This window comes from Pelecanus crispus, chromosome 3 (genome assembly GCF_030463565.1).
Source record: "Pelecanus crispus isolate bPelCri1 chromosome 3, bPelCri1.pri, whole genome shotgun sequence".
In the NCBI taxonomy this organism is placed as follows: domain Eukaryota; kingdom Metazoa; phylum Chordata; class Aves; order Pelecaniformes; family Pelecanidae; genus Pelecanus; species Pelecanus crispus.
In genome coordinates this window covers 96,503,538-96,647,716 of record NC_134645.1, presented here as the reverse complement: position 1 = coordinate 96,647,716, position 144,179 = coordinate 96,503,538, and the positions used below count along the sequence as shown (strand labels likewise).

At 41.1% G+C, this 144,179-nt stretch overlaps 3 protein-coding genes across 4 annotated transcripts; all 3 read right to left on the bottom strand.

The window, feature by feature from the left end:
- Positions 1-2,823: 2,823 nt before the first annotated feature.
- On the bottom strand, positions 2,824-7,356 carry COX7A2 (cytochrome c oxidase subunit 7A2). Its single transcript, XM_075707939.1, has 4 exons — positions 7,300-7,356; positions 5,949-6,038; positions 4,389-4,473; positions 2,824-3,048 (listed from the first exon to the last, which is right to left on the bottom strand). Exons 1-4 carry the CDS (start codon positions 7,333-7,335, stop codon positions 2,990-2,992), a joined length of 270 nt encoding a protein of 89 aa, XP_075564054.1. The 5' UTR covers positions 7,336-7,356; the 3' UTR covers positions 2,824-2,989.
- Positions 7,357-12,808: 5,452 nt separating this feature from the next.
- Positions 12,809-27,329, bottom strand: TMEM30A (transmembrane protein 30A). The gene is made up of 7 exons (XM_075706815.1): positions 27,057-27,329; positions 21,293-21,409; positions 20,511-20,618; positions 19,307-19,394; positions 18,661-18,804; positions 16,746-16,952; positions 12,809-14,888 (listed from the first exon to the last, which is right to left on the bottom strand). Exons 1-7 carry the CDS (start codon positions 27,327-27,329, stop codon positions 14,695-14,697), a joined length of 1,131 nt encoding a protein of 376 aa, XP_075562930.1. The 3' UTR covers positions 12,809-14,694.
- Positions 27,330-41,225: 13,896 nt separating this feature from the next.
- On the bottom strand, positions 41,226-99,668 carry FILIP1 (filamin A interacting protein 1). Of its 2 annotated transcripts, none has more exons than XM_075707986.1 (5): positions 99,396-99,668; positions 78,970-79,143; positions 76,664-76,842; positions 48,552-51,357; positions 41,226-41,432 (listed from the first exon to the last, which is right to left on the bottom strand). In XM_075707986.1, exons 1-5 carry the CDS (start codon positions 99,666-99,668, stop codon positions 41,226-41,228), a joined length of 3,639 nt encoding a protein of 1,212 aa, XP_075564101.1. The 2 variants fall into 2 exon arrangements, with proteins under 2 accessions (XP_075564101.1, XP_075564102.1); XM_075707987.1 differs by having other exon boundaries at positions 41,226-41,430; positions 48,559-51,357.
- Positions 99,669-144,179: the final 44,511 nt, after the last annotated feature.

The following is a 144,179-nucleotide window of genomic DNA, read 5'->3' as shown; positions in this document are numbered from 1 at the left end:
GTCATTTGTTCTTCATTTAAATAACATTTCAAAGGCTCCGTCTATAAATACTGATCGCTTTGTAGCACGCAGATCTTTCTCCTAGCTTGCATTTACCCCACATGCCCTCCCACCAGGGCTGCTGCCTGCAGCGCAGCTCACAAGCCGCCGCCGTTCCTGAGACAGCGGACTCCAAGATGCGGTTGATTGCAAGAACAAGAACAGCTGCACGTTCTGCTTCAGTTGCACACAGAAACACACATTTACCGTCTAGCTCACCACAGGATTTTTATAATTAAGACTATTTAAACAGTTGTCCTTCTTTCAATATTCTTCATAATTCCTGCGGGTGGGGAAAGGATGTGGGCTTTTTAAAGATTTTGATCTTTCCTTATGCTGCCTTCCAGATGCCCACCACTTGGTCCGCATCTTGGTAGTAACCCTGGGCACATGGTAGCAGCAGAAGCCTTACCAGTGTCACAGAGAGTAGACTGATTCCTTCACACGCTGTGAAGTATAGCTCACTGTGCTGTGAGGTTTCTCTTCCTCATAGGCATCAATGTTCATCTCAAGATAAGCTGTACCCCATTTTCCAAACCTTCTGAGACATCCATCGAGGTAGTTCTTACTCTTTTAGTCATGCAATTGGCCAAACCCACCTATGCAGAGAGACGACCATCAAAGGGTATTCCCCCACTCTCCTTTTTTAAGATTTTTTGGTTCTACTAGAGTGCCAAGTTACACTGGCCCTTCTTTTCCAGTTTGCCTGATGTTTAACAAGCATACTCTAGTTCTCCAGGATAGCAATGAAAAATTCTAAACAAACTTAATCCACAAGAGGCTTAAAATAGTACTGTAGTGGGAAGCTAGATTTTTGTGCTCATTTTCACATTTTGGAAAACCCACTGTTTCCTTGAGGAGAGAAACAACAGGATTATTTTGCTGGAATTTGTTTTTAGAAGCTTTATTTGTTACAGAGTCAACACCAGACTTTCAGCATAATAACCCACAAATAGCAACTTGACAGGAAGGCTGCAAAGGCACAAATTGTGTTAGGAACATAAAACCTAACTAGGGATGCACAGCTATCACTGGGTCCCAGAAATGTTCTTCCCCAGTAATTGTAATAGTCAAGGTAGTAGGAGGCATCAGGGTAGCTTGCAAGTGATTCTCACGCTCACCAACTTAAAGATGCTTCCTAGAAGCAGTTTTCGTAGAACAGGCATTTTCACTGACAGCACTAGCTACTTTGGATATAAGGCTTGTTCCTGAATACATGTAGCAGCTAACAGTTATTACTGAGTATCCCTGCCCAATTCTAAACCACAGTCAAATTCCAACCCCACCCCCCCAACCACCACCACCCCCCAAGACAACGATGGATCTCCAATTGTATTTGTGGTTGTCAGTGTCATAGCAAGCTGATAACCACCACCTCAGTCACGGAAAGAGGAGGACTTCAGAAAGGATCATGATCAAGCCATTAGCTTTATCAGCCATTTGTTGTGTCTCTATATATGCAGAGAGCTGTCATACAGTGCTACTGGTGAAACAGAGCAGGTGAGCACTCCTCAACCATGTTACTGCTAAGGCACATAACTTAGCTCAAGGCATATCGTTCAAATTGCTGCCAGAATTTTGGAGTGACCCAGTAGAAATGACATTAGAGCAGAACTGACTGCTCTCCCAGAAACCACGTTGACTGAGCTTTAGAAGCAGCAGCTACTGACACCCTGACACAAAGGAGTAGCAGCAACCTAACACTCAGCCATGCCTACAGCTTTTGCTTCATTTTCTGTGAGAGGTCTTAACATAAGACATTGAAAGATGCCCGCTTTCCCCTTTAAGTTTGTAAAATTTGTGGTTGTCTAGGTGGAAGTAAAGTGCTATTGTGGCTTCCTTTAGAGCTACATTACAGGAACACTAACAACCATCCTCTAAACAGATGTATTCCTGTATCCCAGAAAAGGAAAGACACCCTTCAGAGAAAGGACAGTGAAACCCTGCAGCAGGTTGCAGAGAGGCTGCAGAATCTCCATCCTTGGAGACCCTCCCCATGTGACTGGTCAAGGCCCTGGGCAACCCAATGCAGCTTTGAAGTGGCACTGCTGTAAGCAGAAGATTGGACCAATTGACCTTCAGAGGTTCCTCCCAACCCAAGTCATGCTACAGTTAATCCACTTAACCTGGTATGTACGTATGAGCTAGGTCTGCTCCTACATTAAGCTGTAGCAGAGAAAAGCCACTGGGGGGGAAAAAAAAAAAAAATCTATTTGATGAAGGTGTTGAGTTCAACTGAGACTACAGCTAAGCCCCTGAAGCTGCAGAGGACAGCGTTATCACCTCTACATAGTGAAAACTGTCACTGACCAGGAATCAGATTCCTCTATTTCTAGATGTATTCCAGTCAACTTCCAGCAGCTGGCAGCAAAGATACAGCATAATCATCAAGTCCTCAACTTGACACGAAATTGCTACTCCACCCTTAATTGGTTTAGTGGTGGACTTGGCAGTGCTAGGTTAATGGTTGGACTGGATGATCTTAAAAGGTCTTTTCCAACTTAAATGATTCTATGATTCATTTCCACACAGGTTTAACCTAATCCTAATCATTTATTATAAGATTAATTTACTCCACTAAAGCAAGAAGAGGAAATTCCTGTAATAAAGACAAGATATCACTTTCTCATAGGGATTCGGGGCATTTAACTCACCTTTGAAGTACATAAACCACATACAAAGAAAACAGGCTCATGATTCAAAGATCTGCATATTGATCAACTCATGTACATTTACTGGAAGTAAAAAGCACTCCAATGTAAAACACATGATACAGTCCAGACCTCCACAACACAACGTAAAAACTGCTTTATTGATTGCAGTTAACATGTTACAATTAAATTATGATTCCAAGCATTAAGCCAGCTGCTTATAATAAGTACAAGCTGCCATCGTAGTCACATGGAACTGGACGAAGAGATGCTAGTCACTGAGGCATCCTGAACTGGAATCATTTCTGCTTCTTGGGCATTGAAGCGACAAGTAGCTCGTAAACAACATAGGCTGTTCCTGAATTAAGAGACAGAAAAGATATTTTCAGAACGGAAAACAGAATTCCTTTCAAGCCAGCTTTCCTTTCCCAGTTTGTTCCAGAAGAAATATTGACAATAAGCAGCTGCAATTCAGACACATCACATTTCCATAACCATGTCTCAATGATTTTTTGGGGGGACAATTCATATTTTAGAGAAAAAAAAAAAAAAATCCTTAAATACCTCTCTGTAGACTGTATAAAAATAAAAAAAACAGGAAAAAAAAAAAAGGGGGACAGGCATGTTTGTGGAACCTACACAGATAATCATAAAGTAATGGTTACCCATTCTTAAAGTAACTGAACTGAAAATCCATTAGATCAACATATTTAAGTTAAAGACTATTACAAAACTATGTAACAAGCAACGTAAAAGTTAAATATATACAGTACCATAAATTTGGGATATATTCTGCTAGTTTTCACAGCACGTGAAACCTCAGCACATCAAGTATCACCTAGCACTAAAAAGCATCAAGCTAGTGAGAAAACTGGTATATGTATGTGCTATAATTACATTTTACTCCTTTTCAGAATAAGCTTTACAAGTAGCTCTAGTTTTCTCTAACATGAGCAGGTCCAGAAGAGGGCCACAAAAATGATCCAAGGGCTGGAGCACCTCTCCTACAAGGACAGGCTGAGAGAGTTGGGGTTGTTCAGCCTGGAGAAGAGAAGGCTGTGAGGAGACCTTATTGTGGCCTTCCAGTACTTAAAGGGGGCCTATAGGAAAGAAGGGGACAATCTTTTTAGCAAGGCCTGTTGTGACAGGACAAGGAGTAATGGTTTTAAACTAAAGGAGGGGACATTTAGACTGGATATAAAGAAGAAATTTTTCACAGTGAGGGTGGTGAGGCACTGGAATGGGTTGCCCAGAGAGGCAGTGGAGGCCCCATCCCTGGCAACATTCAAGGTCAGGTCGGATGGGGCTCTGAGCAACCTGATCTGGTTAAAGCTGTCCCTGCTCACTGCAGGGGGGTTGGGCCAGATGACCTCTAAAGGCCCCTTCCAACCCAAGGCATTCTATGATTCTATGAATTCTGAAGGAATATTCAGCCCATAGTACTATTAGTCAGGGGAAAAAAAAGCCATGTGAAAAGCTAAACTTGAGAAAGCACAAATAAATATATAGTATATCCAAATGTTTTTTTCCCCTCTCTACATGCATTTTCTATGTTCTAAAGAACAGACTGAAGAAACTGCCTAATTAATTTACAGAGGAAACATTAGTCATGTTGCAGATTGTACTAAAGAAAAAGTATTTTAATATTAGCACGTTGGAAATTGTACCAAAGCATAAATATTTTACTATTAGCCTTACCAAAAACTGCAAGACCCATGGTGGCTTTATACAACAGAGCATCCATTAGACCACCTTTAAGATGCACCGGGATGCCATTATCCTCCTAATGGACACAAGTGAAAAAAATAAACTTTTTAAATACAATTCTTGCAATATTGTGTTAATATAACTAGAATTACCCAGAAAAATAATTACTTTCCCAAATTATCTTCCCAACTCCCAAAAGACACTGAACCTTATTTAGATTCCACTGTGTCTTTCAAGCTTTCACTCTGGTATCAGGTGATCACTCACTAGGGAAGTATAGTACATGATGTGCACATCCATTTCTAAAGCAGTGACTGGCAGGTGCCTAACCACTTCTGACACCAGTTGCCAGCCCCCTCAGGTGCACAGGATATGATTACCATCCCTAGAAACTTCCCATCCGTCTCCAGCATAGTCAATCTCTGCTATAGGGAGCGACAAGGGGAGGAGCCTCTACCATAACCTGGTGTCATGCAGGAAATTGTTTTGCTCCACCTGAAGTAAAGCTCCTAGACACCAGATCCACATGATCTTTACCCTTTACCCAAGTTCATGCTGCTCCGGAATTCAAGCTGGCCTCCAGTGCTGGTGACCCACAACCCAGCCCAGCTTAACTTGCTGCCCCACAAGTACGGAATGGGAGGAGGGAAAGAGATCTGGCCCAGAGACCAGGATTCTGTTGTGAAATAACAGAACCTCTGACCTCACCCATTGCCAACATCCTGCTTCCCCTTGGCTTGCAATGAACATTCTGCCCCTTTGGCAGCATCCCAACAAGACTGGCTTTCTCTTTCAGGGGAAAGGAAAGCAACAAGACACAAAAACTATTAAACTGGGGCTTCTAACATACTTTTTCCATTTCACATCACTGAAGCCCCATCTACTCTATCCTCAGTATGAAGCTACTGCTCCAGGTTATGGCTCACAACAAGGGAGTATCCTCTTGAATATCCACTGCTTTGGCATTTGAAGAGCCACTAGTTCTCACTAGTTGGCCCTATCAATCAGGAAGAGACTAATTCAGAAATTATTTGTAAAGATTCAATAATTTTCTAGGATTGAACCCAATCCCTTAAGACCTTTACTGTTTTCATAACAGAAGTACAATAATACCACAACCTTATTAAGAATTACGGGGCTTAGCTATGAGCTATGGATATAGCTGTAACACTGCAGGCTTAACTTTTCACTGTACTTCTGTCCTCTCACGTGCTGTTTTTCTCTATTTGTTCTTAGGACATACTCCCCCATCTCATCTCAGAGTGCTTTGTACAGTACCTACTACTCATGAGAAACTCTAGTACAAATCATTTCACAGGATAAAAAACACTAAAGAGTCAGCAGGTCAAGTATGCATGCACAAATACTCTTAATCTCTGTAGAAAATAAGTGCTGATTTCAAACGCTGTAGTCATACAACTGATTTCAAGAGCTCACCTCAGATGTAAAGAGGACTTTCACCAGTTCTTTAGAAACAAAATGTATGCAATTGATCTACTAAAACTTTGTTATTCTACTAACATTATTCTATTATCAGTGCTCACTCAATACCTGAAAAAGCTTCTGCTTCTCAGGAACTCTGTTTTCAAATGGCCTGCGTGAAGCAGTGCTTATGGTCCTCTGGGAAATTTGGCGAAGACCCTGAAATAAAAGACAAACAGTGTTTTTAAAACAGTAAAAATTTTCAGCTATATCCACACTGGGTAGAAATAGTTCATTTTAAAAGTAAGATAGAAGTGGAAGGGACAGGAATAAAGGAAAGTCTTTAAAAAAACCCACCAAACAAACAAACAAAACTTCACCAAAACCCACTGGTTTTGAATTCAGTTAATCTTTCAACTGGGTACATAAAGGACTAATTGACTGGTTGCCTAAAAAGGAAAAACTCAGGAAAATTACTTTCAGTAAGATACAACAGATTTATGGATCTGCAGCATAACCTTCGTAATTCGGGGGGAAATCTCAGCCCCTTAGATCTTGGTTTTAGGCACCATTTGCTGTGTCAGACTCTAGCCATGGGGACAGTAATATTTAAGACAAACATGTTTGTGCAGACAAGGATCTCCTGTCATAGCTGCAGTTCACTTGCTAGCCAGCAGCACAGGAGCTAACCTTCACAGAGCTGAAGGTGGCACCCCCCGCCATCCCCCTCCACACACAGAATTTAAAGACACCCTGCCGTGTCCTAAGCTAGAATCTGTTTTCATACTTAGGTCATACAGGCGCTCATTAGCACACGTCAGGCCACCACAAATAATAATCTATAATTCTTCTGACGGCTCAAAGTCTGCCTTCGCTAACATGTCAAGTCTCAAAGTCAAGAACCAGCTGTACCTCTAAGCTACCAGCAGTCTCCTTCAAGCAACACTGATCCTCCCCCGCAAAACTACCACCACTAAAAACGCAGCCACGGGGCAAACATCCTGATGCTGCTGCTTGCAAGTAACGCAACAACACACCTCGTCCTTTCACCCACCCCAAATAAACACACTGCAACTTTTATCTCCTCAGAGACGGACTACGCGTACCCTAGACCCACTGACTCCCATCCCTTCAAGTACCAGAAGCTCAGCACTAGGTGGAGCGAGTGGGCCGGCACCCGAGATGTAACACTTCCCCCCGCCCTCCAGCACCTCCTTCAGCAGCGCCCGGCATTAGCGCGGCCGGCAGGGCGGGCACCGGGCGCCCCGAGCCCCGCAGCCGGGGCGGGCATCCGGGAGGGCGCCGGCAGCCCCTGAGGGAGCCCCCCACACACACACCCCCGCCCCGCCGCGCCAGGCTCGGCCGCCCCGGCAGCGGCAGCCCCGCAGCGGGCTGACACAGCGGTAGCCGCGGCGGTAGCGGGCGGCTCTCCCCGTCTGGGCCCGTCTGGGCCCGGCCCGGCGCGGCCCGGCGGCCTCACCAGCAGGTTCCGCCACATCGCGGCTCTTGGTCCCATCACCTCCCGCCGGCAACAAGGGCAGCGGAAGCGGAAGCAGCTGCCCCGCTCACGCCGGTGGTACCACAGAGGCGGCGGCCCAGAGCGCCGCCGCAGAGCCTACAGCGCCGCCCCGCCCCGCCCGCCGCCTCAGTCCTCCCCGGGAGCAGTGAAGGGGGAGGCGGGAGAAGATGGCGGCGGCGGGTCTGGCGGCTGCGCAGGGGCTGTTCCCCTGCTCACACTGCCACGCCAGTCTTTCCCCAGTAAAACAACGACGTCGGGCGGCGCGGCAGCGCAGAAGGGTGCCCGCCCTGGGGGGGGGGCGGGCAGCGGGAGGGGGCGGCTGCAGAAGGAGCCGTCTCCGGGCAGGCCAGGCCCAGGGCCCGCACCCCCTGCCAGGCCCCAGTTTTGTCCCATGCTTGGTGCGATGGGATGTTTGCCCGCTTTGGGGGCCCGGGAAGCAGAGGTGAGCCCCGCAACAGCGGGAGTGGGACGGGGAGGGTGAGGAAGGGGCGGTGAGGACCCCAGCAACAGGACGAGCAGGGCGGTAAGGAGGCGTCCGGGGGGGGGGGGGGGGGGCCCTTCCCCGCCGTCAAAGGGCACTTTGGCAAATCCGTGACAGAAAGCTCCCTCAGAGCTGCTACATACAGAGTTTAAAATGACCTTTCATTAAAAAGCTTCAGACCTGCAGAGGGCTGGGAGCGTGTCCCGGGAGAGTACCGCCATGGGCTGGCCATAGGCCCCCCCCCCCTCCACATCCCTCCTGGCCGTCGTGGGGGGGCAGAGCCTGGGTGCGACCCAGCCCAGGGGGCCTTAACACCCTTGGGAGTGGTGGGGCATCCCTTGTTGAGCCACTACGCACAATAAAAAACAACGAAAACGTGTACCCGCCCACTGCCTCCAACTCCATTTAGCAGCAGGGATATTGAGTAGTCCGCATGTGAAAAAACTTCAGTTTCATGTTTCACAATACATAATTGCAGACAGTGAAGTGATGACAGATTTGTGTGAAATGCAAGCCTGTTTGATTCTAAAGGAAGAATCTACTTGCCCTTCGAGAAAGGGCTCTGTGTTTTTTCTGCATTGCAGATCTAGCCCCGTAATTGCATCTTCCCGTGTTTCAGCCTTAACGCTGAAACACAATGCTGTCAGGAACGCTATTTCCGGGCTTTGCTGCAGTTGCAGTGCACTCCGGTTTTGGCATTACACTGCTTTTGCACGGGTGCCAAACCTCATGATGAATAACCGGTGTCAAACACAGCAAATTAGTGCTCAGTCTAGTATGGAAATAACAAGGATGGTATCTCAAAGCACAGCACTTCTCAATCTGATGAGCTGCCCCAGAAAGAAACTAAGAACGCAAAGATGAGGAAGTATTTATACATACAGTCTTAACTGAGTAGAATATTAAAAAATACCATTTAGAAAGCATACTCATGGAGAAATATGTAACAAAGGAGGAAATTGGTTGCATTGTCTAACATAGTTCTCAAACAAGCAGTGCTATTACAGAATAACACTTCAAATACATTACTACTACCGTAAGATAGATTTCCATTCATTCCTCGTGTAATCTTTCATCTTATGAGTGCATACAATATTTGTATTGTGATTTTTTATCCCCAGAGAAATCATTATTACTTAATTTCTGCTGTGTGGACCATTTCCTGATATGTCTGTATCTGAGCTGCAGTGCTATTGTCTGTCAAAATACGCTTTACAACAGGAAGGCCATATTTAAAGCTTGTGGGTTTGGCATGTGGGTTATGTACCAATCAAAGCTACAAGATGACTGCTCAGACCAAGCACAGCTGCTGTCTTCAGCATTGACTAATTTATGAAGAAATGGAAACTTGAGGGAAAGAGAAATGGCAACTTGCTGCCTCAGGGTGAGGGTATTTCACATAGAAGCAAACTCAGACTGCTTTTTTCTTAACAGGATAGAGTAACTTTTGCATGTGTTGTATTGAAGAATAATAAAATTGTTAATAAAAACTCATTGTTAAACAGTTTTGTTTAAGCCAGAAAGAAAACAGGGCTGTTAATCTATATGTTAATAAAAAAAAAAAAATCACAAAAGTTTTTACCTCTTAAACCAGTAATAGAATGGTATATAAACCCTACTAAAAAGATCACATGACTGAGTAAACATTCAACCCAGCTGTGGAAGTGGAAACCCCTGGTGCAGCAGGACAGCTGAAAATGGCAATTTTTTTAAGTCTCTTCCTGAGTCTTGCCTGCCCACTGCTTTGATTTTTTTCTTGCAAACAAAATAATTGACTAACTCAGTTAAAAATGACATTGTGTATGAAGAGAGAAAACACACTATCGTACTATAACCATTTTCCAAGTTACTTTAAGTTGTATAATACACTAAAATTGCATTAAAAGAACTTGCCGACAGGAGAGAGATTTGTTCTGAAGTTTACAAGCATCTATTGTGAAGCATACACTAGCTTCAACCACGTAACTCAGACCTCAGTAGGCAAACCTGGAGGCAATCATATTTGCATTTCTTCCAAGAATAGCACAGTCCAATCTTTCCCATTTTCATAAAGTAATTAATGAGGTCATTAATTACATCCCTGGCCCTCTAATACTACTTAAAGCATCTCAGCATTTTATTTTGCAAGATTTGAGCACAATCCACTTGCTCAGGTGCAAATTCAATTAAACTCATACATAAATCTGGTATGCGGTTTGCTTGATTTGTTTCTTCTATGTCATCTTTGTCTGAAATCAGGGTTTGGTGAGAAACAACCCCACCTGCTTTCTTTCAGGGTTTTTTTTGTTTTTAAACTTCTTGAGCTTCATTAATTATTGACTTATGCTTTTATTCCTCTTCAGTTCATTCCCAACAGGAAATGAGAAAGGTAATTTTCCAACTTCAGACTTTCTAGCAGCAGTTGGCATAACTCAAATGATGGACAGTGTTACTTTGTTTTCAAACACAGGTTGAGCACATTTGGAATGAGAGGCTTCCAGGAAGGTAGCTTCTTATTTGAGACTCAGGTCATATAAGGACCTGCTAATTCTTATCAGGGCATTTTGTAATGGACTTTAGTCTTAATTGAAACTGTCAAGTAAGATTAGACTTCACATTTAGGCAGAGAAGGCAATACAGTGATCAGAACAGTTTCTGTGAGCTAGAACATAGGGTATTTTTACATGAAAATACTTCTGCTGATCTGAGGAAAATTTAATACTACTACTACTACAAAAAAAGGAACTTTTGCAACTGGGCTTTCTACCTCAGAGGCCATTTTCACATCACTAGAAGCAGCCTCTTCCATAAACTGGCCACATGGCTAAGAAGAGAGCAGGAATAAAATTGGCTTAGATTTTCACATTTTTTTTACTCCTACTTTGAAAGTGAAAATTTTTGGCAGGCTGTTCAATACAGACAAGTATTCGATATCTGGAACATTTTGGAGTGTTGGGTTTTTTTGTGTTTGTTTGGCTTTTTTTTTGGTGGGGGGGGTTTAACTCACTGACTAGGTCAATATAAAACCCTCATGGGACTGGCTTGATTTTAAGATTGATATTGCAGACCTTCCTGAAGGCCTTTGCATTGTTGCCCTCTTCATTTCTAACTCACCATAGCTAGCTAGTTCAGTTACAGGAACAACCCCAGGTAACACAAATATCAAACTTCTATTAGAAAAAAAAAAAATAATACAAACTTACGTAGTACCAAGGGTAGATCACAAATTTTCAGGCAAGATCAGAAACCATATTCTTGTCATGGGAACTTTGAAGATCAGAATCATTTGCAGTGCTTCCAGATTACTCTATGGTTACACCTTGTTCTTTGTCTTCAGTGGTTGCATTCCAATCAGTAACTATATTTTTTTTTTTTTTTTTTTTTTTTTATAAAGTAACAATAGGTACATTCTGCTTTAGGCTTAGTCACATTCTTCCACCAGACACTCACTTCAGCTCACTCTTGGACATCTGTCTGTCTATAGACATTGTAAGCCTTATTTTCCCACTGCAAGTAGGGCATCTGAGAGAAAGGTGCAGTCGATAACGCTTCCTGTGAATCCAATCCAAAGGCCAGCCACATTGATTGCTCTATTTGATGGATTCAAGCAGATAATATACGCTTGCAGATGTTACTTGACCCTAGATTGTCATGGCCTTTCCTCCCACAGGGATTTCTAGAAAAAGACAAGGCTTGCACTCTTCAAGGTTTAACATGCTTGATTAAAGAAAAGAGTGTTGCTGAGAACCTAGTTTCAGTACCAGTGTGACCTTGAGAGGGAAAGGCTGTGAAAGCAAAGGCAAATGCGAATCCTTCACATTTGTTGTAAGCTGGTAACTCTTCCCTCTGGCTCAGCAAAGCACAATTGACAGCTCCCCAAATAGCCTGATGCAGTTAAAAAAAAAAAAAAAGCTGTGGTGACAATCTGCTTTGTTACAGGAGTGTAGGGGTTTTTTTTGTTGGTTTTTTGTTTTGTTTTTTTTTTTTAAAACAACCCCATAAGTTAGTCTCACACAAGAGAACTTGTTTGGAGAGGTCTTGCATAAGACAGGGACATATCCTAGTTTCCCAAATTACTCTCTCCAGGAAAGGTTCATTCGTAAGTAGACCCTCATAACAGCAGCAGCCTCCAGAAAGCTTATCATTTCTCACACTTTGGGCACTGCTGCTGTTGGGTAAGACTCAGAAAGTGTCTAACTGGCACTCAGAAATCAGAGGCATTGCTCTTTGTATTTCTGAACCCTGGTAACAAATACCTCCATGATTCCTAGTTTTTACTTTCATTATAAATAATCCAGCCACCAAGCCAGGAAACATGGAATTGCTACTCTACCCTTAATTGGTTTAGTGATGGACTTGGTAATGTTAGGTTAATGGTTGGACTGGATGATCTCAAAGGTCTTTTCTAACCTAAACAATTCTATGATTCTATGCCACTAAAGAACCAGGTCACAGGTGGTCAAATCCAAATTCAGCGCATGACACAGAGCACCGGGCCAGTGACACCACCCTAAGAAATGTCAGATAGGGATGTCACGGTTTCATCTTTGAACACATGACATATGGGCAACTTGTAAGAAATACAAAATCCAAGGATCTCCATAGTTATCAACATGACATCAAGACAAACAAGCATGAGTGAAGGAAGAGTTTACAAGTTTGACCTAATATTTTAAGCTCTTACAAGCATTTTAAGCTCCTCAGACACACTGTCTGTCAGGCATACTGCCTGACAAGTACTTACTGCTACAGGCTCTCAGCAAAATAGCTTAACTGTAACAAAACAACAGATAGCAATTCTCATCCTGGTGCACTTCATTGAGAAGATCAAAGCAGCAGACAGCTATAGTCAGTAGGAAAAAGGTAAGGCATTGAAAAATATTTTAAGATAGAAAAATACTTTTTTTAAAATTTTGAACACAACCCAAAAAGCAGCTTTTCCTACTTGGAAAAAGACAGGGATTTTGAATCAAGAAGAATATATTTGCATTTCAAATGACAAACACAAAGTTTAAAAATCAAAATATTTTAATAACCAGTAACTGGGAGACATCCCCTTACTACATTTTGGATTAGCAACTACTCTGCAGATGAAAGCCAGTTTAACATTTTGTGCGAGTCTTATGCCTTGCAATATACAAAGGTACATACCTTATTCTATAATTCCAGCAACACAGATACAACACTAAATAAAAATCTTAATGTATTTTGACTATTTAAAGTCCTGTGCTGTCACACTGTACTATGCTAACAAATTATTATATGGACTTACAAAAAGCTAGCACACTGGAAACATTGCCTCATTGCACAGTTTATACAGATTTACACACTTAAACTGCTAGCTTAAAAAGATTACACAAGTAATTCAGTAAAACTGGTCATGTGTTTATGTGATAAATTAAGTGTTATTTAAAGCTGGCTATAGATTAACCTATTGGACCACAAATAAACAACTTTTTGTAACAAATATGTAATCCCAGAAATACAACTCACTTAAGCTGCATTCATACTTCATGAGAATATGTCTTTTCATCCAGATGAAAATAAATGCATGTTCAAGAACAAAATAAAATCTCTTATTAAATGGTTTGCAGAATTTATTAAGTCTTTTTTAATATACTCAATACTTTATCAAGCTAGTTGCATATAAAGTGATCTCCACCATATACATTACAATTTCTGTGCATCATCTAAAAAAAAGTCACCAAAAAGTAATATTTTACAGGTTACAGTTACCTTTGAATTAACCTAAAAGTAAACCCTTCTGTAATTTGATTTAAGACACTAACCCACACATTGCTTCTAATGGCAATTTTTAAATTAGGTTTCACAGCAAGCTCAACCTGCATTTCAATGAAAAGAGGTTACCACCATCTCAACTTCTGAATTTCTATAGTTTACTCTTAACACTGCAAAAAATTAATGTGGTGTTTATTCCAAATAAGGAAAAAATATATGACAATTCCTTTACAACAAAGCCTGCTCAGAATACACATGCCTCAAGAAAATTAGGAAACTCCTCCAGTAAAAGGAATTCACCCAATTTGTGAACAGAAAAAACATTTTAGGTTCTTCTTCATTAACGCTTGGAGCTGCTCATAAAAAGCAAAACCAGCAAGCACAATGGGTAAACTAGTATTGGATATGACTTAAAGCAAATTAGAAAAAAGTAGATTCTACCTGAAACAAACATTTCTCAATTTAGAAGAAACTTTAAAAGAGACTCACACAGATAATTAACAAATAGGTTTTCCGATATCTTCATAGGATGCTAGTTTACTGGCCAGGCACATATATTGTAAATATACAAAGAACCCAGAGTGCTGGTATTTACACAGCGCTTAAGGATTTAACATAACAGAGGTGGGTAGGACACAGGAAAAATATTTAACAACTTATATAAATATATTAAAATCTCAGCAAGAAATGTAAGAGCCCATGCACACAAGACAGGAAATTGAAAAAACGTTTAAGACTTGACTTTTCCTTTCAACAGCACTGACACCTGAATTCCAGAACGTTAACAATTTACAGTATCTTATAACAGTCTTTCTCCACACAATCTATATGTACTGAATCATACCCACATTACACAGCACATGAACAAGCAGCAGATGCATCAAGGGAACAGGAACTATATGCATCGTGTGGCCTGCCCAGTTAGAGGCAAATATCAGAAGAATTGTTTCTGACATAGGCAGAGATACAATCAATATAGCTAATTGTATACCCGTCATTTTCAAAAGTTAATCCACAGTATGGGAAAAGGAGCTTTAGATAAAAATTATGTACCCAGTCTCAGAAGTGACAGAAGCAGAGATTTATCTTTCAAAAACTGGGTCCATTCTGGACTGGCCTTGATGCACATGCAGTACATTTGTTTTCAGAATGCAAGATTAATTGGGAATGTCTGCACTGGTGTTTCGATTTCCGTATTTGTGATGGATGATCAGCAATACAACTCCCAAGAAGAAGCATATGGACCCAACAGTGATGTAAGCAATTCCCAGAAAGGGATTTTTGCCTCCCATCCACGAGATGGTGCTTAGGATCATTCTTTTTCGTCCATCAAAACTGTGTACAGGATAATCTGAAAAACATATAGGAAAACACGAAGCACATTTCCAAATCTAGCTTTATGTGGCCAGGCACATGAAATTTTTGTATTATTTCACTCAGGTTCCAAATACAAACTTCTGTCTTTGAGTGTTGGAAGTGTAAACAGCAACATTGGGAGATGTTAAGCCCTTTTTAAGGGAAGAGTAAATGCATGATTTTGTGGCTTTTTGAAAGCAGCTTCAATAAAACGAGGGAAATCTGAATTTTAATTCTTGAATATTATTTTAGTTCAAAATTTTTCTTAGTGACTTTATGTTCATTCAGTTTTATATGCACTCCCCACAGTTTTACAGCAAAGAGAATACTGCAGTAGCTATTTAAAAGTGTATTTAAAGTATTTAAAAGATCATTAAGTGCTTTCAAATTTTAAGAATTCGGTAACTATGACAACCCTCCTCCTCTACTCTCCTGCACTTCTACCTAGTCTTTAGTTTGTCCAAAATAGAATGTCAGACCTCCCTGACCTGATCCACAGCTCTGGCATTTTTCTGACCTCCAAAGTCAGTCTGCCCTTGATCACCTATTGTCATTACACCCTGATGTTAAAGTTCTCAAATTTCTAGGCTACCAACTACCTCTGTTCTTTCCTTTTTCCTGCTTCTCTCAATTCCTTTACACCACCCAAGCAATCTGATTTCCCTCTCACTATGAAGCTACTCAATTTTATACACAGACTAGAGTAATTGCACAGCAGAGCAGGCTGCTCTGGAGCAAGTCTACAAGGACAGAATAATCTGACAACAATACATGGAGCCACAGAAGGACCCAAAGCAGGCCCTGAACTCCTGAATTAATGTTAATTCCTGCACCCATGACAAATGTCTCTCCCAGATATTCAGCATCCTTCAGTGTCAAAACAGTAATTAAGAGTCCATAGGAAAGCCCAGAAAGGCATCAAAGAATTAGTAGTGAACACGCTGATGAGTAACAATGCACACTGCGGACTGGCCACATTATCAACCTAAAGGTAAATAAAGTGTGCCCATATATAGTATTTCGCAGAAACTAGAACCTAGCTACCTGTTACTTAAGCCATTTAACAGATTTCATGAAGCCTTATCTGCTCACCTGAAGGCTAAGCATCACCTGAACTATGCTTAAGTATCTTCCTGTCAGCCAATATGCAGGCAGTCTGCCCCAAAATTATCAGATGGAAATGCTCCCATCCATAGACTTTAGCCTCTATCCCACGAGGCAGCCATTCGGGACTGCAAGTACCCATAAACATGATGTGTGAGAAAAAGTGAACAAGACTGACCATACACCTGTGAGAATTCAAGCTAAGCGTACAGAGAAGACACTAGTGTCCTCCAAAATTGGCCTACTGGGTAAATTCTACTGGAATCTTCCCCAGGATTAACATCTCCATTATCTCCTCACAAAGGCCTCCACTAAAGAGTTGATTTTTTTTCTTTTTAACTGAACTGAATGTTTTCACCCTGGTTAAAAAAAAGTAGTTTTATATGAATGTAGTTTTATATGAACTACAAAATAGCTTAAGAAAGTTATGACTAAAACTGCACTTACATTAAAGAGTGTAAGTCTAATCCAGTCATTTCATTTATGAAGCTTAAAAATTGGACTGGATTTCACATTCTAACAGGCCACACACAAGTTAATTCTACAAAAACTTGCACAGAAGCACAAGATGGTAATTACTGCACCCAACTCTCAGTAGCAATTTTCAACCACAGCTCAATACCATCTTTTTTTTTTTTTTTAAGAGATGGTAAGAAAAAAGGCTAGTTCAATTTGAACTTGCACAAATATATACCCATGTAACCCAGCTAAGGTCCTTAGCTGCTTTCAAAGGTTTTTCAAAGGATACTGTATGTGATATGCAAAGAATATTTTCCAGCCTGTAAGGTAGGCTGTAAATTATTCTTCCTTTCAATGAGACGATACAGCTTGCGAAATGTTGGCAGAGCAGCCGTACGCATCCATACAATGAAGTCTTCATTGATAAAGCCATTGTTGTCAGGCTCCGAGTCCAGCATATACACTGGCTTGGGCCAGTTCACAGGTTTTGTTGTGCCTAGGATTAAGCAAAAACAGTAACAATCAAGTATTTCAAATACAGGACTAAGTAACACACTTGCTCATCGAAATTCATTCTAATATTACAAAAAATATACTAACTTCTAAACAGTACAAACAAACAGGTTCGCTCACTACTACTGCAAGACACTGGGCTGTTTAAGAACTTTTTCTTTTGCAGCTTAAATAGTAGTGCATATCCCTTTATTCTTATGACAACACTGTCCATTTGTTTAAACAAATTTGTCTCCCCTACACATTTACATAGCTAGGAAGTCTTGTCTCAAAACATTACTCTACCTTAACAAGATAGCTCTCCATTATGATAATAGCTCCTCTGCTCACTTGTTAACAGATTTTGACTACCACTTCCTGGACCACAAGCAAATGAAATTATATACAATATTTTAGATGATGCCATACTAATGCTGTTGCTAATTTTATTGGAAATACAACTCTACAGTGTATTAGGGCAAGGTATCTGTTTTTCCAAGGGTAGCATCACACTGGTAACATGTAATTTGGCTGTGATTAAGCAAGACACCCACATCAGGTTAAACCTGAAATTATTATATACCCTGCATAAACACACACACACACACCTTAGAGCCCTGAGGAAGATTATTTTCAGACATTGGTAGCCAAAGAAAACTTTGATTTACCAACTGTATTTAACCTAACAAATGAGAGAAATCGGTCACTTCTAATCACAAAAACGAATGAGGTTTTTAGAAAACTTCGCACAACCTACCAGTAGAAACATTTAAATGAAAACTCCATATGAAGAATTTGATTAAACAATTGCAGGATTTCAAGTTAAATTCAAGCATTATAGTGTGGTTTTGGCTGGGAAAGAGTTAAGTTTCTTCATAGTAGCTTGTACCCTGCTATGTTTTGGATTTGTGATGAAAACAGTGTTGGTAAAGCACTGATGTTTTATTTATTGTTGAACAGTGCTTACACAAGGCCTTTTCTGCAACTCATAGACTGCCCCGCCAGTGAGTAGGCTGGGGGTGCACAGCTGGGACAGCTGACCCCAACTGCCCAAAGGGATATTCCATACCATATGACATCATGCTCAACAACAGAACTGGGCGGGTCAAGGTTGTTGGGGGCTGCCATTGCTCGGGGACTGGCTGGGCATTGCTTGGTTGGTGGTGAGCAACTGTTTGCTTTTGCATCGCTTGGTTTTTCTTGGGTTTTATTTTCCTCTCCCTTTGCTGGTGTATTTTTTTTCCCTTAAAATTTTTTTAAAATTACTAAACTGTCTTTATCTCGACCCACACGTTTGCTCACTCTTCTCCTTCTGATTCTTCCCCTTCCATCCCACTGAAGGGGAGAGGGTGTTAGCAGCTGTGTGGTGCTTAGCTGCCAGCCAGGGTTAAACCACATCAGTGCACATATTAGGCTTTTCTCAGTATTCAAAGTAACAAAAAAAAAAAACCCCAAAAATAGAAATTAAAAGAAAAAATGACTACAAAAAAATTAAACCCCAAACACTTTCACATGAAATTTGCAGCTTTCATTATTTAAAGACAACCTTTCTAGATAGCAGAGTAGTCCTTACCTTGGATTTCTTCAGAAAACCACAATATTTTTAATTAGCATGTTCACTAAAATGTTGTCAGTGAGGTAAAACTCATTGGAAACAAAATGTGTTTGAAGTGTTTTTTTGTTCTTAACATTTCACTTTTTTTTTTTTTTACCTTGGAAAAGCACAGTTAAGTTATTTCCATCTCCTGTAGGATTCCTGAACTTCACATTTTTATCTGTCCACCATGCAATGCCTTTTTTAATCAAAGTAATACGAGTCCTTGTGTCATTATCAATGCGGTATAATTCCAATGTATCTAAGGAAAAAAATCAAATTAGAAAAACAGCTGAAGAAACTTTCATTAGACAGATGATCCTGATAGGCAGTGAAACAATTGCCTCCAGGAGAAACAAAACAAAAAAATGGACAAGGCATTTATTATCTGCCTGCCACAATCACAAGCTGTTCTGTAAGAATCAATGTATATTAGATAATAGCGTATTATCCATGGATGATATCTATATGTCTACTCCACAGCAGTAACAGCTTCTCACAACAGGTATTTCCATCCTTTGCACACTATCAGATTAAATTAATTCTGATAGCAATTTTGAAAAAAGCATCAGCAGTACAACACAAGATATTTATTTTATTCTGAACAATGAAAATGTGTTAATTCAAAACAAAAAAGCCCACAATGTCTTTACTCAGAACAATTTGCAACACAACACAAAACATACACTAGATCACAAAAACATCAAAACATACACCAGATCACAAAAACATCTAAGGGATAACTTAAAATTATGTTACCATACCATTAAACATACTGTTGGCAATAGCTCCACAAGGAGCAATGGGTTTGTCCTCATTTGTGCGGTAAGGCTCACATTCCTTACTCGGATTCTGACAGTTAGAAAGAAAAAAGGGAGATGAGTCTGTGCTAGTTTATCCAACTCACCTGTTTTTTTACTACAGTACCTCAATAATGTGCACATCTTAACTGTACCACAAAATCTTTTCACAAATCAGGTTATTTTGAAATAATTCAGCATTCAATACTAGTTAGCATGATTGATTTTTCTTTTACAAGCAGGAATAAAATCTAAATAAAACATTAATAAAGTCAGAATCCTATCATGGTCATACTAAAAATAAAGCTTTTCTTGCAAGCTATTAGAACTTTTTTATCTTTTAATAGAAACAATTTTCCAACATGAAGTACTCAAAAAAACCCCCCTTTAATAGAAGAATACTTGAGTATGCATCAGTGTTATAGAAAATAAGACTATAATAAGAAACCAAATGTAACAAAATGAAAAGAGTTTGCAAGGACTCCAACAGCATGCCAAAAATGCAAGCAGAAAAAAGCTCCCCCCAAAACCCTGTGTCAATCATCAGATGTAGCTTCCTGAAACTCTCCCCTTTTTTAAAGTTTACAGGTAAAAAGGAAGAATCATTCTTGCTGGAGCAAGAACCCAACTGTATTTCCACTGTATTTTGCACAACATTTTTGTATTTTCCAAATTAGGAAGAGGAGAGGTCTGGCCCTAAACAGGACACAGTGGCTTGAATAGAATACACAGTACTGATGTTTTCCGATATTGCTGATGTTCAATAATGAACCAGAGTCTATAAAACCGGATGCATTTAGCTGCAATATCCAAACCAAATGCTAAGTAACCGAATATTATTTTATACTGAAAATGAAAGCTTCAGACAGAATGGATACAGATAGACACTACTGACTGAAGATAACAAGGCAGTTTAAAACTATTCAAATTTGAGAAGCAATCAAAGTACTGCATTGCAATCCACTTAATGAAATGATTAACATGAAATTTTACAGTATTTTACACAGTTATTTTCTGTAAACAAAATATAAATTCCTTATGGCTGTTTTTGATTATGCAACAATTCTAGTACCTCATTATTATTATTAAACTAAATACTCTGCTATGTGGTGATTTATGCAATAGTCCAAAGTTTGTTGGTTATTAATATGCAAGCATGAATACCTACAAGTAGCGAGCTGTTATCTCCATTTAGCTGGCTGTCATCTCGAGATTTCACATAACGACGATGGTTTTGATAGAAGTTGGAAAGTCCATAGTACATGAATACATTGCTCTACAAGAAGCAAGAAGGGGCAAGAGGTACTTTCATTCACACAAAAAACCAGATCAATAACACATATGAACACACTAATTATCATAAGGCTTAAATTTTAACCTCTTAAACTCTGTCTTTACTTTACAGCAACATTCATAAAGCAGGAGCCTCAATCCTGTCTTCACACTGAGTACACAGAGTACTATCCTAACATCAGCTGGCATCCTGAAATCAAAGAGCAGCAACATGCTGTAAACTATCAGAATGATATTCACCAGCACTAATTCCAGCACCTATCTTGTCCAATGTTAAGCACATAAGCCTCATTATTTGCCTCCAATTTGACAAAAAGCACTTATCTGGTATTTCCAATTCTTGTTGAACCGAGGTTTTTTTATATCATGCAGTAACAGCTGATCTAATTGCTGGCTATGGCACATATGGTAAATCTAAATGTGTAAAACACAAGCATTCCATTTAATGTTGTACATTTCCAGACAAAGAGAGGCATTAAAAAAATATCTCATCCCTGCTACTGAAAAGGCACACAGAAATGAGATCCAAGTTCATACAAAAACTAGAAATAATCCTTTAAAATAGAAAAAAAATTAAGACTAAGTGATACAGCTTTCCTATCAATTATGAAATAAACCATTTAAACTGTTCTAATTTCACTTTGCAGGGTAGTGTACCTCAAATGAATGTTCCAGTGTGAAATTGATGATGCAGGTACAGGGTGGCGTGCTGTCCCAGGACACATTTAAACATTTGTTGCAGGGACTAGAAGGCTCTGTTCCTGTATAGTCAATCTATAACAGAAAAAAGTCATTAATTTACAATGGGAGAGTAAAGAAAATTGATTAATAAGCCAGCAAGTTGACATAGCATTTATTTTGCAATCTTATTACACCTCAACTCCAAAAGCCCATTCAGACCTATTTGATGATCTCAAGAGGTGCCTCCCAATGTAAATGATTTTGTGACTGTCTATATGCTCAGTTACAGCCTCAAACAAATTTAACACCGAGGTGGGCCATTACTGCTGGAGGGGGAGGTGGAGGGGGAAAGAGAACACACCAAAACACAAACAGCAGATACTCCAGACAACATGATGTTTCCAAACACACATACAATATAACAAGCAGAGCTCAGCTTTTACATGCTTTCCAGAGAGGTTAAATTTTTAAAAGTTTACTTAGATTTTTAATTAAAAAAAAAAAGTTTTGCATAAGAAAACTTGCTTTGCTGCTCCTTTTTTGGCCATCTAATTAGTTAGAGGATTAAAAAAAAATTTTTAAAAAATTAGTTAATGCCCAAGAACTCTCCTAAAATAGAGAAGATGAAGACACTAATACTGTTTTGCCAGGAATAGTAAAATACCAGTAGATGAACAAGAAAGATGATCAGTGTTAGTTTGGCTTATACAATATTATCTGTCTTTAACAGTGTAGCTCAAAAAAAAACCCCCAGAAGTATTTGAAATCTGTACATACAGGCTACCGGGACAGTATGCATAACATATGCTGAGCAGCCATGAGCTCACCCTCCAGCCCAAGCCAACTGAAGTTGCTTGACCGCATTACCTCTCCCTAATGTATAGCTCCAGCATGTGAACGGCAGGAAATAATTAACTTGGGCTCAGCAGGCTAGCTCCAAGTGTAGCAGAAGAAAGCTTCCGTCTGCCTATAAACTGTGTATTTCTACACTTATTGTGAACTCCCTATTTAGAATTCACACTCAGATTGGTGCAACATATACCAAGTTATGGCAACAAACTGTTAAAGAGTGGTATCATTTGAACTACAATGCCTATACAGTTTTATGAAATGGACTGCCCTGATTTATGCTTGTAGTGAAACACATTATCAAGAATTAGAACGATTTATGATCTGTCCTAATATCTGTATTAAGGTTAGCTAAACCAAACACGCACTTTCAAGGTCCAGGGAACAACTGAAGCCTGTTTTTCTCTGGATCTTCTTCAAGGTCTCTCCTTCTCTGATTTCTTTGATATCTATTAAGCTGCAGCCCTTCCCTCAGCACTTTTATTAGTATCTGCTCTGCTGCCAGATTTCTGACAGATGAGACCTACACGCTAATGAGCCTAGCTGAAAAGAGTCAACTTCAGAAGCTATTAGCTGGCAGAGAGAGGATCACGTAATCTTTGCTTCCTTTGCTGAACAAGATATTGAGTTTATGCTGATCTAGAAATAGCACTACTGCAGCAGTCCTGAACAGCTCTGTTCAGCTACAGCAGACAGACAAACCACCACTGCTCTCAACAAACTCATCTCATTTGTTCAAGGCTAACTTGGTGGGGTTTTTTTTTTCCTGCTAAAGTAATCTTAAACAAGCATTGCCTTTAGAAAGAACTTAAACCTTAAATATCCTGAGCTAGTCCTTCAGTGTGTGGAGAAGTTTTAGATCAAGAACAAAACTCGAATACTGTAAGGTTGCGGAAGATCTAAAGACTTCACTTTTAAAAATATTATTGACTAAATTCTGTGGAGCATCAAATTGATGTACACTGAAACGGAACCATGCTTTTGACCACTGCTATCAGCTTCAATGCTATCCAAGAGCTTTCCTGTACAGTAACTGCCAACACAAATGTTTTTTTTCCTACATCCACATTTCCAGGTTACACTCGACAGATAGCTTAACTAAAGGGATAGAGGTATCTGTCTTCATCTCTTGACAAAATAACGAAACCAGGACTTTGAGAAGTGAAGGAATGACGTCGGGGTCCACAGCAGGAACCCCTGACCCAGCACTCTGTCCCCAGGGATCAGCCAGCCGCTGAGGATGACGAACCCACACAGAGTGAGCCCTTCCCAACAACCCCCGACCTAAGGACGCTGGCTATATCCCAAGTTATCCGGCACCAATGGCTTTTCAGGCTGTTATGTCCTCCTCAGTTGACTTACATTTTTGCAGTGTAGAAGTAACGTAACTGTTGCATATACATATTCTCCAAACCATTTATGACTTTGTAGACTTCATACGCTGTCACATATTTAACCTACTCTGCTTGGCCACTTGTATAAAAGGCATCCCATAACTCTGGCCCTCTTTGCTATCCCTCTCTGTAGATTTTATTACATTTTGTATCATTTTGGAGATGGGGCTACTAGAACTGCACACAACACTGACGATGTACGCAACGATAATCTACCGTCTTTCAGTTCTTCATTCCTAGTCAAGCCTTAAAGTCGATTTGGCTTTTTAACTACAATTATTCATTTCATGGCAGCAGTCACGGCACGAAGATCTCTTTCCTACACAATGAATGTTTTGGACATTCCTCAATTTTTATCACATTTTAATATGCTCTGTCAATGCTTCTTATCCATTAAAAAAAAAAATCAGGAAATACAGAACTCTTTCACCCTTTAACAACAGGGCAGAAAGACACATTTACACAGCTGATTCTCTTTTTCCACCCAAATGAACTATCTCGATGATAGACCCAAGATAAATGGATGCTTATACCCTTTGAAACAGTGAGAAAATGCTAGAGAACCACCAACACACACCACCCCCTATAATTCTAGTACACTTAAGCTGTTGAAAATCTTCCACATTTGAATTCAAGAGAGCTTATAAAGGAAATCAGTGGAAAAGCTACATTTTGCTGCTCAGTCCTTGCACCTGTATGAGAACAGCACAGTTCACAGAGATACTAAGGGCTGCAATATCTAGTTTCAGGAGAGGGTTATTTGAACTGTACATAACTATTATTTCAGGGGCATAAATTATACATTCTACTCAATTCCAATACACTGTTTACAGGCAGATACATATATATATATGCACACACACACTTAACAAGTATGCTATTGTCTAGGAGGTGGGTGTAAATAACTACTTCTGCTTCCTCCCCTGATCACATTTTTAAAAGAGCTTAGTCACTGCACCTAGCTTCTGCACGTCTTGTCTCCCAGAACTAAATTTATATCTATTTGTGAGTAACATTTGGAGGTTACTAACAAAAGCCAGCATAATAAGCAGGGACATAGCTAAGCATACAGGTGAGAGCAGTGTCTTAAACTGCATCCCTCACTGGTGTGCAGAGCCCAAAAGCTGGTCTCTAAAATGCTTCATCTATGTTTTGTTGCTGCAACTGTAAAGCCTTTTTTGATTTAAACTTTTCTTTTTTTTCCCAAAATTCAGCTGCCTTTAGAATGATAATCTCACTTGCAGAATTTCTGCATTACAACACTTGCTAAAACACACATGAGGATCAGAGAACAGAACCCCAGCTTCCCCATTCTTACCTGCATACCCCAACTGTCTGATCATACTCTCTCAGAAGTCAAGAACTCTGTTCCTCCTGCCCTCATGAAAGCCTGACTTGGGAGAGCTTCATGTCAGGTGGATGATACAAGTCTGAACCCACGCAGTAAAACAAACCAACTGACCCCTTCCTAATCTCAAATATCTTGAAATTAGAAAGAGTGGAAGGCCAGCACCTGTCAACTAGTTTCCAGACATAAATGGCTACTACTGCTTTAGACATGCCGTCTGATTGCGTAGGGGAGCATCAGTCATGCTCCCAGCTCACCTGTGGATTTTTGTAATGCACATTAGGTGGGAACAGCTAGTTTTTGGCTCCTACTGGAACTTATTAGGAGTACATGACTAAGCTTCTAAGCAACAATAGTATATGAAAATTCTGTATATACATACAGCAACAATACAGGCACAAGGAGTCGCTTATGTTTTTGGACTCATGAAACTCCGATGCATTTGCTGTCCCTACAGATCAACGCAGATCCAGTCATAATAAAAAAAAAGGGAGATAGATTTATCCAATTATATTTACCTTACAATCATTATGATCTAAGACTTTGTATTGCTTTATTATAGAAATGGCTATTTTAAATGCAATTGTCAAAAAAAAAAATCAGAGTTAGCAAGGATTTTTTTTTACTTCTCTCCATTGAGTGTCCTGTTGAAAACATGTGATTGTATTTACCTTAAATATGACTGTAACACGACAATTTAAAAGTCTACAGGCCCGTGACAACTTGGCAATGTTCTCTGAAACACCTGTCAATTTTCAGATGTTCTGCATACCCTCAAACCTTGACACAAGAAGCAATTGCTTCTCAAAAATATGCTTACACACAACATTTGGACACTGTAAAATACACTTCAGCTTTGGTTTTTTTCACTTCTGCTTTTCTCCTTGACTGGAGTTTTAGTTCCTAACATAAAAGGAAAGTGAACCTTAAATTTGTTTCATTGTAATATTATTTGCATTTTAGCAGAAATATGAAAACATAATACCATTCATTGCCTGGCTCAGGATTTCTTGAGTTAATTGGGCTTCATGGTCACATTGCTACCGCTAGCCAAGCCACTGTCTTGAGCACTACCTATTTAAAAGTGACAGCTTACTCCGATAACTAGAATGATTTGATCCACAAAAATTCATATTCTCCAATACAGCAATCCAACAAACAACTACATTTTTTTTTTCCCTACAATCAATCTTGGTCACATTAGCTCGCTGAAACTAAACATAGCCATCAGTTTGGTTTTCAAGGTTGTCCCCAAGCCCTTTTGGGTTGCTTCCTTACAACACAAAGTGATTCTGTTATCAGATGGACCTAACTGTGATATACGGTTTAATTTTCAATTAATGCTCAGCTCAGCAAGTTCTCACAGCAGTGGGGTGGTTAATTATCAGATGGCAAGTGACTTACATTTTTGGCAAGTATAATCAGAAAAAGCCACACTCTTGGATCTTTGTTTCTAAGTTTACTCTGAATACCCCGGTCTCCCGTAGAGCATCTAAAACACTAGCTCAGTAGCGCACCTAAGAATTACAGCAATACATTCACCACAGAGTTTTGTCCTGGAACTACAATTACTTTGCAACATTCAAAGATATATAATCCATTGCCACAAGCTGTCCCAAGGATGATGCCGCATACTTTCTGTACTAACGAGAACAACACTCGCACTGGGTTGTGTTGACGCACAAGAGTGGTTGTGTTGTATTTAATACTGGCATGGACTCCCCCGGAGGTTCACTCAGGAGCACCGGCAAGGCTGACGGGAGGGCTACGATCCGCACGGAGGATACGCTGCAGGTTCAACGCCTCCTCAGGGTAATTAGCAGGTGGTTTGTTAAGGACTGCGAATGCCAAAGCGAATGGGCACGGCCCGTTCGTCGCTGACACCGCGCCAGCCCCCCCTCCTCCCTTCCCGCCGCACCGGGAAGCGCCGGCAGGAAGGGGCAGCGGCAGCTTGCGCAAGGAGGCGCGGGCCGCCCACGGCCGGGACATCCCTAAGGCCGCTGGCCCGGCCCGGCGCCCCCCGAGCCGCCTGCGGGGGCTTCCGAGGCACCGCCCCGCCCGGGCCGACGGCCAGGCCCGGGCACCCACCGGCCGCCGCCCTCCGCCCCGCCGGCGGGAGGAGCCTGCCCCCGCCTCCCCGCCCGCGCACCTCGTACTCGCGGATGTTGTTGGAGGTGACGAAGATGCCGATGCCGATGGGGATGAAGATGAGGCCGATGATGAAGAAGGCCGGCAGCACCGTGCCCGCCGTCAGGATGGGCTGCCAGGCCGGCAGCCGCTGCTGCTTGAACGCCGTGTTATCGGGCTTGCGGGTCTTCGCGGCCCCGCCGCCGCCGCCGCCCACCGCCCCGCCGCCCGGCACCCCGACGCCGCCCGAGGGGTGCCCGTCCGCCTCCTCCTTGGCGCTGTAGTTCACCGCCATGGCGCGGCGCCGCCCCGGCCCCGCCGCCCGCCGCTGCCGGCGACACCAGCGACCCCGCCCCGCCGGCCCCCGCGCCCGGCACGTGACCGGCGGCCCCGTCGCGCCTGCGCGCTCGGCCGCGGCGGAAGGGAGGGGGCGGGCAAGGCGCGCGGCTGATGACGCGGCCGCTGGCCACGCCCCACCGGAAGCGGGCGCGGGAGGGGGAGGGCGGGGCCGGGGGTGGGGCGCATGCGCAGTGGCGCTTGGCGCGCGCTGCCGGCCTTCGCTGCGTCCCGGGGAACCGGTGCCGCTGAGGGGCCGAGGCCTGTCCGGCCCCGCCCCGCCCCGCCGCCCGCGGCCGGTGCCGTCGGGCCCGCTACGCTGCGGAGAGCACTGCGTCATTTCCTAGCTGCCTCGCTCTCCCCCGGCGGCGCAGGGCCGGGTGAGGCGGTGAGGTCGCAGCCGGCCCACGGGCCTTTCTCTGAGGGGGCGGTGCGGTCCGGCCCGGCCCTCGGTGCCCCCGGGAGGGTCCTCGCCGCAAAGCCCAGCTGTCCCCGCCGCTGCTGCGGCGCTCTGGCCGCCTGTGCCCCGGGGCCGCGGCGAGGCCAGCCCGGCCGCCTCTGAGCGGAGAGGCTCCGGGCCCGCAGCGCTGTCGCCCCCGCTCGGTGCTTCAGGAGGACCCCCCCAGCCCTCATCCTCCCCCGCATCGCAAGGGGGTTGCTGGAAAAAGGCGGCATCCCTTGGATTGCAAACGGAGGCTTTAGCTTAAGCTTCCTGCTCTCATAAATAGGAACTGCATCAGTAAAAATGTGGTATGTGTAATAATATAGGTCATCTCTCAGCAAAGTTGCAAGAGCTTATCTGAATGAAGCCATTCATACTAACCATGGCTTCTGGGAGTTGTTTCACGCTATATTCCTGCTCTGTTGTCAGGAGATGTGTATCAAGAGTGCAGTTAATGCGGATTGGGGCGTTGCTGTGGGTGGTTACTTTTTATTTCCCTTGGGAGCTAATCCGGCTTCTCCTCAATGTATGTACTTGTATCCCAGAGCACCTGCTTTATCAGGCATTCTCAAGACAATGCAACATCAAAAGTCTATATTTTTTCACTTTATCGGCACTTTTACATTAAAGTTGGTTGTGTGAGGATGGTGTAGTCCTTACTGTGTAGAGAGAGTGTAGCCAAAATTCACTTTCGGCAAGTATATATGTATTTATTTGACTTTAGGAAAAGAATAATTAAAACTATTTAATTACATAATTTTATAAGCATGTAATCCAGTCTAAGACCTTTTAGCTGCCTGTGAAACGTGTAACAGTTTCCCTAAAATAAATGCCTTTTAGTTTAGACTGGCAAGTACCAACAAAGACCACTGGAGGGAGCAAATGACTCGCACAAATGCGATCTCCCTGTGGCGATTCAAAAGATCTCTTCATAGACAGCATCGAAATTTGGACACTTAAGCATCTAAAATTTAAGAATTAATTTGGTGCCTAAATAATTACTCAGGGTTCAAAAATTAATCGTATTCCTTGAGGCATCTGTGCTAAAGCTATACCTCAGTCCTAATTTAGCTTTTCCATTACCTTGTGGGCCCTGCCTTTTGCTGTCATTCTCCCTTGTTAAGCCCCTTGTCCCCATTATCACCCTTTTCTTTATTATCTTTTGTTTTCAATTACCAGCTTCAGCTATAGGAACTTACTCCCGCAGCCTCACGGAAAATCCAGTCAGGTGCAAACAGGGATCCCAAGGGAACAAGACTGCTTGTAAACCTGTGCTGTGAGAGGGCAAGAAATTTCTCTGGCAGCAGGATAACCGAGGGGCAATATTGGGAGGTTGGGAGTCTCATGCTGTCAGGTATGAGAGAACTGACAAGAAAGGGCACATTCAATTTGTGTGGGAATCCGTGCTGCAATGGTTAAATTGGGCACGGGCTCTGTCACCTGTTGGGCAATAGCCACAGTAGCGATGCTGCGGGCCACGGTGAAGGATCGCTGATGTCATACTGACATTTGTGTGAAACGGGCAGAAGAACAGTGGGGCGCTTCCTGGAGGATCCTGCAGAGAGGCCCTCAGTCAAGCAAACATAGGTTGATGGGAAAGTTTTCCTTCGAAAACTTTCAAAACTGCCTGCAGGGGAGGCATTTCGCCTAGGTGCCAGGCTAAATCATGTCCAGGAAAACCTCAAGTGATGACCGATGGAGATGGGAAGAGCCCCAGAACTTTTATGTGCTGATCTGCTCCATTTGTATTGAATGATGTGCCACAAAAGCCCAGGATAAGTCTGGGAAATGTGGAAAAAGGAGAGAACAGGAGAACTTCCTCCTTTCCACCCCAGTGGAATCAGCTGCTGTCTGATTTTGAGCTGGACAAATCTAACAAGGTGTGGTATGGTACACATTTTCACGGCCAAGTCCTGATGCGAGGATAAGTACTGTCATCTTGACAAAGCAACATCTGAAGTGAGGTGTCTGAACTAATCTCTGCTAACCACATGCATGATGTGAAACAGAAAAACTAACATACCGTACAGATCAGATCCACTATTATTAGCCAGTTGTAGCTCTGTCTTTTCAATTAGTTCTACCTAAGGCCATATGTTTGTCTGTAAGCTTGGCCTACACATACACTTTGCACTGTAACAACTAGGTTAATAAGAAACATGAGTTTTCTTTCTATCAAAATAATTTTATCCTCAGTAGCATAACTGGGTATGTATATCACAGGGTATATCTTACTTCCATTCTTTAAAGAAATAAAGAATATCAGCATAAATACTTCAATATATTGGCTTTACTTTTTCACTGGTAAGCTAAGGTCTTGGTTGGATATTATTCCACAGTTTTACACTAAGGTAAATTCATTTATATCCAGGCAAGTGCAACCAATAAATTTCACATTCATGAAATTTTACAATGAGGTGCTGTGCGATGTAGTGCACTTCACATTGGTTTGCGTGACAAATGGGTACAGAAAAAAAAAAGAAAAGTACTTACAATAACATACATTTATAACATTCCTTTTTAGTATGTGGAATGGCAAGCTGAATTTTTTAGGCATTGACTTAGCAATGAGTGATAACACAGACATCTTACACAGTCAAGGCCTCCGTGTGTTACATTTATTAATGTTTAAGGCAAGGAAGAAGCAAGTATGTGTCAGACTACCTAAGCATAAATGCTAAAATTACAAAATTTTAATTTGAAAACTGAAGTTTTATTTCAGGGCTATAAAATGAGCCTTAAAACTGTACAAAAATGAATGCATTGTAGTTAATCTCAAAGACCACCAATTGGCATTTACTTTTTAATTGTATTCCATTAAGGTCCCCAAACGGTCATCTTCTGGCACTTACCCTATCACATTGTCCACTTATTTCTAGGAAAGATGTAAATAATTAATACTTTTTAAAATAAAATCTGAAGAAATAAAACCTTTTGCTGTTAAAACCACTAATATTTAGAACAGGTAAAGCAAATAAAATGCATTAACTGCCAAATAGATTACTTCAGGGAGCAAATCTACATAACTTAAAGCATTAAATATGAAGTTTTCAACTTAAATGTTACTCTTCAAAAGAAGAGAGAAAATTCAGCAATTCACAGGAGGTGGAACATTGAAGGCAGTAACCTCTGTTTGATATCTTGTTATCTACATTAGAGATGGTTCTACAAAACAGGGAGTTTTGTCTCCTCTTTGGTCCAATTATGTTTCATGAGGCAAAAGGAAAACTCACTGGCTGTAGAGTTTTTCTCTAGAAATCGAAGAATTTGAGATTTTTTTAATAGATTGAAACATCATATTTTATCACCTATAATTATACTAACACAGGTCTTTCAGTCCTCTTTAGACAGTAAGAGATCTTTAAGTGAAAAGTAGATCTTTCACTGGTTTTCAATTGCTTAAAAGCTACTGATATCTGTAGCCCAAGATAGCCTCTACATTGTCTTCGTCTGAAAGTACTTCCTAATTACTTCCTTTAAAATGACAATACTTGTAGAAATTACTCGCATCTTTAGTCTATATTAATAGAGTCCCTCGTGTGTGTCCCCAAAATATAGCTTAATTATGTGGCTAATGCACTTTCTTTACTCACTTGTTTTAGATTCAAATCCAAATTAGGTGATGTAAAAAATTGAGCAGGAACATAAACGCATTGAAGATGAAATACGGCCTTTGCACACGTGAGCTTTTCCTTCCAGGCATTTCTGTGAAATAGTTTAGCTGCTTGCCAGGTGTCAGATCAGAATTTATTATCCTACCTGCATAAACTATTATCAGCAAAGAAATAGTGTATGTCACCATGGATCTTTTATAACCGGTGTTACCAGTCCCCTACTCCAAAGTGCTGCAGTTCATCAAAAATATTCTAAAATCTAAATGATTTCAAATACACCACGACTGTATTTATGCTTTAAACAAACCTTTATTTTTTAAAGCTTAAAAACTTAATGTATTTGCAAAACCATAAATGTTTATGTATTTGTTTAGAAATTATAAAACAAAAGGGGACAGCTTATACATACACTCGTCCTGAATTGGCTTTCTATTAAAATCTAGACCAGGAAAAATATTTTCTGCTTTGGTTGGGACCTTTCAAATCTAGACTCAACTTCAGAATAAGATTTTACTTATATCTTACTCATATTTAAAAGCTGAAGTTTACTTCAGGCATGTCACTGTCACTTTCAAATAGCCAGCAATTTCATTCCAGATGAGCTCAACGTAGTTCTTAACACGGGTAGGTTTTGATTCCCAAGTAATGCTTTGAAACCAGAAGATCTGGGTCGTTATAATATTCATTCTACTGCGCAGTAAATGGAAATGTGGCACACACTAAACTTTATTCAGCTCAGCTGTATTACTCTCTGAAAGCTGGAATTCTTCTTGACTCACTCTAAAAAATGATCTACAGACACACCTATGTTATTGGCATACATTGCCTGCCTTAAGGAAAAAAAACCATGCTCCTTAAAAAACTTGGTGTACCAGCTGAAGTGTAAGGTATGCCAACAAAACAACTCTTTTGCAAGGATAAGCAGCATTTATCTTCACTACTTAGTAGAGCTGTATTAGCAAACTCTTTACAGTGCTGATCAACTCCAAGAAAGTTTATCCAGGTCCCAGAATATCCTGCCTCTCCAACAATGTCAGCATTTGCTGCAGAACTTGTAACTAGAAGAAAAAAACAGCTCCTCTGGCTGGCAAGCAACCTAAACCATGAAGATCAAATTGGCTACTTAGCAGTGCGTTATTACAGCTTCAGAAATGAACTGGCCTACTCATCTCCATGGGATGCTGAGTTAATGCACTTTTTCTGGCATTCCACAGCGTATCTCCTGCAAGCAACACTGTTTTCCCTTCCAAAAAATAGTTTCTCCCAGTAGCTTCTGCAATTAAAAAATCTGCAGTACTGTAAATATGTGCCAATGACTTAGATTAAAAATAATTATGAAATGTATAAGAAAAAAAGAACCTGCTTGGGTTGTATCCAGCTTTATACATAATTCAGTCAAAAAACATTTTAAGTATAGCTGCCACAGAACTCTCTGGATGCTATTTGAAAAGCTACAGCCACCAGCGTAAAATGCACCCTTCAGCGTACGGCAGAGTGCATGGCATCTCATTTATACAGTCCTATTAGTCCCGGACTAAATATTCTGATCGTACCAATCGGACATCTCTGCCAATGCAGCGAAAGCGCAAGGTTAGAAACCATTAAGTCATTAAGGGCTTGGTGATAAATCCCTCTCGGTATCTTAACATCTGAATCAGTTTTACTATGTACATCACTCTGATACCGCAGTGAAATACCAGTCAGAAAATGTAACTTCCAAAGGCGTACATTCTGTTCCTATAAACAAATACATGTGAGTACTGCCCACCTTAAGAAATCAGAGTTAAAATTCAAACACTTGATTACTTTTGCATAGTTGTGAAAATTTATTAGTTACAGTGTAATGAAAATCAACTTTTTTGGTACAGGCAGAAGTAAAAACATACATTATATAGAAAAAAAACTCACAGCTTTAAAAACTGGCTTACATTGTTTAAAATGAGTAAATCTGGTTGTACTTCAAGGCATTGGACTTTAATACTTAAATTTATGCCAAACCATCACACAGTGCAAGAAATATTCTGCAATAGTATAAATTCCATACAGCAGTCTTCAGAGTATTTAGCCTCACAGAATCTCATGGTGGCAAAAAAATGTGCTGAATATTTTTCCATTTAAACACATAACATTGTTGAAGTTAAATTTTTCTTTCTTTACATACTCTCTATTACAAAAATATCAAATTGCGAATTTGACAGTGTATTCTACAAATAAATGCGCCATGGACAACAGCAATTGCAACTTTGGGACAGTTACTTTACAAAGTGTATTATAAAAATAAATTATATGGCAATCATCAAACAAAATCAAGCATGTGCCTTAGGCTTTGCAAATAAAAGTGAAATTCAGCTGGCAGAAAGACTGCTTCTCTCTCTCTGACTATTTACTTTCAAAATATCAGCAAGGCCCTTCATTCTTAAAGCTCTACCAAGAAAAAAAAATATATAAAATCTAATGGAAGCCTTAAATACTTCCATGAATAATCAGTAGCACAAGTGACCCTGGTGTTGATGGTAGAGAGCTTCTACAGTGATCCATCCAACTGGCAAGGAGGGTAGTGCACACAGAGAGCATGTAGTGGGGGTGGTAACTCATCTAGAGTTCATGCGTAACTGGTGAATGATGACACTCTCTAAAAGAAAAGATAGCAGAACATTTGGTTTTATGAAACTGCAAGTGAATTGCAAGTTACTTTAAAGAAGAACAATTACAATGGCAGCGCAAAGCATTTTTCTTCTAGAAATGTCTCGCAGGCTTACTCTCACATCACTGGTTGATAAAAACTGTCCTGGCTAATGCTGCAAAGGGAAACTAAACTAGTGCCAGGCTGGGGCTCAGAGGCCCTTGGCTTCCACTTCAATGTCAAGACCATCATTTGGTCGTCCACAGGGAACAAGAAGAATGCAGTTGAATGGATTAAGCCACAGGAACACCGCGGTTCCAGTCCCACACCCGAATCAGGTAGAGAAAGACTTGGCGTTAGGTCTCTTGTAGCCTGTCTAAGCAAATCCATCATAAATCTGCTGGCAATTCTGAAATGGGGATGAGGAAGAGGCATGGGGTCATTTCTCATTTTTTATTTAAATTTGGCTTAGAAACCTATGCTGGTTTTATTCAGCAAATCTTCTTGAATTTTGCTACTGACTTTACTGGGGATAAATTTCAGCCACAGCATGCAAAGCTAAGTGTTGGCATTCTCTTTGAGAGGCTGGGTTTAACTTTGCCCTGCGTGTAACGTAGGAGATCCCTGATCCTGATTAATCTCTGGGCTCTGCTGAAATACTAATGACCTGGTCTTCTGTTATTCTATCTATATACACTGATCTTACAGGCAACTTCTTTAATATAAGAATTTAGCTATCAATGACATCTTTCTCTGAAAAGGTGTATTTCATGCATTTCAAATAATGTCACTGTACCGATGCTAACTAGAAGTATACAGTAATACATTTTCAGAAATATTCATTTTCTTAATTGCAATTATTTTTCCTTAAGATTTCTTCCTCTCTTGTCTGAAGATTTTTCAAAAATTACACGACCCAAGAAATGACACTAATCATATCATTATTCCCTTTTACATTTTTATTGACTTCTACCTTTGTCTGCTTCCGAACTAATATTTGCAAGATGTTTGATTAAGTTACATTACAAGAAGAAAGAAAAATCAAAATGTTTTCCATGTACTCAATGCCAGAACTTTGCCGCTAGATGGCAGATTCCAGCGATGCTTTTCCTACACGGCGAATCAGAAAAGCAGGGCTAAGGCAACATTCAAGAAAATGTTAAGACAAATGAAATAATAGAATTTCCCAAATAGAAAGTATTTCTTTTCCATATAATTTATCAATAACAAAAGACTTTCAAGATACGTATACCAGTTCTACCAAACTTGATAATGGGATCACACGAACTCTATATGAAACATTTTTTTTCTTAATATTCACTATGTATATTAATTCACATTATATATTAATATGGAGTTTAGATAGAAATTCGAAAAACTAAAAGGGTAGCAGAAAACTATCATGCTCCTTGCTAATTCTGCTTTCAGTCCCACTGATGTCAATCAGAACTTCTCCAGGAAACACATCATTAACAGCTGGCCTATGAAAAATACCATTCATATAATGAAGCTGACATTTTAACATAGGAAGTTTAATTTCTTCTTACAATATATACAAACAAATAACACCAGATAATACAAAAATGTATGTACCACAGACAATGCACGTCCAAGCAACAGAAGAGAATCATACATCAGTATTTCTGTTTTTAAAGTCCTGAAGAGAGTTTTTGAAGTGAAGAACCATTCATACCTGAGTGATTCATACCTGTCTCAGAGCTGATAGCTCTGCATCTGAGAGTGGTAAACCCTGACTGCATCTTCCAAAAAGCCAAGTAAGTGAAGTGTGTAGGGAGAAAGATTCAAAGTGAAGTTAACATCTATAATGAGAAATGTTGCATATAGTTTTGCCTGAGAGAACTCAGGCAAAATTAAAGGAAAGAGGATAACTCACACTGACGTAGGGCAGAAAACCATTCCCCTAAATGAAAACAAGTTCGAAAGATGAGCTCACAGAAACTCCTGCCAGCAAAATACAGGTTTCAAAGCGACTCAATGAAATTGGCCACTGATGTGTGATGGGAACGTATAATTGGTCTGAAAATCGTCTTGACTGTTGCAGCTTACGCCAAGCACCTGAAACCCAGCAGGACAGTACCTTACTTTCTTTAAAGACATGCTATTCCACGTGTGATCAGAATTACTGAATATTCATGTAAATATTGAGCATGTTTTAGAACATGTGTAGCATATTTCAGGCAGTAACATATGACTTGGCATCCAATTGGCATGAAGCAACATATTAATGTGACTTTAGGGATTACTGACATGATGCTAATTACTATGAGCTGTAAGTGGTTTGAGGTTTAAATATGGTAACATGCACACACTATGGGCATATTCAGAAGAGTCACAAAGTGTTACGTGTTTTTTGAAAAATCCCACTAATGGCTGTCATGAAAGGAAAAAAAGGTGGGCAAAATAAATCAAAATCTCTGTTCTTCTTTTATTATTTACTTAGCATGTTTACTGATCTGAGAGAAATCCCCCAGGCATTAGGGTTGAAGTTCTGTGCTCCTTCATGCTTAGTCACACTTACTCAAACGTGTTGCTCTGCTAATGACTACATTAGCAATACTCATATGTAACAGTAATTCAGGTGACGAGATCTAATCCAGGGAACCCAGTGGAAAACTTACTAGGAACTAGATTTAAAATCACAGAGATCATCTGCAGAACTTAGGGTGCACCTTCTCAGTCCATGTGTGCTGCTCATGAATGAGTTGGCATTTTCCCTGCTCTTCCTCCTCTCCACCTTACTGCTATCCTAAGCCATATGTTCCCACTGCTGGGCTTGAGTTATCACAACTGCTTATATGGCCACATGGTCAGCCAGAACAGGATGTCTCTCCAGCTGACATTGAATGCTACCAAAAATACAAAGATTGGTTCTCAGCCAGCTCAGTTCCCAATGAAGCACTGTAACTATCATTAATACACTGAATTGAGTGCATTTTGCTACTGAAACTGTTCCACTTCATTAAAAAAAAAAATCAGTACAGAGAAAAAGGTAAGAGAGAGAAAGCATGAGGATGAGTCATTCTAGATGATCACCTAGGCAGAGGAAGGCTTGGTTTCTGCATTATAATCCACTAATGTAGAATACACAAGAAACCCTGTAAATAAACGCTATTTTCCTATGGATTGGTGTATCAGAGTTTGATTCTTTGGTGCCTAGTAAAATCCAAGGTCTGAATAAAGCTTGTCCTTGTGGTATTTCTGACATCACTCTCTTGTGTTCACTCTTTGATGTTGCATGAAGGTGAGCTCATGCTACATTCTTCCATGCAGTGGGGCACTGCTAAGGTCTTGCTTCTCTTCTCCGTCACCCTTTTCATTAAACTGGAAGAACTTCTTATTCTGGAGACACCTATTGCTTTGTCAGATTTGGTTGAAATTAGTTGATGTGTTCAATGTTATTCATCAGTGAAGGACAGATGGAGGGATGGATGAACACAGACACTTCATCTTATAAACCTTCTTTTCACAAAAGGCCAGGCTCAAAGGCAGCCTTTGGAACAGGGACCAGAATCCGGGGCGGGGGGAGGTAGCTCCCTCCTCCTAGTTCAATATCCTGACCACTCTTGTTTCTGCTCAGTGAATACTGGAGCCCTCCATGCAGAACAGCATAGCCTTTACAGGAGAGAATGAGAACACCACCTTCTTCCCCCTCAACTGTCTGTCAGTGCCACTGGTGAACCTGGCTGGAGCTGCTGTGGGTTTGAGTCTCCTCAGATACTGGTGAGAAGGGGGACCCATCTCGTACCTTTGAAGAAAGGTTTCAATCAAAAGCTTTTTAAAATAAGCAGCACTACCCCTACATTTGCATGGTATTTGATCTACTAGGAGGCATTCATGATTCCACAGTCACTTTAAAACAGCCACTGGTTTCCTACACCTTCCTCCTTTCATTTTCTGGCCCAAGAGCCTGGAACTAAGCTATGTTAAAGCTAGCCTTTATGCTTTTTGCCAGATTCCTTTTAGTTCAGATCAGTTCCCCAGTTAAGTTCAAACACTTGTGCCAGCTCAAGGGACAACCACATGGAAGTGAGTACTTTCTTGGCTGGAGGTGACAAAGACAGGACTACTTTTGACTCCAGTGTGGGGTTACACCCTGACTTTAAGTGACCATAAAATTGTGGCTTGACTTAAAGCCCTTAGAGGAAATAGAATACCTAGATTATGGATCTTGATTAGGTTCAGAGGCTGCAGTGCTAGTTAAGTCACAACTGAAACACTGACTAGACAAGGGCAATGGAAGAACTTTGGGAAGATCTTCAGGATGTCTCTGGGGCTTAGGCACTGTCTTTAGACTTGGTTGTCTAAACTGCCTTCTGGAGCTGACCTACTGAATGGTGACTCTTACTGTAGTCACTAAACATAACTGTCTTCAGATTCAGAGGAAATTCCAATATAATAAAGACAGTTACACTCCAACTTTCAAGACTTCTGAACTATAGGCTTTCTTTTTTCTTTATCTTACCCTTCTTCTCCCTTTAAGAAACAAGAATCTCAGGTCTACTAAAACAGATGTTAAAAATTATGAGTACAACTAAATATCTATTTTTAGCAACGGTTAAACCAGTTGCCTGACTCCAACTCCTTGGGCTTCTGCTATGGGGCAAAAGGTCCTTTTTGTTGTGCTGCCCCTGGGAAAAATAACAGGATCCTCAGTCTGACCTGTCTGGAATTTCTCGAGTCCATCTCATGAAATCCTACTGACTCTACAAGAGTAATCCCCACCTTGTGCCCGCAGTTCTGGTTCAGTTGTGCTAATCTGTGTGTCCTGGATTTCAGATATTGTAAGGCTGGCTTGTTTCTTCAGGTGAATTCGTTTCTTAGATCTCAAGCAAAACAAACAAATTTTTCAACCACAGGCGCACACACAGAATATTGCCGTGGGTACAGCAACGGTTAACCAACGAACTATGTTTCTTTGAAAAAAGGATCTGAAAAGGAAGGCATAAGGCAGCTGTAGTTCATCACCGTATCAAGCCACATTAGCCTGGGGCACATGTTTGCAATATTATTTAAGTGACTGTTTTGACCTGAAGACTTGCTTCAGCGCCAGTACTTAGAGTGAGTATCCAGCAAAAAGCTCTTAATAATGTGTTTTCTTCAAACATCTTCTAAAAAGTCTATGTTAAAACAAGAACAGTAAGATCTCGGCAACAATTTATTGACAAATTGAGGCTTTTAAGCAGTAACAATTAGTTGAGAGGATCTGATATATTTCTGGCATAGTAACTCACATTGCTTGCTAATTCCAGTTTCCTAGTTTTATCTGAAATACTGGGAATTGAGTGTTATGAAAAATGCTACTAATACGGATCTGATTTTCAGATGTCATAGGAACCAGAACCTTAAGATTAACAGGTATTGCAGGTGCTACACATGTAAAAATTGAAACCTGCTTCTTTTCTGACGTGGCAGCAGCTTTTACACCACAGACAAAATGCCCTTCATGTGAATAATAAAATGCCAGCTTTATGCTGGGATAATGGCCATATCTGGATCTTAAATTGGAGAGCAATGCGAAGTGCAGACTGAAGACTAAACATTGCTTGGACTGGATATAATTTTGCTGACCTTCTGTGGCAGATTCTTCCATTGAATCTCTTCTCCCAGACAGAAAGCCATTTAATATTTCACCCACTGGTGCATTTTCTTTTCTGTGAATCGTATTTATTATTTATTGGTTGTCTTCCTGCCTTGCCTTCTGAAAGCTGTTCCTAACCACTGGGTACTTTACAACTTGCTGTGGTGGTTGAGGTATTATACAAGCTTTAAAACCATCATTTATCAGTCTGCTCGGCTTCATTGCTTTTGGTTGTGACTTTCTTCTGTGGAAATTGATCACTTAATGGAAATGCCCTTTAATAACTTTACTGATATTAAATAAACAATCGTAACAGTCATTGGCACCCACACCATTTCCATGCTGGAACAATTCCTTAAAACATGCTTAAAAATGCAAACATATAAATGAGGAAATCACAAAGAGGGAAGGAAAAACAATGACTTGCCATGGTATTATGAGGCGGTCTGTATATGACAAGATATTTCAAACAACTGAGAATTGAGAGTAACTTCCATACCAAACCCTATCTCTTTCACTGTCTGTACCTGAGCTGTGCCTTTAGATAGCAATTTCTGCCACCAGCAGTCTGTGCTGACTTCCCTTCTAAGACATAAGGATGCCTGGCAACTAAGGTTTAAATATAGCACAAGTTCATCCAACCAGGATAACTGAAAACTAAGTCAATGGAGTGACTTGCTTCACAGCCTTTAGTGGTCTTTGGAGCAGGCAAAAATGGACTGTATTGATTTTAGACAGATCAATGTTTCTCAAGCTTCTTCTAAAGACTAAACACCTTTTGGCTTTACTTGCCTTCATCTGACCCCTGAGCTGGCAGTAACCCAGTGTAAGTCAGGGACCTGGTTGCAAGTACTGTCTACAGGTGTTAACCCCTCTGGAAGAAATACGCTGCTACTTAGCACTGCTGATGATGAATATTGTGCAACCTCCCTACCCCCTTGAATTTTGTAACCGCCTTGAGAAAGCAGCTCACCACTGAGAAACACTGATTTGGATGGGAGAGTCCTAGAGAGAAGGCTGGTCACGCAGTGCCCATTCTTTCTCTCTTCCTCTCCCTCCAGCACCCGAGGTACTAGCTTTCATTAAAACAGGACCTCAAGTGCCCTGTCTCCTGGCATTGCTTCCCTAGGCAACGTGGCATCTCAATAATGCGATCACAGGCAGGAAGGAAAGTGCCCCATGCAGTAGCGAAGGTGGAAAGTGATCCATTAAGGTGGAAGACAATCTAGTAAAAGTGACCAAACTTCCTTCAATCTATTAAAAAGTGACCAAATCTATCCTTAAGAAATCCTGGGCTAGATTAATAACCTGGTGCAGTTGCCCTATTTTCACTTCCTAGGCTGAAAATCTTCCTGGCATACAACTGCCTTTTTGATGGCTTTTTGGGTTTTTAACTTCAGTAAGAAAACAAAAGGATGTTGTTACTTAAGTAGTCAGTGCACACACTTATTAGTTTGTTGTAAGTAACAGCTGTAGGACTCCATTAGTGCAGGCAAATGTGAGCAACTACACAGACAGGGGGCTGACTTCCATGGTAGCAGTAAAACCTGCAGAACATACCCCCTGAGCCACCGCCATCAGCCCTGACCCCCGCCCAGGGAGGCAGAGCTGCTGGCTGAAGATTTCTTCAGTTCTATTTTCATAGACTGAGTCTCGGCACGAGGCTCGAATTTTGTCACATTTCCTGCTCCTGGGGCTGCCACTACTGGCTTTCCTGCTTTCATACCTTTTGACACAGGAATGCGGGTGGGTGTAGGTCTCGGGGATGACCCATCCTGTCCTGTCTGCGAAAGAGAGAGACAGAGAGAAATTACGTGAACGGAGGACTTTTTTTTATATATGCTCGTCTCATACTTTTCACTGGTTCTTCATTTACCTCTCAAGCAACAGTGTCCCAAATCATGCTTATTAGCAAATTAATGTTCACATTTGGAACCTGGCCATAGAACATACTGCTAGAGAATGACCAAAGGTACAAAGTGAGGATCAAACGAGTTTCCCAGAGCTGAGGTCTGGTCTTTTGGATCAAGATGTCATGAGGATGGGAATCCCTGCAAAACTCTGATTCCACAGCACGACACAGTGCAGGATGGCTTTAGAGGCTACTGAAAAGCTGGCTTAGCTGTCAGACAGGTACAATATTAGCCTCGTGCACAGAGACTAGCAAGGACCCTCAAAACAGTGAGCCAAGTGAGGCTAATGCTGAACCCAGAGTAAGTGCCGTATTTTCAGAGCTGGGGCAACATTTCTCAGCAGTATAGATACAACTGCACTTTGCTTTTCAAAGTATGCTGGTGCCGCTTATTTCTGCACTGGGAAGTACAGGGGCAGAAGAAAATAAGAAGGGCTGGGAGAGGGAGACAGGGCAAAGATTTGTATTTCTTTTTCCTGTGGCTGTGGGAGGAGCGATGTGGGAGAGGGCTCCCCCGGCTCCAAGCCCTAGCCACAACTTGATGAACTCTGGCAAGGGTGAAACAGGCAACACAGATTTCCAGGGACACCTCAAGGCAGTGTGGACATGGTCATTTTACTACCTCTACCAGCCTGCTGCCCTGGACAACAGCCTACCAAGCACACTTATCAAGTTTGAGGACTTCAGCATTAAAAAAAAAAAAAAACAAAAAACCCCACAACCTTGAGAAATTTTTAATGTTTTTTTCTTCTGGATGGAATCTGGTTGAGGACCCAAGCATGGGGCTGGCAGACCCAACACGATGCCTACCAGGGACCTGTGCCCCGCTGGAGCACCAGCTGGAGACCAGGCCAGCTATCCTGTATCTTTGAAAATGGCAAGTAGTACATACATTTAGGCAACTGAATCCCACTGTGTAAGTGCACAAGGAACACTTGGATAGGACAAAAAGATTCAAAATGGCCAACTGGTATTTTCTATCTCCATTGGCCAGATAACGTTGCACATATTCCGCAAGGCCAAAACTGGAAGCTACCCCTTATGGACCATGACCTAATAAAAATACTTATAACCATGACAATTCTTAAATGAAAATGTGTTTTATCTTCTGCAGCATGCAATACAGACACAAATGTTAATGGTGACCACTTCAGTGTCTCAGCTGAATTTCATATGTGACTTCTTTTCTGTTTAGATAATGGATGAAGACTTTTATCTCACTAAAGAGAACACTTTTCATAAGATCCTGGAATCCTAGCTAGACCCGTCTGCTAAATGACTGAATTCTGTAACTTATGACATGTAAGCAAAATAGAACTGCTGAAATAGCAGTTAGGGGACTGGATTAGGGGACTGCATCGACTGCAACATGTATTTGCACATTTACTTAAAAATGCTCTTAAAAAATGCTCCACGAAGGAGCATTTTTCTCTCTCAAAGGATTTCCAGACAGTAGCATCAGAGCCTTCTGTCTGCATCCTGAGTATTCAAAGGAAAACCATTCCTTAATCTTCTAAGAACAGTTCAAAACCCCATGTGTACACAAAAAAAAATCACAATTGGAAAACTTGAATGCTGTCTGCCTGGCAGGAAGGAAGCCATTTTCAATAACTAAAAGCAACATTTACAATAGCAGTCTAAAGGCTAATATGGAACTCACATGTAGATGTCAAAACAAGTTAGGCCCATACAATTCTGTAGGGCAAAACATGCAAATGCATTCCATCAGCCTTGGAAAATATGTCAACATCCCAGGGAACCCAAATGACAAACATCTTGTACTCCCTGAAAGAGCTCCACAGTGTGTAAACATGAGGCAATCAAATGAAGTAGCTGGAATCTCAAGCATTTCTTCAGCTTTATTCACATGTAAATTATTAACTAAGGATTTAGGCACTTTCAAGTTACTCATTTCAAGCCTAAATCAGTCAAAAGCACTTTGAAAAGAACTCTAACTTCCTTTAAATTTCTTAGTTGGATTCCTTACGGCATACTAACATGTTGATCATATGGAAGCTAATGCCCGCTTCACACACAGCTGCAAAAGCATTTTGTGTTTGCTAAGTGAAATGGCACAAAGGTGTCTCTTCAGCAAGCAGTCCGAGTGACGGCGTAAGCAAGCAAAAGACACTCTCGGGTATGCATCTGTAGTGTCTGTGGCAGAGAATCCACACGACTGTCTGTCTCTTGGTCATTTCTTCCAAGAACCAAGCTCTAAGCAATTCCCTTCCAGCCCTGTTTGTCTGTAGGCTGCTGTTTTCTGGTTGATACAGGAATGCTGCTCCATCCAGAAACCAACTCTTATGCAGCCAGCATGGAGCGCCCAAGACGCGGCCCCGTGGGATGCAGAGCGACACTGGCTGGCTCTGAACTGGCAGTACGTGGTGCTGGAACTGCACAGGGAGCCAGAGCGAGGTTAGTAAATATATTACCGAGAGTGAGATAAATACATGCAGCTGCTAAGCTAGTTAGGTCAATAATCAGCGCTCACTGCAGACACTGAGGTTGCAGTAAGGTTGGACAGTCCCATTAAAGGAAGAAAAGCGATTTGAACATACAGAAATGTTTTAGTGGCTTATAACAGATCCTGCTTAGTGCATTTTATTGACACACAAAAAGAGTGCTTTCATGCACACATTTACTTTTGGAGTATTTTCATAACAAAGGTGCTTTTTCAGCACTTGTTCTCAGTCAGATCAGGGACCAGCTTGCCCTGGACAGAAATGGTTCAGTTCAGTGGATGACACAGGTATCTAGTGCAATTTGAGATGCCCTGGGCTACTCAAGCCATCTGCACAGGGCTGCTAGATAAGACAGAGGACCCAAGGACACCTGCAGCCTCTGATAAAGCAGCTGGAAGTTAGGTAGGCTACTTGACAGCGCTTAAAATGACACTGAAGAAGTATGTTTAGGTAACTGAATCCTGAAAGGGTGGGACTTGAGATCTAGTTAACTGTCAGTGGAGCCCAGTGAGCAATCCAGCTCACGCTGAAGCTAGCAGGGTCTCAGCTGAATCACCCTCCAGTCCCCACGGAGCCAGCATACAGGGCTCAGTGCTGACAAGGGGATGACTAGGGACTGACGCAGTTGCCCGCACTGAGGCATCTTGTGCCATCTGAGGTATCCCATCAGCTTCTACTGCAGAAAGGTACAGGTCTCTGTTATACCTACCAGCCTCATGCACATGTCTCAACTGCCACAGGGCATGCAAACAGCACCGTGCATCTCTGTACGGGCAAGCGAGCTGACCCGTGGATCTCTAGTGACTCTAACAGAAGCTTAGAGCATATATGGAGCACCTACAAAGACCTAAATTGAGATGCCGATCTCAAACTAAATGCTGCCCAAATGAAAGTAGCCTTATAACTGCTTTAACGTGTGCCCAGTTAGCTCTGGCACCCAACAGCATTTCAGCTGTGCCTCACTGCCTCGGTCACAGGACGCTCTGTGTGGTTGGTATCATGCCACTACGCTGGCTCTGCTGCAGCCGGGATTCCCTCTGCTCCCTGCAGATTTGCATGTCACCGGATTCACTGTGTACCCTGGCAGCGTAAACAGCCAGAACTACATGCCAGTCTTGTAGGAGGTGGGTAGCACACAGATGAAGTGATTATAGCACTGACACCCATCCTCGTAGCCAAAGAAAATCCAAATTCACCAGCAATCCCACAGCCAAATGTAATGTTTAAATCAAAAACAGGATATAGGCACCACAGTTGTTTTTTTTTCCCAAAGAATATTTGTTTTCATTCTGTGGGGTCTTTAATGTAAACTATATGAACTGTCCTGGGAACAGGGACTTAGGCTAATGTGCTAAGGTAAGACTAACAACAGGCTACAGTTTCAGGCTCATTTTGGTCTGCATATCCTCTGGTCTCCTAGTCTTGAATTTTTGGTTGTGCTGTGGTCCATCTGTAATAAAAAAAAAAATCTGCTAGGTCTGCTAGGGTAGTCCATGTATTTTCCTGGGCATGGGTTTGACTCTAATCAAGCTAAGGAGGATCAAAACCCAGTTTTTCCACTTCTATGGTAATTACCCAAATCCATAGGCTATCACATTAAAGGCAGTTACCAGCTTAGGATTTGGTTCTTTTTTTTTATTCAAAGTGGCAATGGTTCTGGGTTAAATGCTGAATTCAGTCCAACTGGTCTAACAGTCTGCATCACATCAGCACTGGGATCCAGGATGCACCAAAGGTCCTGCGGTGGAGACCCCAGTGGGACTGGACCACGCTGGGTGGCAGCGCTGGCGTGAGGAGGCCAGCTGCTCCGTGGGCCGGCCCTGGGCTTGGGCAGCAGGCAGAACACAAACTGCCTCCAAAACATTTGGGTCCAGCAAGTTCAGGTGCCAGTGGAGACACAGTCACTGGTGCCTTTTTTCCTTGATGGTTTGGCTTAAGTGCTCAAAAACTTCCCAACTTCTCCTTCGGATGCCTGTGTGTGTCTTTGGATCAGGGTCTCATTTTATCTAAATCAGAACCGTTGCAAACTCAGAATAGGACTTGGATCAGGGGAACATAAATCTCTAGCTACTCTAGGGTGTATGTCAGTGCAAATCAACACAACCGTAACACCCCTTAATCCATGGGATTCATGGGATTCAAAAATCATGATGATCCATCATGAAACCACGTCTCTGGTTTTGGACTGATATATGCAGGAAGACACCACAGCTCAGGCTGAACCTTTAAAAGTACCATGTGTGCACCTTAAAATTAACTCCATCTGCAGTGCTGAAGATAACTCTATAAATTCAAATTGGAAGAAGAGTAAAATATTTTCAAATATGAAAACAGTAACTGCAAATTTGTTATAGCAACAGATGAAGGCTAGGAACTTTAGGATTATTTTCCCCTTTGCCACTTGGCACTGCATTAGTACATTGTACAGAGCATCTTGTATGAGGGGAGCTAAGAAAAATATTAAAACCAGTGGGCTAAGAAAGCAGTTTTGTATCAGTTTGTCATCTTTGATTTTATGAATGTAAACACTCAAAAATGTATCAATGCTGGTTTCTTCTAGGGTTACTGACCAAATAACTACAACTTGTTTTTTCTGAGTAGGGGTATTGAAATGTGTTTGTAAAGTAGTCATTTGCAAAACAGATGGTGAATATACAATTTCTATTTTTTTCAGGGGTTTAGGGCAGAAAAGGCATATTTGGTCTTGTTAGAAGTTCCCCGTTCATGTGACTAGGAACCTTAAAAAACCAGGGAAAGCATAAGATAAAGTAAACCATACGGTTGAACTATATTCCAAATCAGGGAGGATGAAGTGAAGAAAGAAGTCACTTTTTAGCCAGATGAAAACAAAATAAAAAAATTTTGTCTGCCACGGTTCAGTGCATCATCACAGTAGAGACAGACGTCTAGTAAAAAAGAATGAGAAACTCTTAAAAAAAAGTCTTCCAAGATTCTGAGAGACAAAGGAGTTTGTAAATGAATTAAATCAAGACTTTTTAAAAAATGAACAGTTGCCTCTAGTATGTAGGAAAACACTGTGTCTACAGTACATTATATATGTGGGGAGAGAGAAAGCATACGTGTGCGATCCCAAATAGATCCATATGATGAATACAAGTTTTAAGTCAGAGGGCTTAAATGGGAATGGCAGCCTCTCTCTACAAGTGTGGAAGTCTATCTTAAATACACTTTGACATTTCAGCTCGGAAGGAGATGGTGGAAGAGGCGTGTTGTAGGGGTCTGCAGACTCCTGAGCAGCATGGAAAAATGAACAGGGGATGACTATTCAGTATTTGTCAAGATACAAGAAAGAGGCTGTAACCAATGAAGGTATTGCATAAAAGGTATCAAACAAAAGAGCATTTTTCCCAGAGCCCACAACTGAATTCACTGCCCCCTGATGTTGTGGAAACAAGAGTATAAATGAGTTCAAAAAGCAATTAGAAGAATAAATAGAAGAAAACTCCGCCATGGTCTATTAAACACAAAGATGTGGCTACAGGCCCTGGTTCAGAAAGAAATACCCACCTATTGCCAAAAACTGGGAACAGACGCTGAGGGAAACATTACTGTGTGTTTACCCACTTAAAATAATCTTCCCCTAAGCATCTGCTGCAGGCTCTGTCTAGCTAAATAAGCTTTTGGACTAATACAGTACTGCTGGTTTTCTATTTTGGTTAAATTCTTCTTTCCCAGGATATTTCCAACTAAAGCAATGCAAAACCGTGTCCAATAATAAACCTGGGGGGAGGACTATCAATAAATATTGTCCAATATGGTTAAAGACAGAGGTGAGAGACTGCTTTAAGTATGAAAAAGAAGCCGGGGTACCACCGCAGAGGCACAGAAAGCAGCAAAAAATATGTTAGCGGAAGCACTACTGTAATACAGCACGTACAGACGCTGCAAATTTCAGAGGAACAGAAAGAGCTTTACTATTCACTGGCTGAAAGAGGCTTGGAGCTATAAGCAAGGAGCTATAAGCTATAAGTGTCTGGCTATTTATTCCTTTGGAGTTCAGCATTATAACAGATATTAATTGAATTGTAACTATAATGGGATTATACCAAAGCAATGCCAGCCTGCATGATCAGACTCTAAAGACCCGCCAGCTGGGCCAAAAATCATTATGAGTATTTTCAAAAGTCAGAAATGGCGCTCACCAAAAATAAAAATACAGTTTCCTCCTCTGTCATCTCCATCATTCTTTGTCCCTCTCTGTCTCCGACTTGCAATTTTACAGGATTGCCATTATGAAAATAACTTTAAAGGAACTTTGAAGGGACTTCCTTTGAAAGTTACTCCTTTGGGAAATAATGCCAAAAGTAATACCAGCGTCCAACACTGGTACAAAAATATATAAATCAGGCAAATTCTGGTTTTATAGTTAAGCTCGTATCTGAAACAAATGTAGGGAAGTCAAGAGTTTCTCCTCAGCCTACCCATTTTCTCTGCTGGTGTCTCAAAGCCGAACTATGGTCGCCCTTCTCCTTACCATGAGGACTATGTCATAAGACTACACTGCTTACCACTGATTGTGTTCCTCGGGTGGAAGACGTTGTAACAGGCGTTATAGTGATAGTACTTGTCACCTTGCTTGCTGCAGGTCGCGACGACAGGTTGTTCCGAGGCGATCGAAGGACGGTACCGGTCACAACTTCTTTCTCTGCTGCTATGTTCACAGGTCTGACTGTTATCACAGGACTCGCACCATCAGGTGCAGCACTGGGAGAGCGTTTAAACTGGGACCCTAAGTGGATGTGGATTTTGTTGTCTTCTGTCGTAATAATGTTGGCGTTGGCATTGTACTTGCGGATTGGAGTCGGGACGGTTTGTTTTTCTGGTGTTACCTTAAAGACAGCCCTTCCCATGGTCATATCTTGTGATTGTGGAGAGACAGAGATTTCTGCCGGTGCTGCGGATGTTGACACTGTCATAATCTGAATTGGCGATGCAGGTCTGTCAGCGAAGGGTGCTCTCCCTCCCTCTGGGGACTTTTCCCTGGAGAATGTTGTTATAGTGACTGGAGACATGGAACGATCTGGGCCCATGGGACTTTCACTGCCTTTTGCTTTTTGTGGCATAACATTTGGAGAGGGAATGATGGTTATTCGTGGCTTCTGATTTCCCAAAGTAGGAATGACAGTGGTACTTGAAAAAAATTCCTCTGAGGTTGGACTGGTTATCTCCAAAGTAGCTGTGCTGTTCTCATGGTCTGGTGTCACCCGAATATGAAGAGGTTGCCCCTGCTTTGGTGAAAGGACAACCTCCCCGGGATGCACTGGACTACCATGGGTTCGGGCTCCTTTATCAGGAGCTGCCTGAGCCCCAGTTTCCCTCTTTCTCATCCATGGTATCCAAGATTTCCTCATTGCAAGTTCATTCGCTGCTGGAGGATATCTCTCGAGCACTGAAGAACGCTCCATGGGTTTTTTCAGTCCTACCTGGCGCAGATTGCTCATGATGTGATTCTCCTCCTGGAAGGATTTCCTTATAAAAACTGCTGGAGTTTCTTCTTCTGCTGCTTCACTGCTTACAGCGTCTGTTTGCACGCCAGTGGATGTCACGGGAACATCGACCATTCTTCGTCCATTTATGCTGGGCCTCAGAGCACGACTGTAACGCTTAGAAAGCTCCAACTCTCTTGTTAGGTTCAGAACTTCCTGCCCCATGCTCTTGTTTTTATTTTCTTCTTCCATAAACCTTTGCTGCAGAACCGAATAATCAACTTGGAGCTGAGAAAGCTGGTCTTCTTTGTTCATCAGCTCATGGATTTTTTCCTTAAGAGCTTGAACTTCTGCTTTCAAATCTCTGCTTTTGGCCTCTTCCAGACGAAACCTGTGCCTCAGCTCTGCCTCCTGGCTCACTGCTTCACCTTTTTCTATTGCTTTGGTTTTGGCAATCTGGAGTTTCATCTCCTCCAGCTGTTGAGAAAGAAAGTTAGCTTTATCTTGCTCAGTCCTAAATTTCTGCTCTAGCTGATCATATTCATCTTCTGTCTTCATCAAATCACCTTCAACCACTTCCAATTGTTTGAGACGTTTTTTCAGTCTTTCAATTTCAACGGTAAGTTCTTTAATCTTGTTGTCCTCATGACAACCATGCTCTGGTCCTTTCCTGGTTCGACCTCTTGTAATTTCTCTTTCTACTTCCTCCATACCATCAATTCTTTTCTTTAACAGGTCAACTCTACAGGTCAGTTCAGAGGATTTTTCTTCTTCACTTCTCAGTCTGCCAATTAACTCATCCCTTTCCTTTGTCAAACTAGACACTTTTTCCTCCATTTCAGATTTCAGTTTCAAAAATTTCTTACTTTCTTCTATCAGTTTCTCTGTTACATCCATAACTTTCCCTTGTTCAACTTTAAAATTCTTGTTTAGACCCTCAACCTTTTTTTCCTCCTGTTTTATTTTTTCCATCATATTTTTTCGTTCATCAACCAACATTACAGTAAATGACTTCAGCTTCGTAAGGTCATCTTTTAAGCTTATTTCAGCCTTTTCCAACTTGGTTTCTGATGCCTCAAGGTCCTTCACTCGAGTCTTTACCACTTCCAACTCATTTATCAAATCCTTAGTCAAATTCTTTTCTTTCTCCAAGTTTAAGTGCAGCTGGGTGCATTCAGACTTACTTTTACTGAAAGCCTCTTCCAGCTTCTCTAGTTCTGACATTCTTTTCTGCAATTTTTCCACTTCAAGTTTCAACTCTTTGCTATGATGCTCTTCCTCTTGCAGTTTGTTTTTCAGCTCTTTACACTGGGATTCAGTTTTTGTGATCTCTTCATCTTTCCCCTCCATTTCAAGCACACGCTTGCGGAGGTTTTCTACTTCTGCCATTAAGCTAGAGTTTCCACATTCCCCTTTCGCTATTTTATCTCTTAGTTCTTGAAGTTCCTCCTCAGCTTTTTGAAGATTTTTGTTAGTTTCTTCTAGCTCCTCTATTCTGCGAGTCAACCCCACTAACTTAAGCCTTAGCTGTCTATTGTGTGACTCTTGATTAGCCAGTTTAGCAGTCATCTCCTCATGTTCTTGAGAAAATGATGATGTTTTGTGTTCAAGTTCTGCCTCTAACTTCATCAGTTTTTGTCCATCTTCTTTTGTTTTTGCACTAATAATTTTAAGCTTTTCTTCTTCTTCCTTTAGTTTTTGGTTTAAGTCCTGTATTTTCTGGCTTTGTTGTCCAAGTTGTTCAATATGCATTTGTCTTTCATCCACCAGCATGAGTGCAAATGATTTGAGCTTGACTAGTTCTTCTCTTAGTTTATTGAGTCTTTTTGTATGTTCCTTCTCCTTCCGGGCTTGATAGATCTTCTCCTGCTCAAGAAGTTTCTTCAACCTGAAACAAGTTAGAAGAGATGCATTAAACCAAAATACAAATATATAAATACACACACACACATATATAGGTGTATTTCTCCATTTTTTAAATCACCTTCATTTTATCAATTTTTTTTCCTTAATAACCTAGGTAGTCTTTCAAGAAATAACTACCTACTACAGTTACATTCCCAAACCAAATATTTTAAATTACAAAAGTTAACTGAAAACTATATAAAATCATCTAGAAATCCAAAAAGCAGTGAAATTTTATACAAGTATAAATAACAAATACATCAGGTTTTAATTCCTTTACATTTATTTCTCTGTTAGGATGATGTTGGTAAAAGTATGGAATATCCCAACAGGACACGTATATCTACTCAGCAATCCATTTATACCAAACTTGTTCTACAAGGTAGATTCCTCCTTATGTCTTGCATACACAAAAATGTGTAAAATAAGATAAAAAAAGAAAACTAATTGCTATATGCTATCATACATAAATGGATCAATCCTGGTTAAAAATAAACCAGCAGGACAGAAGATTACATTAGCACACAACTGTGTGCAAAAGAAATTGGCAGGAAGATAAATTTACCAGCACAGTGACTATTATGTTAAAAATTTTCTTCTTCCAGGCACATTTCCATTTACAATAGTAGATTTTGTGGACTGCAAGGGTCAGACTAATCAAACCTTTGGCTACAGCTAACCTCAGCTGCAAAATGCTCTTCTTTACGTAGTCTGTAAAGCTGTATTTTCACACAATATAAAAGTTCACAATACGCAAATTACGTGTATCCTCAGAAGGATAATAAAGACCTACATTTTCCAGCCTTACCCATGCAACATTTCAATGGATAAATTATTAGTAATGTAAGTATTTTATATCTGTGATTTATGTTCCGGGTACGTTGACATCAGCACAGGAAGCGCCTGCACATATTCTAAGCACAGATTTAGGAGGATGGTGATCCTCAACTGACAAAGAGGTAGAGACAGGACAGGGATATATCCCCTACTAATGTAAAAGCCTTATTGTAAAAGCTGCTATACAACTTAGAAAAGAAGACACACGTATGCATGCTGAATTTACTGTGAGATTACATGTTTTCCAAACCATTGTCGAAGTACCTGCAACTCCCATAGCCCCTATCAAGGCACATGTGATGATTCAAATCCACCTGCTTCGCTTTACCCTATGTCTGAAGCTTTTCAACTTCTCTGTAACTGAGACATGCAGTGAAGTGATAATAGCAGAGCAATTTACCACCTGTTAAGTATAACTGGAACATCCATATCTTAGCAAAGATCAACTTTTATCAGTATATTTATCTTAAATGCTGGATTGTAGATGGTGGTGGGTGAAGCTCAGATATACATTCCTCTCTGCTGCCCCAGCAATGAAATGGTGCAGAGAGCTCCAGGGCACAGTGTTGTACACAAAGGATGTCTCCCGGAGCCCTCACCTGAACTCTAAACTCATAACAACAGCCATATTAACTTGGTCCTCCAGCAACTGTTAATGTTTCACTCCTCATTCCTCGGGGACCAGAATGTACAGGAACTGGAAAGAAAAGCTATAAGAAAAGAGAAGGAAATCAGAAAGCAGAACACAGGATGCAGTAGGTAGGGAAGGAGAAGGCTGAAGAATACATTTGAAAACAAGAGTCGGATAGGATGTGGGAGTAAGAGAATAGTAGGAACCAGTGGGTGAGAGAAAAACAAACAAACCCTACAGCCAACCTTACTGGGTCACAGATTATTCTTAAAAAAAATCTCTTTAGTTTTGGCAGCTCTTTGGAAAGGACTGAAAAGGCATGCTGGTGGATGCCTCATTATGGGTCAAGTTAGAATGTCAAAAGGTAAAAAAAGACCCGCTGCCACTCACAACGCACGCACTTTTCACACTGAAGAAGGAACTTTATTAGCATGCAATATATTCCCTGTCTGCTCTATCACAACGCTTTATGCAAAAGTTTCTGCCAAGAACTCTCCCTCGTCTCCACCAGGCTACATTTTTAAAGAAACAGTATGCGTCCTTCCACAAAATATTATTTGCTGTGACAGAACAGTGTGCCCTAACCTGGTGGTGCTCTAAATGACCCAGCCCCCGAAGTCATGAACATATATATGAGAATATGAGATCTTAAAAACAGAGAACGCTTCCAGCCACCGTTGTCCCACAAGAAAATTTTAAGGTGACCCCTATACATTCAAAAAACAGCATTTTGGTTTCTTTTTAACAATCTTGCCACTTGAAAGCCTATCTAGAGATGCTCAGAAAACTGCCTATGACTTTGAATTCCTAGACTGTTCATAAAGGGCACCTGTGATTTTCACCTAGCAGTTGCTACAGGCAGTACACACCAGCCAGGCTGCTAAGCAGAGCGCAAAACAATTCACTGGCCCCAAGATCACCTGAGCATCCACTTGGGAATACTGCTGAGAAAGCCCCTTGCTGACAAAAACCCAAATACCTGTTAAACTAAGACAAAGAAATGACTGAGCAACAGGAGAAGAAAGCACATTAGCACTGTCACTGCCTTGCTGTACCTAGCAGGAGTGTTAGCAGTGGGGAATAACTGGCCTGACCCTTCTGGGAACAGCAAAAATAAAGCACTGTAACTGCCAATACAGCCAGGTGAATTTGCTAACAAGTCCATGCCGAACAAGGTAGGAAGCACCGTGCAGCATTTTATCCTCCCTCAGTTTTTCCATGGTGAAACTAGACTGCCTAAGATTTGACAAGTGAACTTTCACACAAGATACTTGACAATACTTCTGCTTTCCATGTCCAGGAAAACTGCTTCTAAAATCTGGTTCTCTGAGGGATGGAGGGGAAAGCAACATCCAAATCTCTGCAGTTGCCAAGGTAATAAATGAAATCCACAACTTTTCAGCGTTACTTCTAAAATAAAGCTGAGTTTAAGCTTGTTCCTGCTTTTCTATCTTCTGTACAACACTCATACCTCAGTGGTTAAACTGGAATTTCAGCAGGATTGCAAGGTGATGTTGTCCCCTCTTGACCCGTACAACTGATTTAGTCATGCTTCTCACCTGACTGCTGCTGCTAACATTTGCCGAGTAACGCAGACCTGCATGGGCTCCGATGCAACACTAAAAGCACCTCAGAGACTCACAGCACGTGTGTCTGCAGTGTGTTATCCAGAGCAACTGCACTCTGGATTGTTGAGAGGTTGAAAGCACCTGCATTCAGGGTCAAAATAAGCAAAAGGGAAAAGAAAAAAACCAAAACCTTCAATAATGAAATGTGGGGCTAGATACAGCCAACACAAGCCAACAGTTTGGTATCCCCAGTGCAGTCATGGCATTTGCTGTCTTGGTTTGGTTTTTTTAGAGATGGGGAGAAGTATTTGGATACAACTGGATAATCTGCATCCATCAGTAAGAGTCTCGGGGGCTCGGCATCCGGACCGCAGCAGAGAAGCAGGCAGATCTGCTCAAGTTCCCTGGGGAGAGGGGGACTGCACCACCTGCTCCTCTGTGGACAGCACTGCTGAGGTCTGTGCAGAACCTCTTTCTCCACAGGTTACCACACGTATCATGTCAAAATATGCAGCCCGAGTCATCCTCTGAATATGTGGTCTTCTGCTACCATGAAGGTCCAGGTGGCCTCTCCCACTCCTTGCTATCTGTCCTCCCCAAAGTATTTGAAAAACAGGTGCCCTACAGCTGTCCAGCACTCAAGACAATCACACTCCCTCTTGCTATACTGCATTGGATAAATATTGGATAAATAAAGTAGCAAACCCTTAGGTACGAATATGTGCAAACTGTTAACCACCTCAGTTAAAAACAAACACGCCCGGACAATGCTGTTCCCCGATTCTGTACCACAAAGGAAGATGCCTGACTGGCACATAGCAGGACACTGGACTACAAAAGCTACCTCGCGTGGTCCCTGCTGCATCAGGGAGCTGTGTCTCCTGCATCCCTCCACAGGCTGCTGTGTCAGCTGTTCACAGCTGCACCGGGCAGCAGGAGGGAGGTCTGTGGGCAGCTACACTGGGGAGTTAGGAGCGTGAAGTCTTTCAACAACCAATCCCAGCTTGCAGAGCAGGCAGACACTGGAGTGGAGAAAGAGCAACTACGGACTTAGTTTTAACCTCCTTCATGAATAGTATGCTAGAAGCAGGCAGCGAGGAGGAAGATGGAAGTGGATGGGCAATAACCAGGCTCTCCCTGTCCTCCTTCCTTTGGGTTTGGTGCTGAAGCGTTTCATTGCACAAGGTCTTTCTGCTTCCCCTTCCCTCCTCCAAGCTGCTGAACCCTATCCCTCCAGCGATGTGGCTTCATTTCTTTTATTATGGTTATATTCCTGTGCTTTGTTCTACTAGTTCTGACTGCCTTGCTCAGGCTGGGGCTAATCACTCCTTCAGGCTTGGATACCAATTTTTCCTTAAAGCAAACCTGGCCAATACCACACTTCCCGCCCCCCAGCTACATGCCAGCTGCCAGAAAGTCCAGTTATTGTGTCAATGTATTTGTCAGACAGTTCTGGATTACAACATAGACAGGACTTTGATCTGCTGCAGTCCCTGAGCCTCCCCTGAGGACAGGTGACAGAGGATATGGATGGCTGTTATCTCCTCCTTCCACTGAGAAATGCAGAGTGGTTGAAGGGCTTCTTGCTGGAGTCTGCTGGTTGCCATCAGGGTGGTTTAACATTCTCTTTAAGGCTGATCAATTCATTGAATCAATAAAGCTACAGACTTTGCTTAACCACATACATCGTTTCTCCTGTTTTATTTCCGCATATGTCAAGTTCAGTCACTGAGACGCAAAGGAGGAATCCCACAGTACCATTTTCACAGCGTCTCTTCTCAGACCAGACCAAGACTTCAACATGAATTACAACTTACAGCTGGAGCATAATGTTTTGGTGTTTTTGAAAGACACTGCAATGGTTTCATACCAGAAGAGCTCTGATGGGCATTACTGGATTTTAGATGGGATTTATTTTATTTGTAAATGGTAAAAGCAGTAGCAGCAGCAAGACCTTAGCTAAAATCAAGCATTAGTTCTTGTCTACATTTGCAAAAGAAATTACAAGTGGTCAGTAGACATGTTCTTGCCTTCTGAAGGATCACAAACTTCATGACTACATTTGAAATACAATAAACGTAGCAAACCAGGAACTACAAAAACCGCACTTAGCACCAACAGTTCATAAGAGAAGCCATTCTCCAAAGTGGCTTACAAGATTTTAAGAAAATACCAAGAAGTTTCAGTTATCAGGGGAGAGATGCTCAGTGATTTCCAAAAACCCACTTCTCCCCTCAAAAAAGCATTCACTTCAGAATGTTTTAAACAGCATGCAAAAGTGAAAAGCCACCAAAACATTTATTGAAAATTATACCAGTGTTTGCATTGCCCTTTCCATTTGTACTTCCATCAAGATGAGAAAACACCACAAATGCTCATGCGACCTTTTCTCTAGCATAGAAATGGGCACACACCTACACGAGGAAACCCTGGTAAGGCAGGGCAAGCCAGAGGATGACCTGAAAGGCACTGAGGTGCTCCTGCTGTCTGCGTATGTGCGAGCATTTTGGCACCACATTTCAGCTGCATTAGCCTGGTTTAGCTCCCTGCTTTGCAAACAGACTAAGCCAAGCTTCCCAAGGTGTCTCCCAGTGTTTAATGAAGCACTCACAGGAGGGGCTAATGTAGAGGGCAATCTGGAGAGAGGTGGAGAGCCATCTTCCCTGCTATTGTGTCGGGGCAGCAGGAGGATCAGCAGGTAGAAGGAAGAGGATGGGAAGGAGGGAAGCAGGTAAGGGCTCTGGAGGACCTCTTAACTGAGTTTGTACACAGCCTGGAGGTCCACAGAGCTCCTCATTGCTCCTCTAGCACAAAGCCATCTCAGACGTACTGCTCATGTAGTACCCTGTTTTGCCATTTAAATTCCAAAAAGTTTGTTGCAATGGGATGTAATGACTTCTATCTTATTTTGTGGATAGCCAGCAAGCAGGGGTTAAGAGAAGCACGTTAACGAGGACTTGGTCACTCTAAGGATGAGCTGACTGATGGCTGATGAAGGCTGCTTCCTCCCCAAGGGGCCAACAGCATTTCTGCCACTCACACAGCAATCCTGAGGAAGCACTGGGAAAGCAAATGCCTTTGCACGCTTGTCTTTCCACTTCAACCCTAAAGAGTTTGCTACTGCATATCAGAGTCAGAGAGACAGGACAACTTCCTAGTGGTAGCTAGAAAGCTGCTGCCCATTAAGTGATTTGAGAGGCTGCTCACTAGAATCCCAGGACAATGAAAACCAGCAAGAAGTGGTTTAACTTAATAAAGGAGTTCCCTTTTCAGGTTTGGGGTTTTTTTTTTCCCCCCTGTTTAATGTACAACAGCTGATTTTGAAGATTATTTCTACAGCCACTGGTAAATCCTCCCCATGTCAGGACTATTTCTGAGTGCCTCCGTGTTTGGGGCCAGGCTGAGATACCCAGAGGCTGAATTTCAGTGATTCCGAGTACTTACAATTTCAGCTAAAATCAAAGAGAGCCAAAAGGTGGTCAGGCTCTATAGGAAGCAAAACAATCACGCCTGACACTCAAGTTGGGCCATTCAATATTATGTAACACTTCCAAATCATCAGCTTCAGTCCTTCCCTCATATCTGTCTCAAGTGAGATAACAAAGATGTAAATGAGATCAGATCCCATGGCAAGAAAAAGAATAAGGCACGTCTGTGTTACTTTCTCCTTTCTATCCATTAAACTTTAAAGCCAAGGAACAGAGACAAATGTTTGAATGACCTTGCTACAGAACTTCTCGAGTTGCTGTTCAGTTTATCACAGGGCCAACTCTGAAAACAAGTAAAAACTTGTAAAAAAAAAAAAAGTTATCAGTTCTAGTGACTCTAAAGACAAATTTTAGTGGCTACCTACTATACAAAGTTAAGGTGTAAAAAAACCACATATTCTTCATTGCTGAATTAACTTTTAAGAAGTGACTGTATCAAACTATATCAAAAGCAAATTAATAATCTTGCTACTTCAAAACTACATGACAGTTCCCAAATTATACTGTAGAAAACATTTTCTTTACTTAGGATACATTGCTTGTCTTCTACAACAATTTTTTCCTCCTCTTTTTTCATTTTCTAACACTGATTTTGTAAAAATTCAAGTCCAGTTTGCTGAAATAGTTCATTTGTGTTGAAACTGTCTCACTTCAACTGAACAGTGAGTAAGGGCAGTAGTTTGGAATAAGAACACTTAACAGATTCAGTGTCCCACCACCTTTCCAGCACCTCGTTCACATAAGAAAAGCACCAAGGATCTTGAAGAACAAAACAGGACCAAACCCAGTTCAGGCTATGAAACAGGATCGGCACTTTTTTCCAGCCCCGCAATTAAGATACCCGCATCAATTTCGCAGGTCAGAGGATGGGAAGGGGGACGAGCAGAGAGCATGCAAACAGCATCTGTGAGAAAAGGAAGCAGCCAGCGCTCAGCTGAGAGATGAAATTTGCCAAACCTGTCTCCGAGCTGCGGTTATCCTTCCCTGACCCCTCGATGCGCTGTCCGGGCGGGGAAGCCCCGCAGCACAACCCCACCAGGTGCACCTCCCAGGGCTCCAGCCAAACCTGAAAAATCAGCCCAGTTCTGCCCCGTTCAGCCCAAGCTTTGGAGCCGGAGCGGCGGGGCTGCCCCGGGCTCACGGTGAGCACCCCGGGGCCCCCCCGGACGCAGACCCCGCTCCAGCCTCCCGCCGGCGCCTACGCTTGTGCCCGGTGCCTTCGGTTAACCAGGGAAGTGCGCATGTACAAGAACAATTAGCTCTGCTCAAATAATTAAAAAAAAAAAAAATTAAAAAATCTGAATTATCTTACCTTATAATCAGACTTTTTTTTTTTTAAAAGCAAGCCAAAAACAATTAAAAAAAAAAAAAAGGAAAATTTTGCAGCAGGACTCGCCCCGCGCCGGCTCAGCCCTCCCGCCGCTGCCGTGTGCCCCGCGCACTGCAAGGTGACGGCTGCGCCCCGCCGGGGGGGCCGGGCTGGGGCCGGGGGAGCCGGGCCGGGGGGCCGTGGCCGGGCCGGGGGGGGCCGTGTCGGCGGCGCAGCATTGTGGGCTCCCTCCCGGGGCAGGGGGAAGGGGTGGAGCCGCCGCCGCCGCCGCGCCTCGGCGGGGCAGGAGGGGTGCAAGGGGTTGAAGCGACTTGGTGGTGGCTGCTGCCGGCGCTGCCTTTTAGCAGCGCTTTCCCGGAGTTGATTATTGACAGCCCCCTCCGGGCTTACAGTTTATAGGTTAACGATTAAGAACTAATCGTTTGATCGCAGAGAACCCTTGCGAACTGCTTTCGCTTAGCTGAACTAGGATGCACAAAAGCGATGCTTCCCAGTTCGGGCTGCTAGTTCATTCCTCTCTGACTCACGAACAGTTCCTCTTGCTTTTCTCTTGTCGTCCCCGTGTTTGAAATGGCAGTACTACTGTTGGTAAGCACTGGCCGGTCTTAACAACATTGGTTGATAAAGGCATGAATACGTGAAGAAAATCTCCTGTGGATTTAATATACATGCATAGTTGGTTTTGAAAATTCATGCACAGTAGCAAGGCTAACCGAGAGTCTGCGTGAGGTCTGAAAAACACCATTCTGCTAGCTCCCTGCATTAAAGAAGTCCTAAATCAGCCCTTTTGTTCCCAAGCCAACATCAAAGAATTTGGGGATTCCTTCTATTTGCCTAATGATTCCTTAGATTGCCCATGGTCACTTTTTCAGTCTTTACAAGGGGAACTAGAAACCACTCTTCCCTTTCCCTTCCCCTTCCCTTTCTCCTTCACCTTTTCTTTCCTCCTTCCCTTCCCCTTCCTCTTTTCTTAAGAAGCTTCTAATATCCAAAACCACGGAAAGCACATTGTATCAGATATTACTATCCACAAAAATGGACCAGTGTGTGTTTACATTTTTGAGAAACTAATTTCATGTTCTTTCATTATTTTTCCTTAGGACCCTCGCCTCATTCAGCACACAGGCTGGACAGTGCTCATTTGAAATGCAGGTGCTTAATGATTGATTTTATGCTCTTTATTCAAGGCCCTATTTACTGCATACTCTTCAGACTCTGATGAGAACAGAATCACTCGTTTCTGGGTGGGAGATATAAGCACAAAGGGAGTAGGGTTTTGGTTGGGACACTTGCTTCAGGGTACAGAGGATGTGGTTTTCAGAGCGCTGCAGGGTGGGTGCTGCGTGTGCTCACATCACAGCCCCATTTGCCTTCAGCCCAGGAGTGGGTGCTCCCGACTCCTGCCCAGATCTCCAACAAGCTCCCCAAAACGAGAGTCAGTCTTAGAGTGAAAAACATTCACAACCCATGTAAATTAGCTTCACATGACTTAACTAGCACCATGTAGGAAACCCGTCACACCAATTCAACAGGGGTAGAGTCACATTTTCCAGGGAAACATATACCAGCCTTAATCATTCTCTCCCTTTTTATATTCCCCTACCTCATTTACTAAACACTTTCCAAAAGATGAAGTTGGGGTCCTCCAGAGAAATCGTTGCCTCCTGTGTGCAAAGCTGATGCATCTCAATACCTTTCTCTTTTTCCAGTGTCAGAGGAAAGGTTTCTGTACAAAACTTGTGTTTGATTATGCAATTACAAGTGATCACATGCATCAAGCAGACAAACGTTCTGCTTAATTTACTTACTGTGTCCTTTGCAATCCTAAAAAACTGTTCTGGTAGAGCTACATATTCTTTAAAAAGAGGAAATTGCATGCACAATGGCAAACACTAAAACAGATATCCACCATCGAAATTTAATGGCATTATATTGGCACTTAGGGAGATCATCAGAAGAGTTTAGATCCTTTAGATTGCCTCCATGAAAGTCTGAACTCTGAGTTAACAAAATAATTGATAGCAATAGCAGGTTGTCAGCCTCGAGGCAGTTTGGTACTAGAAAGGCGTAGAGTACTTTGCAAACAATTTCAAAACTATCTGCTGACAGATGGGTTTGACTGTGATCGGCAGCTGAGAGCAAGGCTCTGCCCGGCCGGCGCTGCTGGCTCTGCAGGAGGATATCTGGTCACACACCCTGTCCCGGCTGGCTCTGGGCTCTGAGCTCGTTGCACAACTCATCCCAGTCCCGCTGCACCCACCGTTCAGTCCCAGGCTCCTCTTCGCCTCTGCGCTCTATTTCTAACCCGCACCTCTCCCAAATCCACAGCGCTCCTAGATGTCCCCTCATATCTGCTCCGGCTCTTCTTTCATCTGTGATGCCACGCTTGGGCCAGGCTGGAACGGCAAATGACACATCTTCCCTCATCTGTCTTTTCACGGTCGTGGCTCAGAGGAGAAATTTAAGGGATGTCAAGAGGATCCTAACATTTATATTCGGAAAGCGGCTGTGAGTTTAGACCAGTCAGCTTTGTACAGATGTGACACAAAGAAGGGAGGGGACACCGGGGGTCCAGTCCAGAAGGGATCACCCATCTCATGAAGTCTGACCACTCACAATCACAGCAGCTGTGCAGTGGACTCCTGCCCACACCAGAGACCTCAAAGGATTATCTCTACCCATCACAAATTTGGCAGCAAAAAAACAGCAGCCAGAACTATAATGTGCCACGAGAAGACTAGAGGGTGACTGTGGGCATTGCCAGTGTCCCTTCCCGGCAAGGGATGTGTTAAAGGGAATGCCCAGAGGATGCCACAGAGCCTGCCCCAGTCTAAGCCGCCACCTCTTGCCCTGGTGCAAGCAGAGCCATCAGAAAATCTGTGGTGTCTTCCAAAGGGTGCCGCATCATAAAACCACAGAGAGGTTGAGGTTGGAAAGGACCTTGGAGATGTCTAGTCCAGCCCCCTGCAGTTAGAGCAGGTTGCACAGGGCCTGCTCCTCTTGAGTCTTGGCCACCTCCAAATACAGAGACATCACAACCTCTCTGGGCAACCTGTTCCAGGGCCTGACAAACCTCATCCTGAAAAAAAATCTAAATTAGGCTGGATCACTAAAACAAGGCGACACGTGCCACACACTGCCTCATGATAGTCACCAGTGGCACCTGTGACCACCAGTGATCCCCAGAGGGAACTTACCCAGACTGCCAGCTCCCTCAGGTTACACTGCAACTTAGTCATAAAAGCACAGGGAATGCGATGTAGGGTCACTGAAGTTGTCTGGATGTGAGCCAGCAGACAAATGGCTGCAAGACTTGTTAGAGAAAGTGCAGCATGGTAGTGGTGAGCCTACACACCCTGCACTATGAGATATGTCTGTACCACCACCAGACTTCATAATTAAAGTATTCTCCATCACCAGTCCAACTACTCCAGGTACTCACCACTATGGCAGTACCAGAGCTATAGAGAACATCATGTAGGATGTCACAGCTAAGGTCAAACAGGTCTTTAACCTTTACAACTTTTATTTTACCGCATAGGAATCAAATTATGCGTATATATAAAAATATAAAGGTATTCCATATGTTGCTATTTCTCAAGAGTACCTTGACTTTTAAGTCACATCAAAGGCTGGGAAAGTCTAACTTGGTCCCCGGAATTTCATGAACCTTTTTGTTTATGCTTTCATTGGGATGAAGTAATCCAAGAAATGCATTCCTGAGTAAAGCAGCAGTTGCAACATTGTGGACCAGATAAGAAAAACACCAAGAATAAAAGCAGAGGAGGGAATAGATAGGAATCCCAAATTCCAACTCGCCTCTGAAAGTCAGAAATTGTAGTGTGCATCTGGCACAGTTGTCTGCTATAGAGGAGAGTAACTGGGAAGCAAAAGATGGAATTGGTTTAACTATTTAATGATGTGCTAATAGACTACACATTTCTTTGATAAATTGCTCTCTCTAAGAATTCACTAAACTCTGCACAGCAATGGATTCCTCTTGTGGATCTTAGAGACTTGTGACAAATGATTGCCTGACTATAAAATTCTCTGTAAACAGGGCTTTGTAACCTTTCCAGCAGACCGCCCTGCTCTCTGTTGGCTCTTTATCTTCAGTGCAGAAACATCTGTAACATTTATAGTGAAGGCAGCACTTGCAACTCTCTCCAAGTCCTCTAACATGTTATGAAAAGCCCAAATATTTCTGTTTGTGCAAAACAAAACTTCTCCTAAATTTGTGTTTACTTACATACATGAAAAAGTACACTGTGTTGCTTGCCAGACTTAATTTTTTTGTTCATAAAACCTTCAAAGCAGTGAAAGTCTTCCATCATTATTTTGGGGTTTTTTTCCTCCTTTTGGTAAGTCAAATGCATTTGGTAAGTCAGACCTGTCCTATACTTTCTACTTAACCAGTTGCCTACTTTGAGCATAACAGATATTAATGAGTTCAGTGGCATCTTACTAGAACATGAAAACTTTGAATATTGAGGGAGAGGAGAGGCTGATTTTAATTTGCTGCTGAAGATACAGTGAACAAGGTGATCCATTGGGCCTTTTGGAGGCAAATAAATAATGAAAATAAATACAATAAATTCTTGAAACGTGACTTTGTAGGAAAAGCCTGATAAAAAGACTTCAAGTTGGACTCTGTGCTGTTATATCTCAGGCAATACATTTTATATGGCATACGTCATGCACACTAAAAAAATTCATTTGGTAAGCTGCACTGACAACTGGCTTTGTTCACCTTTGTTCTTATTTAAAACAGGTTGTTCCATGCAGCTGTTAAAGAAACTTGTGTGCACGCGCACACACACACACATTTGCACACAGGCTTTTTTTATTACTCCTCAGATCTTTCTAAATAAGTCCTGCTGCCTAGATTTTAAATTCTTTTTGCAGCATGAACATTGCCCTATGTTAGGATCTGCTGCCTTTTAGGGAAGCATGATTCAAAATTTTAACAAAAGCATTTCTGGCTTTGTTTTCTTTTTCCACTTTTTTTTTCTCCCTTCTGCTTTTCTGCTTTCTTAACACTTGTGTGTATCCTTTTGATATCTGGGAAAGCTCAGTATCTCCAATACTGGTGGGATTCCCTGAAGTGAAGGTGATTACAGCTGAAGTAGGACCCGTCTACGTCAAGAATACTGTTTTATAGTATGACCTGATCATTATTTTGTGAATAAGCACCAATAGTGTCATAGAAGCAGGCTGTGGCCCTTTAACCAAAGCATCTCTGGAGTCAGGGGAAGAGGTGTCCAGGACCTCAGAGAAGTGCACATGGCAGGATGGTTCCTTGCTGCCCTCTGCAGACCTGCCATTTTTGGTGTTGGCCGCTTCACATATCCATGCTTTATCGGAGCACTCCATGCCATCTTTACCTGGTCTGGTCTCCACCCTTGTTTTTCTAAATTACTCACTTTTGATGTGCTAGGTGTTCATATGGAAAAATGACGCGAAGGAGTAAGCTTGAGGCTTTGAGAGCAGGGAGAAGCGTGGTGTTCTCAGCTGACCAGGAGAGACTTAGGCTTTTGGCAGTGCCTTGACTTCTTTTGCTCAAGCTGGGTCTGGGACATGAATTAAGCCTGACTGATTTTCACCTGTGTGTTGCTTTTGTTCTTTTGGCAGCTGGCTCTCTGTTGTTGCCCCTTCTGCTGCCTCCCCCTCATCTGACTTCTCTGAGTGTGGATTTATAGAACAGAAATACTCCATCTAGAGATAAGGGCCACATTTTTAAGCATGACAGTAAGTAACTTATAATGAACAGTGGTGAATATTCCCTTACTAGAAACTGAAAATCAAGACAGAATTACTTTTTTCCCTAAAGTGAAAATCTATTGGTGTAAACAAGTTCTGGGAAGATCCAGTGCTTGTGCTATACTGCATCAAGCAACACCATCAATATGATGCTTTCTGCTTCATTTTTGCAGTATTTTTCTTTACATGTCTTCTGCTTGCAGCTCGGTCTGTCTTCCATCTTCATCTTTTCACTGTCTTTCTTCCCCTGTCATCCACCTGGAAGGCTCTGCAGCACTCTCACCAACACTAGTTCCTCTCGCCACTCCCTCTGTTCTCATTAATCTCTTAATTCAGATTCATTTCCCATATTCTTTGTTTTGTGGTTGCCATCCCCTGCCCTAAACCCGCCTCTTCACTATTTCTCATCCCTTACCTTCTAGTTCCATCAGTTCAGTTCTTGCCCCATTGCTTTAACTCCTGCTGACCTTTTCTGGACTTCCTTTTCTTTTGTGCTTCTTCTCACTGACCCCCTCCTCAAAGCAAGGCGATCCAGTGACTGACTGGGACTAAGAGACACCTGAGTCCTACACCTAAAACTAAAGGTTGTCTACCTTGCTGCTTCCCATTTGATATGCCACTGAAATAATGTATTTGATACAGTGAATAAAACAAGTGGGCGGGAAAACCAAGAGAAAACAGGCTCCAAAGAATTGCTGCTTTGTTTTAGCATCAAGCAACCCAATGGTTGATAGTGTCTGGAGTCACCGTGACAGGGTCTCAAACATAGGAAAGTGTTAAAAAAAAAAGTGAAGAGGTTTAAAATCTGAATTTAGGAAGTAGCATCATTTCTAAAATTGAACGCGCTGGGCTAGTCAAGCATGGAAAAGCTCACACAGCTGTACAACAGCAATGCAGCTTGAAAGTAAGAGTCTGCTCAAGTGGAGTCAATGTAAAAACTCCATCTCTCTCAATGCAGGGTCTCAGATTTTCTTAGAAATAGAGGCTACTTATGCACTGGTTCATATCATATTTGGCCGCCTCAGTCACAGCTTGACATAGGGAGAAAACAATACACACCTATAAAAGTGGAAAAAAGTAAGTAATCTCATGAAGATTCCCTCTTGATTTTTAAACATGACTTCCTGTGAGCACCATATTCAGTGATTTAGCAAATAATGAATCCTCAGTAAAATTTTCAAATGCTGTACAAGAGCAGTCAGCAGCTGCTTTTATGACTAAAAGGGAGACTGATACATTTTAACAACATCAGCACTGAGTAATCCTGGCTGTCACACCACATCCTAATATGACATGTCCCAACTGTCAGTCTGAAAGGCTGTGAATGTATTTCTGTTAATTTTAATGCCAGGATCCTCAGCTCTTGCCCCGAACACAAAGGAACACACACCTGCCCACCGCATCTACCTCACAACCCCACCTTTGCTAGTGCTTTTTGCCCTTGTGTTCTGGAGATGCAGCATAAATGGACACCTCTCCCTTGCCCGCAAAAAAACAAAACAAAACAAAACAAAACCCACCACAACCTTGAAAAAAAGAACCCAAATGAAAAAGCCCTACACTTACACAAAGCTTTTCTACTACCACATAGCTAATTACTACAGCTCATGCAATTCTTAGGTTTGCTGCTTGCATTAGATTGGTGTCTATTGAGAGGCAATTATAGAAGAGACTGTCCCCACTGTACACCCCACAGCACTCACCCAAGGGCTAGACTCTCACAAGATTTGAGCCTGCTATTTTAACCTCCTACTTGCAGTTGCTTAGAGTAGGATCCAAAAAAGACTCACACAGATTTCTAGAATGCAATTAATGAAGAATTTAAAGAGGGAAAGATAAAAAAAAAACCCAAAACCAAAACCAAAAAATAACACACATCTAAATCTGAATGTTCACAGGCACCTGATTTTGTGGCAGATCTGTATCTTGGTTGCCCAAACTTGCTGTTGTACATCCTTGAACGTCTTCCCATCATCTTACCTGAGCTGAACATCATTCTCCACCTGAGGTTATTTGGGCCTCATGAAATACATGTCTTTACACACAGAATGGCGAGGGACTTATTCTGAGGACCAGGGAGGCACAGTCCGACCACAGCCATTGCCCAAGGACAGAAGCCATAGGTGCTTCCATTCAGAGGAAGACTTGCAAGGGGGCTGCCTTTTGCACCAGCACCTGTGAGCTGCATTACTTGACCAGGGAGTAGCATACCTGGTTTTATTTCTCTCCTCAGTCTGAAATAATTCCAGCTTGCACTGCCTCTTTCCAAGATGATGTCCTGACCACCAGTCTGTTGAGTGTTTGGGTGGCAAAAGGAAAGGACAGGGAAAACTCATGTACCCAGATGGAGAGCGAGCAAGGAGAAACCAGGTCAGTTTCATACAGTGAGCATGAATTAGAAGGTGCTCTTCTTGCCTCTGCTTGCCTTAAAATTTCTTTCTACCATGTCTGTGTTGCCCTCTGAATAACTGCAGGGCTTATGCATCCTGGCCCTTTTGTTTTCTAATCAAGTATTTGGTTGTCAGCTGTTGACTTCCACTGAGCATCCTTGCTTACAAATCACTCTTATTTTTAAAAACGTTATAGTGACATAAGTGCAGATGATGTCTCACGCACAGAGAGAGGCAAAATCAGTTTGGAAAAGCTTACAGCCTCCTTGGTAGGATCAATAGGCAATACTGACCAAAAATAATTCAAAATACAAAGGCATTATTCGGCTGTAGAAATTATGTAAAAATAATTGAGTAATAAATTATTATTACCATAAATAGAAATGCATATAGAAATTATATAAAATATAATCATACAGGAAATAAATATTGTTGATAAGTTATTTTGCTGGAGAGCAAACTCCTATGCAGGAGCTATAACTCCACTCAAGAAACTGCTGTACGTAAAACATTTATATATGCATATATATATGTCTACAGGTACATACACACGCGCGCACACACACACAATTTTAACATTTTCAGAATTCCTACCCTGATTCTCATTAAACCCATTAATCAAGAAGAGCTCTACTGACTTCAAAGGAATTGCACCAGTGCCAGCTTTGTGCTCATGAAATCTGGTGTCAGGTTGGCGTTTTTATGGATTAGTTATTTCCTAAGACCCAAAGAAGCTGGCTGCAGAGAGCTGAGTGTGCTAATGATGGACACAAAGCAATAGTACCTGCCACCAAAAGCAAGTTGGACCAACAGCACATGGTCTGTCAGGTAAGGACATGAGCCAGTCAAACCAGGACACATTCTTCTCCATCTCAGGATTAGTAGTGCCCACAAAGCGTGAGCTGTGCAAGCAGCAGTGCTCTATCCTCTACACCACCCACCTGCCTTTCACCAGTATGGACACTGTTTTGCCCCTACCGTTTTTGGAAACTGGGGTTATATCTCAGCCAGTAATTTGCAAAATGAAAAAATGTTGAAAGCTATGCATCATTTTAAAACAAGTTAAGTCATCTAGGAAAAGCCTGATATTTAAATGATGAAAGAGAATATATCTATCCCTTTCCATTTCCTCTGAAAATAAACACTGTAAATGGAACTGTACAGGAACTTTCATCCTGTGATATATATACTTGTCACCAAGAGATACTTTTTCACCTATGACATAATTGCTATCATCAGAAAAGCATTGCTGTCAATCTGCTGTAATTTAGCCTAATTTCTGCTCATTTCTTTATCTTTTCTCATTGGGGCATTACGTAGTCAGCTACATTACTATTAATCATTCCCTAATATAAGCAACTGCATAACAGAGCTGTGTGAGTAATTGATTTTTCAGTTACAGAGCTGAACCAAAATTTCAATAAGTAATTATCAAAGAAAAAAACCCCCACTTTATTTTTCTCTCTCATTCAAGTGGAAAAAAGATTCATAAGGATTTCAGTGAAACATTTGTTCATCTTGAGTAAGTAAGTAATTTCATTTCCATCTTTGTCATGTTAAGAAAAGCAGCAGATAGAGAGGACCGTATCTTGGCACCATTCACCAAGCCAACAAGTGAAAAATCCTCACTTTTCAGGAGATGGAGAGACCAGGCTCAGTGAATTCCTGTGTCTGGGGGCATTTGAATACCCAGGCACAGACCTACAAGAAGATTTTCACCCCTTTGGTGAAAAGAACTCAAAAAGTATAAAAGTGACTTGCAAAAATGGAACAATTTTACCTGGACAGAGTGGGAACAGACACCCTAAGAGACCCAATGACGTGACCAGGAAGACCTCAGAGAAGTGAGTTCAGATCCCAACGGGTTGACGGGAAGATTGAAAGTCTCCCACAGTCCAGGTGAACAGCATAATCACAGGGTTATTTGATATGTTTTTTTGACTAGCTGGGCTTGTGAACTAAGCCACCAGATTTTCTTTGATGACATTTATAATAATCTTACACCCAAAATGGCATTTTTAATGAGTTTTTAAAAACTTAGTCCAAACACTAACTATGGCAACACAATATTATAATCACAGACGCTTTACAAATACGTGCTTAATTATACATTTTGCATTCTTCATTTCTTCCCCCTCACATTTGCACAAGCTTTGGCAAATTTCATAGGAATGTTTGGTTTGGATTTTTGCACCCCCTGGTTTTTTTCTTCTGCCTTAAGATTTTCCCATATATAAGCCTTAAAAAGAAATGAAAACTCAAAAGATGCAAATATAAAACTCATTCTTGGTATTCTCCACTGCTGGTGGAGATACTGCAGGAATAAGAAGAGATGCACAACTTATCAGCCTTTTTGGGAAAGAAGGTGGAAAAAGCATTACATCTGTTTAGGGTTAGGAAAGATTCTATATAGGCTTACTGAGTCAGAATAATCCCCCAAGTCAGATGACACCTTGAGGTTCTTCACACAACTTAGTGGAAGTTATCTGACCATGTAGAACAGGTCTTGAATATTTGTAGGGCATTAATCAAAATAGTAAGTCATATACTTCGCTCATCAGTCTGTCCATCTCTGCACAGGTAAACTTCCCTGTAAACGTAAAGCAAATATCCAACATGTTCAAGCTTGAGTGCCTATTAGCATATATTTATACTTGTAAATAAGTGGCATCTATCTAAATTTTTTAGAAATTCACTGAAACCTGGCACTTCAACTAAAGCCTGTTTCTAATCTTTCTGAATGAGGAAGCAATTTCCCCTACATGACCCTGATTCAGTTCTTGTTTTCTTTGCCTAAAAAAATGACAACTTAAAAAGATGGCCTCAGTAGAGCTGTGAACTGATATTTATTTCAGTAGTATAATAACTCCGGAACATGCCAAAGGCCCCTTAAAAGTTAAAATTGTTACCTATTGCACCCTGGACAGATTTGGGTTCGTGAGTAGATTTTGAATGAAGTCATTTTTTCCCCCCGTCTGACCCTGGGAGCATTTGAATTGATGATTTTAGCAAGCAAACTTGCTAGGAATAATGAACTACATACCATTTTGTATAATAATTCTCTCTCAAGGGCTGTGAAGCTGATGCCTACTTAGAAATAATTTTGGAAGAATAGCTGAAACAACACATGATGCCATTTTATATAATCCCAGAAGTGACTGAAAGACTGGACAGTTTTGAGGACTATCCAAGTGTGAAGAGATGGATTTGGATTAGTCCCAGCTCATGGCAAGCCTCACATTGTGTAAGACTCGCAGTACTTTCATATTGTTTCTCCACAGTCTGATGTGGCTGTTTGTTCTCTCATTTTTAAATTACCTTTGGAGCCGTTTTGTTGGAACTTGGGACCAGATTCATTAGTTAAAACATAAACTTTGAGCAGTCGCTGTTTTGCAGTCAGCTAGAGCTGTAAAACAGGACCTGCAAAATGGATGACCTTCAGATTTACTTAACTGTGCAGAAATGGTATTTGTCATTGCCAGGTTTTTTTATTTCTTTTAATAGACTACCACAGAATTTGTGATCTGTGATCCTGTGAATATATGACATTGACAGAAAATGGCCAGTGTTTCCAACCCGTAGAGATAGCATGTCAGCCTGAAAGAAAATAAAAACTGTACTGTTGCCCTTGTCTTCTACATTATAAGATTAAAAGTTTAGAGATGCACTTACTGAAAAGTAGACAGAGAATGACTCAGTGCTCTACTTCAGCCAGTAATGTGCGGTAAGATGAGTAACTACTGTAGGCAGTGGTGAATTCCCACAGTCCCATCGGGCTGGCTTTTCCTTTTTCTGGGTCACAATTTGGAAACCAGGACACAGAAACAATCACCATATGAGAAAAAAGTCAGGGTACAAATATGGCTAAGAACTCTTGGAGAAAAAAATAGCAAATATCTTTCTGTAAAGTAACTTAATTTCCAGACTTTAAAGGAATTGCCAACAGATTACACAATTACAGGCCAAAATCTGTGCTATAAGTTTGCACCATACACCTCACCCCAATATCTCTGTATGGGGCTATTCTTACCACAGAATTTGGCCTTAAACTGGTAAATCACAGAGATTTATTAGCCCTGAACACTTCATACTTTTGGCTTGATTGTTCTCTAAACAAGTAATTGACTGATGGATACTCTGCCCTGCTGTCTTCCTGCCAGCTTCTTTATTTCACAAGCTCCATAAAAATCAAGAGAAAATGCAAACTGGAAAGGTAACACACACAAATTCTCCAAGCTATGTCACACTCCAGCCTTTACACTTGCTTGGGTCCATGAAAAGGGGAAACAAAAAGGCAAGCACTTCCCAATGAAAGGCTTGGTGCTGCCGTCTCGTGGGAAAAGGGAGAAAGGGAGCTTTGGTAATAAAAGCAGAAAAGCAAAAAGGGAAGAAAAAAGATTTAAAAAACTTGCTAACATCAACACTCCCATTTTTGTTTCAAGACGGCTGTGTGCTTTATTGCTCGCAGATCAGTTTCCTTTGCAGGTGATGCGGGCCCAGAATTACATCACCAGCAGAGCAGCCAAGAGCATCTCGGTGCCAGGATGACCGAAGCCGAGAGGAATGTATTATCACAGACCTCCGAGCGACTTGCCAGTGCATTCCTTGCTGGGGGTGCTGCAATGGGGGAGGCAGAGAGGAGACAATTTTACTCGAAGACTGAAAGGAAACTTTGTGGAGGAAAGATCTGGGGTCACAGTCCTGCTGTCTCCTCTAAGCAGATCTAATTATGGCCATGTACTTCAAAAAGAGGGTTTAACTAAAACCAGATTTAGCAGGGCACTGCTTAGGAAGTACAGGCTGAATCCTCAGCCTTGCATTTGAGGAAAATGCGAAATGCTCCAGTGCACTGGGAACACTGTCGCTGTGGTTGTGAAGAATAATTTGAAGCTGCAGCAAGGAAAGCAAGAGGCAATTTAAAATCCTCATCACTTAAGTGAAGTCTTACAATAAAATGTGACTAAACATAATATCGATGCTTTCAGACTTACATTAGATATTGGGTGTGTATTTACTGACATGTTGTGTGGTGGGGTAAAAGTCTGAGCAGTCTCAGGGATCGTGCTGGAAATGATCAAATTACTCACAAAGCAGTTGCACACATCTCCCTTAACAGCTCCAACAAAGCCTTTCTGCTACATCGCACCCTCTATTCGGCAAACCACGTCCCATGCATATGAAAGAAACTCCCTCCTCCCCCCATTTTTGAAGGCTTTCAGGCTCTTTCTGCCATCTGTCCTGCAGGACTGGCTCAGCGGTCCTCACCACAAGCCTGTTTCTGAACCATTAAAATCTATGGGAGCTTTCCAGTGCTTTTAATAGTAGCAAAATGTGCTGTCAACAAATGGGATTAAAAGAAGAGTACAAGAAAAATTGTTCAGAGATTAGCACCTCTAAAAATGTCAGGATTTTAAACCTCATCTCCTAGGTCAATCGAGAGGTCAAAGCAGTGTTGAGGTTACACAAAGCTCTCCCCTTTTCGACCACAAGAAAAAGCCCTGCTGATCAAATAGAAAAGTTTATAGTTGATCCTAAAGATTTCTCTCCCACTCCCTCCCCATTCCCTAAAGAGGAAGGCAGGAGGGCTGGGACTAGGCAGGACAGAGAACAACCAAGTACCACTTCATGTTAAGCCTGCTTTACACAAGAGCTTTTTGGGGTAGGGAAGTGCCAATAGCTGGTCTAGCTGCAGCCAGCTCAGCTGGTGCCCGAGCTCATGCCACCAGCTCACTCCCCAAAGCATGGCTGAAGATCAGGAGGGTGCCTGTGGCTGGGAGGACTAATTTTATCATTGTGGGTGCTGCTGCATGGTCTCCTGCTCTTCAGGTGTCCACTGCAAGCAATGTTGTCAGTGCAGCTCCAGTCAGAGCCCTCGTTTTCCACCTGCCAGACCAAAGACTCCTTACCCCACCGTCAGCCACCAAAGGTCTCTGAGGGGGCCCAGGGGCCTCCAGCTCTTCTCCTTATTCCTCAGACTCATCAGGAGGCTCCAGGAAGATGGCTGCTTTTGCACTCCCAGGGATAGGGGATGCCCAAGGGCAACTTGATGCTACAGGAACAGCAGCTGAGGTGGGCAAGTGTGGAAAAGGGGAATTTTGGTCAAATGGTAAAAACAGAAAATACTGTCCCTAACTTTCAAAACATTCCCATCTTTAGATATGATTATAGCATACTACAGGGAAATTTGCAAAACACTTCAGCCACCATGTCTGTATAAGCACCTTCCACTAAAAGTACCAGATTTTGTTCATCTCTGTCTGGCAAATGGTTGTCACTACTCTTTTCCTGTAACATGCCAGCCTTTTCCACAACCTTTCTACAGCTTAGTTGCACTTGGTGTTGTGGAGCCAACACCAACAGTTAGGCCCTCCAGCTCTCTCCATTTACCCCTCCTAACTGTCTACATTTTGAATATCCCTGTGTGCAATTTTCTCTTTTTTACACTTTTCATGCATAATTATTCTTGACAAATCATGTTTTCCTGTTACTTCCTTCCTGTGCAAGGCTGACCTAATAATTAGTCCCTCAGAGGGACTGTTTGCTTTCATATCATGTTGTTGTGGATGGATTAGAGATAATGTATGAAAGTGTATGTAAAAAAATATTCCAAAGTAAATACATTAGGAGAGTACTAGAAATACATTAGAACCAAGGCATATTTCTGCTCTTAAGGAATTTCCCTTTTTATCTTGTTCAAACTTTCACAGGACAGCAAAAGCAGATGTGGCCTCTAAAAGTTAGTGTGGACAGCAACGATTAGGAAAGATTGGTAAAATACTGTGAGGAAAGAAATTACTTAAATTACTTAGATCCAGGACAGAAATTATTACTGCTGTCATTGTACCAGACTGCTGTGAGATGGCCATCCCACAGGACTGTTCTTCCTCTGGCTCACCCTGTCTCATTAACATTACAACTGTGAGTGGAGCAGAGTGGCTGACGGGCAGAGTTCACCTCCGTGTCCCTTTTCTTTTTCATGGAGACTACAAGTCTGCTTAGCTCTTAATAAAATAACCCTCAGGCCTCAAAGAACAACAGTGGTACTTCCAAAAAAAGAATGTCTATGCAGGACCCTGAGAAATGCCTTTGGGCAGGTCAGTTCTGTGTCCCAATATACAGATTGAGTGAGTATGGGAGGTTTTTGTATGTTTTAATCTATTGCAACTTAATCTTTCCACTAAAACCTTTCTTTTTGACAAAAATCTATTGGTGATTGCCACTGTGGGGCTTTCCTGAGAAGTCATCCCATCACCTTCTCTTTCTCCATGAATACAGCCCTCAAACAATACTACTTCCAGTTTCTAATACATACAAAGATGTGGGTGCAGCCTCAGTTTCATGTGCACTCAGCAAACAAAGATGAGGAGTTGAGATCATTTAAGACTATACACTAATGAATGGTTTTCTGCCCATCCTGATTTTGCTAATCTGTTCTGCAAGTGATCTGGGAGGAGGACCCTGAAGAGGGAGGGATGCGCATGCTTGGTTTTCTGTGTTTAGCTACGTGCCATGTTCTTTCTGCTTGGTCGCTACTAAACTTGAAACGAATTTTCTCATTAGTGCCTTAGACAAACAAAGTGGATTAAATAGCAAACATCAACTTTCTGGTGTCACTCAAAATAAACCAAAAGGGCTTCAGCACTGCAATTCTTCCCCTGCAGTCACCAGTACAGAGGCACTTGCAACTAAAGTAGGCGATTTAGTTGCTCCTAAAGATCTGCTTTTAATAGAACTTCAAACTCAAATTATCTTTTTTTTGTTGCTGTTTTTCCAAAAACTGTAGAATGTAGAAAACCTGAAGTTTAAAAGACACGAGAGCAGGAAGCATATGAGAAAATGCCCACAGAGATGGGACTTGATATCTCAGCAGTAGTAATGTGAGACAGAAAGCTTTTTAATCAATTAATTGAAGGAAGTCAGTTCAAAACAGGTCATGATCTTAGGCTTTTTAGTGGCCTTCACAAGCTGAGCTGGAATAATAAGGCAGCAACAATTGTCAAATTAAAGTGAATATAAAATGTAAAGACAAATGTAAATGGTATTTTAATACCACTTTTACTTTTGTAGCATTTTAGTTGCCTGCATGTCCACACATACACAGATATCCAGCACAGACAAAAACCAGCGTCTATGAGAATCAGATGTGAAATTGCTCCTTACTTGGAAATACAACAAATCTTTTATTTTATGAAAAGAGAATCAAATTGCTAAGACGCAGAAGCATTTTTGTCCTTTAAAGTTTGCCAATCAACCCAGGAAAACGGAGAGACAGAAACCCAGAAGCTATTAAACCAGGAAATATGGTCACTGCAGCTCATGTGCCACCTACTCAAAGCTGGTGCTGAACTGAGCTCAGGAAATACACTAAACAATTTAGCTCCTGGCTTTTTGCAAATGTCTGCCACCAGACTGTGGTTTCCTCAAAAGCATTTCTTCTTTGAATTTGCCTTAAGTATTTTTCTCAGAGCTTTTTTTTTTAAAAAAAAAACAACTGTGGATACATTTCAAGAAGTTTGGTATGAGTATGAAAATTTCATATTGAAAAACTGAGGCTGTTACTGAATGCTTATTCTTCACCTAAGGTAGGTGCTCTTTCTTTTCTTAGAGACTCAAAGAACAAATTACTCCCACGAGGGGGACAAACACTTGAAGAAAAAAACCTGGAGTGTATGAGCCTGTGAGATAAACGCTGCAGATAGTCCATGGCAGGCTGGGCACGTTTTATAAAACATGAAAATATTTTTCTTCCAGGGGAACATAGACCTTGCCTGAGGCACGTGTCTTCAAAAATACGAAAAATCATGCAAATAGTTTGTGACTTTGCAAGCCTAAATGCAAAGGGCATGGCAAAGTCCCTACCACTTGGGTGCCAGTATCCTAATGTGTGTTGTGGTTTTCCTTACCCTGTTCTCCTGCTGTGACAAACAGTGCCCCGTCCTTCACAAAATGTGGCACTTAGCTAAGCAAGCGAGTCCCAAACTTAGCCAACATAAATAACATCTGATCAAAAACTACCAGGAGGTGAACCCGAAACAGGCATGAGTAATTCAAAACAAATTCTTTTCTTAATTCAAGCGCACACTACAGGAACATTCAATGGTATTCCTCCAGCTCTAGACTTGCAGAGTAATGTACTTACTAATAACATGAGTAGACTGACATTTACAAATGGTTTAAACATGAGTTTAGTGTCATTTAAACACAGAAAATACCAGACCATGTCACTGCTGAACCGACAAGTACTGGGACACCGGGGATATTCTTTTCACTGTCTCAGGTACTCACCTCTCCCGCTCCTGTTCCAAGAGGTTGGTAAAGTCATCGCTCTTGTTCATGTAATCTGTATGTTTATGTTTCTCATTTTCTAGCTCATAAACTGTGCGGCGATGGCACTTTTCTGCCAACAGGAGCTGTTCCAGCATGCGCCGATATGTCTCTTTCTGCTTTTCTTCAAGTCTGTCCAGCTGGATTGTAGAAAAGAATAGACTGTTTTAAAGGTCTCCTTGCTTACTTCATCTGATTTATTAACCAACAATGTTGTGTTTGGTAAATGCAAGTCCCATAATTTTATGTCTTGGGCTTTACATAAAGCAGTGACTAGAAGTAAGAGTAACTGTCCTGTAAAAGTAATGATTTCTTTGGACGGCACGTTTGCAATAAACATTTGCACGGTTCTCAGATACACAAAGGACAGAACTTCGCTTAGTTTTAGGGTGACAAATAATATCGTTGCAGCGCAGAATTTCCCCTGTGGTGAGGTGCTCTGCACACTTTCTTCATTTCACATGGGAAAAGCTGTAGCAAATGCCAGGGCGGGGTACATGCCCTCAGACGCTGGGAGCCTGAGTTCATGCACCTATATGGGGTCTAGGCACCTACATGTGGAGCATAAGATGTAAGCTCAAGGCTGAAATTTGAGTTATGCATCTTCAATGCACCTGTAGGACTGCTGAGATAAAAAGTCTAAACTATTTAGATTCAGCATAGATTCAGTTTTACATTACCAAATACAATTTGTTATAAGCCTTGGGGTTTTCCCCTCAGCCTGTTTTTTGACAGAACTTCTGCTTTCTTTATTAGCAACACTTTGCCTTTTTTGTCTTCCGGGTTTTTTTTTATTAATTTAATATGCCAATTATTATTCAAACAAACACTAAGGCCAGGGAGGTGTGTCTAAAAAGTTGCCAGGGCACTCCGAAGCCACCATGGCTATTCACGTTGCTCCTTTCAGGGTTTCTTGGGAGAAGATGACAAACTCCATCCTCCTCCCTGCCAAAGCAGCCCGCAGCCATGGCACTTCTCTGCTTGCCTGCCTCTGGCACAGTGGCTGGCAGAGCCTGCTCTGCCCACCCCCAGCCCTTACCCTGCATGAATTGCATCTTCCTTGGCCCCAGCTGCACCGGGCAGTTGCTGTTTCACAGGGTGCCTCAGCAAACGGAGGGAATTAAGAGGGCAGGAGGACCACAGCGATTTGCTCTCCAGAAGTTGACCATGGCAGTCAAAGTAAAACAGTCATTGCATTTTATAAAGGACAGGTTGGGTTCAGCCTTTGAGAGCAGATCTTTTGCACTCATGAAATTTTGTCACCACCCTATTTTAGCTCCAGCATAACCCCTGTGGACCTACACATGACAAAAGTTTTACACAGAGGTCCCTGTCAAATTATCAGCTTCTTTAGGCAAAAGCCCTGCTAAGCTCTCTTAATCTTGTTCAACAGTATTTCATGCATGCTCCCACATGCTACTGTTTGCTTTCCTTATTTACTATCATCCTGAAAATTCCAGAAGACGCTTCAATAAGAATACACAGTATAAAGATATCCCATGGTACACACAATTCCTGGTGAAAAAATTAAATGTTCTAATAGGAAGAACTATGAAGATTTGGACAGGCACTACAGTATATTATATTGTATGTTGTTGCATGCTCTTTTTCTCCATGCTCTGCACTGTTATGAAACTATAAACATGAGCAGTGGCTGCTTATTTTAGCATTCACACTGGCCTCAGATGTTCCCGGGTCTATTCTACATTCGTTTATTGCTTAAGAGTTTAAAGCAAGAGATCAAGTCCTACAGGTCTCCTTTAGGGGCTGAACTGACTTTGGAGTCCTAGAGCTTAAGTGATGTAAAATGATTACGCATTTATGTTCCCATAAATATGGTCAAAGCCAATCTCTGAAGGTCTCCTTTTCCCAGCTACCCATGTGATAGTGATCTAGTATGCCAAGAAAATCAAAGAGTGCTTACCAGTGCTGTGAGCAGTAGAGGTTGGAGCCTATAATTGAAAGGAATTTAAAAAACAGAAATATAACACCCAAAGATTTTGTTCTTGCTTAACAGCACCAGCCCTAAGGAGCATACAAGCTCTTTATTTTGTTTGGGTTTGTGTTCAAACCCAGTGACTTTGCTTACAATTTATTCTGCAGTTGAGTGAACAAGAATATTCACTTTTTCTTCGATTTCTTGTCATTTGTACAAATGCTGTGTTATCCTCTTGTGTGCTTTGCACACGTCTGAAATATGTGGAGTCTCACTTCTGGTTAGGATTCCCCCTGCACAGACATAATATTGTAAATCAAGAAGTTATTACCTCTGAAATTGGTTTCTCATAGACATCTTCTCCTATAGACTTTTCTTGGGCAAGGATGGCATCCCTGTGTAGGACTCGGAGCACATTCCCTGGAGCTGCAGATCCATAATGAGCTTCTAAAACTTCAGGTTTGGTTTTCTCTGTCTTCAGCATGTGGATCACATCCTCCCTTGCCTGTAACATTGCAAATCACTACCATAAGCCAACCCATTAACCAACAGGGAAAACAGGGAAAATAGGGCCATTTCATATGTATGGACTGCATACACAAAAATAGAATAAATTAGAAGAATGCCAGGCTGCCAATGCAAATATAAAAACTTTGGGAGATATCAGGGTAAACATGATCTGTGCAATCCAAATGTCATCCTTGTAGGCATTAATTATTGTATTCCTGCCTGCCATTACATTTGAATGCTTCAATTTTTATCTGAGTTGCAACCATAGCCAGGGAACATCATCACTCTTCATATACTTCATCTTTTTCACTGCCCATGCTGTTCTCTGACTGGGGTAAGGAGATGAGTAGAACAAGCAGCACAAGTGGGCTGAACTAATATTTCTCAGACAGCCTCGAATCATGTATTCCCTACCTGACTTTGTGATTAAATACTCTCTTGAAGTAACTTCTAAAATAAAGTTTTCTAACTTTTGTTTGTCTAAACAAAACCCTAGAAACATTGCAGACCCCAGCTAACCACCATAACTGGCATCAGACCAAAAGAGGCTGAGCAAACCCTCCTGGCAGCAGAGGAGGACTGCTGATGCTGGAGCTGGGGGGTACCTGGGAGCAGTGGTGCTCCTGTGGCCGAGGGGAGCGCGGGTCCCAGCTCCTGCTCCCTGCCCTGGGTGGGAGCCCCCAGCTTCAGGCAGCACAAGCTGGCATCTGGGCATGATGAGACTGCTCTGCAAGGCCACCTGGCTATGAATAAAGGGCATTTTAGGGCTATGCTGCGGACAAATGCTTAATCCCGAGCTCTGTTTCTAATGATACTTGCCAACATCTGTTAAGCCATCTGTAAAACGGGGGCAGGGCACTTGCTTGTCCTTCAAGGCAGGTTTATAAGGCCATGATCCAGGGAGGGGCTGCAAAAGGTACAAGTTTTCAGTGGGCATGAGGGAGCTCCCGGATTTCCCTGGGGAGCATCTCTCCCACAAGCCCAAAGGGATGGGGGGCAGAAGACTATGGGCACCAATTTTTCTCTTACCTGCCCTTCCAACATTCAGCCCGTGTGAACTTGGGAAGTAAATTAAGGGCTAAGGAAAGGTTCAGATAGTTTAGAAAAAATCCCTTACAAATCCTGCCCCTATATAAGCAATGGCTGTTTAGGATTTATGAACTGACCAACACTTCATGCTTTTCCACAGTGTTCATAATGGAACTCCATGTTATCCCTATAGCAAATCTTAAATCTTTACGCAGTACCACAGAGGCATCACAGCTCTACAAAACCACCTACTTTTAAAATGTTCAAGGAAATAATTTCAGGAAATGGCAAAGATGCTTTAATCTTTTTTTTTAAATAAAATAAAATAACATGAAAATAAAAGAAAAAATGAACTTGGGGCAAAGATCATGCCATTCATTTTAGAACTAGCCCAATTATAAACAGCTAGCTGTAGGGGCTTACACTGTACAACATTTTGTAACCCTAAGTAAAAGCTTTGCACCTGTCTGCAAGATACAAAATACAGACTGGAATGGTATTAATGTTGTTTCAGCACAAGTGTGGGAAAGGTGCATCACTCATGGATGTCAAAACTACAACTGAATTATGTGGGCTAGTCCTAAAGAGTGCAAAAGAGCATGTACACCTCACTACATCATGTCCTGGGAACACGCCACTCTCAGTACAGGAAAAATGTTATTTTAGGAAAGTTTTAGACAGGTTCAAGAATATATCATTTTTTATATCCCTGTAAAAATAACAGTTATCTTACTGTCTTTGTTACTATCAGGCAAATGCTTCAATATTGAAGAAAAAGCCCTCAAAAAGACTAATAGGATAGCATGGGAGTTTGGGGGGATTTATAAATATCATACTTTATGATGTGTTGTCTTAGCCCTTTTAGGAAGAGACAGTTTTGGGGCCATATCTGCATCCTGCCCCAATGAATAAATTTGGTATCCTGCTGTGTGCCTCGCAGCAGGGGCCCCGTGCCACAGGCGTGCTCAGGGAGAACACTGTGCAAGGGGAGCACCAAAAACAGTGGGATGAGGGGGCAACCCTCTTCTACCCTCTGCACCAAGGGCCACAACCAAGCATGCTAAAACCTGAATTTGTTTTGGTTCCAAGCACAGAAAGCTTCAGGCCCCACACACTCCATTCCTCAGGCACAGGCACACCTCGGACCCTAGGCTATTCAGGAGGGGAGGAGGATGAGTTCATTCTCTCCTGTTGAAGCTGCCAGGCCACAGATGGCATAATTAAACATTGATAGGGCCAGGCAGAGCAAACAGAGACAACCCGGGCTTGGTGATTTAACATTATGACTTGGGAAAGCAAAGAGCTGGACTCCATCCCTGCTATGGTTATTTAATGCAGTAGTAGCTGACGGAGGGACTGAACGCTGCTCTTCCCAGTGAGTGCCCCAGCCCCTGTTCAGTTGTGCACTGCTTGCATGCTTTCCTTCCAGCCTCATTAGTCTTTAATCACTGATGATTAAAATGGAGCAGGAAGGAATGAGAGTCCCTGAAACAACTTATAACTTGCCACGTAAGGTTTCTGGAAGCTGTGGGTTTGGGACCCTCGAGAGCCAGAGGGAGCTGAGCCAGGGGAGCGGGTGATGCTGAATGGAAGAACTGGAACCCCAAGCAGGAAAGAAGGTGCCCAAGCTCAGTTCAGAGCTTTGCAGGAACCCCCTGTTCATTGCTTCATCTTTAAAAGGAGGCAGTGACACACTTAGCTCCAGGGGACAGGGCAGGGCTGTCAGCCCTGAAAACCCCTCACTGCATCCCCATGGGGAGGGTATCCAGCCCAGGGACAAGCTGGTTGCACCATCCCCAGGGTGCAGGCAGCTCCCCACTCACATACCCCTTCTTGGGTACCCCACGCTCTGCAGGCATTTGGGTTCTGGATTGCGTTAGCATGGCAAGGTGCCTTCTGCCTTTTCTGGGCTTGGCCATTGCTCCTATCATTACCTTTTCAAGGGTATCAGCTAATTCACCAAGTACTCTGTTTCCATGGACTTATGATAACAGTTTGTGAAAAGCAAACTAACAAACAGACACTCAGGTTGCTAGGAAGCATTGGACCAAAAGAGGGGCCTCGTGCTAATAATAAACTGTAGAGAAATTTGCTTTTATTTGGACAGCAACAATCTCCAGCATAGGAAGATTCTGAAGTGCAGCTAGCCTAGGTCATGGAAGGGCATGGGCGACATCCTAACCTCCCATCAGCCTTGGGATTTGAAAACTCCAGTTAGTCTTTCTGAAACTCCTTAGGATGAATGTAGAGGGAAGGAGCTGAAACAGCAGGCCTGTGTAACTCGTGATTTCATGTTTCCTCCAAATGACTAATTTTCCACTGAAACAACTAGAAGAGAGCTCATGTAGAGATGTTTTCTTTCAATGTATAGTGAATAACTATCATTATATTAAACCACAGGATACAGACCATTTTCAGAAAACAAGTCAGAATAATCCTGTAGAGGAACACTTGGGCTACTTCAACACATGTACCTGGAAAGAGGTACAAGAGGCTCAAAGTGGGGGACCTAGCTAAGAAGAGGGAACTGTACTGGCAAGCTGTTGCTGCTGATGGACATCTACTGTAGGTGCCTCCCTTGTCTCAAGGCACAATGCTCTTTTCATAGAATCATAGAATTGTTTAGGTTGGAAAAGGCCTTTAAGATCATCCAGTCCAACCATTAACCTAACATTACCAAGTCCACCACTAAACCAACTAAGGGTATAGTAGCAATTTCATGTTTCCTGGCTTAGTGGCTGGATTATTTATAATGAAAGTAAAAGCTAGGAATCATTAAGATTGGAAAGAATCTCTAAGATCATCAGTCCAGCCATCAACCCAACACCACCATGCCCACTAAAGCATGTCCCAAAGTGCCACGTCTACCCATTTTTTGAGCACTTCCAGGGATGGTGAATCCACCACCTCTCTGGGAAGCCTGTTACAATGCTTGACTACTTGAAGAATCCACGTTTACCTCTTAGTAATACTCTCAAGGCAAGAAACACAGAAGGCCAGATATGTTGAGAGGTGTTTTTCCACACTCATTTTCTCCAGGAGCAAAGCCTGCCTAGAGACTCCCTGTCCATCAAATTCATAGAAACACAGAACAGCCCAGGTTGGAAAAGACCTCAGAAAATCATCTGGGCCAACCTTTTGTGGGAAAGGAAGCCTAGATGAGATCATCTAGCATCATGTCCAGTTTCATCTTGAAAACTTCCAGTGATGGAGACTCTACCATATCCATGGGGAGGTTGTTCCAGTGATTCATTGTTCTCACTGTAAAAAATTTCTTTCGTATGTTGAGATGAAACCTGTCCCAGTGCAACTTGTACCTGTTGCCCTTATCTTCTCTGTGTGGCTTCTTGTGAAGAGAGAGCCTCCGTCTTCTTTGTAGCCACCCTTTAAGTACTAGAATACTGTGATGAGGTCCACCCCAAGCCTTCTCTTCTCCAGGGAGAAAAGACCTGGCTCCTTCAGTCTTTCCTCACAGGACAGGTTCTCCAGCCTTTTGATCATCTTCATGGCCCTCCTTTGGATCTTCTCCAGCCTGCCTGCATCTTTGTTGAACTGTGGGGACCAGAACTGGACACAGTACTCAGTTAACTCCTTTGTCTGTCTCTGCTGATAGAGGAACTGCAAAGTTGAACTGTATCTAAGCCTCATTTTATGCTTACTGGAGCTGCCAAAATCTAAAGGCTGGTGACCTGAGACCTCGAGTATGTCCATGGAGTGGGTGGAGTGCCATGGAGCACTGCTGTCTTGCACAGCTTCACTTGCTCTCCTTTCCTTCCTCTCTACTACCCAGTGATTAGCGCACTTAAGACGTGGGGTCTGTGTTTCTACCTGGGAAATATGAATTCCCCAAGACAATGCTCCCCTCCCCTCAGGAGTGCTTGCTAGCCACCCAGCTGGAAGGCTGATGTGAGGCCACTCTTTGCAGGGTTACCCCGAAATACTCATTTTTTGGCAGAATAAAAGAGAAGGGCTTTCTTTTGCTCACTGGCTTCAGCAGAGCAGGGGTCCGAGTTCCAAACCTCGCTTTACTACATGCCTAGTAAAATATTTAAATGATACAGAAAGGATGTAAAGAGGACCCTGCATAAAATTGAAAACATTTAGGAAACAATAGCTTGAGTCTGCTGCTTGTAAAAGGGGACCGGCAGCCTAGCAACCAAATTCTTGGTCAACGGAAAGACTGTTACACAAGCCCAGCGTTCGGACGTGCTTCCTCCTCGTGCCCTGCCCTGCCAATTTACTACAGCCCTCTCTCCCCATTCCCACAGTCTTTGGCCTCTCTCGTGAGACTGTTAACAAAACTCAGCACCCACTGAACGGGGAATTTTTGCCACAGCCCATTTGTCACCTGGGAAATGGGACTGAGCTGATCAAACTCGTTTCATGTAAGGCATCTAGTAAATTGGAAAAAAAAATCAGTTGTATTCAAGATGGGCTGAATGGAGTCAAAGTAATCACTGACAGCTGAGAGTAAAATCCAACTCAAGATCCTTTGCCAGCACATCTCCTAAACTCTTCTCCTGAATTTTGTTTGTAAGTAGCCCTCCTGCAAAGTCAGTGTGCGTCTCCTGAAATTGGTTACCAATAACTATTTCCTTCATAGCTGCATGTTTGGAGCCATCTAAATACATCTAACTACTTCAGAGCAATTAAATATTTCAATAACATGATGACAATCCTCTCAATTAATTGAAAGAAATTTTGAAAATTCAGGAGCAGGAGTAGTGTTCATAGGGAATACACTTATATAATATTTGGAAGATCTGATATTTCCAGCTTTTTGACTATTTATTTTCTAGTTATCATGACACTTTGTTATGCCTGCACAAGTGAAAGCACCAAGTAATAGAGGTTTAATGTTTATGAAGTCATATTTTTCTTGCCAGTGATTAATGGCCCAGACAGGAACTTTTACTTCTACTTGTGTTGTTGTTACTCACATTTCACACAGTTCAGGTTATTTATAGTGCAACAGCTGCTCTGTACTGCATCAGAAACGATAAGGTCACAGGTTCTCCATGTAATGTTGGGGTCTTACCAATGGCTGATTTCCTAAATTCCAGTAGACTTTACAAATGTTTCACTTAGAGCTAACAAACATCACAACCAAGGCATAGTTCTGAGGGAGATCAGGAGGATGTTCTCACACTGCTTTCTGTGCTATCCAGGACAAGTTCATGCTGTGTGTCTGCCAGGGCAGGAATAGTCTTGTCTCTGAAAATTCCCATTAGAGACCTCAGAGAGTGAATACCACATGTTTGTTTAGTTTAATGAAGAAAGCATCTTCAGGTAGGTGTTCTTGAAAAACTGCATCTGCAAAACTTTCTTAACATTAATCCACTAATCCATGTTTAAACTCAGTAACTTCCCTTCTTTTCTTACCTAAGGAGGAAATTCAATCAAAAGGGAAGTGCATTTTCTTCATGTTGTGTCATGATACTACAAATATGAATAGAGAAAGTAATAAAAATTACCCCTGCCTACTGGAATGACCCTTTTTTTAAAGGCCTGATTCCTCAAGCTATCCCTACATACTGATACAAGGACTGGGTAGCAATTTGTCTTCCAGGTCAGATGTACAAAGCATGCTGAAGCCGGGAAGTTAGATACTCTACAGAATATTGCATCATACAAAGCTCCTTTTTTTGCTAAAAACTCAAGAAATATTTTTCTCTCCTATACCAGATATCTGAAGTAGCCTTGTTTATATCGCTCACTCAGTGATTCTAGCCATGCAAAATGCTGGCTAATGACATGTATACATAATTTTTCTTGCAAGGAAGACTGTATGCACAGCAGAGTATTTTTCTGGCCTTTCATCTTAGCTTAATTTCCTAATACTTGAAACTGTGGATTTCACTTGCATGAATTTCTTTTAACATTTCTGGACTCAGGTCTATGTATGTGATTTACTTTGGAGGTAAAGAGATTACTTCAGGGGTGAAAAGTGACCATCAGTGGTTTTGTACAAAAGTTTAGTGAAATATATACAGAAGTGCAAGTGATTCATCATGACTCTGGGGATGTGAAACAGAATTGTCCTGTCTTCTCCACACCGTGCAGAACTTTCTGGCCTTGTCTGAAGCCTTTGGAGCTATACAGTGTACTTCATTTTGTTGTGCGTTATCTTACAGTGATAACACAGAAAGTCCTTCTAAAATCAATACTGGAGGAGAGGTACATGATAGACCAGCTCATCCACCGCACGAACCCTCTGAAGTGGCTCCAGAAGAATTACATCAGAGATTAATTTGGCCTCTTAAGTTTAAAAAAGTCCATGCTGAAGATTGCAGAGCTGGGGAGAAGGAACACGGAGCAATGTATTACTTCTTACAGCAAGCTTCGAAACAGATCAAATGAGCACTAGAAGACATCTGTCTGTTATTTCCTGCCCACACAGCTTTGTTCTGCTTTATTGCCAGAGAGCTCCATGGATGATGTCACTTTTTTCTGAAGAAAACAGGCCACCAGAGCCTTTCACTGACATAATTAATTATCTGTAGTCTGGGCCACAGCCAGAAAATTCCCATGGCAAGGCCCTGAGAAGTATTAACTCCACACTGCTTGATGTTTTCAGAATTAGGGTCTGGGATATCCTGTCTTGTCTTTTCACACTGAAAGAGTGCTTTGCTCAACATTATCGAACCGTGGGGCTGTTACTGCAGCATATAGAATTACAGTGCCATGATCCAGTCAGCACAGAGATACCAATGCGAGGGGTCACTGTCAGTTATGTGCGCGAATCTGCATGTTGGGTTATGCTTTACATGCTTCAGCAATGCATTACAATGGCTAAACCCGCTGTTTTGGGTTTGCCGTATCCAGTCATATAGTTTATGTCTCAGCCAACATTAACCGTATAATAACATTTTGCACATGACCTGAAGCCTGGCAGCAAGCAGAGACCACAGATTTATCCAACTAGCCAGCAGGGACAAGAAGGAACATCTGTTAAAACACCTTTTTGGATACCTGAGCAGGAAGAATCAGTAACAGCACATGAATGACTGTATTTGCAGTTCAGGGCTGGTATGTGGCTGCATGATGCAGTGTGCATCCTAATAAATGAGGTAATTAACAAAGCAACTTTAGGTCTCTTCTCTGACCAGCACAAATCACCACAATGCTTGCAAAGGCAGAGGAGAGCTCCCTGGTTCAGGTACTCCAAATCAGACATGAAAACCCAAACGACTAACTCCCTATTCTGGTTTATTCATGCCAAGGAAATGATCTGCAGCTTTCCATATCCCAGGTGAATGGCCAATGACAAGCTACTATAGCAGTATAGGAAGTCATTAAAATTGCAGCACATTTCCCACACACTGAGGTTTTTTTTTATTGCTGGAGTCATGTAGTAAGTTGCTGTGTTCCTTTTGTAACCACAATTTATTTTGTGATCAGTTAGCACCTCTTTAAGAAGAAAAAAAGATGGCTAATGAAAGGGTAATAACAGAAAAAGCATTTATTTTCCTCTTTCTTGTGTTACCATCTGCCCCTTAATCTTATGTTAAGCAGTCTGGACCAAGACTCAGGAGATCCATGTTCTGTTCATGGAACTCTTTCTCGTGCTTCACACATAAAATTAACCTCACCATGCTCCAATTTCCATTCCATAAAGGAGATAATACTTCCCAGGAATGCTGCGGGATTTAATTCATAAGTATATATAAGACCTAGGTACTAATGCTATGAATACTGCAAAAAATCTGGCACTCTGATATCAATATAGTTGTTCTCCTATTAGTTTTCCCCCATTCATTATATTCTTTTATTTCTTCCATGTTTATATACTTCTATACTGTCATCCAATTTGTTGAAATCCATTGGAAACTAAAAAGTATCTTCATTAGACATGTAACTCAGGTTGTCTAAATTGCTCTTTGAAAGTGCTTCACTGGCTGTATAAGGAACTGAGGCATCTGAAATTAGGAGCTCTGACCTGAACTTCAGGGAGACACTTGAAGCTGCTGGCCTAAGTACCCCCTCTCCAAGAGGAACAAACCTGCCCAGGTATTTTTTTCCACAGTGATCTAGCTGCCTTCTGGCAGGAATGAGCACACGTGAAGCAGGACAGAGCAAGAGACAAGCTGGTGCCTTCAGGATGATGAAGGTCAGAGGAAATCCTTCTGCCTCCTCTGCAGAGAAGCAAGCGTAACTCAGAGTGGGAAACCAACAGACATAAGTGTGTATACATGTGTAATAAACTGTATACACAACTTTCTCTTGTCCAAGCATTTTGTTGGCTTCAACAAGCTGTTTTTCAGTGCTCTTGCTACACGGATGTGCATTCAAGCTACTGATGACTGATGAATGGGCAAGAACAGTAGGACTGCATTACAGCGAGCACTTACCAGCGTAGCCAATTATTTGAACAAAGTTGTCAGAGGAAACAAGGGAAGTGGTGCAAACTCTTAGAGTGAAGTAACTTAGAGAGGGGAGGCAATGAAAGGCGCAGTGAGAGCTCCCAGCCATGCCCACTATGCCCTCAGAGCCTCCTGCTGTCTCTGAAATCCCCCTGATCCTCCCCAATGTCTGTCCTTCCCCTCGCCTGCCCCAAGTCCCACTTGGACATCCTCTCCACTCTCTGTCCTCCCATTGCATTCCCAGGAACGATTCTGAAGCCCTTCAAAATGCCATTTTGCTTGAACAGCTGAGACTGCCTGAGCCAATACTGGGGAAACAGGTTTTCATTATGAAGCTGACTGCATCAGTGCTTCTGTTTCTGACTTGTTTAAACTTGAAGGTGGCAAATGCCTGGAAGTTACCATGCAACTGTACTTGGGTTAATCAGTTCCACTCATTTTGCTGGCATGGAAGAATTGATGCTCATTTTTTTTGCAAAGAAAAGCAATAATTTCCAGGATAAGAAAGACTTCGCTTGCAAAATCCAAACCATTCCTGTCTTAGGAAAGGAATTCCCTTCGTAGTGTCTCAGCAGTGCATCATTTTGGGTGCTGCAGGTGCACAGCCCTCAGAAATAAGTCACTGAGTTCATTTTGTTTTGAACAAAATTAATGCAAAATTCTACACTGAAGCCAGCAATTTCATAAAGATGTGGTCAGACACAGGATGTTCAGCAGGCCCAGCAGTTTTCTATGTGAAAATGTTACATTTCTATCATTTTAGTCAACCAATAGGTGGAGCCTTTAACCCTAGAAACGAGACACTTTCTCAGATAGCCATGTTCTCACAATTATTATGTATAGAATCATAGAATAGAATCATTTAGGTTGGAAAAGACCATTAAGATCATCAAGGCCAACTGTTAACCTAGCACTGCCAAGTCCACCACTAAACCATGTCCCTAAGCACCACATCTACCCATCTTTTAAATACCCCCAGGGATGGTGACTCAACCACTTCCCTGGGCAGCCTCTTCCAATGCTTGACAACCCTTTCAGTGAAGAAATTTTTCCTAATATCCAATCTAAACCTCCCCTGACACAACTTGAGGCCATTTGCTCTTGTCCTATCACTTGTTACTTGGAAGAAGAGACTGACACCCACACCAACTACAATTTGCATGCATTGCATGAATCATATGCAGGTGAATGCTATAAAAGATAAAAATAGCTGTGCACATACTTTATAAATCCAAGCATTTATATATAATTTATAAAATGTTCATAGCATAAAATAGCTGTGATTCAGAACAGAAATTTTACAGATAAAACTGCGTGAATGTCCCAGTCAAACTGTGCCTTTCTTAGGACCAACTGATTTCTCCCCAGGGGTTCAACACTCAGCTTGCTGTCAATTTTTTTCCCAATTTTTGTCCTGTCCAGCGTGATATGGTCTCTCTGCAGGGCTACAACACTGCCCTGCAGCTGTACATCATAAAGCACCCTTAACAGAAGGTGTTTAAAGGTGTTTAAAGGCCTGATGGCAGCACTTCTGTGGTGGATGGGAGGGAGGGAGACTGAGGATGGGACCATATGGCTTTGGTGGCCCGAGTCCAGTGCTCACCAAAGGGCACATGTAAGCGGGCACGTGCCCTGCTGAAAGACTCATATTTGCTTTTATTAAAGCTCATTTTGGACGGAAAATAATCCGGTTTGCTCTCAAGAGCTTATCTGATCCTCAGCTGGAGAATAGGAGACACAAACTTAATAAATACACGACTGGGGCAGCAAAGTTAATAAAAACAGACTCAGCTACAACTGCAATGTTAAATTAACAACTGGTGATTCAGAGTACTGGACAGCATTGTGACACATAAGATATATGCTCATTGCAAGCTCTCCCAAGAATCCCAGATTATTTTAAAGCCAGAGAGTCCATGCATCTAGCACTTACTGCAAAAAGGTTGGCAATGTCCTCTCCCACAGAGTGAGCCTTCTCTCAAGAAAATGAGAAAAGATACAGGTTTCTCATTACTGTTGCACTGAGTATACAAAATTTCTATTAAGTAAATGAAAAAAAAAAAAAAAGGAGTCAAATGACATCAGTTGCTTGAAATTATTTTTAAAAGATTGCAAAGGAGGATCAGTTAAAGACACTGATCCCAATGGGAACAAGACCAAAACTTAAAAGTTGATCAGGGGCAGTACTTACTGCTCTGTTTTGGACAGAAGACCAAAGAATTTTTGAAAAAAACCTAAGCTGCTCATACTCTTCCCTCCACTCTAGATGAGATGTTCAATAGGTCAGAGACACCTGCAAATTATTTCTCTCTATTCTGACCCTCCAAGCCTAAATAACATGATAGATGTAGCTCTGTCAAGTACAGCTCAGGTATTAACAGAGAAGGATGTTAAAATGTCTTTGTGAAAGAGGTTTTCAGCCTACAGCTGTCCAGTGACAGTGACATTTTATCGAGGATAATTACTTTGAAAAACATATAATTGTAAAGCAATTTTATTACCAAAGAGATGGCTATCATTACTATGGTTGATAGTACCTCTGTCCTTAATTTCAGAGGGAGCAGGAAATTGCCTGAATAGCACAATTTAACTATATTTCAGTATACTGTCTTACCTTTTTGTTCCTCTCATAAAACAGCAGGGTTCTATTTTAAAATTCATGATTCTGGAACTTGCTCGACAAGCCCTGCTTACCTCCCATGGTATCTCCTGCATTTTGCACAGCAATGTTTGCAAGCTACAGAAAAAATATAGTATTCTGGCCAAAATTCATCTCTGGTTATAAATTATTCAATGAAAATAGGAGAGAGCATTTGTGGTCTGAAATCTATCCTAACTTAATTTTTTTGTCCTGCAAAAGCATGCTTCACCAGGAAAACACAAACAAACAAACGAGGGGTCAGTCAGAGGGGAGCAAATTTTTTAACTCACTGTACTGATATTCTTATGCCAGACATTTTTAGGGATTTTTTTTTTAGGCTCTTATTTTGCTACAGTGTGGATACTGTCTTTCTCCTCATTGTCTTGCCTTTTCTATGTCCCCTTTCCATGTCTCTAGCTTGGCTCCATTTATCACTGCTGTATTCCCCCTTTCCTTACACTCTTTTTCTTCTATTGCCCAACCTCTTTCCTCTCATTCCATTCTCCTTAAGTCACCTCTCCCTCCTCATATTAACCCTATCTTCTCTTTTTCCCTGTAGCTCTGTACATGCCAAGGCTTTTCTCTCAGGAATTTGAATTTCATCTGTATGATATGCTCAGAAAATCCTAAACTATTTAAATCCAATTAAAAAGACATCACAGTTATAAACACTAATGCAAAGTACTCTACATGCACTTTGCTCTGGCTTTACCTATTCTTTCCACTCTGGCTCCCCTTCAGCTTCTAAACTGTGAGATATTGCTAATGACCATTTGAAAATTCCTTCTCTTCAGTCTGTTATATACTCTTTCCTCCAGTGCCGAGGCATCTTGTCCCAACTTTCTCTTCGGACTTTAATATTACCTAAAATAAATGTATCTGGTTTCCACCCATCTATCTATCCCATATTCCTCACTTGAGCTTTCAGGCAGCTCAATATTCAATAATATTAATGCATGAGTATCAAGAAAGGCACTGAAGAAAAAATATAGGCATTTGTACAGTGTTTTTAACTAAGCAATACCTAGGTGGCTAGCACAATGTTGTTTCAACATCTCAGGAAAGTCAAATTCAAAACAAAAGCAGTTCAAAGCATTACATGAAAATTTACACATTGCAGCAAGAGGAAAAAGAAACAGAGAGAAAAACATCACAACTACAGCTACAGACAGAGTCAAACTCTCTTGCTCATATCAATCAGACTGACAAGTGACAGGAAGGCCAAGTAAAGCCATGTCAGCAGAGAAAGGGTAATATTAAACCCAATGTACAAGGAACCAGTAAGCTCTCTCCTACTGCACCCTGCACAGTTCCAGCTACAGACATTAAGATGAACCCAGGGTGTAACTGGGGCTGATCAAGGGGTGATGGAAGATGTGGAAAGTCTATTTTGCTAGGGGAAACTAAAAGGACGTGGCACGGATAGCACAGCAAAACAAAGGCTCAGAGAGTGCAAGACTGCTGTTCACAAACACATCAGGCATTAAACAGTAGGGAGAGAGGTAGGCTTTTCAAAGCATGATTGGTGTATAACATGATTTCAGAAAGGTTTCACTAAGCATAATTGCAATTGCACTAGAAATTAAAGTAAATAAATTTGCTAAATGTTAAAGCTTTTCAGTTCTGGAACTATTTTCCAATAGGAGTGGTCAAGGTAAACAACCCACCTAGTCTTAAAACACAGCTTGATAAATTCATGACAAAGGTTGAATGAAGTGCTTGCCTAAAGAATTAGCTGCTGCGACTTGATTTACAGCAGATTTTCTAGAGTTTTATGTCCAGGGTTCTCAGGAAAATGGGTCAGTGAATGCATCTGCAGTATGAGGATGAGGAATTGACAAAAAGGTAGAATAGGGAAAAAGGTCACAACTAGAGAAATAAAGAAGAAGGGAAGGAAAGCTGAAAAAAGAGGGTAAGTTAGATCTTGGGAAAGAGAACAGAACAGAATGATTATAGAATAGAAAGTATTAATAAAATATGTAGCTATACAAAAAGGAAAGAAAGTAGAAAAATGGAAACAGTAAACAAATTTCCTTTCCCTCCTTACATTTAGAAAGCTTAGCATTGTGATAGAAAGATGATAAAATACCAAAATACCTTTAAAAATATTAGAATGCAATAGGTTGTATATCACCTATACCCATGTGCGTACCTGTTATTTCAGTTTGTTAAGAGAGAGGGTTTCCCTCGTGGCAGGATGTACAGCCACTGGTATCTAAGTGTTTCCCAAGGACCTTACCAGAGAGAACAAAACACACAGCCCTCACCCACCTCTGCTAACCCTTCCCTGATACACCCAGGTCCAGAAGAAAGTCTTGCAGCCCACCTGAATCATAGAATCATAGAGTTGTTTAGGTTGGAAAAGACCTTTAAGATCATCCAGTCCAACCATTAACCTACACTACCAAGTCCACACTAAACCAATCAAGGGTAGACTAGACTAAACGATGTCCTGAAGTGCCACATCTACCTGTTTTTTGAACACTTCCAGGGATGGTGACTCCACCACCTCTCTGGGCAGCCTGTTCCAATTCTTGACCACCCTTTCCGTAAAGAAATTTTTCCTAATTTCCAACCTAAACCTCCCCTGGCGCAGCTTGAGCCCATTTCATCTTGTCCTATTGCTTGTTGCTTGGGAGAAGAGACCAACACCCACCTCACTACAACCTCCTTTCAGGTAGTTGTAGAGAGCAATAAGGTCTCCCCTCAGCCTCCTCTTCTCCAGACTAAACAACCCCAGTTCCCTCAGTCGCTCCTCATAAGGCCTGTTCTCTAGACCCTTCACCAGCTTTGTTGCCCTTCTCTGGACATGCTCCAGCACCTCAATGTCTTTTTTGTAGTGAGGGGCCCAAAACTGGACACAGTATTCCAGGTGCGGCCTCACCAGCACCGAGTACAAGGGAACAATCACCTCCCTGCTCCTGCTGGCCACACTATTCCTGAGACAAGCCAGGATGCTGTTGGCCTTCTTGGCCACCTGGGCACACTGCTGGCTCATGTTCAGCCGGCTGTCGACCAACACCCCCAGGTCCTTTTCGGCCAGGCAGCTTTCCAGCCACTCTTCCCCAAGCCTGTAGCGCTGCATGGGGTTGTTGTGACCCAAGTGCAGGACCCAGCACTTGGCCTTGTTAAACCTTATACAGTTGGCCTCGGCCCATCGGTCCAGTCTGTCCGGGTCCCTCTGCAGGGCCATCCTACCCTCCAGCAGATCGACACTGCCACCCAGTTTGGTGTCATCTGCAAACTTACTGAGGGTGCACTCAATGCCCTCGTCCAGATCATCGATAAAGATATTAAACAAGGCTGGCCCCAAAACAGAGCCCTGGGGAACACCGCTCGTGACCAGCCACCAACTGGACTTAACTCCATTTACCACTACTCTCTGGGCTCAGCCACCCAGCCAGTTTTTTACCCAGGGAAGACTACGCCCGTCCAAGCCATGAGCTGCCAGCTTCCCAAGGTGAGGTGAAGCTCCTCCTGGCTCTGTTGGATGGGAGAGCTCCTTCCCCCCACGGCTACCCTATTTCAACGATTAGCAGCCAGTCCCCCCATACCTCCCCCACAACAACCCCTCCTGCAGCTGATGAAGCCACCAGCGCAACCTGCAGTTTGGTAATCAGTGGCACAAAGGCAATTAACCTACTAACCCCAGTCTTAATCCTGGAATGATGTTTTCACTAGCAACCTGATCAGAGAGACCAAATTAAACTGGATGTGGTGAGAAGTGTTGGCTTTAACCCAGGACCAGAGATATAGGGGGAGCACACCTTGCCATGGGGTGCATTGACTGCTGCTCCCCAGGCAAGGGGACACATCCTTCCCAGGGAGCTGTCACTCCGACACCTCATGCAAGCACTCAAATTAACCATTAAATGCAGTCTTAAATAAATACAGATTAAAGGAAAGGGCTTCTTTGACAGTGGAGTCATTTGGTCTCTCCCCTTGAAGGAGGGACACTATGCAAGTAAGTTTACCTCTGAATATCTGCTACACAGTGTTTCCCTTCAAAAGTCATTCCAAACCCAGTGTTACATTAGACCATTTGGAAGTCCGAAGACTTCTCAGGAATTGTGGCTTGTGATTAATCTATATCTAACTCGCATTTTATACATACTGTTCTCCAAGACACCACGTTTCACACATTGCCCATCCACATCCTCAGGCCTGCAGCAGAAGAAATGTACAGCTGATACCTTAACATGTATTTCATTTACATCGCACACTGCTGCCCGGCTCTGAGGAGAAAAGCTCTGCTCCTCCAAAGTGCCAGGCCCTCAGGTAGCATCTCCCTCTGCCCTAAAGCATACAAGGGACCTCAACAGGAACAGGTGGCTGAGCTGCAGGGGATGAATGCCATTTCTGCACTGCAGAAACACAGTAAAACCCTGGCTATATTAAAGGCCTTGAGTGGAAAAGTTGCTCCTATCTGAATTGTGTCCCAAGCTTCAACTGTCATCTGGCAATAGGCACAGAACCTGGCTAAGAAATTATTTTTCTTGAAAAACCCAACAATTTGTAGTGGGATGCTGTCTTCATAAATGAACTTTTATTATTGCGGATTTTTTTTTTCCAAACACACAGTAGAAAAGTGAATGGTAAACATGTATGAATACTGCTCCTCATTTCCTTTCAGGCCCCTAATCAGGAAATGTTGAAAATCAGTGTTGGTATTACTGGAGATTAATGGCTGCTGCTCAGAAAGTGTACAGGGAATATATTCCTGCCAGGACAAATACATAGGCTGTTGGACAAAAATCGGTGAACCACAGACAGGATTATATCATCATTGTAAAGATGCACACTGCCTGTGTTGCTCTGTAATTAATAATATTCACATGTTGGTTTGACTGAAATCACTGTAACTACCACGGAAATTAATACTGTGCCTTCATGGTCCAATTTATTCTACTGGTGTTTGAAGTTTTCTCTTCAAATCAGTCTTGCAGTATTTAAAAATTAGAATTTTTTTTTCAGGTATAGGAAGAAATCCTTCATGGATTTTTTGTCCCTGTATATTCAATATGTGTTTAAAGACCATGTAATCACTGCTTTTTTTATATGAGCAGTGAGATCTCACAAGAGAAAAGACACTCTACTGAGCTATAATGCCTTTAAAATCAATTCCTGTCATCAGTTCATTTGTTTCCCACTCTCCTTCAGAGCAGTTGCACTTAAGAGCTCTCCTGCAATGTATATTGGGATACATTTTCATCGCAGCAGCTTCTGTATACTTTTTCTCCCCTTTTGTTTTCTTACAAAATAAGGCCTAGGCTACAGTGACCTCAGCCATTTATGAAAACCTTTCCTTCTCCTCATTCAGTAAGTGCACAGGGCCCAGCCAGGAAACCTGACGACAGGCAAAGCTGAGTCCAACTTGGCCCTAGAAGCTACAGCACAGGCAAGCTACCTGAGGTCATTATAATTTAAAAAAAAAAAAAAGAAAAAGAAAAGAAGGAAGACGTAAACATCACTGCTAGGGCATGTCTCTACAGTTTACTAGCACATTCACCTTCAAAATGAAGAGCTGGGAGGTCAGGTCCCAAAGTAAGGACTCAAAAGTGATAATGACAGCAACATGGCATGTGTCTGTTTGCTATATTGTTAGATTATGTGAATAGTGAACTAAGTACATGAAGCATATGTATACATAACCAGTTTACCCCGCTAACCTCATGGCTGTCATGACCAGATTACTTCCCGTGGCTGAGTTGGCTGTTTGGGGTTTACAAGGCAGTGTCACCCTGCTCTGCGTTCAGTAGTGCAGGCTTAAGATGTGTCCTGCTCATGTCTGCTTAGTAAACAGTCATGGTATTTTATCCATTTTTTTTCTTCCAAAGACATTGAATCTCCCTAGAGGTACAGCCTGGTGTTATTCTCAAAACAAAATCTTCTTACATATGCCTATATAATGTTTGCTTTGCCAGTATTGAAATGGCTTCAAAATAAACCCACAGGCTGATTTGTCAGTCCAACAAAACACCAGCCAGCCACCAGAGATGTCCGAAGAGATCTGAAAATGAAAAGCCATGAAATGACTCAGTGCATTAGGTCACTGTGACAGCCAGGAGGTAATACCAGAGTATGTACTTTGGCTGGAGTCTTCCTTGGCTCATCTTCGTTTGTAGCGTCAAAGCCAGGCTCTCATCTCAAGCCAAAGTGCCGTAGCTTGCCCACTTCAGTAACGGTTCAACACAGGTACTAGGTAAATAACTAATTCAAACAGGGGGTTTTTAAATGAAATTAAAACCTCCTATGGATTAAAAAGAATAATGAATCTCTTTCCTGCCTGGCAGTAAGGAGCAGAAGAACAGATGCACTCTACGGCTACCAGCGTGGTTGTCCTCACAATCCTCCTGTGATGCTGGGAAGCTTTAACAGTGCTTAAACATCTCTGTGGGGTCTGTACATATAAATATCCCTAAAAGTATTGCCCAGGGCAATGGGAGTATCACCTTGGGGAGGATTTTCAGCCCATATGACAGCACAGATGGCACCTATCCCCACCATCTCCATAGGGATAATGAGAACTTGGGCAGTCCTTTAAAGGTTGTGTAACTCCCCTGCGAAGTAAAAGACTATGGTGAAGAGCCACATTTCCGTGTACTGAACAGGAAAATTACTCAGAGATAAGAGTAAAGACTACATTTATTGCCATGCAGGAAACATTAGTGACTTTCTTCACCTCCCCTTTCCAGACCACAAAGGTGACTTCAGAGTAAATCTTTCTGAACAACATGAGCATGATACATTTCTAAGGAGGTTTGGCTCTATTCACCACTGAAGATGCATGCTAGCTCCATCTTTTAGGAAATGACATATACAAGTTTTTGTATGAAGTAAAATGAAGCACCTTAAATATGGATACTGTTCTGTAATGGTAAGTCTTTTCCTTTGCAAAATTGCATTGAACAGATTTTCTTGTTTATTTCCCCAGTTTTTCACTGCAAAATGACTGTTCTCTGTCTTTGTGACAAAATTAGTTACTTTGAATGCATATTTCCTGAAACTTGAAAGTACTTTCTGACAAACTGAAGGTGAATTATGTACGGGAAGAGTGATACTTAATAACATGAAATCTCAGCGTTGTGGTAATGGTGCATCGCAGGTGACTCATATACCAAAGAAATTAACTGATCCCTTCCAAAACAATTGCTTCTCTTAATCAGATAAGATGGTAACAAGTCCAAAATTAAAGTAAAAATGTTATGAATGTGGGTTTCGGGGAAAAAGTAAAGCCTTATATGAAATGCTAAACAATGATGATTAACTAGAATAAAGGGATTAAGACATAAAATGTTTTCACACAGGTTGGACAAGTTTTTTCTGCTTGTCCATGGATTCAGTGAAAATTATCATTAAAGTGCAAACAAAAGAATGTATAAATTTGGCAAGAAGTCCTACCACAAATGGGGATAAGTTTTGAAAAGTCAGAAGTCTTCATATTGACTTTTTGAAATACCATGTTTCAGCTCTTTATTTTGAAATCACATTTTCCCTGAAGGCTGAGACTCCTGAGAGCTCAGTGATTTGTTAGCAATTAAGAGAGTCCTCAAAACTGGATGGAAATTTCGGGGATGTGAGTTAAGCACAAAATCAGGCTGTCTGCCATCAGGGACTTACTACTGGGCTGAATAAACATGCAAGTCAGGACAACTGAGAAAACTTTCAAGCGAACACTACTCCAAGAAATAAAACTAATGGGCCTTTGCAAGGCAGGGAATTTGCAGAGTGCTGAAGGACAGGCAGGACAGGCAGAGCTTTGGCTGAGCCCCGAGCAACATCTGAATATGCAGAAAGTCCAGGGGCCATCTTAGTCCTTTTTTCAGTATTACTGACTTGCACATTAGTCCCTTAAATATTTACATTAAAGATTATAATTACACTCACTATATTTGCTTGCCTTTTTCTGAACTGATTCCTCTGTGGTTGTTTTCTGCCTCTTTTTAAGTGTTCAAGACCTTCAGATCCCACTTGCTTTGTCAGTTTTGACAGGTGTTCATAATTTCTCTTGCTTTGGTAGCTGCAGATAGAGATGGTAAATAAAGCAGAACTTAAAACTATGACTATCCTGTTAAACACCAACTACCACTGCCCTCTCTTTATGGTCCTTTGCCTTAAATTTTCATGTCACTGTCAGCTGAGCCCTGTGCATCTTGGACAACCTACAAATAAATGGATACATAGAAAATATAGTAAAAAATATGTTTAATTTACCTGCAGTTCTCCTTCCATTATACTGAGGAGTTTTATCAAGTCCTCTTTAGAAAGCTCTATGGACTTCTTGTTCTTTCGTTCAGTAGGTCCAGGTGATTTTGAGTGCCGTTTGACAGTTGCTGAAACCATGACCTCATCTTCCTTCCGATGAGGTTTGTTCTTTTTCTTGGCATCCTCCTGAAGTTTTTCATTCTCTGCATGGCTGATGACAGGCTTGGAACTGGAGAAGTGCCCATTAGACGAGCTTTCTCCACCTTGGTTTCGGGATCTCATCCCTACCTAGAAAGAAACAAACATAAAGATGCATTTATAAACAAAATTACTTACAAAAAACCACAGTGGAAATACTGCCTTTTGGAAGAACAACAATCTCCTAAAAACTGAAAAATACTGTCATGCTCAAGAGACGGTAGTAGAAGGCTCAGCCATTTCAACAACTCTGTGTGTGGCAGACAGTAAATCCAGGGCATTAATTATAAATTTAACAGAGTCTTAAAGTAAGGGTAACCATCTTTTTCAGCATGCCAAGATGCTGATATGAGTTTAAATGTACAGAACTTAAAAGTAATGCAGGAAAACTATAATGAACATTTTCCAATGTTCCCTTTCCTTCAGTCAGCATGTTGATCATTCACAATTCATCACTACAAAACAAGGCAGGTTGTTAAGTAGAACTTATTTTAATATGGAGTTTACTTAACAGACAGGAATGCAATTAAATTTTAGAAAAGCATATTCCTTGAGTATAAATTCTCTATGAGAGTAGAGTGACAATGCATGACAAACAAAGGTCACTCTCTAGTTTCCCTGAGCGAAGCAATGGTTTTATTCCAGGTAACCAAGAAAAATGGGGAATGCAGACTAAATCAAGTGGTAAACTCCATCTTAAGCTGAATACTGCATGAGATTATTAGACAGTAAGTGCCATAAAGGAAAGCTGAAAACAAGTTTGAAAAAAGAGCACAGAGGGCATGAAACAACTAAGAGGTAAACGGGCAAGCTCAATGCAGTCCTTCCAGAAGATTCAGGGCTTCTCCAAAATGTCAGGTCACGGTTATTGAATGCTCACATCTCTGCTCTCTTAAGCACCTACATTGCACTCTTAGACTATGTCTATCCTAGGAAATAAAGCAGTGACAGCAAATGTTCCTGAGCTCTGGCACTTGACCTACTGTATTGCTAAATTTTAGCACACTCCTTGGCACACTTCTGGTCCAGGCAAACTACCACTCTCCCGACCAGTTCCTGGGCACAATTCAGGAATTAACCCAGGCCAGGTCCAGATGTAGCCACCCTGGAGAGAGTTTAATAGTACGAGCATGGCTGGATTGTGCTATGGGACCCCAGGGACAGAATGGGGGCCCTGGGACTGATTAGTTTACAAGTAACATAGCCTTGGTGTCACACAAAATGTAGCTGTGAAAATCATCCTTCCTGTCTGTTATCCTCACCAAACAACAGTCTTCTCCGATTCCCTCTATTGAATGCAGGTCAGCAATATCGAATTAAACCACTTGCCCTTATCTTCAAATCTTTCTACAGTTCTCATTCTTACCCATCAGTCCTTTTCAAGTTGTCAGCCACACAAAGCTAAAATTAGCTTGATCTGCCTGTCTGTTGTTTTCTCCTGTTAACATCTCTCTCCTTTCTTCCCCCTTGACCCTGCAGATTGGCCAGGGACGTTGCTAGCCCTTTAAAATCCCATTTACCTTGTAAGGTTTGGTCCTGTGTCACTGACTAACAATGGCACAGAAGACAAGATGGGTTCATTAGTGTGTATTTCATTACTTATCATTATAATAACGCCAAGTTCACAGGTTCAATCCCTGCTTACTGCAGGGGGGTTGGGCTTGATGATCTCTCAAGGTCCCTTCCAACCCAAAGCATTCTATGATTCTATGATTCTATGATTAAACAGATGTGCATAGGATGCTCAGACGTGTTTATATATGGACCCATATCGCTATCCTCTCACCTTGCTATCCTGCCACCTTCTTATGTTATGTTGAAGTAGGTCTTTGTAATTATTTTCAGTGTTTAACTGCAGAAGACCTTGACTGTTATTTGTAATCAAGATATTTGTCATACACAATACAAAGGCAACAGTGAATTTAGGCTTGGTTCAGGGCCAAACTCAGATGTAAAAAGTAAGTTGGTCTCCTAAAAAATAGATATTCTTCATCCTACTTGAAATTGCTTGTATAACAGACAAGGGAAACCAGCAGGCATTTATGTTGCCTTACTTCAATTTACTTTTGTATATGATCATATTTTCCAGTGCCTTAATTTTTTACTTAAATCCCGTATACCCAAGATAGTCTAAGAATACTAGAAAGCAAGATCTTCACAGAGAAATGTCTTGCTTTAGATCAACTACAATTTGAACAAACAGACTGAAGAAAGCTGAAGAAAGGTCTGTATGTCTGAAACTTGCCCAGTTTTTATATCAATAGATCTAATGAATAATATTCCACTGCTTCTGAATCTTTCCTCTCACTGAAATTCATCTCTGGATTTAGTTTGCAGCTTGTTCGTTAGTCAAACAGATGCTTCTCGACATTGCTAACATCACACGCTTTCCTGATAAGGATCTCAGAGCAGCAGTTCACTAGTGATGGGGCAAAACTTAAAATACATTGACTAATCAGCTTGGCTAACGTTACACTGGGCCTGCTACGGCTTGCTACTTACTTGACTCAGGCCAGTGTTATAAATCTCTTGCTCACACTAGCCTTCCATTTTGGTAGTTTCACACTCAGCAGGAAGATTGCCTTTTTATTATCATTGGTTACTCACGTCTTAACTTCATTAATTCAGTGGAATTCGTCCAGCAGCATAAATGAGGAGAGAATTAGACCCAATGTTTTTGAGTGAGAGAGTTTCATGATGAGATTCCTTGCATTGTAGGTCTGCTCCTATCCAAACAATATGTGATACAGGTATACAATAGCCTTTAACTTCCTGAATGCTTATGCAGTGTGTTTTTCATCAAACAGTTTGGATTAAACACATGAATTACACTTTCTAAAAACAGATCTCCATTATAAGCATGAACAATACCTGAGAACCTCAGGAAGTCTTTTAGGTCTCAGGTTTGTAATGGAAAAATAAACATTGTACTATGTTTCCTCTCAGATAGGGCTTTTCAATTTGTTTAACTTTAATGGGTTTTAAATTTTCCAACCATGCTTCCTCTCAGGAGAGAGCACTTGGGATTCAATCTGTCTCTATTTTCTGAGTGTTTCCTTCTGAGTCCCTGTGGGTCACAGCCTCCAACCACTTTCATCTCTAAACCAAACCTGTTTTTCATGGCTTACAGTGAATGGCTTCATGGGTCTAGAACATCCTACATGTTTTAAGAATAAATATTGCAAGTCTGTCTTACATATGTTTTCCAGTGGAAAACAGATTATTACATTACAGTGTATTCTGCTTAGTAACATGCTGCGTTAGTGATTTCTCTGTAGTAAGATGACTCAACTGTTAGACCTGAAGGTGCACAATTAATTTTAAATTTAACTCATGATGAGCTGAGACATATCATCCACCTCAAGCATTGCATAGTCAACCAGACGCACTTAGCTGGATATGTTAGACTGCACGAAAGGTGGTGTGTCACCCTGTCACATCATAATTCAAGACAGCCACTTTGATCCATCTGTCCCTGTGGGAGCTGAGATAACAATTCATGAAACCATGTAAAGACTGAGTAGTTGACTATAGGCATAAACCTATAAAGCATGCTAACAGAGAAATAAGGAATGTATATTTAAAGCATGCTTTTACTTGGTATAAATCAATATAGGTCCACAAAGGACAGATGCGAATTTAATTTTTTTTAAATTCATTAATACAGCAGCAGAGAAGCTTAAACAATTGATCTGGAGTTTTGTATCAACTAGCTAATTAGAATATGATCGCTGCTAAAAGTCAAACTTGGCCTTTTTAAAAATTTCTTTAGCACTTGTAGGTTTATTTTGCAGCAAGTCTTACGTTACAGTAAGTGTGGCAGACAGTCTGTCACTCTTGGGGACATTGCCCCTAACAGCATTTCTTTGTGTAAAAGCCTGCCAAAATCAGTGTAATGCTAACACCTACTCTGTCTTCAGTTACGCTGTTGATACTTTTCCAACATGTTACCCAAATGCAAAGGTGGTGTGTGCTGAAGCCAGAGAGAGATGCAGGTGAAGTCAAGCTTAAGTGGTGACAGCAATTTCCAAGGAGTTTAAGGGCCAAAATCAACGGCATGATCCAGCTGTTGTGCAGTGCTCTAGGAATACAAAGCAGCTGTAAGGATGACTGAGTTTTAATTAGAGCAGCGTGAAGTAGCCAGAACATACCAGTGATCTTGGCTGAAATACTGTGTGCTGGAAAGGAGTGCTTAGTATTATCATTTTGGACATCCGTCTGTATTTCTGATGGCATTATGATAAAGAAGAAAAGTGTCTGACCAGTTGCACAACATTATTTTGGTATGCAAATACCAAAATCCCATAACTTTGCCTATCTGTTGTGTCACCAGGGTTCCAAAACTGATTCTGGAGACACTGCCAGTCTAACACTGGTAACAAATGTCCTCCTGCTGTCCACCCTGATCACGTCTCTGTATCTTACAGCATTCCTGATCTGCTGAAGGGATTGTGGTCCCTGAAGAAATAGCTGGTATGATTTATAATGACTTTAGCATTTAATATTTAACTCTACTGGTTTTTTTCCACCCCTCATCATATTGCATAGTAAACTGGAAGCCTGTCCTAAGTCTCCAGTCAAACAAGAAGTTTTTATATAATCAGTCACCTTGATTTCAACATTTATTGGCTACTCGTTTCAATATGTGCTCACAGCATTGGTACTTGGCATGAGAACTCTTCAGCCTCTCCTCTGTTTCACTCGTCTGTTAAGCTTTAAGCACAAAGGACAAATGCTATGATTATTTACTTGAGTCTGTATTGTTATTCTGGGCACGGGTCCTTCAGTTTTCACAAGTTAGCAGTACACATAAGATTTTATGAAATAACCTTTATGTTAGTTTTACTGACATCAGGAGGAAATCTGTGAAGAATTTGCTGAGTAGGATGTCAAGAGAGGACAGGCTGCATGCTGTTCCAAACCTTTTCCCCATCGACGCCAATTTGTTCTCCCTATAGCTCTTGAAATGACAGGTTAGATTAGGCTCTGTTACTAGTGCTATTAGAATCAGATAACGCAAAAGAGTTCTTTGAACTTAACATGTAGTCCCTCCTGCTAATTGGACATGCTGATATTGGCTCTGTAGTGCATTCCTTAATAATAATAATAATAATAATAATAATAATAATAATAATAATAATAATAATAATAATAATAATAATGATGTTATAATAAAAATTATGATGATATTGTTGTTGCCTTTGGCTATACATTTGTAGTCTGGAGTTCAGTTGCAGATCTAACTGATTAAGTTATCACATGAAAGTGCTGTGTTTCTGACAGGCTAGCAATGTATTGTAGGGTCAGTGCAACTGGGTTATTAGTGAGCCAAAACTGGGATTTCTTCTCAGCTGTGGCTTTGGGAACTGTATCTTTCAGAGGCCCTGTTGTGCAGGCATTTGGCGTGGGGAAACACTCTGTGCAGAAGCACCTGGTACGCAGGGGAGATTGCTGGGAACTCAGGCACTGAGCAAGCTAAATGTCTGCCCAGTAATTACCAACCAATGTATAGCACCAGGAGTGAAAAATAATTTAAATATACTCAAAATGGAGACCAAATCATATAAAACCTCCTTCAGATCTGAAATACCACATAAATGAGGAGGAGAGCTGGAAAATTTTTTAAATAGTATCAGTCTGTATCTGCAAGTAGTAGATACCAAGAAAAAAACACCAAACAAAAAGGCAAAAAAAGAAGGCACCTTCTCAGATGTCAGGAAGAGAGGAAGATAAGGACACCAAGTTGACCTTGTTGGCTTAGAAGCCCTCAGGCAAGGACCACCCCAGATGGGGATGGATGGCTTTAGCCCCAAGGGATCTGGATAGTCAGAACTAAGGCTGCATGGCCTCAGTGGTGTGGCTTTCACAGGACAAACATGTAGAGATGCAACTGTTAACACCACCTCAGAGACTGATTAAAATTATTAGTTTTATTATTAGTTATTCCTTATTATTAGTTATTCCAGGCTGGTTTTGTGGACTCTGCAAATGGTCATTATTATTGTTTTGTCTGACTTGAAGGAATAGAAAGGAATCATGCTACCAAGAGGTTGTCATAGGACCAGGTAGGAACTGATGGCTGCATTGTGCAAAGGCACATGATGAGCAATGCTGCCCAGTTGGACTTGGATGTTGCATGAAGCAGACATGTGTCAGACTCCAGACTGTGCAATAGCCGAACAACACCACGCCAAGGGAACACAGACCTCATCCTTGGTTTTGCTTTTGCGGATGACTCCAGTATTTGTTTCAGTCATGCGGGTCAGAGGAGAGTGCTAAACCAAATGACTAATGCAAAGAAGGACGGAACAAATATCTACCCTTAGCAATTCTGGAGTTTCCTGAATTTCTAAACATTCATGCCTAGAGCACTAATCCATTGTGCTCTCTAACCCTCCACCAGTCTCTTGTCCTCAGATGCAACATGACTTGTTGGCAAGAGCAAACAAGAAAAGGTCTTTGTTCCTTCTGACAGTATTATGCAGTTACTCATGTGCTTTTGTGAGAGCATGTGTTAGCTGCTTGCCCTTGTTGGAATATTGGCATGGAGATACAGATACTTTATGAATCGGGACAGACAATTCTCTACTCAGTAAACAGCTTGAGTAAGAAAGCCACAGACCTGTAATTCTTATACAGATTAGGAGAGGACCTGTGGCTAGTCTAGCTACATAACACCACCACTGCCTTCATCCTTTCACCTGGTCTGCTTGCAGCACTGGAAAAGCATTTGTCATACAGCTGTTAGGAGGAGCAACGCCCAAGCACGTGTGCTGAGCCTCATGCACTGAAGAAGAAATGTTCATGTCATCCTGTTGACGCTGCCTCCATAGCGCGGTTTGCACCATCTGCGTTGGGAGTGCTGCTCTGTGGGCTCCCTCGCACCCTGTAAGCCCTTTGGCAGATGCAGCAGATTGGGTTCACCCCTGGGCTGCACCCACTGCCTGTGTTCAAGTGAGGGGGAGAGGCCGTGGCATTGCTCAGAGGAGCCCGCGCAGGAAGAAGGTATTGCGCCATGGCAGACAGATGCCATGGTGTCTCCCTCATTTTGTCATACCATACATGGAGTCTCATTGGTGGAAGAAACTTGAGTCTTTTTAATTATGAGAAAGAAGGAGAATTTGTCCCTGTTAAGGGTATCTGACAAAAATGCAGTGGCTGTTTTAGATGCAGGACACAGATTGTTTTCTTCTATCACGTCATTGCTATCTCATTATTTCCTAATCTCTTTTGGTGAATAGAACTTTTTATCCTGCTTGCAAATAGTGTAGAAAAGTAGCAAAATTACAGCAGACACACTTGTTGAGGTACAGCACAAGAATCAGCAAAGCCTTTTTGCTTTATCAAAGATTTATTTTATACCTTTTAAAATTGATTCCTATAACAGTGGAGCATAGTAGCATAGTAGGATTATATTCACCAAGGATTATATCAACAATAGTTCCTTTGCTTGAAAAAAGAAATGAGAGGAATAAGCTCTAATGTATTCTCAAGAAGAAAAGAAAAAGATTTCTGAAAATTCCATATCCAGGTGCCATTCTGAATAGGTATAATCTGTGTGAAAGCAGAAAAAGATTTCACAAAACTAAAGAGGAAACCCAGTCATCACTAAGGCAGATTTATACCGCTTTAACACCATTTTCTTAATTCCAAGATAAACTCTTCTCTGGCTAAATTATGGCACAGATTTACAAAGAACAGAGTTTACGCTGGTATAATTCCATTAATTTTGTCATTTTCAGGAAAACTTGTGGTTTCAGCTGGAATACTTTTACTTGAGTAATGCATGCTGACCAACTAAGGAGTAACATAGACTTGTTTCACAAAGATTCATGTTTCCCAGGCTTCATCTGGAAAAACATCTTGGATGCATGAGGCATGAGGAATGATAAGCTATTAGATCATCATTCAGTCAAAAAAATAAACTTTTATATATCATTCTACCCGTGTTTTGATTACTGTGCTTCCCAGCTGCCAGAAAGTACAAACAGGAGTCATAGAGAAGAGACAGCTCAAGTAGCTGACACCACTAGACAAACATGCTGCTAGGTCTGACAAGGTTTTAGATATTTATTCTCCGGAGTGGCTATGTAGCTGAAAAGGACTGGCCAAGGAGCAAGGTAGGTGGCAACAGTGCTAACTGCCTGCCGTGCAGCCTTTCTAGCACATTTCAATTGAGCTGTGAGACACAGGAGTAGGTTGGTTCCTACTCATCCCACTTCCCCGCCTGTTTCCAGCGCACTGGAGTGTCCTGTGCCCAGGACTACTGCTTTGAAGAAAAAGTATGGATCCTTGGAGGAAAGAAATGCCTCTGCTTCCTGGGGCTGTGTAGCTTGCACCCAGCTGGTGGAGCCTGTCTTGAGACACAGCCACCCCTTGAGGGCTGGATGAGCACTGTGCCCTACCATGATTCTTCACATATTTTTTAAAACTTTCTGCCCTTTAGAGTTATGCCATTTCAATTGAAACTCAAACTGTGAACTTCACATGAAGATAAAGCCAGCAATGTCCCCATTAGTTTCAGTCCAAACCCACTAGACATTTGTTTTATCACCTGACAGCCAGAATGTGCCTGGAAAATGGTAAGAGAGGTGATGCAGATTAGCTTGCCTACCAAAGATTTTTCACACCTGCAGATGGGTAATCTTTAGTGTTAGGTAAGCATTAGTCATTTCTTTTTGTTGACAGCATAGAACCAAGCTGATAACCTGCAAGATCAAATATACTGTGGACTTATGAACCACTCTATATCTCTCCTAAGTAGTTTCTAAAGACCGCTACTCCTATAACAATGCATTTCCTGCTTCCAAGATGGCAGGAAACTGCTGAAAGCAGCAATAGACAGGAGCAGGCTGATAATCATCACAGCTCTTGCCTCCAAGTCCCTTGTCCCTATCCTTGCAATGATCAGCCAAAATACCTAAAGCTCATATATCACTGAGGGAACACAGCATGGAAAGTAAAGTCATTCTGTGGTCCTTGCAATCCTACTTCAACCTAGGAATGAACCACAGGGCAAATAGGGAATGCAGTTAGGAAATGAGGAAACTTCTTAGCTTTCTACAAAATCTATTTCAACTTTTCACTTTAAAATTATTTTTTATTTCAAAATTAACTTGGATTTTAACAAGTGTGAGACAAGACAAAAAGCTAAATGTCCCAAAAGCAAACTTCAAGCTTTGAGTCAAAGGAAGTGTTTTGCTGTGTCTTGCTGACCAGACGTGAATCATTAATCCTGTATTCTTTTCGGTAGCCATGATTTGCACAGCTCTGATTTTGCTGAACTATAGCTACATTTTACATTTGACAAATTTATCTTTCTTTTGTTTTGTAAAAATAACAACAAATAATCACATTGTAGATACCCTTACAGATTTTACAGCAAAGGGAAAAAAAAGTATACAGAGGACCTGTATCTTCTACAAATATTATCTCCAAGAGACAACAGTGTATAAACACATCTGCAGCATCTCAAATTTCAGCTGTCAACCAAAGCAGGGAGCAAGTTCCAAATTTCTCTCAGTGACTCCTTTGTAGGAAGTTTCAGTTGTTGATAGACACAGAGTACCAGCTTGCACATGAATGCCTGGTCATTTGGTGAGAGGTGAATTTAACCCCCTCAGTTAGACTGGGCTGCCTTCTGCCTCCCAAAAGGTTCCTCCTTTGTGAAATTTAACTGGTTTCAAAACAAGGAGTTAAAAATAGTCTCTGATACTAAACCTGCCCTTGAGTTTCACTATCAATTTTGGTAGTTTTACAATAATATTTTTCCTGTTGGGGGCAAAAAAAGAAAAAAGGAATTCTCTGGCTACATGTATACTAGAGATTAACCATGTCCAGGACTGCTCTCTGACTGTGAGGCCAGCTGTCCTGGAAAATCCTTCAGGCTCTTAAGCCCTCTTAGCATCCATAACATGCTGGCTGCATCCACACTGCCCACTGGGAATTGCTCCTAGCCCATGCTGACTCCTGAAACATGCTCTCAAATGGTTCTGGAGGGTGTTAAGTGGCCTAGCCAAAAGTGTGTGGGGGACCATTCCAACAGTTTAATAAGAATACAGACATTCACCTTCTAGTATCTGTGCTCATGCCCTGGCACTGTTTAATTTACAGCCTTTCCTTTCCACAGCCTGGTCCTTTACAAACAAAGGAAATGGAAAACTAATCAGCCGTGCAAAGGGAAAATGCAACTCACCATAAATACACAGTCTGCAGAGAGAAAATAAGCAGAGAGTGGTGGGAAAATAGAAAAGAATCTGTATTTTTTCAAGTAAGTTAGGTCAAGGCATGCAGAAGTATATTACTTATTCTACAGGCATATTTTTAAGTTGTTACTGAAGGATGGTCTGAAGATAGAGCAGTTCAGCAGTGGTCAGGAAGAGACAGGGCAGCTGAAGCAGAAAGAGAGGTTGCACAACATCTCCACTTCACACCAGGCTTCTACTGGCTGTTGCTGGGCATGGTGGCACAAACTTTGAGCTCTTCTGCTTCATGTCACTGATAAGAGGACTAGCACTGCGAAGCTCCAGAGTGGCCCTTGCATTATTCAAAGCCCTGGCCCTCACTTGTCATTACTATTTGTAAAGAGGTAAAAGGAAAGGAGAGTCTTACGTCATTCCTGGCAGTGCCAGCCCAGTGACTGTCATTATTTCCCAGTAATCCTGCAGGCTTTCCACTGACTTCAGAATGTGTGGCAAAGAAAGTAAAGAAGTAAATGTCAGCCTAACTGATTTAAATAATACCAATGCCTCATGCTGACAGGGAGCAGCACAAAAAACTGCAGATACCTCACCTGGGCATTAAAAATGTCCTCATCCACTTTAATAGCTTTCATTTATAGAAACCGTATTTACGTGCCTCTTCTAATGTCTTGGTTTCAAATTTCTAGACAATTTCTTCACTTGAAAAAATTGAAGTTAAAGAGTTATCCTGCATCTACAGGTTGAGCTGGTTTTGATCTTTTTTGAACAGCCTGTCAATGTTAATCTTCTCAAATCTTCACCTGGCTTTTTAGTTCAGAGCAAAAAGTCAAGCTAAGCTGAAAACACAGCATAGCTACTTTGTGTAGGGAAGGAAGAGAGAAGGAAGAAGCAAATAAATATCTCTGCATGGGCTTGGTCTCACATTAACACAACTAAAATTACCTGCTGCCAGATTCAAGTTCCTTTAATGTCTGACTTCTTAAAATCCAGTTTCAACAGGGATAAAATCTAAGTGAATTGTGTTTGCCTTGTTGCAACTAGCCAAACACCCTACCTTACTTAACTTTTTAAAGAAGGTTGAATTTTCTTTTTTTCCACTAGGATAGAGCAAAGAATTCTTAGCTGCTTTTCTTAGAAAGTCATTTCAGTTCAGAGCCATGGAAAGACATTTAAAAGAGATCCTACAAATGGAGTGGGCGTTTTACAAGCCTACATGAAGATAAAATCATCTGCACTGGCACAAATTCACACTGTTCAGCTTTAAGTATCTCACTTGTGTAGCTGAGCTAGGAGTTTAGGTTTCATCCATAATCTGCAGTGTCTTTGAAATGGAGCCCGAGCTCTCTGAGGCTATGTTAACACTTCAGGCCTGTCCTCGTCCCCAGTCACGCAGCTCCAGTGACCACTGCTGAAGCCCGCCATGGCTCCTGTCTGTCAGGAAAAGCATCCCCTGATTTTCTTTCCATGGAAAAAGGTGCTGGGCAGAGGGCAGTGTTGCTCCAGCCCCTCCCTGTGAGAGGACATGGTTGGAGGACACAGCTGGAGGACACGGCTGCATCCTGTCCCTGGGATGTGCTGGGACGTCTCAATTTTGCTCCTCTGAGCCACCACTGACCTCTCTAAAGAGGTTGTGCCCCTAGTTTGGGCAAATCAGTAAGCTGACTGATAAACTGGTGCTGGATCCATAATTGCATCATCACAAAGGCCAATTTTGCTGTTGCATTGCGAGGCAATAGCAGGTATTTGGCACCTCATTATCAGCATCTGACACAGTGCCACATTTGGTGGCAAACGTTAGGACATGACAGAGGCTGTGGGACTCTGTCCGCTCCTCACAGTCCCTGCTATAACCAGCCCTGCCAACTTTGTATTAATGAAGTTGCAAACTCAAGAGGCTTGTGCTGTTGGAATGGATTTTCCACAAGGCATCAGTACACAGAGCACTGCCGCAGGGGACACTTATGGCTGAGAGGAGTAGTGAATCCAGTATTTCTAAAAAGTACTGAAAAGAGTCAAAAGCTCACCCTTACTGAGCTACCTAACTGGGAAATGAGCTCATTTGACTCTCCAGCCACAACTCCTCGTCCTGAACTCTTTTTTGGAAGAAAAAGTTAGGGGAATTTGGCCATCATTGCTCAAACCAAGTAATTTAAGAAACAGCAGTAAACAATGGATCTATGTTAGCTTTCTTTTAGTTAAAGCAAGTGAAACTAGAGACTTCTTTTTAATAATTCAGGTAAATCTGGAAAAAATTAATCATAAATTTTCACGTTCCTATTTCCTATGAGGAGATGGATGAGAGAAAAGCAATGTGGGTCTCCGTGTTGCTGAAGGGAATTGGTAGGTGCCTCTGAATATTAAGGCATCACTGGGTCTCTCAATACAAATTTAAAAGACTGATTTGACTTTTCTCAATAGTGGCAAAAAGTTTGGTCATCATCCAAAAAACCAATCGTGGAGGCATATACAGATGGTATATGATTGGTAAATCAGGTAAGAAAGCAGCATATAAATAGAGAAAACACTGTTCCTCTTTATTTAGCGAAAAACTGTCTGACCCAGCAGTTATGTAATGTCTCAGCGTTACTTATTTGTTTGCTTAAATATTTTTCAGCTGCCTTCAAGGAAGTTTAGGTGACTAAGAAATTACTTTGGGTTGCTTCTTCTGTTCATGGTGGACCCATGGACTTGGCAAGGACCTGCTGCGGTCACTGTTGGCAGCTCTGTCATGTCTTGGCTCGGCGGGGAGCAAGCCGGACCCTGCGCTGCCCAGGCAGCTGCTTTCTTAGGTGTAAATGCTAGTTATGGGCAAAAGCCTAATCTTTCCTCCTGCCTCTGAATTGCTCAAAATGGTATTGTTATTGCTTTTTAGCTTCTCACCTGTGGCTTGGGAAAAGGAAGATTAACCAGTTTTCCTCCTGTGAGGATGCAAATTCACCTCTTGTCATATTACGGTGCTATATTTAGTTATCTTAAGAAACACGATGTAACAGAAAGTATTCTTACGTGCTCATTTCACATTTCACATACTGTTTTCTCCCAGTGAGAATAAACCTCACTTGGGCTTCTATGCCTAGTGACAATGACTAAGTGAGCTTAGAGTACCACCTCTTCCCTCTTAATATTCACTGCACAGGCCAGAGATAAGAGCTTTTCCTTATCTGTATTTGTCCACATGCACACTGCAGGAATTTCAGAGGTGAAAGAGGTTTTTTTCAGACCTGACCAGCTGTAAGTTAAAGGGCAGCTCTCCAGAGCACCCAGTAGCTGACTGGTAAGCACAGCTGTCTAGAAAAAGCAAGCTCAGAATAACTGACTGAGCCTCCGCTGTATATATACTGAGAATACTTCACAAGGCTTTCAGAAAAGTCAGGACAAAGTCCTCATGTTGAATAAATATTTCCTTACTGAATTATTAAGAGTATTTTATATCTTTAAACGGGAAAGACTCTGCTAAACTAAATGTAATTTGAGGAATACCTACATTTGTTTATTATCGTTATATTTATCAGCTAGGAAACTAAATTAAATTGATCAGTTCATGTTCATTTCTATTCAGTTACACTTTCAGATTTCCTTTTATTAGCACAGTGCTTTAGGATTTGTATATCACTGTCTTAGAGAAATTGTTAAACTCAGTCAAAACCCGAAAAAAAATATTTGCCTCCGTATTAAGTTCTGTAACTCTTTTAATCAAAGTTAATTCCAAAATCTGGTATCCTACTATATATTTTAAATTCATCCCGTAAAACATCATTGACTGTATACCAAAGAAACAGCATAAATTAAAAAAAAAACCAAAACCAAAAAACAGTCAGCATTTTGGTAGCCAATTCTAGGACTGCAAAACTGACCTGGTATGAAATGGCCTTATTTAGAGAATCTCTGTACAGCTGGAGTTTGCTACATGCTTGACCTAAGGTAGCTGTCATTCTTGCAAAAAAATCTTTATTATAATTGTACTTCCTGATACAAATGTTATTACTTTTTGGCATCAAGAAACACCAAAAGCCTGCATGGAGAAATGGTTGGCAGCACATGCCAGCATGGTTGCATGGCTCAGCTGTAACACCGAACTTCCAGGTACTAGAAATCACCTGGCCATACCCCGTGGAAAGCAGCAAACACCGAGTATTGACAAACCTCGGACTTGTTGAAATAAGCATATGTGTCAAAGACAAAGGATTATAATTAGAGGGATAGGAAAGCCTAGAAAATAAAAATATTGTCAGAACCCAGCATTTAGCATTACGGCATAGACATCATGAACTGGTGTGCCAGCAGTGGCCTTAGCTCCCCTGCCCTCTGCTCAGCCAGGGTGTGAAGTAATGCTGGGCAAACAATTCCTTCAAGTAGCCAAATACATGACATTATCTCTAAGTAAGCAAGAACAAGGGTGGAGAGTTCTGTATAAATACTTGTCACTGACTGATGTCTTGTACCTTGAAGATGCATTTCTAGAAAGGAAAAAACCCAGAATTGTTCTTCCCATTTTATCTTCAAAAAAGCTGAAAAGTGCAATTTTATTAGGCTTTCTCAAACCTCAGAGAAACATTTCCAAATGCCTATAAAGGTGGAGGATTAAATAAATGGTTTGTGGAAGTGATGGAACAGTTATTGGACTTCATTACACATGCATATTTTTAAATAAAAAAAGAAAATACTGTGGGTTTTTTTTAAATTTGGTTTAAAAATTCCATAACTAGAAACACATCATTAGCAGTTTGTACTCACATCAACTTTGTATCAGAGGAAAAGTTTTGTTTGTGTAATAGTGTTAGGCAAAACAGTAACTACACAAATTCAAGAAAGAAAATAACTTATTTATGCCAAGTTAATGGAAATTAGCATTATGAATGACAATTTAAGGAGGATTATATGATGTATTGCAGGTTTCAACTGACTAAAAATAGAAAAGCTATACAAGCCATAAAAATTGCACAATGTACAACTTTCAGTTCCAGGAAGACTGTGTCTGCAATCCTTGACTACAAATGGAGTAGCTCTCTGACTGTCGAGATAGGTCTTCTGGGGCCATAATTAATATAGACAATCCCGAGCTTTCCAAATGAGTCAGACATTTAAAAATATGATAAGATATTGGGCTTAAAGTTGTGAAATTTTTATAAAATCAGTTAGTGATTACCTTCCAGTTTTTGAGCTGGGTTTACAATTTCAAAGTATGTTCCAGCACCATGAGGCATTTTAAAACTGGAAATCAAGATTACTGTATAACCAATGTGATACTAGCGATGGGACTTTTGAAAGACAGGCAAAATCCCAGACAAATATTGTGAGACACCCAGTATGGTGATAAAAGTCAGTGGTACCTGCTGAAGAGTTCTTCGTTATGCTAATTCGTTAACTCAGGATGCTTATTATTAACTCATTATGCTAAAAAATTTCAGGGAAAACAATGTACATTCAGGATGTCCTTGATAATCCTCAACAGTCCCTGAGGGCTTTGACAGCTCTGCAATTCAGATGTACCTTTGAAAGACAAGAGATAACCTAAGTCATTTTGGTTGCCTCCTGGAGCTGACATCTGCAGGAAGCTCAAGTGTTTTTTTCCAGCCATGCTATTGCAATAGCATCTCCTGAATGTTATTAATTTAGGAGTGCAGCTCCACCTGGAAGCTCCTGCATGTCAGCCAGACAGCCCGTGGTGTGGAGTAATACCTGTGTCGAGGGATGCTTCCAGAGCAGGGGCTTCGCTAGAATCTAGGTCCGGAGGGGGGAGGAGGGAGTCGAGGATGGAGGTGTCCCTCTGTCATTGCTCTGCTGCTCCCACCTGAGGCTGACTGGGGTCCCTGCTGCTCCCTAGAGAAAAGATAAGGCTCAGGGGCTGCACAAAGAGAGAAGCAGCATGTTCTGCTTGCTCCACCTGCCAGCCATCAGGCCAGCTAGAAAACACAGACTTCCAGACTTAAAGTGGCTTGAAAATACTTATGTTTTTTAATTTAGAGATTCCCATTGACTTTATCTGTGTGTCTCCAAAGCCATGACAGAGAACAGCAACCTGAAGAATCCAGAATACACTAGGCGAAGCGTTTGCCGGTGTGATACAGTGTACCAACTCACTCCTGCTGCCTCCTAAGAGCTGATACCACAAGTTGCAGCTTCCTGCTTTAATTTAGCAATCAAAACCAAGTAACACCCTCCATCCAAAAAAAAAGCAGCTGTAACAATGGAAGGAAAAAGCTGGTAGGTAACGTGCTAGGTTCCTCATTGAGTAGACTAGTTCTGCAGAATACATGCATTGCAATGCAATGCAGTGATGAAATGACAGCAAAGAAGTAACTTGTCCAGCTTGGCCCATCTATTAGTCACACTGCACGCAGTCTGCAGAATTCTAGCTGCTCAGTGAGAATGCATGACTCCCTTGGCTGGCCAAGCTGGGCAATCCGCAGCACAGCAAGAGCTACAGACCAGTTTCTTTCACAGCCCACAAAGCAAACAAAGGAAGACTGGGGACATGGTGACAACTCCAAATACCATGGAGGTATGGCAGACATGGAGGGAACTGGGAGCATTGCTACTGGAAAGCTGGGGATGTTGCAGGGCGTATGGGGAACAGAGCTGTAACATTGGAGGGAGGCAAGGTCTCATGTTGATAAAAGCTCATTCATGCATTTGATTAGTTTGCATAAAAGAACAGAATCTGAATCCACCTTGTGGATTCCCTGAATTCTGCCCTGACCTTCTCAGCTGTGCAGCATAGTTATGGTATAAGCAAAGTTTGGTAGGTCAAACCCACTTCAGAGACAGCTAGCGTGGAAAGATCAGATGCAATGGAGCTGAGCAGTGATATGTCCAGGCAGGCTCAGTGGCAGGACTGGTAGTGCCAGAGAGCTTCTGAGGGCTGTGAGACCATGGAGGTCTTTCCTTTGGCAAAACATTTGGTCAAGGAGAATCTGGTGTTCTGGAAAGCTGTGATCTTTTTAAAGAAAACAGTAACAATTTCATTCAACTCTACAGACTGACTGACTTAAATCATTTATACAGTTCTCCTATAAACAATGTAGTCATACTAGGGACATTACCATTTAAGGAATAAAACTAATATGGTGTCTAAGTTAATAGTTAGAACAGTGTATGGCACATTTCCCCATTATTTCTTAACAAACTGTACGTGAATTCTTGCAAAATAGTAAATATCAACTTGGTATCTGTAGGTTTTTTTTGTCCTTGCTCTGAATTGAAAGAATGAGATTTATTCTATTATGAACAATACAAGGATAGATACAATAATGAAATCTTAACCAGCTGTAATCACAGTTAAATTGGTGCACACACATTAAGTAAAACTTGGCTTTATAGGAAAAAAAAAACCCAGATTATTTTATTGATAAATACTTTAATATTCTTGAAAATTTGTTTAGGAAACTTCAGTCTTGAACAGCTAGTTGTAGGAGAAAATTGAGCAATTATCCATCTATTTATTTATTTATTAATAGTAGAAAGCATTTCCTACAAGTGCAAGCATTCAGGTTATCACACTGTCATACCCACAAGCTCTGAATCACATCTGGCATGACAGTTTACAAGAAGCAAAGTAAAGATAACTTGTATAAGCCACATGGGATTTACAGAAATTAATTCTCTGCCCTACAAAAAGTTTGCCCTTCAAAAAAGTCAGTGAGAGTTTTCTCATTAATTTGAACAGAGGAAGGATCAAGACTATTGTCTTTAAAAGTTAATATGCAACTATCTAGAGCTAATAAAAGAAAGTGAGCCATGTTTTCACAATGAAGAGCTTCGTTTTCAGTGCAACTCACAAAGTATAAGAAACAAAGAACAGTTTTCTGTCAATCAGCTCATACTAATTATTAAGATCACAAAAAGGGTGGACCAAGGCTTAATGGGTCAAATTCTGACCTCATTTGTCTTGACTCTTCTGAGTTTAAAGAAGTTACTCTGGATTTTCATCAGTCTAACTGAGCTTAAAATCTGATATACTGAATACAAAAAAAAGTGGCGTTGTTCATGATTTGCAGAAACCTTGTTCACAGGAGACATGGTTTAAAAATAAGCCCTTAAGAGTACTTTCCCTGCACTATATATTGTTTTAAAGTCATCTTACAAGTGTAGCAACTACACCTAAATCTTTCCAAGAGGCGACATCCTGGAACACAGTTAGGACTTGATTATTTTAGATCCTCTGATGTTTTACCAGGCAGCAGGATAAGGTAGATGTTTTAAACTACTCTGGAAAACCTTTTTCTTCATTAAACTTTAAAATACCTTGAGATAATATTTATGCCTATACATGTCTTATTCTCCATTTTAACTAAGTGATGCCATAGTAAATATGGTGAGCAAAAGAAAGAGTTGGGATGAATATCACTGTATTTAATTAAAATACTCTCCATTATACAACATTGTGTTGTACTGAAAAGCCCATGGGATTTTGCCACTGACTTGAATAAAGCTGGTGTTTTACTCACAGCCATCACACAGGTACATCAAAAACACTCCTAACCACCTGTTAGGCTAATGAGAGAAGCAGCTTTGCTCACAGACTTTGCCTCACTAACATCTTTAACCTAACAGGGCTACAATAACATCATAGCCCTTTGTACAGCAGGATGCCTCTTGGGCTGTTTTTTCTATGCCATTTGTTGAGATTTTTAACCACATACACTAAATAGAATCATTTTTTTTTCGTTACTCTCCGTGCAGTAATACAAAGCTATTAATTCTCTGTAGATTTGTTTTGGAGAAAGCCTCTCAGCTTTCCTCATTCATGTACACATGCCCCCTTTTGCCCGCTATACCACAGATCAGGGAACCAAACTTATCAGAAGGAAAGCTGAAGTTTTCTTTGGCAGGTTGGCCAAGATACCCTAGCAACAGCTTTGATGAAAGTCCCCATCTTCCCATTGATCTACAAGCCACAGTTCCCAGGACCCTCAAAGGAACAGCCAGGGAAAGCAAAGAGTTTTCAAAGCTGCTTTTCACTCCCTTGCAGCTCCAAGCCCCAGCTGTCACACTGGGGATGGTACAACGAAGGGCAAGTCCTTCTGGACAGACTGTCTGGTGGGGCATTGTGAAGGTCCAGCTATGCACAGCTAGTCAGAATAGGACACAAATGAGGCTGATTTTGGCAAGCACCCTATGCCTCACCAGCATCACTGGGCAAGGCTTCGGGCTGCATGAAGGGGCACCTACTTCCTACATCTCACAAGCCACCATGGGGGCAGGTGGCATGTGACAGCTTCCACTATCAAATCAACTATTTGATGATGACTATTATCATCAGAAATGTTTGTTAGAATTACTGTTCCATTTAATTTATTGTCAGGGCCCTGAGGGCCCAGGACCCCATGTCAGCCCCTCTGGGGCCATCAGCCCCTGCCCCAGAATCACCACAGCAGGGCCGGTCTCCAGCTTCTCACAGCCCTGCCCTGCCTGGCCATGGGCCCCATAGAGCCAGGCCCACTCGTGGGCCCATGGCCCATCCTGGCCTTGGCCATGCCCACCCCCAGGGAAATGCCTGATGCCCAGGGCTAGGGCTGCCTGCAGCCCACTAGTCCCAATGGGGATTCACCAGCTCCCAGCCCCCAGGGAGCAGCCACCCATGCACTGCCCTGACATGTATTTCCTTAATTGTGTATTTAATTGCTTGTAATCACTGTTGGGATTCTCTTTTGCTTTTGCTTAAGAAATTGCTTGTATTTTAAAAGCTTTTCATTTTCATTGATCTTCATATGTGCATGTGCCAGCTTAAATTTGTGCTTCTCTTTTCTTACAGTGTATTACAAAAGCTCTTTTTTCCTTATGCTACAAGACAGAGAAAAGATAAAAAAGAAATCAGTGTGTTTATTCCTGAGAAAAGAAGGATTGTAGAAAAACAAATGCCCCTCCCCAACCCAACAATGTCTCTCCTCCACACTAACAGAGCCATCCTACACTCCAGTGACTGTGGTCCCAACTGCTGGGATGGCAGGCTCAGCACAAATGGGAAAAAGTTTCTGTATGAAGCTCCCCTTGAAACTTGATTAAAGTATTGACTCAGTAAGGATTAAAACAGGAAAAAAAAAGATTGCTGTCACAGACTTAACAGCTGGGAGTCAGGAGTTGCCTGGAATTTTCCAAGAAGCTATGGCACAAGAGACCAGGGGATACTGGATTTGACCAAATATCCTTTTTCCTGTGGTCCTGGGAGGTGGTGGGATCAGTTGTCCCCACTTTCTGTTCTGCTTTCCAGTGGCTCACACCAACAGGAGCACTCTGCAGAGCTAACTCCAGGGAACCAAGCCCTGTACTCTGCCACTGAAATTTCTTAAAGACAATGTGTGAATGCAATTGTGGCTTCTCCAGGAAAGATTCATTGCATACCATACAGTGTTCATAGGAATTTTATCAGTCATTATTGTCAAACAAACTTTCAAAATGCCAGACCCATTTCTTCCATGATTACTGTCACAAATCTAATCAACTGCATACTATGCTGGCTGAAGGTCTCAACCAAATAATAATTTTCATTGATTTCCCAGCTTTTGATTAAAATCCTAAAACCTTTTGCACTGCAATCTCAATGAACAACTTAGAAAAAAAAAACATTATTTCTAATAAGGATCCCCTTAGAAGATTTCAAAACCTTTACTCAACCTCCTAAATATTTGGCACAGCACATCTTTGCAAGCCTGAAGTTATTACTCTGTTTGCTATGGTTTCTTTTATTATGCTATTATACAAGACTGTTGTACTTTGTCATTTGTAGCACATTACCTCAGACTTGTTCAGGTACAAAGATGGACTTCTAGGATGATCAGGGGAATAGAGAACCTATCATATGAGAAGACAGAATGAAGAGCTTGGCTTGTTTAGCTTAGCAAAATAAAGGCTGTTAAGGGATCCAGTTGCTCTCTATAAATATATCACAGAGGCAAACATCAGGGAGATGGGGGAGACATTTAAACTAAATTACAATGTTGGCAAGGGAACCCATTGGCACAGACTGGCCAGAATTTAATCTATGCTAGAAACCAGAAACAGTTTCTTACTTGGAGCAATGAGACTTGGGAACAATCTTCCAGTTGGAGTAACAGCAGCAAAAATCCTAACTGCACTCACAGTGGAACTTGATAAGTTTATGAAGGGGTTTATAAATGGGATTCCTGCAATATTAGGACAATAGATTTGATGACCCATTAGATCCTTTCCAGTCCTGTATTCCTGTATAAAGCTATAGTATATCATGCAGATTCTGTGACCTTCAACTATGCATGCTTCAGAACATGATATGGCAGCATAATTTATATGCTTTAAGCTATTTAAAAAGAAACCAAAACAAATCAAAACCCCCAACCAAATAGTTCAGTTTAGCAAGTGTATTTGTTCAGGGTAGTGGTAAAACTTAAATAATTTCCTCTCCCACAATGACAATAAATTCAATAGAACCCAAATGTACTACAGAATAAACATCTTTTACATTCAGTTGTCCATCACTGAAATTCCTAAGATTATTGATAATTAGTTTTACTTGTCCTCTAGCACTGTTTAAGGTTTATTACAAATTTTATACAATATTTTATCCATGACTTTAAAACCTTTGCAGCTGAAGTTCAACTGTTATTTATGGTATTCTGCTCTAAGCTATAAATTAATTAAGGACAAGTACATTTTTGTGCTAATGCATTTTATGTTGGAGGGTATCCAAAAGATATAGCCCAGAGAACAGAATTATGATTGTTTCTCATTTACTTTGGTCATAGCATGGGTTGTACACGTGAGAGGAAAGACATTTTGTTAAAAACAGAGCCATCTGGTTTTGGAGATACTTTATAGAACTTAAGTTTTTTCATGCTTAAAAGATTGCTTATGCTGAGCTTGAAGTAAAAACCCATGAACTTCTACAAAGCAGAAAACTTCTTGGGTAAAAAAAAAAAGTTTTGAAAAAAATCTACTTTCACCAAAAGCAGTAAAATGTTTACATAAAAACCAATCATTTACAGAAAGTATTTCTTTCTAAATGCACACACATACACATACACACACAGAGAGCCCCCCTGAATGGGACGAAACTATGGCCATGATGGAGCTATGCATATTTCCACTTTCCAGTAGCTCCTATTTGAAATTTTGATTGAAATACCAGCATGCTATCTTCACATAAAGTGTACTAGCACAGCAAGTTTTACTATCAAGATATCAAAAACTTTACTATAAGATTATATCTTATGGTAATTAATAGTATCTTAATCTGATTCACTCTACCCCCTCCTACGGTAGCTTCATAACCTAATATCAGTTTTGCTGGTTTTGTTATTAGCAGTTTGCTTTCTTAGCCAACAAAGTTAAAAATCTCTCACCAGTTTCTTGTGAACAATGCTAATTTCAGCTTTTCAGATTTGGCATTAGATGCTCAGGAAGAAAGGATCCAGTAGAATGGAAAACATCCCTCCATTGTCATCAGTTAATTGATGGCTTAGGACCTGAATTACTGACTTCTAACGTCTTTTCCTACCTTATATAAAAATTCTTTTGAAAACATTCTAAGCTTCTGGCTTCAATCAAACATGGTGAAAATCAAGCACCCATTGACATATGTGTTTGTCTACATAGCTTTGCATGTATTTTTTCATTTTAATTTTGTTGCCTTTTGCTTTTACCATATGCACATTCACTCATGCATTGTGAAGAATCCATCCATCTTCTCCAGACTCTTCGTATTCAACATCCTTCCTTCGTGCCTCCTTTACGCTTTTTTCTCTCAACTAAGCAATCACAGTTTCACTTTTGACTCTGACAATGCTAGTGATTTTCATCATAGCCTCTGTTTCTATTCCCATTATATATTTTTAAGGATTCAATCAGAAGACATATGCATTTTTCAAGTTCCTGATTTACTTCAGCAGTCCACGATATGTATACACCAAAACAGTCTTGTTTCCTCCTTAAACTGCTACTTTTGTCTCAAGTAAAAATAGTCCTTGCTTTGAAGAGAAACTGTCCACGTGTTCTGAACTCTTTCAAGAACAAATTGGTAATGAATAAACTCATGGAGACTGATGAGTTTTCAGAAGGCTGATGTTCTGAAACATTTTTTCATACATGGGGGAAATGTCCTCACTATTTTTAAGAGAAAACTTGATACATATTCAAAAGTAAAGTTATATACTTTCTGACACTAGGTTCTGAATTTACACACCAGTAATTCAGATTATTTTCAAAATGTACTCCTTTGAGTAAAGATTTATTTGCCATCAGACTGCTAATTCTTAACTTCTTCCTCCCACATTAAAAGTAACATAAATCACTGTCACCTACTAATTTAAAGCATGATGTCTGATCTCTTTTCCACTATTTTATAGTAAATATAGCAATGTAGTTCTAAAACAGTAACATGTTGAATTATACTAATCTTCAGTTGAAAATTTACAGATTATTCTTAAAGGCTCGTGCAAAAAAATAAGGTGGTTAGGCATTTTCTGCTTTTTTTCTCAGTGTTTAATATGTGTTTTACTGATTTCACCCATAAATTAAATCGTCTCCCTGTTCATTGAAAGTGGTAACTACTCAGCGCACTGTTTCAGACAAGATAAATTAAGCATGGCTGCTACGCTCAGCAAGAGCTGACCAAAATGCAGCACTTAAATGCGCTTGTGTGACGGTAGGCCAGGTTGGGAGTAAACAGGAGCCTGTATTTTCTCATTACTTCTCTGCTGTTTATATGGAATAAATTAGTGGTTGTGGTGGGATTCCTAACAGATGCTTATTCACATAACAAAAGCACCATGCTATCTCGCATGCAGATTCTACGCAGAGCTGCCGAACACTGACAAGGCAAAGATCATGAACCGCAGCAACCTCGGTTGGGGAGAATCTTTTTAATAAGGCCTGTTGTGACAGGACAAGGAATAACAGATTTAAACTAAAGAAGAATAGATTTAGACTAGACATTAGAAAGAAGTTTTTTTACAATGAGGGTGGTCAAGCACTGGAACAGGTTGCCCAGAGAGGTGGTAGATGCCCCATCCCTGGCAACATTCAAGGTCAGGTCGGATGGGGCTCTGAGCAACCTGATCTGGTTAAAGCTGTCCCTGCTCACTGCAGGGGGGTTGGGCTAGATGACCTCTAAAGGTCCCTTCCAACCCAAAGCATTCTATGATTCTATGAACTTATTTCACAAGTGAGTCAACAAAGAAGTGTCAGCACCCTGAAAGGCATCTGAGAAAATCCTAATGGGCCACATTATTTTGTTCAGGTTTGTTTATCAGATGCAAGAGATGGATTCACTAAGGAATCTCCAACACTGTAGGTTTTAAGTCTCTGTTATTACTGGTATAAGTATAGTAGAGCCTCCCTAAGAACTGCTGGTTTCTGTGCTCCTCTGAAATATTAGGCAGAAACAGTCTAGGGATGGTCAGAAAGTTTATGGCACTAATTCTAGATCTAGGCCCCTGGGCAGCAATTTCATGTGCAGGTTTTTTATTCATTTGCTGTGAGAGGCAAACCTGTTCTCTAGAATCTCCCAGACTTATCAGATAATTTCTGTACATCGCAGCAGCCAGAGACTGTTTGCCTTCACCCTTCCTTGCTCATCTGCAGCTCGGGGAGCTGGGCTCTGCAGGGCTCTGGCATTGACTGCCTCCCATCCTGGCTGTGTCCAGGAAGGAAGCCAGGAAAGTGGGTGACAGACATCTTTCAAACCCGCAGAGTTCTAGTAGAAAACCAGTCTACGGTCCTGTCATGTCCTGGCACCTGCTCTCTTTGGCTGGTTATTTTTGCTTTACAAGGGTTTTGAAGCAGTCTCCACCAACAAACAGAATGGGGCGGTTCTTCACACACTGAACAGCAGATCTGTGGAACGCCTTGTCTGTGGATGCAGAAGTTAACATGGCTTGGAGGGACACAGTAGAAATACTTGGAAGAAATACTCACTTATGGTTGCTAACCAGATAAACCGCATCAGGTCTGGGCAATCTCTTCAACTGAAAATAGCTGGAGGCAGGGAGAGTGCTCAGGGGAAGTTTCAAATCCTTGCCCTTCACTTGCTCTCCCCTGCTAACTGCTTTAGGCCACTGGTTTGTGTGTTGGTTGGTTTGTTTGCTTGCCCAGAGCAGAGCACAAATGCACTCCCCAGCTGCCACAAATTATGCTGTGGAGCTCCCTGCAGTTCACTGATTTGCAGGGGTTGGCACAGAGAGAGTGCAAGGCTTAAACCTCACCTTGGGAAAACTAGTCGGTGGCTTGCTACTAATTTAGTAAACTTCTCTCTTTTCATCTGATAGCTTATGACAGGACATGGAGCTAAAACTGAAGGACTTAACGCTCAGCTATTTTAAATTACTGTGGCTTGGCTGGGGCCCTTGAAAGCAGGCTTCTTTATCCCACTGTAGTTCTGACATGAAAAACGTATTGTCTCACCAAGGATGCTTTTATTGAACTGTTTTGAATGTAAATGTTATGTTTCCTTTATGGTCTGAATGCAAAAGAACTCCTAATTTTAGAAGAAAAACTGTAATTCATACCTTGCAACAAAACAAGCTAACTGTATCCTCAGCTGAAGTACACAAAAATCATAATATCTCCCGGCAGGTGCTCTGGAACTGGCTTATGCTAGTCTTAAACCACAAAAATTTGTTGTCTTTTCTGAGCAGTTCAAATGAGAAAGCTGTTCTTGCAAAACAGCATTTAATGGGCCTGCAAATAAGAACAGGGCAGTAGGGAACTGCAAAATGTTATCACAAAAGGACTTGCCTCACCCTTAAATTAAATCCAAAATCAACTCTTCCCATGGACAGAAAGAAGGGCAGAGCATGCTGTTTGTCACTGGGCATGTGAATAAGTTGCATGCCATGGCTCAGATGTCACAGCACTCTTTTCAGTAATATTTTAAGCTTTCAGTAATGCCTCAAGCACCTACAATTAAAGGTGAATATCTTGAACAGCAAGGATCTTAATCTCACATATATTTAGAGATTTATGTTTATTGATGTAACCATTTTTCCCCAGAAACTTTTCAGCTGATTTAGTGCTGGAGTTGCAAGTTTTTAAACAATCTGTATCCAAATTTTTGTTAAGCTAGAGACACTATTTAAGATAAAACTACTGGAAACATAAATTACAATTTCAGAGCTACAACTTAGAAGTGTATTGAATTGCTTCTTAATTGGAGAACAGTCTGATATCTGAAATCATTAGCAATGTTCATGGTGCTTGTCACAACTAAAATTCCACACAAGCATATTTTTAAAATGATCTCTTCTTTCACTTAGCCATTTTGTTCAAGAATCTCTTTCTCATGGATGAGTTGGTAAAATATGCATCACTCAAAGCTCTGTAAAGAATGCAGCCTCTGCTCTGCTTTATGTCAGATGATTTCATCAGCTCTTGGAGAAGGATTTGAACAGGGATGTTGGCAGATAAAAGTCCTTTTGGTTTGCTTTAGAATTGTGATATATTAATTTCTAATTTTAACAAAATATGCATTGTACATGGGACATTGGAAACTGATGCAAGAAGAGGGGTGGTCTTTTTTACTTCGTATTATCACTTCAGGACAGAGTTGCCTCTAAGGTTCTGCTTCACTAACAGGAGGAAAAACTCCCAGGGCTCTAAGGCACCGCCACTGTCCTTTCACAGGAGAGGAAGGCCAAGGGATTCAGCCGGCATCAAAACCTTATGAGTTGCTACAAACCCCAATGCTCTAATTCTGCATGGAACAGTGTAGAAAGCCCTGAATGGCCTGATGTTCCCACTACGTAAAAGTTGTGTGCTCCATTCTGCTGAAGCCAAGGGTTCAAAGTGGTTATTTGAGTTTCTGGTTGGTTTGTTGGCTGTTTACAGTTTAGCTGTTGATGCATCAAGAAATTCTTATTTTTGTCTTCTCTAACAGAGCTTACAATTGCCTGTATGAGTTTTTTATATTACTCATTGAACTGCTGTTCAATAAAAGACAGTCCTCCAAAACCACATATGGTTAAAATAAGCTTTTTTGCTGGCATTGTTTTTCCTTGCTCACATGTTTCCTTTTGAAAAGGAGATAGTCCTGTGAAATCCTGTGCACAATTGTGTCTGTAGCTCTAAGCACTGTTTGTCCATGAGGGACTCAGAAGACCAAATGAAGTGTTATTAGCTTTGACTCATCTGACCAAAGTATCATCTGTTATGCTCATTAATTACAATAGTTCAGGTGGAAACATTGGTCCCTGAGCTTTATTAAAATTGTCTGGGGTTTTTTTTTTTTTTACTCATCTAATGAAAGGAGAACAAGGAAACAGACATTTGAAGCAGAACAGTAGAAACGAAACAAAGGTGCATGCAGAGGAGATACCAAAATAATGCCTAAGGAACCAACTAAAAAAAAAATCAGTTTATACATGTGTAACAAAATTTTTTCCAATGCTAGAATTTTCCAGCATTGGAAGTTCAAAATATTCTTGGAAAGCAGTCACTCTATCTGTAATCTTAGAGAAGTCTGATTCAATAATAATAAAATATATCTTTATAATGCAGAAAGGGTTTTATGTGATTGTTCAGATGATCCCTGGCATTTGATGTGTTCAGATGAGTATGCCATGAGGATTATGTCTAAACTGGTAGATTAAACAGTGCCAGGGCTTGGTCAAAGTTTTGGCATGGACTAACCAGTGGTCTTCGTGGAATAGTTCAGGAATTAGCCCTGGCTGGGGACCAGGCAGTCTGGACACAGCCAACCTGTTTTGAAGGCTAAGGAAGTTTAATGATATAGGTATGATGACCAGCCAGTGGCAACTAGACTGAAGGTCAGAGAACCAGCATTGGCATTGTCTAATTTCCTGAAAACAGACATAGCCAAAGTGTCACCCATAAATTCTTAACAGTTTCTGTATTGCCGTTACCACATTGCTTTCAAACAGGGATAAAACTGTGAGAATTGGAAACACATATTGTTGCTCTACAAAACCACAGCAGAACTGCAAAGCCCTGTTTTTTGAGAGGAGGGCAAGCAAATGAGAAGAGCTCAGACAGATGGCACAGTCAGATGGAATGAATTCCTGAGGGGGAGTGCAGCAGAGAGAAGAGGAACAGCAAGCATGGTAAAAATATGGGAATAGCAGCTGCCATAGCTATTTCTACAAAAGTAAAACAGGTTGAGCAAACTGCCTCAGGAGCCTGCCCTGTGCCCAAATCCAAAGAGAAGAACTAAGAAGACAGCTTTCCAGGGAAATGTAGTGCCATGCAGGTGGGTGAGGTTGGACACTGCACTGTTGTAGCTGTTAGAGAGGGATTGGAGATGATCACTTCCAAAGCTCACAACTGGAAGGTCAGCTGAGATGGACACTGGGACCCAGAGAAAAGTCCAGCTCACCTGGCAGGCAATGGTGAATGCCAAAGAGAACAATGACACAAATCTCAGACCACAGAAAAACACAAACTGAGATAATTCAGATTCCAAATGAGTCAGCTGAAGATCCAGATAAATTCCTAATAGAAGCCTATTTACACTGGCAAAGTGTCAGTGTGATTGTCAATTATCCTCTGCCTTCCCGAAGACAGTGTTTCCATCCCACGGCAAAGGTGATGGACAATACTTATCACTGGCAAAGAGATCCTGACTGACAGGTACAAAGGTTTCAAACAAGGGCTTGTCACATTGCTATTCCTTCCCAGTGTCCCTCCCTAGCAGCAAGAGCAATCATGCTGTCCACACATTTTTTTCCCACCATGGTACAGGCTCTGCTGAGGAAGTACTGTTGAAACAGAAAAAAACAAGAGCCTTCACCTCATTTTTTGTGCTGTAGTGCTATAGCATCAGATGAAGAAGTAACTGTTGGAAGAGTATTGCTTAAGCCTGTAACCCTGAGCTGGAGGTGTTCTCTGGATATGGCATGTGTATAAGCCAGCTGCTACAGGTGAGATGTGAGGAACTGAGGCAGCACATATGTGGGCTATTCTGAGAAGTTAGCTACAAATCTCTACCAGGTATCCTCGGTGAAATGCTTTTTTCAATCTCTTAGTCTGGCATAATTTTCACATGGATGGCAAAAGTCAACTCGCTGCCACAGAGCAGTTCCCTGGCTGAATTTCAGTAGATTGCTCTGGAACATGGCGACATTAAAGCTCTTCAGCAAAATGGTTATGGGATTGTTTTCACATGGGCAAACAACAATTTTCTCTCATCTCATTCTTGGAAAAGCTCAAAGCATTCTAGCTGAAACTTCCAAAAATAATTCAGACTCAGCCAGACATCCAGCCTGAACAACTGAAGTTTGGCAAAGCTGTAAACAACAGGGCTTCATACAAGACTAGATTTTTAAATTAAAAACGTCAGGCAAATTTAGATAGGGGTCTTGTTACCAGCTTGCTCTGTGGTATGTCTTCTCTTCTGCGTCCCAGCTTAACATCTCATTTGTAAGTCAATTGACATACCTGACTTTTAATATAGCATTTAATATATGCTCACATTTATACTTCCCATTTTCATTTATTGCTAATTCCCAGTTGATTAGCTATATTTTGCTAACATGATGCCAAAACTTGAGACTAATAGAAAAGCTTCAAATGCCTCTGTTAACAGTTTCAGATTATTTTCTAGATCAGAGAAATCTGTGTCAGCTTCACAAAAGTATCTGGATGGAACACCTTGATTTTTCCCAGTTTTCTCATTACTTTAAGGAAGGACTCACAAAGAAAGTTTAAGAGAAAGCTACTGGAGCAGTTGACTTAGATCAACTAGTTCTCTTTTTAGAATTAAACAGGTGAGACTCAGAATGTACCTATGTTGATAAGACTGGTTATCAACAAACCCATTCCCTCCCTTCTGTGTTCAAAAAGAAGCATTTTTAAAGATGCTAAAAATAAAACCACAGTTTTTATTAAATAAATTCATATATTTTTGTTTGTAACTGAAACATCAGAAGTAGTGTCTGTTATGACTTTCATTATCTTATTCTCAGTAGATTTCATGGTTTCTTAGAGAGTACATGAAAAAAGGAGATGATCATGATCGGTGAGCTGACATACACAGCGCATTCTCAAAGATGCCCTAAGAAATTTCTAAATATTATTTATAATGGTTTCAGCCAAACTTGCTACGTTTTTTCCTTTATTTGATCTGCAAATGACCTATTTTGGCAGCACTCTGAAAATATATTAAAATAACATAACGTCTACGATTTATGTTTTCCTGCCTGCAATGCTCTATGACAGCATTTTTAAGATGAACCTATCTGACACTTTGCCAGAATTTTCAGCAATGTCCTTGGGAATTTTGACCTATTAGCTACAATGGTGTTTTAATGCAAGCTATTTAAGGCAGGCTTGTTTCCATAAACAAACGGTTTTGATTTTAGGGGTTACAACAGATGAAATGCTACTCCTCAGAGTTAGAATCCAGATAATTCAGTGGAAACTGAACTGCATGACAGAAATGCAAAGTTTTTGTCATCCCTGAGAAGCCTGTGGAAGAAGTGGGCCAAAGAAGGCAAAATAAAGCAAAAATAAAATACAACAGTACCCACAATAGGTATTTCTTAAACTGTCAAAGGCTACATAATCTAGTCTCATCACTGGACTCACAGAAAACCTAGGTTCATTCCTTTCTTCATAGTATAGTGGCACCATATTATTTGCACTGGTAGATTTTTTTTCAGGGATGGCTTTGTGCTTGCTTAGGTTCTCTCTATGGAGAGAAATGGGAATATGAGGTTAATACCAATGTTCTCCAGCACTAAATCAGTTCCTGTGGCCTAGAGAAGGGCTGGGACACCTGCACACTATCTCTGAAGGCACAAGGATGTGCTTTTCTCCCTTAGCCCCTGGTGTTACAGCTACACTGCCAAGGCTTTGCCCCTTGGGGATTCCCACTGCAGGGGGGCTGGAAGCAGAACAGGCTAATTAGAGCCTGCAGCTGAAATTATGCTGGGCAATTTCTTCTAGTGAACAATTCATCCCACCTAAAAGCATGGGTTTGAGTGCTCTGAAGCAGATTTGGGTCAAATTCAGTATAAAGTATCAGAGAAAAAAAAATTAAAATGGAATGTATGAACTGCAGAAAGAGTTCCTTTTGCTATTTCTGATGGTTTTTTTCCCCCACACTAACATCACAAGAAGTCAGAGGTACTATCAGAGCGAAGCAGAAAAATGATGAGAAAATGCTTTCTCTACCCTCTTTTTCCACGTCCCAATTCCCTGTCAAAGCCCAGTAGTGTTTTAAGTTCTTACTATACAGAAGGAAATTGTAGCTCAAATTGTCTGCATGATTTGAAATGGGTATTTGAATAAAAATGAGTGAATTTTGGATCGCAGGGAGTAAGAACAACTCTATGACTTTGCATGTAGCTTTGGGTCTTCCCAAGTGTCAGCTCTTGCTATGGTGAATATTTAAATATTTCATGCAAAGTAGACTTTTTTTTTTTCCCCCTGCAAAGAGTGAAGCAGTCATCTCAGAATATCTTGTATTTGAAGTATTTTCCTGGGAGGTGGAAGACTGTGCTCTAATCCCTATATTGTAGCAATAAAGTATTCTAACCTTTTCCTTTCTGGGTTGTTTTGGGTTTTTTTCATGGTTCCAAACTCCCACTTGTCTTCCTGTTCTTTAAATTTTGCTAGAAGAGCCCCATAATAAAAACAGTATTTTGCAGTCTGGTAAAATATTTAATCCAAACAAAAACTAATGTACCTCACTGCAAATCCTGAAAAAACATAGCAAAGCATTTATTTGTTTTTATTTTTTAGATTCAGCCATCAATCAAAAAAGTACAGATATATGCACAGTCTTAATCATAATTAATTTTCCTGGGAATTCCTTTGAAGGACTAACTGAGCAATGCCTCCTTCCCGCTTTTCTCTTTGGGTCTCTCTCTTACATGCTGGCTACTTCTGAAACCTATCTTCCACCTTACTTCTCCTCTCTTACAGCTTCAGAGGTTCAGGGTTCAGAACTGGGAGCACCGTAAATGTTCTTGTTTTCTGTCTGGGAGGAAAACAGTGCTGCCTTTGTGAAAAATTCCTTTTGTGGATGAATCACCACAGTATTACTGAGTGATTGGTTATTACATGAAAACATTTATGAAACAAGAAATCAAAGCCTGTTGGCTAGGGGATTATACATTAAGATGGATAAAATATTTTTTACATTGACCATGGTAACAACTATAACTAAAACAAAGATAAAAGGTGACAACTAATGTAAAATGCAAAATATCAATCGACATATTGCATAGCTATATATGCAATATTATTTTTATTCCCAGACTCAGGTGCCTATTTCCTTAGGGCATGGGAGCATGGGAGAGGAGATGAAGGGGAAGAAGAGGAGCTGTTGCTGCGCCATTAGCAACCGTGGGATGGCTGATGCGCTCCCCCAACATACGACCTGACTGCAGCCCTATTTCCACTGCTCTGTTACAAGTGACCGGCATGAATAATTGCATAGTTACAGAATTGCACTGTGATGCAGGTAAAGCCACGAGGAAGGCAGCATTTTCAGCCTAAGTAAGGGAGCCTTGAGATAGGGTTGATGTTGGGGTGAACTGAAATGTTATCTGTCAGCTGTAGCTGTCACCAAAAATATTAAAGTAAGAGCAGCTGCATCATGCCACAAGCAGGGGAGTGGAGCAGTCGTAGCTCCGAAATAGATTTTAGAGTCAGACAGAGTTTTCTTTTAATGAACCCCAGTAATAGTCATGGACTGTTTATTTTCAAACCTGCTTTGAGCCAGTTGATAATGCTACTGCTTTTAAAATGTTTTATACAAATGCTTGAGATGCAAGTAAAGAAGAGCTATTTAGAATAGGACTTACTGAAAGGTATGTTACTATTCCTATAAAATGTAATTTTTGCTACTAATTATTTTCAGCTTCTGTAGCTTTAAATTTGCCCTCACCATTTTACTGTAAAAGTGCTGATATAACAATAAAATTGATATGACAATAAAAAATCATAACCATGTTTCTCAGCTGGAAGAAAAATTGTCTTCTTATAGTTTCAGTAGCATTTATTCTTCCTTTTCAGTACATTTAATTAAGACGATACTAAGCTATCCTGAAAATATTTATTAAAGAATAACATCTTACAGTCTTTTTGGGTTGCCATTAAAGAAAATAATAAGCAGCAGTCTCTTCTGGATCTTGAATTCCAAGATAAATGTAATAAAGCTTGTGGCGGGGTGTTATTGTTTACTGCTTGGAAAAACTTATGCAACAGCAGAATACTGTTCCGATTTTTGAGCTGCTGCTAATAAAGTACAACCAGACAGGGTACATTGCCATGAGTCAGGAAATCTGGATGTTCCTGGACAGAGGCCAAGGGAGCTTAGACACATCAGAGATGTGATGTATATGTATCCTCTGGGGGAGATACACTGAATTGTTTTCAAGCATCTCATGCTGCCTGATTCAAGAAGCAAACAAATGACCACCCTGAAATGAAGTTACTAGCTGCCTGTTTCTCAGAGTCCCTTGTTTTTACACCAGGAAAACAAGAATCAAATAGGCTGTCCAGGGGAGCCTAGAGATTAGATATTAGATTCAGCCCTGAGACAGTAGGTCCAAAGCCCCGAGGGTTTAACTTTGTTCTTTCACTATAAAAAGAAAAAAGAAAAAAGAAGAAAAACCCAAACCCCCTAAATTAAAAAAAAAAACCAAACTGGTACGCTACAATTTACTGTGAGACTTTAAACAAACCTTTTGAATTCATGGTCTGCTAAAAAATGGTATGACTTTCTTGTAAGAGCGTGGGTGCTACAGTTGCACACATGGGGAGAAGCTCCACTCTCCACAATGCTAAATAATTTGCTGAAATGCTGCTATGTTTCAGTACAGCACTATGGTACATATGCAATTCCCTAGCGCTTTTTGAGCCTTCAAAATGTTGTTACTATGGGCACCTATTTTTCAAGTGAAATTAACTGGTTTCCTAAAGCTAGTTGGGATCATGTAAAAGGATGCCACTGGTTTCTTTTCCTTTCCACTCCCCTTTCTTGCAGCTTAACATAACTGCCCCAGGAGATTTTAGTTTTTCATTCTTCCCTACCTTTTGCTAGTAGGTGTGTTTTCCTTATCTTCCCACAACCCTTCCCTGCATCGTGCCCCGGGGAGGACTACAGCTTTTACTGCCTCTCCCAGCAGAGCAGGACACCAGAGCAGTTTTCTCCCTACGCGGCCTGTGCTGGTACACCCAGGTATGTGGGTGGCTCCTTGGACTTCCACATTTCACACCTTTTATCAGGGGAAGCTCTCACAATAAAGACCTGACCTCCCTTTCATGAAATCCAAGCAAGGGTCATTCATCACCCCATTCTTTTCCCCCCTGGAAAGGCTGTCAAGTAAACAAAGAAATAATTTCCAGACTTTGATCTGGATTATCAGCCCACCTTCACAGTTGCTGCTGCTGTTACACCGTGGCAGGGCATGATGTAGTAAACCTGCATTGCCTTTGACAGTGTTTTGGCAGCTGTGGCTGCAAACCTTGGCCTGCCTCTTCTGTGCCATGGCACGTACGTGAACGTGGGACACTGCCCTACTCTTGGACTCACTGTTCCTTCTGTCTACTGGTATGGCCAACCACACACATTCAAAATCTTGAGGTAATCCTCCAAAGCTGTGTTTCAGGAGATTTTAAAGCAATACATCATGGCATCAGATCATCTAGAGCTCATAGACTTCAACACTCTTGAAGCCATCAGGACTGTTTTTAATAATTTTCTCTGGTTTTAATTAAAGCTAAGGGTCAGCTTTACTGTCTCATAATGGCAACCTAATCCCTAGGGTAAGTCCTTATCAAAAATCTCAGTTGCCAATAGAGTCACCTGAGCTGCAGCCATTGCTTTAACAAAGCAGGCAGAACTGGAGACCTGGCTACTCTGAGCCTGCAGGAGACAGGCAGCACCACAGGACATTTCTGGTTTCCAGGTGCTCTTTCTTCCCCCATCCAGTACGTGGGGTTCATGGGGCCTCCCCCCAGCCCCACAGTGGCTCCAGGGCTGCCTCACCACCAGCTAATTTGGGCAGTCATGACCTGCCCACCCCTTCCCTCAAAGGTCTTTTTTCCTCCAAGCTGTTTTTTCCCCCAGCAGCCTCCTCCTTGTACCAGGCAGCTTGTCCTGAGCAGTCCCAAAATAACAACAAGCTCACGAGCTGACAGCACCAACTTTGCACTATGAACTACTTCTGGTACAACTGAACCTGAGGGAATGGTTTTGTTTTTCCTGAAACATCTCAGTATTGACACTAGTTTGGTTTCTATTTTGGTATGGTTTTGCTCTTGCAGCTTCCTGGTCACATCGCTGGTCCTCCTCTTTCCTTTTTCTGCTGTGCTTTACCAGTACGGCTGATTCCTTGCTACCCACAACTCAGGGCACAGCTATGCTTCCCTCTGGGGAGCTCCTCTAAAAATACATATTCTTGTCATTCAGACTAATTCAAATTCTATTCCTCCTTCTCCCAGCAGAATCTGGTTTCCAAGGAGGGCTATTTAAGTCTCCTTATTCAAAGCTGTTGATATGATGTTCAATACTGCAACATCTCAGGGTGTCAAAGTCACTACTATATTTAGTCTTGTAATATCCCAGGTGTCATTAAAAGTGTAGAAGTAAATAACTAGCTGAGAGTCATACAAGGAGTCACTGATGTGAAAGCCAGCCATTTAACCAGCCTTCCTCTTCCCCAGTATGATACCTAGCACCTCACATTTTAAGGTAACATTATTTGAAAGGGATAAACAACAAAATTCAAACATGGCATGAATATTCTGGAGAGGGAACCTGAATTTAGCACAGTGTTTCTGATTAATAAGCAATCTATCAGATGTCCAGTCACTCTTGCAGCCTATTCCCTGCAGTGCGATTTAGTCTTTGTTTATACAACTAATGCTGGGGTTATCTAAATTAACCCTCCTTGTGTGCAGTTATGCTTGCCGCATTTTTATATACTCACTGCTGTCTTGGAGGGATTTTTTGAGGTGACAGCAGTAGCCTCTAGAATTGTTCCTGCTCTACTTACTCCTTAACAAACAGTTACAAACTGTTGTGTCACCTTTAGGGTATTCACCGAACACCTACGTAGACTATTCAGTTTATTTCTGATATTTTTCTGTGTCACTGACACAGAGAGGGCTCTGAACAGGTCCCCCTGGGCCTCCAAGTACCACAGCAATCCTGTTGTGTATTTCCATTTACAAATAGATCAAATTCTGTATCAAAGATACTTACATTGTACCCCCTCCATCTTCCTAATACAAAGCTGTTCCAAAATAATTTGGGGTTTAAGAACATGTTCTCTGAAAGTGGTAAAAACAGTTTAGCAATTTTTTTCTCCAACTCATAAGCTACTTTTAAAACCACAGCCCCTACAGAGTCAAGGCAGGTAGTCAAAGATGCTGTTATCTGGTTAACCCATCATTTAGAGGCCCCTAGTTTTAATCACTAAGCTTCCTAGCCTCTTGCTGAAGCACGTCTTGTCTGTCCTAGCCCATTCTGGTGTCTTTCAAAGCATGATCCCTTCTTTCTAAATCTCACTAACTCTCTCACTATCTTAACCCCCACTGGAGCATGTGGCAGCTTTTTTTTATTAAAAGGTTGCAAGGGTAATTTGTATGACCTCTGTGTGTGTGCAAATCATATTATCTCCTCAAGTTCATCTCTGCAGCAAGTGCTGAGTTTGCTCTAGACAAGTACAATCGCATCTGAGACCTCTGTACTCCACCAGCAGTGAGAATTCCCTAGCCTTTTCCCACTCGTCTCTACTGATGAGGGCAAAATTTTAGTTACAGTATCCAGTTTTAGGAACATTACTTGCTAACTCATCTAAACAGAAGAAGAATACCTGCCTTCCGTGCTTATTCTTAATAGGTATGAGAAATCCTATATGGAAAGACTGCCTGCCACTACTTTGTCCTTGCTTCATGCTACAGTAATCACCACCAGGTAAATTTAGATGCTTCCACAACCAAGGGCTTTTCTAAACCCAAAGAGCCTAAGCTAGTCTCAGGTTAACCAGAACTCCATCTAGGAATCCTGTTTGCCATATGTCATCATGCTCTGTTCCTGATTAGGATACAATTGGAAAGAGATGTTCAGTAAGAAAATGAATTCAGCAGTGGAAGCAAGTCTCCAGGGTTTCCTTCCTCAAAAGCAGCATCTCTGTTTTCCTTCCTCATTTGCTTATTACTTACAATCTCAGTGCTAGCCTTTCAGCTTATTTGACTACCTGGAAAGGTAAAGATAGAATATACTTAATGGGTTTTTTCAGAATGCTTTTGCAGAGAGATGGCACCTTAATGGCATCCTAATTCTAAATGTTTGGCTTTCATACAGAATGTGGCAGGGAGGAGAAGAAAGAGAGCATGCATTCTAAAAGCTAGAGTAAACTAGGATAGAAAATTACATACAAGATTTTTGGTTCTTATTATGCTTATTTTAGGACATAAAACATCAAACATAACAAAATGGAACAAAAAGTCCTACAGATATTGCTTCTTTTGCAATTTTGAAATTGCCAGAGACCTGTGATTTATGTTACTATCAACCATCTCTCCAGCCATCTTTTATTCAGAGTATAGATTTCGATACACTGATTATCATCACTGGCAAAATATTCCTCAGCCAGCCACATTCAAAACGTTGCGATCCAAATGAGGTGTGAGACCTTAGAATAATTACAAATTAAAAATACTCAGGATAACTGAAAATAATCAAAGCCCCAAGCAACCTGATCAGACTCTGGAGTTAGTCCCGCTTTGAGTGAGACTGGACAACTTCTGCCAGTTTCTTCCACCTAAATTCTGGTTCTGTAACTCCATAAGTGGCACCTCTCACTCAGAGGACATGCTACTGTGACCCTGCCTTTTACTATTTGCAATGCGATGCCTTTTGTGACTTGGATTCTAGCTTCTGGCTCCTGCCACTCGAAGTGGCAGTGGTTCCCATAGCCACCTGCCTCATAACATGTGGTTCCTCTGGCACTCAGGAGCTCTGTTGCCATGTGTGTCCCACCATGTGGAAGGGACATCTGCGCTATGTTTGACATGCTTGAGGACATCTAGCATGCCATCATTCCCTTTCTTCTGTCTCCTGCCCAGAGTCAAAAATCAGAATGTTTGTTTTTCTCTAAAGAATTTTATCAGATTGAGGAACTAAATCCTTATCTACTGGAATAGAATCCATGTTTCTTTTCATTACAGAAGTCCTTGTAGAAAAATAAAAGGAGGAGAAATAAGACTCTATAGAAGAACTACTGTAACCTTTACCTTAAAAGTTAGATCCAAGAAGTTTTGTGATTACGGATGGTGGGACAAGTGAGATTTTGGGGATAAGTATGAATGACAGACACAGGAACTGAATAGCTTTAGCACGAGAAATATATGCCTAATTTTTTTTTAAATTTTAGTCAGCCCAACACTGAACCAGTCATGATTAACCATATGCGCTTTGCCACCCTTTCATTTATATCCTTGCTTATGGCTTTTAAAGGGATATTTTTTCAACAATCTGGATTATATATTTTAAAAGTAAGAGTGTTCTTTGAGTCACATAACTAGATAGTGTGAGGTTTTATGAATATCCTATCTACTACATTCACAAAATTGAACTTGAGGATAAATTGCATGTTTTTCTTTAGTGTATATTTGTTGTCACAGTAACTGCAGTTTTCCCAATAAATGGAAATTGCATCGTTTCCTTAGCATTCAGGTTATTGCACTGAAATAGCACCACCACTTCTCCCTTCCTGTTGTCAACTAGATCTCATTTAGTTACAGGAACAGGCACTAAAACAGGTTAGTTTCAGATATGTGCACATTAGAAAGTTGAAGCGAGTCTGCTTAGCCCCATTACATCCTATGACTCATGCATGTGTGGGAAAGACCTTATTTTCACAGAGATCTCTTAGATAAACAAGGCAAGTTGGCAGCAATTCGATTACACTGATGTTAGCAGTCTCATTCTTTCTGTTGCATTCATTTGCTTTATATTTTCTGAAAAATGCAAGCAGTCTGATAAACTCTAATGAAAATTCTTGTACCAAGGACACATGAGCTTTCATTTTCTTTTTTTTTTTTTAATAGGAGCAGCCTTAAAACCAGCTTGAAAAAAAATACTTTTCTGTTATTAAAATAGAATCCACTTTTTCTCAGTTTTTTTAAAGTTTGTTAGTGAAGCTGTAGCTCTTGCTATCCACAGCCATAACACACTAGTTAGTTAGACACCTCCCCCCACCCAAACATACAAGCCTCTAAATACTGTAGACTTCAGGTAGAAAACGGATTTAGCTTCCCAAATATTACTTTTACATGTGCACTGGAATAAACTTTTGAACAGTGTAAATCACAAAACATTATACACTTTGACACCATTTCCCCAAAAAGGAAAAGCAAAGAAAGCAACATTTACTGTATTAAAGAGTATATAAACCAAACTGAAAAAGTTTACTGCAAAATCATGGAGGTTTTTGCTCTTGTTATGAAACCCCATCGGTTTATATCTGAATGAGTCTGGTCATAGATAATTAAGATTTTAATTGCCATGTTAGCAGCTTTGAAATGAAACTCATTCGGACAATGTACAGCAATCTTTCAGATTCACACACCCCTTTGCTTGAGTCAGCTAACAGCAACTAGATGGGTTGCCCATTTAAGGGAAAAAATACAAGCTCCAGCCTATTTCCCTGTACTTCGGATGTGTTTGTCCCACTCCTTCAGCAATGCATTCTGTAATGCCAAAAAGCATTTCTTTTCTTACAAAAGGCACACACACATGCACACACATACGCACATTTCTGATAGAAATCAGAAATCACATTTCTCTCATAGAGCTGCAAAATTGAGGAACTGGATGTTGGAATTCTTCATTTTCTTCTCAGTTCTATAATACCACAGATAGCAATTTTCTAACAACTGGAGGGAAAAAAAGCAATGTCATTTCATTGCCTCAGAACACTGCTCACTAAGCAGCCCAGGATAAATCATGTATTTTAACAGCTGTTTATCTATAAAAGAATGATTTCAAAATAAAATGCAATTGCGCTTTTAGGATATACGCTTTTAATTATAGGAATTGACTCTTTCTCTGTATTTGTGAAGTGTGTAAACCGTTTTGGAGGAGACCACAATCTATGTAATCTCACATATCATCTTTAGAGTTAGCATTTGCATGCTTTACTTGTGGAAAAGATTTAGATATATAGTCCAGCCAAAGCAGAATGAGAATGATAGGGCAAAGTCATCTTGAATTTAAAAAAAAAAAAAAAAAAGCTGTCCCAATTTAGGAAGACTTTGTGTTTGCATTGATATTAGTACTTATTTTGCTATGATGGTAAGAATAAAAAGTGATACAGAAAGTGCAGATTATCTGCAGAAGCTGGAGGATTAGGTGAAAAGACCCAAAATAAAAGGAAAGATGTGATGAAGTATCCAGAAAAGCACAATTTTCACAAATGCATTAGGTGTGACAGAATCTTCAACATGATTAGAGACTCCCACTATCTCTCCTGAACAGGTAATAGGCACAATTGTTCCTGTCCTTTGGACACCAGTACCTCAAAGAATAACTACAGGACTGTGTTATAAATGCTTTATTTTTCTAGTATCACTAACTTGGTACAAATACTAGCTACTAAATGAGAAAAAGAGAGGTTAAGAAATCTTACTTCTTTATGAAATAATTGTTTCCTCAATTATCCAATATCCTCCAATATCAAGAAAAGCCTGTGTTCCCCAAATAATTCCCAGTATTCTGTATAAAATTAGGAAACAACTTTCAGTAGAAAACACTGAGAGAAATGAAAAAGAAAAGGCTAAAAATGAAAAGCACCAGAATAGGATGATGAAGACAAAAAGTATAGGTGTTTGTGCTTCTTGTAAAGAAATATTTAAACTTTTTTATACCACAGATTATAATTATTTTATCACATACACTCTTTTATCTTTCTAGCTATCAGTTCTTATCTTAGGTTTTATATACTAAGTACTTTTGGTGAAATAGGAAGTATGAATAGATGGAGTTCCTTCTCCTTTGTCTTGTTGTTTCACCTGGCTTCTTCACAAATACTATAGCTCTGTTTCTCCAAATGGCATTTTAGACATGTAGAAGGACAAAGCCCCTGCCTCCAAATTCAGTTTCTATATTAAAATAGTATGGCAAACTGCAACAACAGACCCTGAGAAAGGAAGGGAAGAAACAGGAAATTAGAGAAAAAGTAAAATGTCTCTTAGGAAAAAAATTATTTGGACAGAAATATAGATGATCCATTTTGTTAAAAGCTCTTGAGGGGACTGGAAATTTATCTGTTAATTATTGAACACTAAGACCTGATCTTATTAAACTCAAAGGAAATCTCACTCTGAATTCAGTGGCATAAACCTGGCCTCTGACTCAGCACAGCTCTGAGGCACATTCTTAATTTATGCCTGGGGGCACATCAACAGAGTTAGATGAGATTACCAAAAGCCTTAAATTAAGCATGTGTGGAATCTGTGCCAACAGAAAGATCCTGTACCAGAAGGAGTTTATACACCTGTATCAGTAAAAAGCTTTTACTATGGAAATGGCTACACAGGGCATACTAGTATAAGTAGAGATTTCCCAATATGATTACGCTTACTCCACAAGCTGCTTCCAGGAAGCACAACTATATCTTCAGGAGTCCTACCTTGGTTGACATAGCTCTGTTAGTTGACAAGTTTAGTCTCTCCATGTCCTTAGTGTCAGGTGCTACAGTGAGAGGCACTATAGAAAACTCGTATGTCTTTAGGTCAATTTCAAGCTTACTTTTGTGTTTAAAAAACATGTAGACATGGCACTTTGGGACATGGTTTAGTATGCATGGTGGTGTTAGGTTGACGGTTGGACTGATGATCTTAGCGGTCCTTTCCAACCTTAATGATTCCTAGTTTTACTTTCATTAAAAAATAATCCAGCCACCAAGCCAGGAAACATGAAATTAATGATTCCTCTACCCTTAATTGGTTTAGTGGTGGACTTGGTAGTGTTAGGTTAATGGTTGGACTGGATGATCTTCAAGGTCTTTTCCAACCTAAACGATTCTATGATTCTATGATTCTAAAGCCAGTAGCATAGAGGATGGACCAGTTAACACCAGAGCCAAAGGTTAATAGTCTACCAGATATGAGTGGGAGGAGTATAGGAAAATCAGGGCAGATGTAGGCAGGGACAGAACAGTGCTCAGCTTTGAAGATGAATTTCAAGTCTTTGAATTTGGTGTTAAAAAGAACCAGGCGTTCTATAAAGAGAATGAAAGACTGAGGTGATGACAAAGCACTCAGTTAAGATGATGACTTTAGCTGTGGCTAGATTGGCTAAAAGAGGCCATAAATTATAATATTGCTGTAATGAAGGTGAAAGAATAAGCCACAGGCAGAGTCTGGAAGTGGATTCAGATTGGGAGGAATACACAGTCTTTAGCACCATGAAAGGCACCATTCATTCCACAGTTATGGGAATATAAACAAAATCAAAATAATATATAATGGGGAAAATAAATGGGTATGCTATGTCTACTTGTCTTCCAGGAAAATCTCTACAATGGAGTGTATCGCCAAAACCTAAATTACTTTTTGATTTGATATGAAATTGAGCTTGGTTTCACTGTAGTCATTAGTAGAATTGGCTATTCTTCAAATATGAAACCATCTGTTGAATAGCCACATTACATATTCCACAGATTTGATTGGAAAATCCCAGAGCCTCTTTGTGGACACCTGTTGAGAAGAGTAATTTTAGCCTCCTCCTCCATTTTGAAGTGGAAAGGAAGACAGATGTATGTAAAACCACAACTCCATGTGTTAGAGTTGGAAGTTGCTACCAGACTGTTCAAAAGTCACTTCATTTGATAGTTATCAGGCTAATGAAATTGCCTTTTGCTTTTAAAAAGTTGCTAAAAGTAAGTTGTGCAAGAAAAGTAAAATTGTAAAACCCTACGTTATGCTCAGCAACAGTTAAAACCAAAAAGCAGTCAATAGTTGGCATAGCATTTTCCCAGATTTTGTCATCCTTATATATTCAGAAGGTCAAATTTGTCATTTGTCCATAGTTTACTATTTGCTAATTAACTCACTCAAAATAAGAAACAGTAATTTTCACTCTAATGTCAAGATGACAAAAAATGTATAAATCATATTGTCTCAGGTTTAGTTCTTGCTGTACAGCTTTCTTACAAAAAAAAAAAAAAACTTTCTCAGGACATGTCTATATTAAAAAGTAATACCAAAGTTTGCTTTTGAGATTTAGATTTGGGATACCATAGTGCTGTGGTAGTTCCACAGTAATGATTATCACATTACATTATGGCCACCAAAAAGTATTCCTATTTAGTGTTTAAGTAGTGTGCCCCTTACTATGAAATAAAATGTAGACTATATTATTTTTGCTTTTAAGAATTTTCCTCCATCCTAATACTTCATTTATCTTATTGTTTAACAGGCAGTCACATTCTCAGCCACCAAGCCAAAGTTGCTTCAGAGTATTTTCATTTCATCCAATCTGGAAGCATGTCAGTGCTAAGATGTGGTATTGATGTCATTTATATAGTATGCAGTGATGAAACTAGAATCATTTAGCTAAAGCAAGACCTTCTCGTCTTCCTGAGGCAGTCCCAGAGTCCACAGACTAAGTGTCAAACACCACAGGCAGTCAGCATAGACTCAGTCAGTCCATTCCTTCTTTAGGACAAATATTTTTCATCTGAGACAATTCTTACATAAATCTGTGAAGGGGGTTTTTGCACACATTAAGTGCATTCTTTAAATCTTTGCCTTCATAACTGAATTCATATTGCATATGAATTCATAATCAGTACATCTTTTAAAAATTAATGCATACTAGATTTCTTTTGTTTGGAGAAAATGGCTTTAAAAGACGGGGTGGGAGGGATTCATTCTTCAGTTGACCAAACAGCTTTTGTCCGTTTAGACAAAGCAAATCATACTAAGCAATTTGTCCCTTAAATTACATGACCATTATGGGACCATAGGATATGCATTTCCAACAGACAAACAGGCTTCCATTCTGCTGTCAGGGTAAAACATCTGAGAATTGGTTTCATATTTATTTTGCTAAAAGAAACAAACACGTTAACAACAATGACCCAGCTCAAACACACTTGGGTACAATAAACATAAGGTCAGTCTTTAGGATGCTTGCAGCTAATCAATCGAGCAGAGATTACCATTCGTTCTATGTAAATAAGTACCAGAGGAAGAACCAAGAGCTGTTATCACAAGGATAGTAGGAAAAGCACCAGGTGTGCCTGTGTGCTAAAAGTTAGTAAGGAAACAAAAAGTACAAATGTGCTTGGTCACAAAGTATTCAGTTAATTCAGTTACTGAATGGCTATTTTCTCTTACTTATCACACAGGCTGTCCCTGTTTATAATAGCTGCTAGACTATCACTGGTAAGGGATGATATGTATTCTATTCTTAAATGTTGGTTTGTCTTCTGTCAGCATG

Bases quoted from the DNA above. Each gene is read 5' to 3' on its own strand.
- TMEM30A (XM_075706815.1), bottom strand. From the start codon at position 27,329: ATGGCGGTGAACTACAGCGCCAAGGAGGAGGCGGACGGGCACCCCTCG. The intron at 20,619-21,292 runs GTACACTACCCT...TGCTTCTTGTAG, and splicing joins CACTGGAACATTCATTTGAG to AGCAATGTATTCATGTACTA. The intron at 19,395-20,510 runs GTAGGTATTCAT...TCTAACTGTCAG, and splicing joins GAGATAACAGCTCGCTACTT to AATCCGAGTAAGGAATGTGA.
- FILIP1 (XM_075707986.1), bottom strand. From the start codon at position 99,668: ATGAGATCCCGAAACCAAGGTGGAGAAAGCTCGTCTAATGGGCACTTC. The intron at 51,358-76,663 runs GTGAGTACCTGA...AACTTGTTTCAG, and splicing joins TTGGAACAGGAGCGGGAGAG to GTTGAAGAAACTTCTTGAGC. The intron at 41,433-48,551 runs GTAAGCAGTGTA...TCTCTTTCGCAG, and splicing joins CCCGAGGAACACAATCAGTG to ACAGGACAGGATGGGTCATC.
- COX7A2 (XM_075707939.1), bottom strand. From the start codon at position 7,335: ATGGGACCAAGAGCCGCGATGTGGCGGAACCTGCTG. The intron at 6,039-7,299 runs GTGAGGCCGCCG...CTTTTATTTCAG, and splicing joins CGATGTGGCGGAACCTGCTG to GGTCTTCGCCAAATTTCCCA. The intron at 3,049-4,388 runs GTAAGGCTAATA...CTCTTAATTCAG, and splicing joins CATGGGTCTTGCAGTTTTTG to GAACAGCCTATGTTGTTTAC.